This window comes from Serinus canaria, chromosome 2 (genome assembly GCF_022539315.1).
Source record: "Serinus canaria isolate serCan28SL12 chromosome 2, serCan2020, whole genome shotgun sequence".
In the NCBI taxonomy this organism is placed as follows: Eukaryota; Metazoa; Chordata; class Aves; order Passeriformes; family Fringillidae; genus Serinus; species Serinus canaria.
The window spans coordinates 32,688,419-32,832,597 of NC_066315.1; the positions used below are offsets into that span (position 1 = coordinate 32,688,419).

Sequence of the window (144,179 nt, forward strand, 5' to 3'; positions counted from 1 at the left end):
CTTAGGCAAAGTCCTTAGTAAAAGATTCTCCCCACCAAAGAATTTTGTAATTTGGTGCACTATTTTTAAACCTTATAAGAAAAATTGATTTTTCCACCCAAAAAACCTATATAGCTCTAGTTGCCTTTACAGGGTTTGCTTCATCGACTGAAGTGCAAGTAGCAAACAAGTAGGATGACCTCTTGACTTCACTCCATCTTCAGTCTGTCAATTGCCAAAATTGCAACAAACCTTGCAGTAAACAAAACTGTAAATCTCTTTCAGCTATTAGACAGGTTCTCATCTATTGATAAATCTACATAATCTTCCTTGCCTTAGGCAGCAATCTAGGCATTGCAGACATATCCTCATAAAAATCTAAGGAGGAGAGGATTTTTCAAGGTATGTACTGCAGTAATTCAAAGTTGCCTTACTGCAACCTTTATTTCTTTTTTTTTTTCTTGACACAAGCTGAAAAGTAAGGAATTTTTATTTTTGGAAAACAATTTTTATCAAGAAGTTTTAATAAAGACAAACAATGTTAAGCAAGCAAAGAAAAAAAAGTACTTTTGAAATTTAACAGCTGGTTTTACTAGAATAGCATGTGAAACATCAGCACACAAAATCCTCAAGGATAAGTAGTACCTAATATTTAGAGGAAGACAATAATTCCTGGAGTCTGAAATTACAGTCAGAAACATCAGCGGATGTCCATACACAACATCTTGTGTTCCAGGAATTTATTACTGTTTCAAGAGCCTGTAAAAACTTACATCAGCGAGCCCACAGAGACAAATTCTCAGTTAACTCAAACCTCGGTTACATTCAGCTCAGTAGAGCAATGTTGATTTATCTCAAATGAGAGTTTGCACAAAGTAACTTCAAATATTTTCCTTGGTACAGAGTAAGCAAAGATACAAATTCATAAGTATACATCAGAATTTCAATTCTGGCCAGCTTTTAACCCCATTTAAAAACAGTAAACCTACAAATTCTTATGCATGAAACAGAGAGGTCTAAATTAAAAATCAATAAACCAAGGAAAGAGAGCAACACTTGCAACATGAAAGCAATATAAGGAACATATAATTATATATTCTATATATAATATAGAATTTATAGACCTTAAAAAAAACAACAAAAAAACAAGATGTGTTGACTACTTTGTAGAGCAAGCTTTGCTCAGCTGTCAATGTTTTTCCTCACCCCATGAAAGTTTGAATCTTTAAAAATAGACTTTAAAATAGAGATTACTGTAAACAAAAAGACAACTGATCTTAAACACAAATTGGATGCAAGTTCCACACTTGCCAAGTTTAGCTTGCACTTCTGTAGAGGAGAACAGCCTGTTTTGTCTAGGTAGCACTGACCACACTGTGGGCACTTGGCATGGTGTTAGCTTGTGGGGCAGTCATGACAAATTCACTCTGCAAGAGAAATTCCTGCTGTCCTGGGTGCTCATGAGTGGAGCACCAATAATGAGCATCCCTTGCAACCTTCTTCTCCCTTTTACAATTAAGAGAAAAATATTACTGCTTCTATAAGCCAGAACTTCAACTAAATGCTAGTTAATTCAGATACCAATTAAATAGTATCAGATCTCGGTGAAATAAATCAGCAATGAAGTAATTCCCCCTGACACAATGAAAAAGTTCCATAGTTCTTAATCCAATAGAACCAAAATGGCTAGATTTCAAAAAAACCAGGAGCTGATTTTGGCCCACTGTAAAGACTGTTTTGCTTTTGGCCTCTATCCTGATTCTGTCATGTACCACAGTTGAGGATATTTTGCATAGTAACAAATATATAGATCCAGTTTTTCCAGCTCTTTCTGAATGCTCCATGCTCCCTCCCACCAAATCTTTGTAGACACTGAGGCTGCAAAGTGCTGCAGAACTGCAGTCAGCAATTTCACGTTGGTCAGGAGTTACATTGACCCACATTTTTAAAGTACTCCCACATTTTAAAGATCCTAGTCCATCCATATTGTATCGTATCCACATATGGTAGGACTGTGAGACATTGTTGAGGTCTGATTGGCAGAGCTGTCCTGAATCACCATCTCTAAGGGAAAAACCACCACATTTATATCCTTTCTTTCCAGTTATTTATTTTACCCAGTAAATACCATGTTTCCTTGTTTTTAAAAGCTGTTTTATGGAAAACATTTCGTTTGTGGTTTCTACACTCGTAAGAAAGCATAATATTCGTGCTGCACATCTGTATGCTAAAAACTGCTTTTAAGAATAAACTTCCAGCTGTAAATGGATTCCATCAGCTTACCCCTTTTCCTGCCCCAGTGTCTGGCACATTAGCTGTGCAGCAGAGCTGTGCAGAGCAGTACAACTGGAACATTGCACAACTTCCAGACAGATTGTTGGAGTGATAAATAAGGGTTCTAGCAGATGGAAGCTCTTTCCTACTTGCCATTTTGCAAAGTGTAAAAAGCACAGACCACTACAGCAGTTAGATTTGTTTCAGCTGCTACTAACAACCTTTGAAGAAAGATGCTTACAACCCCTGGGAAAAAGTCAGGGTGCTCTGTGACCTTTTGCAAGTATGATTTATTAACATCCACCTAAATTGGTTACAGAGACAAAAATAATAAATCAAGTTGTGCATCAAGGTACTCCAATGTTATTACAAATATTTGGAGTGAAGCAGAAAACAGGGATGGTCCTGACTACAGAGAGACTTCTCAAATACCTGAAAGTCAGCAATAATTCTAATACATAAGATACCTTTCCTCATTCTGAAATCACTAATGCCCTATCAAAACAAACAACAAATTCAGCATTTAGCAGCTTTGCTTATGTAAAACCTCATACATGTGAGATGGTTTACCAATATTGGAACTAGGAAAATACTGTTAACACAAAGACTTTCAGATTCTCAGGGATGCCAGCTATCTCAAACATGTGGAGCTGATGGACATCATCACCTCTTGTGGATCAGCATCCCAAACATTCTCATAAGCTTTAATACAGTTTTGTTTTACAGGTTAAAAACACGAAATCCACAATTTATATTTAAAAAAATGAACCATTTAAAATAATTCTTTAACATATGGCAACTACTTATGCAGAAAATTTCTCTTATTGCTTTCAAAAAGCTGCAGCAAGAGCAGTAGCTAAGAACTGAGCAGTACAGTAATACATTTGATGGTAGATTACAGCATTTACTAAGTTTCAAAAGGTAAGCCAGATAATGTGCAGTTCATATGAGGCCACAGCTGCTGGAGTAAGTTGCACCCACCAGTAGCTAGAAAATAGAAAGGATGAGTTATTGAACACTGTGAATTTTATTTATTGTAGGTATAATTCAGGAATGAAAACACACTCAACCAAAAAAACCCTGTCATTTTAATGTCACTCCTTTGAATAGCACCATCTCATTCTAGCCCTTGCAAGATGTATTCAGATATGTGGACAAGTTGGATGTCATCCTTCTCTCTATTAAAATGCACCATGGGCCAAGTTTTTCACTCCTCTTCAGCTTGCCACCTCTGCATGTGTTGTTCACAAAAAAGAAGCCATACTGAACAAAGCAAGATATGCTGCAAGTTTCCTGCTGGTCATTTGGAGAGACAGCACAAGAGATTTACACAAAAGCAGATGCAAGGACATTTGTAATTAGGATCTGCTGAGCAGATATAGCTGCATATTTTGATAGCACACTACCCTTAGCCAGTCTGACTCCAGGGAGTAAGAAACTCTTATTCACAGTCAAAGAAAAGATACAGAAGGAATTTATGGGGAAAAAAAATTAACTACAGCCTTGAGGTATGATTCATCATTTGTTGCTATGGGCTGTTTTCCTATTCACCAGGTTTTTTTAATAAAGAGAAAAATGGGGCACTGAATAAGGGACCACAAGGAAAACAGCTGAGGGAAAGTGAGGGGCGTGGAAAGAGATGAGGTATTTATTAAGTTGGGTTTTTTGGGGGGGTTTGTTTTGAGACCAGCACTGGACCTTTGTGCAATGTGAAAGCTGTCCCTGGTTGGGCCCTAATTTCTGGTCCCATGAATTGGTGTTCTTTTTGTAACATGATCTGGATTCAACACTAAGCTGCCAGGTAATACAGGTGAATGTGTTTGCAACTATTATGTCCTTTGGAGGCCAGAATTTAAAAGAAAGCAGTAATCCTGTTTCCAGTCTTTCAAAGAAAACTGGTTGGTGTAAGAACAGATCTCCAAGATGTTTCCGTATCGAAATTTGGGCTGGTTTTTGTCCTTCTTCCAGGCATCTAATTTTCCAAGCTCTGCATAAAGAACCTAAGTACAGACTGCTGGATCTGTATTTTAAAAAGTGTCTAAAAGAAGTATTTCAGTGCTGGCAAACTATCACATCAAGTATATCTCAGAGAACAGAGATCCAGAAAGGAATGCAGTGATTAATGGTGCATTCTTGTTCCACTTGGCCTAAAGGGCACTTTACACTACCCAGAGTCGCCTCCTGAACGAGTGATGCTGTTTTGTAATCCCAAATTTACACAAAATCAGAAACTAAGCACCAAGCCTGCAAATCTGAAAGTAGAGCTGTAGCTTTCTGTTCCTATGTTTACCTGGATTTTTTTTTTCTTTCTATGCTTTACAACTTGAAAAATGAAGCAGGGTTCCAACACCCAAAAGCCTGAGCTGCTCCATCACCTTGATGGAAGTTTATAGTGAGGGTTTTACTTTATGAAGAGACACACGCAGAAAGGCAGAGCTGCATGAGTGCTTCTCAAACTGGCCTCCAAATTCATATTAAGTTTATCAAGTCATGAAATAAGAGAGCTATAACAGCAGGCAAGGGTGATCAGGAAATTTTAAGACTGGCCCATTGAGCTACACACCTTGGGGAACACAGCTGTCTATGAAAGGAAGCAGTTAAGTTGCCTGATGCGTTCTTTTTTACCATTCAGGGTAGAAATAGTGGGTAAAAGTCCCTCAGTGTCAGTTCCTAAAAATAACAGTTGTCTTAGTTATACTGCAGAAAGCTAATATAAATTTTGTACTCATTAACACAGCTGAAGTTTTGGGGAAGAAAATTACCAAAACTTAATATTTTACCAAGAATAGCTTTATAGAATATATTAACTTTGTGAATGTTGAATATATTTACATGCAGAAATACAAAGAACTAACATCAAGACAAATTTCTTACACTTCTTAATATACATTTAACAGAAGTTTAACAACTAAACCCAATTGTTTCATACAAAAGTAAGCAGGGAAAACTATACTGCAGCTGGAAATGTTGGGTCAGAGGATCATTCACAACTGGTTACATTGTGTTTGGAGGTGTGTATTACAGATTTACAAAAGGAGAAATTACTTGTTCAATGATTTTTCTTCATGCATTTAAGAAACACCCTGGATTATTTTCAGGCTTTTTTATGGAGACAGTGCTAAAACTTGGAGTTTACTTTCTTGATACAGAAATTTTGATGAAGACATTTTTATATAAGGCACTGCTCAGCCCAATGCTTCTTGTCGTTCATCCCATGTATTTTGGAAAGTTTGGAGTGTTAGAAAAATCAGACTTGGCACTGCCAGTCTGATTTCTCAAAAATCATGACTCAAATAGTCTCAAATATGAGACTTGTTTTGTTTAATACCTGCATGGGGGAATCACCTCCACACACAGAATATGCAAACCCAGCAATCAGATCAGGCAGTATCACAGTAGCTGCCAAATATGACAGTGAGCAAGCTTAATGCTGCCTCCACAAATTTTGCTCCTTTTCTTAAAAGCTTTTATTTTCTCTACCATCTTTTGTTTTTAAATGAACCTTAATTTTAGTTTAAATTGTAATTACCAACAGCAAGGATAATTGCAATTATCAACTCATTTCTGTGCCAGGTTTTGACAGTTAATACAAGGATAAAAGACAGGAAGGGAACAAGGCATGAAGAGAACCTCATTTTTCTTGAAATGCCAAACAGCCCCCAAAGTTTAAGACTTCCTTTGCAATCAAAGCCCAGATTTTTTCTTCATATAAGTGTGAACCTTGCCTTGTTTAAAGCTGCTGGCATGGTAGTCAAGTTTTTCAAAGACATATTAATTAGATATAATTATGCTAACTTCTTTGGTAATAAATTATGGAAATGATGGTGAGGCAGAGATCCTGGGCAAAATGAAAAATGGTGAAAAAGCATTTATCTGCCTCTGAGACAATGAGGCTTCAAGGTAATAGAAAGCAAAGTTCAAATATACATCTAATCTGACACCACAGATTTTGTTTAAAATTTAAAACCTTCATAGTATTTCCTTCATGATACATATAATACAAAGAATAAATTTTCTCTAGAACAATGCAGTACAATAGCAGTAAAGTGCAAGCTTTTCTAAGCTATTAGTCTGTCCTCCTAGGAGTCTGCTTTATCCATACCATGTCCAGTTGCTCCAGCCATTAGCCAATTTAACCTGCCAGAATTTGGGTTTGTTTTGTGTCTTTACAGTGGCATGTAAAGAAAAGAAAAGGGTGTGGTGACAGGATGCACATCTGTCACGTAGAAAACTGCATTGCTGCCAAAGAGTTGCAGACACACTGAGCAGATTTGAAGAACCATGGATCAGGCTTGGGTTGCAGATATGTGGGAATGCAAATTAGTCTGTTAATGACTATGGCATTGTGATTTGATGGAAAAAACAAAAAAATACTGCCCGTCTCTATAATCTTCATTCAAAAGTGAGGCTTCTGCTACATTTGCTTCCTGTTAAATTTCTGACCTATGGTTTAGTAGCTTCACAAATCGAACCATATGTATAAAATTACAGGAAAGGGATGCTATTGATTTAGTGCAAGACGTTTAAATATCTATCTGAACTTAACAAACAAACAGAGGAAGATCAAAGACTCCATACACTTCTCCATAAGGCAGATGGTAATTTTTTAAATATAAGATTTTAAATACGTTATTTCTTAAGAGGTAGAAAATATCAAAATACTAGGAAAAAATTTCTAGCTTAAAATAATCAGTTTGCTTGCTTTTTAAAAAGTCTTACTGTTGCAATTTTTAAGTGAATAAAAACAAATGAAGCTATGGAAGCACAGGATTTCGTGCTCTGTATAAGATTTCACTTACTGGAAAAAGAGAGAGCTTCTTCATCTAGTCAGTGCTCAAGCAGTATATACAAATGATCTCCTCTTCTTGCCCTGTTGGGGGCTATAAATTTGAAGTGAAAGTTTTTCCCAGTGGAAAATTTTGGCGATTCCTGACTTTCTAGCACTACATTTAACCGGGTACAGTTTGTGTATAAGGCAGTAGAACCACCGACGTAAGCTCAGAACTACCACTTCCATAAAGCTAAGAAGAAAGTTAATAGAAACAAAAGCTTACTTAAATCTTTCCTGCAGACAGCAAAAGATCACAGTCAGATTCCAGCACCAGCTGATAAACTGTTTTAGCAATTTATACCAGCCCAGAGACAGCTGAACTTCTCATTGCACTGTGGAAGCCTACCTACAGTTTGAGTTACTAAGGCTTGCACTCTTCCTCAGCACAGCTAGGAGATGCTGATGCTACTGTCTCCAATGCAATTCAGTAAGGCATAATTTAACTCAGAAATGACATTATTACACATTGAAAAAGTAGTGTAAAAGCTCCTCTCTTTTCCATCTGTTAACATTCAGTACTATTTATTAAATATTTTATAAAAGGAAGTTAGGATATTTATACATTCAAACAATCACTGCAATTGTTGAGTAAAGGAAACAAATGAATTTTCAGATTCTAAATTAAGCATGATTCTGGAGATATGCACATTTGCACATATGCACACACCACACACATTCTGTATGTGTGTGTGTATATATAGATATATAGTTATATTTTATAGATACGTCTTTTAAATCAGATCCCGGAATACCGCACAAAATATCTTCACTTAGCTCCTCTTTCACCAGAGGACAGGATTGTCCAGTTTGGAAAAACCAGGTTCTTTCCTAAGGTCCATGTAGGTTCCATTGCTCACCCAGGAGTCATCGCTGGATTTCCTATCAAAGATTAAACAAATGTAAGCTTTCATATTTTCCATCCATATGCTGTGTGATGCAGTGTAGCACCATGCACAGATACCAAATCCAGCCCATGAACCTGGAGCAGTGCAGCTCATTGCAGCCTGCAAACAAGGCAGTACAGCTTGGAGAGCTGAATGGGTGTGTCTGCACTGGGCCCTGGAGAGGCATCTCAATCTCATGTTCACCAGAGACTTTCACTGTTGAAGAGCCAAATGCATTAACTCCTATCTGCTCTAATACTTTTGCTATATAATAATTAAATTCTTTATTCCACCATTTAAATCTATAGGATAAATCTCAGCTTTCAAATCCTCATTGTAAGGATTCAAATCCTCATTCTTATTCACAATTCTCATTGTGAATACACAATCACAAAGTATTAGACTTTGTCTTTATCCTGCTTCCCTTTAGTAGATGGGATTGGCATGTGACGAGTTAGCTCACCAGCTTGTCAGAGATGTACTAGTCTAAGCCATTCCCTTTTGCACCTATTTAAAACATTCCAGGGTTCTCAGAAGTACAGTATAGAGATATCCAGGAAACATAGGATCCCAGATCTGCTAATAGGGCCATACAACATTCCTCTTGGCTCCAACTCTTTCACTGCAGGAGAACAGAGAAGCTGGAGGGCAAAATACCACATCCTCACCAGCATTCCTTTTTGTCTTTTGATGCCTCAAGTCTCCTGTTTAACTGATTTACAACAGGAAGAGATAAAGTGTCCTCAGAATGATAATTCTCTCCCCATAAAATAGGGGAAACATGTTCAAAAATAGCCCTGGAAGCAAAAGGCTCCAACTCTGCACACTTCCACACCAGGCAATCCTACTGAATTCAGCAGAACTTCAGCAGAGGTAATTGAGCTAAATCCAGCTACTTCAGTTTGCTTCAACGAATCAAAGGTGCTGCATTCAGTCAGGCAAATTAAAATGTAGACCAAATATCAACTGACATCAAGGCAAAAAAAAAAAAAGAAATCAGGGATGCACTAATAAAAAACTAATACATAACTGTGAGTTTTAACCAAGTCGGAAGTATTCTACATCACCAAAGTACAAACCCAAAGTCTATAGGGGAACCCTGGAAAAAACTGGAGCCTGTCACATGGCAATTTAGAATCAGATCTATAATAACAATTTCAACAAATGATAGAATATGCTAATTATTCTGCTATCTAGTACCTGAAAAATCTAGGCTGATGCTCTAGATTGTTTTCTTCTAGCACCTTGCGTCGTTCTCGCTGCAGCTGCTCGATCCTCTGCTTTTGCATTTCAGCCCCCTCAATGTTCCCTTCTTCTAGAAACCTGCAGCAGCAGTGATATGAGACAATTGGTCTTCTGCCCCCAGAAGAATCTAATCTTTCCAGCAGGTATTTCACAGTGTTTGAAAGGTAAACAGCTACCTCTGCAGACAACTGCACTATGAAAAAGCACTTAAGGAAAATTAACTCTTGTAACAGGCTCAGAGGCACAGTTACATTAGATTCTTCTACCTGGAAATTTGCAAAAGTAAACATTTCACTGCAGAAAGAAGTTTCAAGTGTCTCAGTTTTCAGTTACTCAACTACTGTATGCGCAGCATTCAGTACCTGAAGTACTGAGGTTTTAACTTCTCTGGAAAGGCAGTTATCTAGAAGCATCCAAGAGGCAATTTTAGGACACACTTCCATAATAACTGGACCATCTCTCAATAAGTGATTACAATGTCTATTTCAGCTGCACATTAATGTAAAAATAGAAACACACTGCAGTTATCCACAGAAAATAGTCTGAGTTCAGGGTAAAGTGAGTTACAGAAGATTAAGGACTATTTCAGGAAAATATTTTAGGGTTAAAGCTTCTTACCTTTGGTCTGGCCTAAAACGTGTATCAGTGGATGGAAGTAATGACCTAGTTTGTGGGTCCAGTTCATTTAACTCCAGTGCAAATTGTGTAAATCCATACCACTGTTCATAATCTTTAGGCATTGGATCTACAGAAGAAAAGAGTACATTCAGAATTCCAATTAAATGCTATTATATTGAGAAAGAAAATTTCAAGCTCCCTCCAGTCATTTGTTTATGCCTGATCCACAGTGTCAGTTGTGGGGAAACAAGAGGTTTTTAATAATGTGACAAAAGAGAACATCCCCCTTGATAATTGCACTGCAACAAGACAGATTTCTGTTCTCTCAGCTGAATCACAGCACAACTGTGATGAAGGCCGTGCTATTATCATAATGTTTTTTCAAAACACAGTAGACAAAACCCCACAAGCTTGGGAGAAATTCAGCTATCACTGTCACTACAGAATTGAGCTTTGTGGGCTATCATCCAGTGTTCAACACATGAAATAAATGACACTTTTCTGCACAAGCAGTAGGAGTTTGTTCCTTCCCCCCCCCCTTCCTGCTAGAGTCCTCAATACTCACTGCATGCCCAAATATGAAAATGATGGAGAATGGAGAAAATTCAGGAAGCCATGGGATTAAGTTCTCATATTATTTAAATGATATATTCTTCTGATCTAGCTTTTAAATGCTTGACAAAAATCTAATATTCTACAGAAAAATAACAAGAAATTGGGGGCTGAGAAGGATATGAAAACAGTAAGCTTATCCTCAAGAAGATCTCAGTTTGTGTACATGAGCCATTCTGATCACTAACTTGCTCTCCATATGCAGTCTGAAGATGAAGTTGTCCCACAGTACAAACTTTCATGCCACTTCCCAAAGAGCCGATGCACAACTTTCCCAGATTTATCCACGACACTGCCTTCAATCTCATGTGCATTTGGATTCCAATACTTTGCCTGGAATTAAAAGGAACAAGGGGAAAGAAGGTGCATCAGAGCTCAGGTGCAGCCCATTTTGCCATGCCACTAGCACCAGGTTGTAGAGGAATGAGAACTGTTCATTTAGGTGTGCATTACAATATCAAGTGCAAACAACTGCTATTAGTACCATTAAAATACAAACTTATTAGCATGTTAGCTTCCTAACATGCTAATTTCCTAAAATGCTAACATTGAGAATTGCATTTATTTTGTTTGCCATTTTTTAGGGGCAGTATGAGATAAAGTGCAGCCGACCCTGAATTTTGCCCAAGGACAGTTGACCCTGAGTCCTGACTTGGTTATCTACATCTCTCCCAAATTTGCAGAAGAGAAGGAACTCATATGTTAATCTCCACTTTAAACACTTTACAATTTCAAAGGTGTGAGATTTGCAGGCTCTCAGTCTTAAATATTTGAACTTTAAACATCCAGTGCAACTCTGAAAATACATTCAAGTACTTTCAAGTAAGTATTTGGAAAATAAATCATCCCAATGCTTCTTAGAAAGCAGAAAGCAGGCAAGAAAACAAATTTAAAAATGCCAGACTTGCTGGGGAGCATGCCATGGTGCACAGGTACACTGAAGTACTGTAACCCTTGTATCTGTATGGTCTGTTCTATGTCCAGCAGAGCCTTTCTCCATCAGTCAGATACAGAAAATGCAGGTTAAGCTAAGTCTCTTAGGATGATTTATAAAAGTATTTCTCAGGTTAGAAATTTTGGCATTGCTTTATATTTTCAGTGGTTTTCCTACTACAAAGTAGTAGCAAAGTACATCTATTGCCAAAAACTGAATTTGTTTTCAGTTATAAGGACAATTCCTGAAGAAGTCATATATATTGTACTTGTAGTGAAGCAAAAGCTTTGAGTAACACCCCAACCTCTTACTTAAACCTGCAAAGTACCTGCAAAGGGCTAGAAAAGAGCATCAGGAGAAACACCCTGCATAAGCACTGGTCCTACAGCTGCTGAATGACTGCAACCACAGCATGTGCCAGTGGGCCAGTAGGAGGCATGTGGTAAACCACTGTCAGTAGCCACCTTGTGCTTATGTCTCTCATCAAACCCAGAGCAGGTTTTCCATGATATTCCTTTCTCCATAATTCCTCCATTCCAGTGGAATCACTCAAGAAAGCTGTTGCTTCTCTTTTTTGTTTAGTGAGTGGCAGTTCCTTCAAAGTTACGCTTTTCAAGGAATCACAAGTAATTACAGCTTGTAAGCAGAAGTACTGAGCTTCAGCAGAGAGCATCCTCCCACTGCTGTGCCTGTCAGAAAAGGCAGTGCCAGCACTGCTGTGGTTACCTTTATGAAAGTCAGTTTGCAGTGGCACGTGTCATCATTAAGATTTTTTATGATGATCTCTCCATAGTGTTCAATCCATCTTTGCCCACTTAAGATGTTATGGATGCAGGATGTCACCTTGTTCCATGCAAAATGGTCTTTAAAACTGTAAGGAAAAATACACACAAGAAAATTGTCATGCCATGTTCAAGTGAGCTCAAGCTTGAGGAAAAACATTGCAGACAACTTGGTTAGAGAAACCAAATAAACCTTTTTTTTTAAAAAACTAGAATGCTTCATCTTCTTGTTCCAAACCTTCTCAAAAACAAACCCTATGGCAACAATCACATCTCCCAGAAAATCCTTTTCACTTCTGCTAGATACTTTGGTTTTGAATTCAGTTTTCTCTCAGACTGTTTGTCTTTCTAACCAGTTTTAAGTTTCCAGAAATAATCATTCTGATATCTTCTACAGTCTGAGATGCCCATTCCAAGCTTGTAAAACAGTGATAATAGAGAACACAAGGACATGGGCAACCAGAGTGATTTGAACATGTACTGAAAAGAGGAAGCTTGGCTCAAGCTCTCAAGGATGAGCCTCATATGTGTGCTTTAGGCAAGAGAAAAAGTTCTCACCAGGCAGTCCAAGATGCAGTTGCACACTGGGAAACAGCAGACAGGGAGAGATAAACAAATACCCATAGGGAATGCAACATTTCACCTTTTATGAAAGAAGTAGATACTCTTATAAAACAGCTTTATAAAGCATCAAGGAAAGGAAAGTCTCATGAAGTCATAAATTTATTCTGGGTATGGATGGCCAACTCACTACTGGTAAGGTAAAATATGAACTTACAAAGCACCAGTTTCCCCACAGCAAGTGCCTCACACACATCCTGTGAAGTTACTGGAATCTTTCCCTACCTCCCCTTAATCACTTACTTTCACTTGCTGCTTTCTAAGGGCACACACAAGGACAGTTTGTACAGACTTGCAGATATGCAGCCAATTTATCCCACAGTAACTTGTTCTTCTGCCCTTACCTATGCCTGCCCCATGTTACCATAAATGCTAAAAAAACCTATTTGTTTCAAAATGAACATTAATACTAATGCTTAATTTTCCCCCATAGCCTCGGCACCTTTTTTGTACCAATTCTGTATCAAATACACAGGGATACAAACCAACACATGGAGATCACATATGAATCAGATTGCTTCCCAGTTCATCAGCCCATCATAGGCCCTAATATATTAATTATTTTGGCTCTGAGCACTCATTCACATCCTTTTATTTCAAAGCTTTGGGCAGGTGCTATGAACAGAACATGGTTCATACATTACCTTTTGGATACTATCTTACTAGACTACAATTTTATCCACTTGAAGAAAAAAGGCATGCTTGATTTGATGAGTGCTAGGTTCTTGAATTCTTTGTTTTTGGTTTTTTTTTTTCAGATGGCAAGATGGCAGATGAATTAATTTTGTACTCTCTCACTGGAAAACATATTTAATTGGAACAATACTCAACCTTTAGACCTCTGGTTCTGCAAACATGATGGATATAGGCCAAATTTTAAGGGATTTTAATTGCTCATCAATAATGGGCACTCTGACAAGCCAGCATTGAAACACTGCAGATTTTTATTTAAAAAAACAAAAGGAAACAAACCAACTGTACTCAGCACTTCACTACAGTGGTTTCTCCCTTGGATAATGAACACCAGATATGTAACTGGTTCTACTTATCACTTACAGTCATTATTTCTGCAGTGATGATGGTTGTTGGCCTTGCCTACAGCCCAGAACATCCCATGGTGCCTGGGTCCCTACAAATAGAGTCAAAAAAAGACAGGAGCACCACCACCTCTTCTCCCAAACCCATACTCAAGCAAAAGAATTCATAGCTTCCTTTACCCTATAGGTTTTCCCTATGAGTTTAAAATGCATTAAGGTTGAAATTCAACTGAAGTATGAAAATACCAACTTTTCTTTTTTCAAGGTACACAGGATCCATGGGGTTTTTTTTCATTGTTTGTTTTGCAAAGAGCCAGTACTTCTGATTTATGCTTCTGGTTTGGGTTTGGTGGGCTCTTTCTTCCTCCCCTTTTCTCTTTTATTTAAATCATAGCCACCAGTCCTTCCAAAGGGCAGAGCAGAGCTCACTGTCCTCTGAATGAACGTGGCTGCAGTGTCTGCAAGCATCAGTGTCTGTGCAGGAACAGCAGAGGCAACGGAGCACTTACGCTGGGAGCGTTACGTGTGTTGTGCCAACTGGAACAATCTCCATGGACTTCCCCCAGAATTTGTTTTTCCATCTGACATCTGGAACAAGAAGTAAAAAAAGACAGGTTTAGTCACAGGTAGATGAATCATGCTGTTTCTGGGCTCTACTTTATTTTCAAGAAATCCAAAATAACAAAGTGCAACAGAAGTGTTCAAAGAATGTTGTGGGACCTTCAAATACGTGCTGGTGGGTTTAGTGTTGTTGCTGTTTGCTTTGTTTGATTTTCATCATAATATTGGTTATTTAAATAGAAAAGTTACAGATGTTCAACAGTCCTCTCAAAAACCTTTCCAAAATAAAGAAATTTGAATAAGCCATAGGCAGCATATACTTGTCTGCAATTCCATTGCTATTCACTGAATGCAGACATTTTCAAAAACAAAAGCAGAATTTCAAATACAAAAATATAACAAGAAAATTCACAGTCAAGAGTCTAAAGAAGGTTTCAAAGGGCATAAAATGGCAGAGGGTTTTAGTCCAACTCCCTCTGTAAGTTTAGCTGGTCTTTTGAAATCTTGTTGGAATTACAGGGAGATATGTCCAAGTCTCATGCCTTTTCTTCAAAAATATAGAAAAGATAAGAAAACTTAATGAAAGTTTAGCCAAATTTATTGAGCAAAAGCACCTGGAAGAGAAAGAAACAGAGAGGAGCATGGCAAAATGTGTGTACAAAACTGGGCTAGATAATCAGCAAGTAACTTTCATAGTAACTTCAGAGCTCAGGGGAATAGTAACCTTCCTATTTTAGACTCTAGGAACTCCATTCCCTGCCCAACCCTAAAAAGAAGGGAAACTGCAACTCCAGTCTCAAAAAGATGCTAGTTCTAACAGAAGGAAAACAAAACACCATTTCCTGGCAATTCTGGGGGGAAACTCTTACACTGGTTGTGAGATGGATGCTCAAACCACACCTAAGAAATTACTCAGGTATTTCCTGAGCGTGTATGTGCAAGATAGGAGCCACACATTCCCAAGACTAGAATGGGATTAGGGCAGAATTCTGCACACAAAGAGGTTACTTTTCTTATCATGTGAAAAGGACCTTTTGGGTTTTTTGGTTTTGAAGTCTGGTGCTGGGTCAGCATCTTCAGTGACAGAGATTCTCTTGTGATTCCTACACTGCACAAGTGCTCCAAAGCTACTTCTGGTATGATGTTGTTGAGGCAAATTCTGTCCTGGCTTTCTCTCTTCTGCATTGGGATGGAAGAGAAAGGGCAAAGGTACACCCTACCAAGCTTGACAGTTAAAATGCATCACCAGATTGTGCCAAATTCTATGCTCTCATAAATGGCAAAGCTTTCCACAGAGATCAGCATGTGGGAAACATCTTGGGAGCCAGGGTGCAACTCGGTCACACAATAATTTTAGGACAGAAGAGAAAAAGCAAAGTGTTATTTCAAAGCTGTGCTCACACTAATTCATCCACAGATGCTGCTGGAATAGCTGAAATTTCCTTCATTTCCACTGCTCATGTGTTGACACTTCTCTGCAAAAGCAGAGCCAGCTTCACAAGTCATGGAAAGCTCTTTCCAAACTATTGGTCCCTGTGAGAGCCCAGTCTTCAGTTCACAAGATGTGATCAGGAGATTTCTTGGTGTTGGAACACATGAACTAAGATCAGTGCCTGCTGGGATGACAGCACTACCCTGGCAATGTTGCTGTCTCCTTTTGAGCTGAGAAGGTGACACAGTAAGTGGAAAGATCTTTGAACACAGAATGAACTGAACTGACTGGCAACCTGCCTTTATGATTAAATTGGTGTTAATCTTTCCCTGTAAGGTAATATAACCTCGTTACAACAGGTCACAGCATTTTAAATTTCCTTTACAATGAAAAAAAAATCACTGTCTAGCCCTCCCATAAGCTCAGCCAACCATATTTAAAAACAAAGCAAACAAAAATCCCTAAGCCCTGGTGCACCCTGATTGAATGTCCTGTGCCCATTAAGACCAAATCTCAGACTCTCACATTAATCAGATTCTCAGCTCTCATTAGAAGAACTTCATTCTCTAAATGGAAATGTTAAAATATTTATATGATAACTGTTGTCAAAATCTGTTAAACAAGTCAGGCTCATCTATTTTTATTAAGACAGGCTGCTATCTGATTTTATTCATACAGCGTTCAAGTTACTGAATAAATTTTTGGTCATCTTAGCTTTTGGGCTATGAACAAAAGGATTCTTGTGTCCCTGTGTTTGTTTACAAAGCAAAGAATTACACAGAATAATAAAGCCCAGACTAATGGGTTCCAATATCTGTTCAGTTCCATCTGTAATAACTATAATCAAGTCAGCAGAGCCAATCAGGAAAAAAAAAAAGATTACAATATGGCCACACTGTGACTTGACAAACCCCTGGGTGAAGGATTTTAAGTGAGTTAAAAGGCATGGTTATGTTTTGTGTGCACTCCAAAATTATCCAGTCACACAGGTACTGTTACTGGCTGACACCTTGACTAGCAGTACACAGCAAACAAAGCTCCAACATACATCTTTTGGAAAAAAAAACAGTGTTCAAATAGCACAAAATCTTACATACTGTAATAATGCCAGCAGAGAAAGAGAAGGTAAATGTATTTACCCTTGCTGTTATGCTCATTTTTGAAAATTGCTTTCAGAACAGGTTTACAAGATTTGCCAAGGTTCAGGATTTAACCTGTAGTGTTTTCATGCTGTCTTCAAGCTTGTCTGTTTTATAAGTAGCTTTTTTACTAAAGAACAACACTCCCCCCCCCGCAAACCCCAAACAAACCTGATATTTAAGAAGAACAGATATTTGTACATGAAAATAATAATCAATTAATGTTACATGAAAATAATCCAAACAAAGCAAAATCTCTTGAGAATTTTCATAATAGCAGAAGATCTAAGTAAGAAGCATGCAAGTAAGGATAGGCTAAGATTTCATAAAACCATTCTAATAAAAATTTAAGCAGAGAATTTCAACTTTTCCTAATTTCTGGATACTTTGTGTTAGACATACAATGAAAACATTATGAACACTGTAAAAGTAAATGATAGAAGACTTACCTTGCCAAAAAGCAAAATTCACAGATTCAGCATGGCATGCAGAAATAGGTGGGTGGTGACTGACCTAATAGCAAGACATGAAAAGAGAGGGGGAAAAAAAGATTAAAATATCAGCACTTGAACAGTCACTTTGGTTTGGCTTGTTTTGTTTTCTCCTTCATTCCCATGTGACATTTACAATTTGAACATTAGTTTTCACTTTGCAGTTGTGTCCTGAAGGGGGAGGCAGTGAGATTAGTAAAGGTCCTCAGACCCAAGAAACCTTGAAAGAAATGGCAAACAATTATTTTAAAAGGCCTGAGATTTTGTTCCAGTGAAAATCTAGCAATATACTTTGTACATTGTCTCTAAGGTGATAATTAAATTTACCATTAGGACCTCTTAACAGATTAACAAAAAACACACTTTGCTATTTCTTGAGTGCACAGATAAAAATTTTCAAAAAACCAAAAACACAACAAAGGGCCAAGGCTTCTGTACAGTGAATAACCACAAAACCCTGAGTATGAGGGAGGAGATAGTGATCAGCATCTCTAAGTGGGCCAGGGGTGAAGAAATCAAGCCAGGAAATTCCATCCAGCAATCCCTACCACTACAGCAGTGACACCCCAGGTGTTTCTAGATGAAATTCTAACCACATGCACTGCATTTCATCAACTTTGGGCAACAGCACGTGCAGAAATTAGGGCAACCACCAGGGACTGTGAGCAAATAAACATTTCAGACTATTAAAATGCAACAGTAAATTAAAGAAGCACAAAGTGAAAGGGGCCACTCCTCCTCAACCTGAATTCTCCCTTCTGGGTGAACACAACTAACAACTGACCAGGACCAGCTCTTAAGATGTGTTATGCCTGCTGTTCCTTGGGCAACTTTATTTTCAAGTCAAATTGCTATTTTTCACTATGAAAAACCAACTCAAAAAAGTAAGTCAGATTTTACTTTTTTTTTTTTTTTTATTACTCATTTCACAAATCTCTTACTAAGCATTTTTTCCCACAGGCATCCAGTTATTTATTGAACATCCTCTACTTGGTTTAAAAAAAAAAAAAAAGGAGTACTAATTACTTTCAGCTATGGCCTAATTCAGCAAGAGCAACACTCTCTCTCTCTCTCTCTCTTACATACTGTACTCAGATTAACCCCAGATGTCACTATAATACATGGGTTAAACTTAGTTCTCACTTAAACTGTTATAATTCCAAATAAGGTCATGGTGCTAGCAGGAGTTATTCAGAATTCCCTCTATGATAAAACAGAATCTTTGTTACTTTTCTATGTTCTGTGAGTCTATCCCATTCTGCCTGGGTTAACAAGGTATCTGGAGTAAGCATCAAAATGCTAGTGGCAAGCAATTAGCCACTGTTCCTGATGTAAAGAGAAATATTTAATGCTTGCAAGCTGCATTAAATTTCTTTCTTCCCATACTGCCCTCTGTTCCTAATATTTCTCCACCCCATATTCTTACAGTAACTTTACCTCTCTAAACTCACCTCACTTATTTCTCGTATTAGAACAACAGTTGTTCATAGCACAAGCCCGCTCATGTAGTAAAATTCTTCTTTATAAAAGCTACCCTTTGTACTGGTTTACCCAATATTCAAATGAAAATATCTTCCTTTAATTCAGTGTAACATCAAACTCAGTACTAACTTTTATTCACCACTTTATTACTCGAATTTGATGCTGTGCTGGTACTTGCAGTGCTCTATACCCATCATTTTAGTACTCAAGTAGCACAGTGGTGAACCAGATACATGAACTTTAAATTTGATTCTTGCTTTGATTGTGTTACTTTCTGTTGGGTTTTTTCCCCCTCTTTTATTTTTACTCCTGCCTGTGACATTTCCTGAGACTAAGGAAAGATCACAAACCATTCCTTTTTGTCAATTCTATAACATAATGTGCAAAATGCTGTACCTTCACAGGTGGTCAAAAGCATTTTTCATTTCCTAAAGGAAGCCTCTTAGAAGTCTTTCTCTGATCAAATTTCTAGGTTGCACACCTTTGCCCACTTGTACTTTTTGTATTTTTTTGTTATGTCTAGACAGAATGAGACAGCTTTCAGCCATTGCTACTTTGCTACCAGGCACCAGGTATTTGAGTTTTATCTCTTTTCAACATATGCTGCAAGTTCAGCAATTTTGGCAGCTTGGCTGCTTTAAATTTAGTATTTTTCACCCATACTTAATAATTATTCTCCTACTGGGGAATTATCTTCATAAACACTCAGACCGTGATGTGCTGTATACATCCTTCACCTACTCAGCTGTGGTTGCAAATTCTCAAGGCTTAGCCTCCTAAGTGTATGGACAGGAAACAGAAAGAGTCATGGTGCCATTGGAAATACTTGTGGTTGACTGATTTACCTGAGGGATACATTTTTTTTACAAAAGAAGACATAAAACAGCTGAAGATACAGTATTTTTAATGATCACACACAAAAGAAAGTGACAAGAATGTCAACTTTTGTTGCAGTTGTGATCAGATTTCAGCATGGGGAATTGCACTCTACTTAACCAAGTTATCTTGTTACTGGAGCAGGCAGCCTGCCAGCCTGTGCTCCTCCAGTGTCAGCTACTGGTTGTCATGTTCCACGACAGACTTAGACTTTCCTCAAAAAACAATTCCCTTTGTTTATAACTCAGCAAAGTCCCTTGGGTTTTGCTGGGCTCAGGGAATGTAGAGTAATCTTGTATTTTGCCAGTAATTCTAGAGAATTCCAGCCACACATTTAGAATTCAGCAGTGTATCGAGTAGCAATTCTAAGGGTTGCAGCATACAATACCTGCTCTGCAAAGAACTGGAAACCCTTATCTTCACGGATACATTCATAGGTTTCTCCAAGCACAGGATTAAATGGCTTACTTCCAGCTCTGTAGTAACTGGATGCATAGGCAGAGACTGCAAAGGCAGCTATGTACACCTGGAAAGTACATATTTGGGACTTAGATTAATTAATTTACAACAGACACAAAACAAATAAAAGCAAGCTTTATCCTGATTCTGTATTTTCCCCTTCATTTGCAGGCTACAAACGTGCACACCTCCTGCAAGCTAAGCCCTAGTTCACACATTAGAGGATTATTCAATTTTCAGAGTCATTCAATAGGTCAGGGATAGAATTGTTAGGGTCAGATACTGCAAATTTCATCAACTGAAAACAGCATTTCTGAAAAGTGTTTGGAACAGCTTAGCATTCTGCAATACATCTCAAAGAAGTAACCTGAAAAGTCACTGTTAAATTTCGTATAATAACTGGTTTTTACAGTTACATCTGTGACTCCATAAATGTACCAACTATCTTTTTCATATACATGGCACAGGAACTATTGGATGATTTTTCAACAACTTTGCTGTTTTTAATGCTGTTTGACTTAAATTATTTTTTATCTACTGGGTCCTATTACCTAATCATGAAACTGTTGATCATGACTGACACACAGGTAGCCCTCCAAATATTTGCAGTCAACTCAAGCATAACATGAGGAATCAGAATTCAAGGCTGTTTGATTCAAGTTTCTTTTGTAACACTTTTTTCCCTCTTTTCATTCCATTTTCCTCATCTTTTGAAAGTGTAGATACTCTCTTTTCACAGTTTCAGAAAACAAATCCACTGAGGATAGGCTATTTTATGAACTATTGCAATTACTGTGCAGCAGCTAGCATTAAATCTTGCTTCAGGAATTTCTCAAAGGCAAAGAATATACCAGTCTGAGGTAATTTCCAGATGCTTGGGTGTGGGGAGGAGGGAGAAGGCTTCTTTTCCCTCCCTTTTGAACAACTACTGCTCATTTCCTTTTCCTTTCAGCATATGTTCTCAAGAGAACAAAAAATGCTATGGACTGAAACCCCCAGTGAATGACCACACCCTGGGAACAGGCCCTAAATTGTAACCCTTGAAAGTGGCAGAATGAGGAAAGAGACTTTTCAAGCAGTGATTTTACCATGACTACCTACTCTCACTAATAACCTAATTTTGAGATAAGACATATTGAATTGAAAAGGCTTAATACAATTTATGGGAAAATCTGTATCTCCCATTTAAGAGAATTTAGGGAGCTTCTAATCCTTTATTTATGGGCTTGCATATTAAGTAGCTCTTGTACACCTGGAAGAAGAACAACAAATGCATTTCTCTCTTGTTCTTTTGCCAAATGCAGAATTCAGGGTTCTGCACTGGAAGAGGATGACATCATTATTGTACCCAACATACAGCCTGGTTTTGAGATCCTGAACATTTTGGATAAACACAAAAATTTCAGAAAACCACTTATTAAAAACCATGGAGCTCATTTAGTTAATATAAAGATATCACAGTCACGTGGGGCTGGAAGATCCAGCATCTCTATGAAGAAATGTGTTAGCACATCAGACACCCCTGAAAAAGATCTATTGTAGCTTTCATCTTTGAAAGGGAACTAAATTCAATCCCATCCTCCCTTTTTGCTGTAAATTTTTAATATTAGAGAGCATCAGCTGCAAAACAGAACTAAGCTCCTTCTTTGTTTAAAATTGCAGTACAGCAAGGTACTTGAGGAGAGAGAGACTTTCCGAAAAAGCAACAGAAATGAAACAGAAGAGTCAAAAATAGAGGCTATGTATGTATGTACAGACATTTGGAGAGTTTGCCTCTCAGCTGAGAGAAACAAAACAATGGAATAGAACATCTTCACTTCAGCACTGCTTTTATGTTTATTCTATCCTGTTGAATGTTCCTGAGTATTTGGAATCAGGTGTTTACCATCCGCTCGAAGGGGTTTGGCGTGCGCGCCGCTGTATCCAGGAGCTCGCTGTACTCCAGCTCCTCGCAGAGGCGCTGCAGCGTGTTCAGGGGCTCGTTTAACTCAACAGGCATGGCCACTTTGGAGAGATCCTTCCCTATGTTATTCCTCAGGATATTCCACAGGCTGATGTTACTTGTGTTAGGGCATGGAGCTGGTAAACACGTTCTCCGTTTAGAATTGCATCCGATTCCGCTTTCAGAAATACAATCTGAAAAGGAAGGAAGTGGCAGAACAATGAAATTTACATTTTCTTGGTTTCATCCCCCTTTGCAAACATACATTAAAATGCAACCATCTTTCCTTCTGTCAAAACTTCCTTCCACCCACGAATCATTTAAGTATTTCACTTGTGGTTTGAAGATAGCCTGTTATAAAAAAGACAAAATTAAGAATCGCATTTTATGTACATTAACGGAAGTAAAATGCCAAGTACAAGAGATGCATAAAAATGACCTTCTTTTCCCTTAAAGTCTGCAAGAAAAGGCTCAGATTTTCTACTGAATTTGAAAGAGTAAATATTATAACTATTTTATTTGTAACAGAGATGGATTCCTATCTGTTTAGTGGATATAAAACCTCCTTCCTCGACAGACCTTCAATTAAGTTGACACTTCTCAGAAGGCAAGATGTAACTTACAGATGCAAGGATAATAACTACTCCTACTGATCTTTTCCTACTTCTTTGCATACTCCTACCAGGGAAATTTACTGTACCATGAATTTACATTCAGGCTTTTCCACATTGCTCCCCATATCATTTAAACTTAATGATGTTACTTTGAGATATACCCATACATTGATGGAAAACTGATGTGTTTTAAGGATGCAAAAGCTGAAGCAACTGTAGAGCTATGGGTTTGCTGAAGATTAAAAAAAAAAAAAAAAAAAAAAGAGACTACTCAAGTCAAGAGTCCTTGACATAAATATCTGAAGTCTGTGCTCCTGTATCAAAGCAATCAGAACAGGATAAATAGCTCTAAGTGTGCCATGACAGGATTTGTAGCAGAATCCAAATAGAGCTACAAGCTTCCACAACAGGCACTAGTCTGAAGTGATTATTTGCTTAGCTGTACATCAGTTTTGTTTCAGAGTGTGTTTGCCACTACAAGGACATATTTTATCTTTCCACATCCTCAGGAGCACCTCGGAAGCCCCTGCCTGAGGATCAGCTACTATTTGGGGACTCTCAGGCACAGCCTCAGTCTGTCAAGCCCCGTCCTTTTCTGGCTTTCCTCACACTGCTCTGTCTCAAAGGAATTAAACCCACACTGGGCTGCACATCTCCTTCTGTGCTACACATACCTGAAGAATCCCTGCCCTTAAATGCACTTCCCCAGTACTTCCTCTTCTCTGCCACTGACATAAGCAGGGTATCAGCAGTGCTTACAGCAGTGACAGGTGACCACCAGGACAAACTTCTCCATGCCTGCCATGCCTCCCAGCCCATGCCTCACATGGAACATTTAAAGGGTAATCAGCAGCCTCAGAGTTTTGAGGAAGGAGTTTCCATCTTTCCTGCCACTGGCAAACACCAAGTCATTATTCCTCATACGACTGAGTGACTCAAACAAGGTCAGGTGAACCATTTGCAGCCCCTTGCCTGTATCTTTCTTTTTACTTAAAAATGGCATGGGCACTATGAGTCAAAAAACTGACCTGAAACAATTAAACTGTTGGGAGTTAAGGAGCTCACTTCTATGCTTCCCTATTGGAAGAATTTATTTAATATCAAAAGGGGCCAAAAAGAAGGATGTTCCCTTAGCTAACTCAGGAATGAGGCAAATGCTAAAAACTAATCCTTGTTTAAAAGAGCTCCCAGAAATGGGATTTGGCTATGTCTTTTGACAGCTTCTGATTAAAAACAGGATACCAGTTGGCTCATTTACATATTCTGGACCAGTCCATTAGTTGAGGTAAGCTGCTGAAAAACTAAAGTGGAGCAAGAACTTCAGTACTCAGATACCAAATTTTCTAAGCAGTGAAGTTTGCCTAGTCTCCATTAGAGAAAGGCCCAGGCAGTTCTGGTTTGTAGGAGCTGTGACAGACAGGATGAATGCCTAAGGAGGTTTAGACATCTGACCTCCAGTTGGAGTCAATGACTTCTGAGGCCAACCTGGACCATTATCAACATCTGATCTGACCTTCTACATTACAGTGGCCAGAGGATTTTCTCATAATCCCACAATTTATGGTGCAGCTAAAGCCCTGCAGGAAAACGACATCCAGTTTTCAATTATTGGCAGTGGCAGGCTGCCCAAAGCACAGAAATAGCAGGTACCAGAAGCATGCAGAGGTGCTTCTTATACTGAAGAGCTTCAGTGTCAGTCTTTGTTAAAAAAAGATGAACTGCCACAAAAATACAGCTTTCTAAGGTCCAGATCATGAGATAAATTCATTTGTATTCTTTCCTATCTTAAAAGGAAAAAATTGAAATTTCTTCATTTTGAACAGTTGCAGAATACATATCAAACTACCCAAGTTCAGAAGAATCTGCTGGTTCTTGGAGATGATCAGGAAACAGCTGCTAGTGAGAAATCACTGTTCAGCATTTTTGAAGGTAAAAATATATTGTTAGACTGGGAAGAACATTGTAGTGAGCTGAAATAAGTTGAAGGCACAAAGCCAATTAGGTTGGAATGACCAATTCTTCTCCTTTTTTTTGAGTCTCTTTCCATTAGGAGGACAAATTAGCATAGATGCTAACAACACTATCATGAGTAATACATGCAAGAAAGAAATTCTTATGGTCATGCACCAAAGCTGCCAGTGAGTAATTATTCAGTCTGTTCCTTTAAACACATTGAGTTCTTCTAAACCAACAGGACTTCTGAGTGCAGTTGCTAAATTTCAGACTGAAAAAACAGTGTGACAAGGAAAAAAAACTTGTTTTAAAGAATGAAAGCAGCTGGGCCTTACTGCTTTGAAAAAATCCTGTGGCCATGAGAAACTGAGAGAGTGGGAGTTGCATCAAAGAAGCCAAGAAAAGAGGTGTTTCCCTGCTGATACAGAACCACCATCCTGCTTAATCAACAGTGCCCAGAGAAGCAGATTAGCTGGAATCTGGTGTTCCAAACCAGTCTCAGTCTATATGAAAAAAAACCATAGGCTTTCTACATCTCAAAGCCCAAAATATCAAATTATCTAGTAAGAGAAGAAAAAAAAATCCAAAACAAGCAGTAACAAAATTCCAAAAACATGGCATAAAAAACTCACTGAACTTACCTAAAGTTTGTCTTTCATTCTCCATGTCATTGCTTAGGTTATCTTCTGAGACATTATCACTGATATCACTTACATATGAGTCATCATCTGATACCTGAGTGTGGGGTGGGGAAAGAAGCAAGATACATCACTCATTAAAATAATCCCAAATGCATGTGGACATTCTTACTCTCAGCTGCAATTATTGTTTTAATATAATTGAACTGTCCAAGCTGCCTTTCAGTACTTTAGAAAAGTACTACAAAGTCCTAAGAAGATGCATTTGAGTTTGGGAGAGATGGCTATAATTGAAATTTTAACTTGAGTGGAGACATGCTTCCTCTCCTTGACTTCACAACTAAGAAGGCTTTCCTCATATCAAAAGCCAAGGTTTTTATGGAACCCAGGAGAGGAAACAAAGATCTAATAAATTTCAATATGTGTGACATCAACCTCAAGGTACCTACAGGTACCACAAGGACAGGTATGAGTAAGTATTTTTGTGGTGCAATTCCCAGGCATATATTCCCTGTATCTGCAGTATCTGCATACAAGCTACTTAATTGCCATCTCCCTCACTGTGCATGTAGGACTTTTTCATAATACCTGCTACCCTTTACAGTGAAGAGACAATGACAACAAATAAATATAAATGGCATATTAATTTCTAAATCTTTTGAAAATTTAAATTTTCTGGCAGTCTTCTGATGTGCAGTTAGCGCTCAGAAAGATTGCCAGTCAATAAACAGATAAGAAAATATGTCTGAATGATGTAAATCTTCTTGCTCAGACCTCATTTTCTGAAGAACTAGCAGACAGCAGGACTTCCTGTGCATCAAAAAATTCTGTGAGAGAGTCAGCAATAGACAGTCTGCTTTCATTGGAGACCTGGTGAACCAGACCTCTGCCTTCCTCTCTTGAATTTTCCTGTTTAAAAGAAGAAAAAGTTTTGAGCAGAGAGGTAGCACAAACAACATTCATGCATGCAATTCCACAGTCTCCTAACTTGAAGGGCTGTAGAACACTGGGAGAAGATTGCACATGCTTCTCTTCAATTTACATGAATGATAGCATGTGTATCAAAGTGGGATTTAAAACCAAAGTAAAACAGACCAAAGAGAAGGAAAAAGAAGGAAAATAAAGCAATGCATATTGAGTAAATCACCTAAGGTGCTGCATGTAAAAATGCTTTGCCATTTGAATGATTTAGCAAGATATATCCAAGTGTATCATCAAAAAGCCCACAAAAGAACAAAACTCCCATCTCTTTATATTACACCCTAGATTCACATTCCTTCCTGATCTTAGCAAAATAATTAATCTTTTCCTGCTCAAGCCTTGCTTAATGCAAAGCCTGCCGTAGAGTAGTCTACAAAATTCAGAGGGGAAGTGTTGCTTTGTTTATAAAGTATGTTTTCCTAGCTCTTTTTATTCCCTGATTTTTTGTGCTGTGTTTTGGAAATCATTCCTTCATATCCACACCTGAGATATCACCATGTTACCCAAAACCAACACATTATTAAAGCCACATAACTGGAATTGTCCTGAGAGCCCCTCCCGTGGAAGCACTACAGATCATTGGTGTAAGCAGAGCTCCAACAGGTGGCCTGGGAAAGGTGGGGTGACCAGTGAGACTTCTCATTCTGTGGTGGCAATAAAGAAGCTGGAGAAGCTTGTGTGCTACTGTTTTCCCTGATAACTCCACCAACACAAAGGAAATGAGCTATGCTGGCCTAAATGAGTGTAGTAGATGCTCTCAAGATTTTCTGCATGAAAAAACCATGCAGAAAAAGCCATGCAGCTTATAACCATGACTTCCACATTGTAATTTTGCAGGAATTGTAGTATTTTATTTTCAGAACCACATAATGAACAACCTGACAAGCCCAGAATCGAGCTGACAAACCTTTTTTCAAGGCTTTTCTGTTGGTAGGTTTTGCCGTGGTATGGAATGCTATTCGGTACACGCTGATAATGGTGACATGGAAACAAAACAAACTGCTATAAAAAAAGACTTGAAAAACCCCTCCTTTTACAGCAGGGATAAAAGAGAACCTCAACATTGTTCCTCCTGGAGGAAGGCAGTTATACTAGCCTACAAGTAAAAAAAAAAAACAACCTTACACACATAGGCATTGCTACTGGGATTATTTCCAATACTATTTTGAATCTGAGAAGGAAAGCAAGCAGGAAAGACTCATAAAAGAGCATCAGGTTTATATATCTAACACATAAGCTTCAGTTTTTCTTGTTCCATATTCCCACTTTGGCATGGTGAACTACAGTTAAATTACCCAACAGACAAACAAAACTTTTCCCTTATGCAAAGGCTTGGGCTGCTGTTTTATACTGCTTCAATTTTCACAGGTGGATCACAGCAGCCAATTTATCATTTAGTGACAAGGTTTGTGCAGTGGCCCTGTCTTCCTCAAAGCAGCACTACAGTATCACAGTCCTCACACAGTCTTAAAATGAAGCTTCTCCAGCATAAGTGATTTCATCCTCAAGTTCCATCCCAAGCCATGCCAGAGGGAATTTGTGAATGCAACCTTCAAAGGACCTTCCGAAAGCTATTTTTGTCGTGTGTGTCTCTTTGTGTGTGTATAGCACATAGCACAAGATTCAAAAATAACCCATTGTCATTGCAAGGACCTCCACTGAAAAAGAAAATAACTCCTGAAACGAAGTAACAACACATTAATGCTTTTCTGGATAGCAGTTTAAGGGCTGTTCAAATTCTCATGGGTTTTAAAGCAAAAGGCATCAGAATGATCAACTACCTACAGGAAAAAAAAAACCCAAAACTGAACAGCTAAATATGACCAAAACACAGCTCCACTACACCAGAACTGAACCAGAAGCAAACAGATAGAATCTGTTCTGGAATGACTAAACTGCCTTTAAAAATAAAAGGAAATAATTAGTTACATAAAAGCCCCAGCATTACATGCACTCAAGTTCTAATGAAAGATTTATACTACAAGCCCAGCAGAGGTTTCTGTGTGAGTTAACATTTAGGAAAATCCATCAGAAATAACACAGTTCTGGCTTCCCTCACTAACACCATTAACACCCACATCTTATGACCTATAATTACACCCTTTTCACATGCATTCTGCACTGAGCCAAAAAGCTGTCTGAACATCAGTGGAATCTCAAACCAGCTAACTTGATGTAGAGGAGTCCCTGGCTTCACACAAAGACCACTAAATGGCTGAAAGGGCTCTTCTGTGTCCCATTAACTTCGATCCTTTCTTGGAAATGTCTGGTAATTGCTCTAAACCTTACATGATCCACACTGGTAGCCAACACTATGGGCTAACAGCACTTGGATGAGTGACAAAAGATCTACATAACTTAACAAAGGATTAAAAGGGCAAGAGAAACAGTGGCAGGAGGGTGACAGGTGGCAGCTCTGTACATGCTGAATGAGAAGCAGGCTAGGGAGAACACCAGGAACCAGTAGCAGAAAGCAGTGGAAGATGTGCTCAGGAAACCTGCTCACAAGGCAAGTCTTTGAAATCAAACACCACACAATGCATCACCAGAAATGACTCACAACCAGGAAAGCAGACTGGCTTTGCTAACACACCACACCACGGGGGAGACACTGAGAACAGACAAGAGGCAGCTGGGCAGCACTGTCTAGATGTAGGGGCTGGAGGAACAGGACATCACTGAAAGAGGAAATCCATACCCACCTTCACCAAATCTGGGCTTGATTTTGCATTAGATGCTGAATCAATGATCTTAGATTCGGCATGTATTCTGCGTAACCGGTCTTTAAGATCTGTGTTTTGTGCTATTGCCTGGAATATTTAACAAAAATATTGGGGATATAAAGTTCTCTTGAACGTGGCTTTATTGTAAAAAAAGGGGCAAAGACTATTTAAAGTGTAATATAAAACACCACCACATCCTTTTTATACTGGTTCAGCCAATCCTTTATTATAAATGCTTTAAACCTTACTCCTTATCTGTCAAATTAAAACTGTTTTTTTTCTAGTGTGAGGAAACAGAGACATCAGTGGAGGAAAAAAGTCAAAGGTGGCAGGGATATTTTTCTTTTCAAGCTCCCTTCCTTCACCCCCATCTCCAACATAGCCTCTCTCAGCATTAGTTCTTGCCACATCCAAAACCATTTGATTTTCTCACGCTGGCAGTTTCCTTTGCCTTTCAATGACAGAGAAACAAGATATAAATTCACAGGTAACAGGTACAACTCGTGTCCTATCAGATTATAATGGCAATGGTCAGAATAAAAAGCCTCTACTGCAAACTCATGTTTGTTACATGTTATTTACTTATTCTGGGTGCATCTGATAGACAGATGTCAATTAAGAGTAGACCTGTAGGAAGAGAGCCTAACCCTGCAATGAAAATGTCTCTGAAATAAGAGACTGTATTATTAATTTTGGAACAATATTGAAGACTCACATCTCATTTTAGTGATCTGAATCAATACCAGGATGTGGAGAACCCTGCTGTTTACACATCCGCTTGATCCCACAAATGCTTCTGCTTTTGGCAGTAATTTGTGTTGGAAATTCTCTTGGGAGCAGGAAAGCCAGTAAGCTCAATGTGATGATGGAGAGGAGAAAACTTATTTCTGGCTTTAGCTATATGTGGTCTGAATTTGCCATAAAGGTGTATATATATATCCCTACTGTGTCAAACAGTAGGGATATATAACACATACTCAGCACTGTGTTAAGTCCCCATCAAGCAAGTGCAAACTAGCTCTCCTATAATGATTATTTCCCATTTTCATTATTTGCTACAAAATGTTTTCTTCTTTCTGCTGGCTTCTTCCTCCCCCCAAGCCAGAAAAATTGTATCTTTTCCTATGCTGTATTTCCTTTTCTTAGAATGTCTGTAGGTCAAGGATACTATCTTAATGAGGGAGAGGCAGAGGCAGATATGCTAGTTTTGTGGTGGTTTATCCACTTTAAATCCGCTCATTTTTCTTCCACTGCTAGGCTGATGGGAGCAAAAGAGACTTATGCTTGATAGCTTTCAACCTGTAAGTGAATTTTTTTTTGTTCCTCCTTCACAGAAAACAGAACAACAACAAACACTAAGCCAAAGTCATTAACACAAGACTCTCTCTTGCAAGGAAGTCTAAAAAAATATGTCAGGTTTATCATATCCATGCTTCCAAATGTCTTCAAAGGAAGTTCATTCCATTCTCCTACAGGATCTCTGCTGTACAGGGTTAGAAAATTTCTGTTGGCATGACATTACAGACCTGCAGATTAAAAAGAGCCCTCATAGGTGATTACCCTGCTGAAACAGCCAAGGTTCACAGATGACTTCTGGATGGGCTACAAGACTGAGTAAGCATCAGATAAAACCTAAAAGAATTATTTTTTTAGACATGTACAGGATGAAGATGGACAACCACATTTCACTGCCCAGAAAACAAAATAATTCATGCTAAGCTGACCACTAAATTCAGCAATCTTAAAACTGATTTTCTGATATAAAATGGTAGACAAATAACACTGAAAAAATAAAAGTCACCTATTCAAATACCAGAAGTGGAACATCTGAAAGCCAAAAACAAAAGGAGTGCAAGTGAACAAGTACAGTTATTACACACCTTCAACTTTCTCTAAACACTGTGGAGACATTGCAGTCTCTACAGGTGCAGGCAAAGAGGCATGGCATACTCTTAAAAACTGTGATCACATGCAGCTTTTGTAAAGCAAAGGGAAGTTTTCATACTGAAATAATTCCAAGACTATCTACATCACACTGCTCAGTGTCAGAGAGTCTCCCCTGCCCCTGACGTGGTGTTTGCAATAAACTCTGAAATTTTAAGGCCAAGGTAATGATTGTCCTCATTGCCCTGGGATCAGATCAGTTTGGTTGACATTTTTAAACATGACCAAGCAGAAAAGTTCTGGTCTCTACCAATTACAGAAAGGACACCAACCAAACCCCCACCTTTTTAAAGAGCACAATTTCTTGTCATTTAGAACTCTGCCCTAATAGCTCCATTGCTGCTTTTAGAGGACTGAGAGATAATTGAGGCTGGGAGTCAATATAAACAAGTTGTACTTGAATTTGCTTTGCAGTGTCTAGGTGCAGCATGGCGAAGCTCTAGTGCATTAGAAGGGACAGCTGAGTGCATTCAGCCACCCTCACCTTTGTTTTATGCCAAGTCATACAGGGAATATCTGAGTGCTGTTTAGGTAAAAAAAAGGGAAAAGGAAACCTGCAACCCATCAGAAGTGAGTAGTAGCATGTTCAGAAAGAAAGCAGATTCATATTCACAGAGCAGCCCTCTGATTCTCCATCTCAAATGACACAGATTAGACTACATACCTAAATCAATCCATCAATCAAACTCCAATGATTTGACAATACCTTTTACATTTAGCAAAGTCTCTGAAAAACATGATCTAGAATAACTTACTATGATTAAATTCTGCAAATTTTAGCATGCAGCTGACACTATAGAAACAGAAATTAACTACTCCAAAATTTAAAAGTAGTATCTGATGACAATGAAGCTTGGTGAGCTTCAGCATGTCACTTACAGATGTTAAGGCATTCTTCAAGCCCACTATTTGTGCAGATGGAGATGAGGATGCATCGTACTCCAGCATCTGCTTCAGCTTTTCTCTCTCTGTAGATATGGTGCTGAAAGCTGACCTCAAGGTGAAGTAAACTAGAAGCATTTAATAAAAAGTGACAGTTAAAAACAGCAGCAGCCAATTGTATACACACCAATTACATAAAACTCCAACAATCATCATTTATGGGGACAGAAACAAGAATTTAGGTTGAGAGATCCAGGGTGGGTTACTAGAACCAAGTAATATTAATCAAGGTTATAGGGTAGATTTTTTGTAGGAGACATGTTTATGGTGAAGAATACTGTGTTGACTATATTAGCCACAGTCAAAATTACTCTGACATTTGTGACAGATGGCAACAAAGCTACCTAACCACATCTGCTCTTCCTTGCTTTTGTTTCCCAATTAGTTGAATCTTCAGATGTTCATGACTCTATTCCATATTCCTCTATAAATTCCACTGGGGGGGGGGGGCAGGGGAGAAGAAGAAGAGATGAAAAGGAAAAAAAAAATCAAATAGAAAAAAAAAAGAAAAAGGCAGCTATAATACATATTGTGCCACAGCTATAGGGTTAGTAGTTTTCCCACAAGCAAGTCAACTGTGGTGTTATGTTTTGTTATCTCTTTCTGTAATAGAGAAATTTCAGCTTGTTAGATGATTTAGTGACTCAAAGGGTCAGATCCTGAATGATGTGCATGGTGTGCTGCTACTTCTACTCCTTCCTGAGGCACTATCGCCAGCCCAATACATTTAAATCAGACAACAGATCATGCTATTTTAACATCACCAGAGGGGGGTTTGTAGGGGAAATGCACTTTTAGAATTTTTTTCACCACTATGACATTGCATCTTCTCTTTAACCACAAGGAATAAAAATTTATTTGAGCAGTGCTTGTTGGTGTAGGTTTTCAACATTCCTCTGACTGGACCATTAGAGGACTTCTGAGGACCTAATCAAGCCCTGTAATACAGCCATGAGACTTGCCAATGTAAAAATGAATCCATTTACAGGGAAGTGAAGGTAGAAAATCTGAGCATGGATGCATGAGAAGGGCAAACAACAAGAAATTCCCAACACTTCTCTCTCCTAATCACCCACTCTGAGTTAACCTGAATCTTCATCATTTTGCTGAGTAGTTATGTAACCCAATTTAGTCTTCTGAAAAATTACTCTTAAGGTAGAGTCCAATACTGCAAAGCATTACCAAAGCTAATTCTTATACTATCCAAAGAAATCCTTAACAGTATCACAGGGTGGGGAGGGAAACATATCCACTGTGATCTATTTTGTTAGGCTTTTATATGCAGATAACATGACCCGAATCTTCAGTGACCTCCAATGACATTTAATATTTTGCATACTAACTTTATTTTCCAAGAATTACTGCCTACTAAATGACTAGTGTTACATTTTATTTAATTTGTATCAAAAAGGTGACACAAGAAGTTTCTCCACTACTTTTTCTTGGAATGGGGGTGCTATGAAGTAACTTCAGAGAAAAATTCTTTATCCTCTTAGTAAAATGATTCTGCAGTCATTACAACAAAGTTAATTGTCCCTTCAAATGTGTGGATCAATCTAACCAAAATTTCTGTCATGGACAATTCCAGTAAGATGATCTTGAGTAGGTGATTTCTTTGCTCTGCTTAACAGCAACTTTTACCACTGCATCCCACCCTCACTTCTTCTCTTCTTCTGGAAAACACACGTCAGTTTTGACTATAATTGGCTTTATCAAGTTTACTCCTTACATACATTCCTTACATAACAGAATCAACATACATCAGCACCAAAGGGGAGCAGCAAGCAGAGAATTCTTATGGATACCATCAACCATTCTGGTGTGCCAAAGGGGGCAAAGCCAATCCTCCCAAAAGCCTTCCAGCTATAAATGCTTAAGTGCCTCCCTCACCAAGATCACTTAAACAATAAAAATGTTTCTGGTGCGACGGTGATGGAACAAAGCACTGGAAATGAAAAATGATTTTGAAGGAAGAAATATTTCTAGTCAAGCTCCCCCTCTGGCTGCTTTGCATGATTTACTCTTCTGTATTCACTAAAAATAGGTTACTACCATAGCAACCCTTGCATCACCAACAAATGTTGACTCTGAACCACAGTGAAGCAGCACACAGAATATAGAAACATAAATGTGCCCATATGCACAGATATGAGTGCAAGCACAAGAGAGTAAAGTCTGCTGTATTTCTAGCAACTGATTTTAGGTATTTTACCTTTTGGCAACTAGTAAAACAATCTAGGCTTTTAGCACATAAAGCAAGGGGTAGTTCTCTATTAAATAAAAACTGCAAGAAGTGGTGATTAAGCCGCCTTTTTCAAATGACTCAAGATCTCAATACTTGCAATTCCTCAAGGAAATTAAAGAAAGGGTGTTTTCTAAACAATAAACAGGAAGCATTCTCAGAAGTCGTATCATTATCTAAACTGGGATGATATAAAACCATTTTAAAAAGACATTTTCATTTACCTTTATGTGCAACATGAAATAAGTCCTCTTGCATTTTAGTAAATTCTGATGATGTTTCAGAGCCATCAGAGTAATTTTTCTCCTCTACAAAATCTATTGTAGATAAGTTTGGATTGGAAGCATGCAGTCTCATAGGGGCAGAAAATACTGAAGGCACCTGTAAGTAGGATAGTAATTTGTGATGTTTTTATAAACAAAAGAAAATTTTGTTTTGTTGTACCCACTTGGATTCCATACTGGAGACAACAAAAATGAAAAAAATTACTGTCAATTATCAATAAGCTTTGAATGATGATGACTCCTGGCAAATGAAAACAGAGATACAACTTCACCCAAGGTGCCATAATGGGAGATTGCCAAACTCAAAGAAACAAAGCCCATTGAGAGCTGTTACATTTACCAGGTTATTTCCCCCCACTCATAAGTATCTAATCACATGGCCTCTGGATGCAAATGTGCACAAAGCTATCTAGGGAATTTGCAAAAATCTGTACTCATTAAAAAAAAAACAAAACCAAACAACAAACCAACAAACCCCAACAAACTGGAGAAGACTGACAATGAGTAAAAAACATGGCCAGTGTCCTGAAGGTAACAGGACAGATATTCTATTGCAGATATCAATGACATCACATTTGTGTTTTGTCTGATATATTACCACTTAAAATGAGCTAACACAGGATTAAAAGGATCCTTAAAAAGGATTGGTTTTTCCTTAACTGGTCATGCCAAGAAGTGATCAATAACTAAGGTTGGGAGGAAGGTGGGCTCTGAAAGGACTGAAGTTACCTGTAACATTCCTTTAGCCTCTTTCCCAACAACTCTGGATCGCCATCTCCTGTGTGTTCTCTTTTCCTTCTTTGGGCTTTCAAAAGGTCCAACCTTTTAACAACACACGGGACAAAACCAATAGAGACTGCCATAAATCCAACAACACTAAGAAACACCTCGATTCTTTAGGATCTGGGGTTATTTTTTGGAATTGTAAGGGAAAATAGTTTTTGGGTTTGTTTTTAAACAACAAACCTGCATAGCATTTATAGCAGGTGCTGAATAGGTCCTGTGAAGAACATCCATGCTCTGTAAAGCTGGTTCATTTCCAGTAAATATGTGTGACAGTTGGAGAGGTCTGTTTGGAACAAGAGAATATTTTCAGTTGCCCTAAAGTAACAGACACACTGACAGTTTTCTTTCTTTGCAGGTTAATCCTATTTTGATTGCAGCCAGCTTAAGTTATTCATTGACTAAAAGCATTAGACAGCTGGATAAAATGATTGCATCCTATAGTCAAGTTTAAATTCAAAATATTGAAATGCATCTATGTGGTGTGTACAATGATCATGAGATCTTCTCCTAGCTGGATGCAGAAAAATGAGATTATGTGATAATTTCTGCAGTTTGAGATTTGTCAGAGCTCCTCATGGTGAGGGTAACAATGCCACAGGCATCAACAATGAATTGTACATTCAGACCTAGAGGTGAGGCTCCTCTGCTTTAGAGATGAAGCTCACTGGTAGATAGAAATTTAAAAAATAAATATCTCATAGACATTGCCAACATGAGAAAGATCTTCCTGCTCTTAGGAAAGCATGAAAGCAGAAGGTGACTTTCAAGTACAAAGACTTAGTGCTTTTTAAGTTACTAGGTTTTGGACACTTCCCTTTTTCCAGCCTAAGGATGTTCAAATCTTACTACTGAACATGATGTTCCCATATAAAAGAAAATGTACTGAAATGCATTGGCTTCTTGAAGAGCTGCCCACAACTGATACCCCCACATCCAAAATTACCAGTTCTTTTGCAAAAAAAAGTGAGTAACCACTTAATTGACAACCACATCTTTCCTTCCTCCAGCTTCAGAGAAAATTCTAATGGTAATGACTACTTTGTGCATAATACTCTCATTGTTAAGGAAAGACTAGGGAAAATATTAGGCTACATTCCATTTTCTTCAAATATAATTACCTCTTGAGCATTTTTCCATGTCTTCAGAAGACTGTAGCCAAGATGAAATCCTGGACTCATTACTCGAAAAAGAAAATGACAAATTACCTCCAGTTGATGTTGAATTCTGTTTGGTCAAGCTGCCTGCCTGTTCCAAAGAAGAACAAGTGAATTATTAACACACAACATTTTAATGTTTTATGCACAAATTCTGACAACCAGCAGCTGAGGACCATGATCACGGGCAAGGACTGAAGGCATCAATTGCATGGAGGGGGAAGAAGTGTATGATCTAGACTAGGTATATAGTCATTGAGCACAGTGGCATGGTAACTAATGTAATTGCTGTCCACAAGCAGCAGAAAAACTCAAGGAACCATGAACATTTGCTCAAAACTAAATTTTGAGGAAGGGAAAAGTTCTGCATAAATTGAATCCACTTAACACAGTCTTAAGCTGAACCAAGGGAAATACAGGTTGGATATTAGAAAAAAGATTTTAGAGAAAGAATGATCAAGTACTGGAATGGTCTGTCCAGGGAGGTGGGGGAGTCACCAACCCTGGCTGTGCTTAAAAATAGATTGGATATGGCACTCACTGCCATGGTTCAGTTGAGATGTTAGGGCATGGGTTGGACCCAATGATCTTGAAGATCTCTTCCAACCTATTGATTGTGTAAAATAATTATAGTACCATATCTGAAGAGGACCAAATTCAGACATTCTGTTCCTCCTCCACGCTTCCCAAAGAAGCCCCAAAAGTAACAAAGATGTAGCACACACATTTGTTAATGCTATTTTTCAGTGTAAAAACAAGATATCATTTAAAATTATGGCACTAGATGTCATTTAAAATTTTACATAAGTTTGAATGACTTCAGCATGGATTTGGCTCAACAGTCCTTAATGCAGGGATGGCCATACACCTTGTCTGGGTAAAGAGTACCCTTTGAGCACATCTCAGTAAACATTTTCACACTTAGTTCAACTACAGCAGTGCCCATCATCAGATGCTCCAAGGGGTGATGGGAATGCTGTGTAAGAGCTAACTGAGGAGTATAATTAAAAAGCTTCCAATGGGAAGAAATTTTTACCCAGTGTTATTACCAGTTGATTGTGGCCTATAATGCTGTTTTTTGAATAGCCATTCAAATACCTGATAATCTGTACATCTTATTAAACCTTTCATTTTCAATAAAACCCAGGTCAGGAAGATGCACAAATCACATGCTTTGTCAACACTTTGTTAATAATCAGTTTTAAACTGTTTAATCCTAGTGCCATTACACAGCCATTTTACTTCTGGTTATGAGAAAAGCTGACTAAATTGTTTGGCTTTTCTCTGAAGCATACAATTTACAAACTTTGTTACAACCTGCTGCTCACCTTATATCAGAACTCCAGTAGTACTAATTTTAAATCTATTAATAAGAAACTTCATCTGCATCTCACTTGGCTGCAGCTTTCTTAGTTGCCCTTTTTAAGTTTACATCATAATCACCAACCTGAGCTTCAGAATAAAATAAAATGCACCATCCATGTGATGTCATTTGGTATTTTGCCAGTATGCAATAGCAGTAAGCATCAGTGAGCACACTTGTTTATAAATTAATCAATGCAGCTTAGCTGGCTTATTCCTACATAAAGCTGTCTGAGCTTTAGTCATATATTTAGACATCTGTATACACACACATATATGTATGCAAATAATCTCAGCACCTTTAAAAGCACAAGTAAACTGAATTTAATGATGAGCAATTATATTGGCATTTTGTGAACCAATTCCACGTTTATCTCTTCATTAATTGGCCTCACCTAACTGGCTTTTCCAGAACTCATATAAGTGAGATGAGCATGAGGAAAGAAGGAAGTAGGGATTGCCAGGAAGCAGACAAGAGAGAGCTTGTGTAGCTCCAGTTTTCATAGTTTTGCTTTGGATCAGCAAAGTAAAGATTTAGAATCCAGGAATTCCACATAAACATGTGTAGACACCTACACCTGTCTCTCAACAACAATAAAAAAAAAAAAAAAAAAAAAGATGTGAAAACCAATCAGGTGCTGCTAAAAGCAAATAAAATGCAACTCAAATTTCACTTGATATATATTTCTCAAAATAACCTAAGTGCCGGAGTGATATCAACTAACACCAAGCTAAGGCTGGTGCAAATTGGCAGACTTCCATTTAGCTTGAGCACAGCTAAGGTGATTAACTGCAGCTTAAGAACTATCCCCTTCTATTTTTCCCATGAAAATAAGTAGGGCTTCTTTGCAGTGCAAATCTGGATTAATAGTCTGAATTAAAGTCTTTCATGCCAAAGAAGAAATTGTTAGTTTCCTGACAGTAAGCAATAGATTTTAGATATGCTGATCACATAGGTTTCTTTGGTTTGGGTTTTTGGGGTTTTTTTTGAGGGCACCAGCATAAATATACCACAGATTTTGCAATGTTCCACTTCTGCCCTTGATATTCTCCCCCCCCTTCTATCCCTGCTGTCTTTCAGGAGAAAATCACTGTATGTCCATGGGAGATTTGTCCTTCCCTTGCAGCCAGTGCCTCAGGAGAGCAGGCTGTCAGAGCCACGGAGCTGCTGCTGGCACACGAGGTGCTGCAGACCATTCTCTGCAAACAGCCTTGTTACTGCAGGGTGAGTTATTGTTCCTCCAGCTGCCCACTCACACAGACCCCCTCCTGCTCCACCACGAGCAAAAAGCTGTTCAGACACACGTCTGTGTTTGCTAAAACTCACTCTCAGTTACAGGATAAAGTGAGGAACTGCAGGTATTGATGAACAAGCCTGCTCAGATCATAAAGTAATTACAGCAGGGAAAAGCAAGCCTTGGGTGGGAGGAGAACAAGAAGGGCATTGCTGCTTAGGAGTCATTCTGGAGCTGACAGAAACAGCTACTACATCTCAGCTGTAGTAACACAGAACAGCTTTTTCTTTTTTATTCTCAAAAGCAACCAGTGATTCTACAGTGGAGCAGAAGAGCTGCTTTGGGTGAAGGTCAGCCAGTCAGTGTACAGACAGCTCAAGGCACAGAGGCTGTGTTCAGGCACAGAACACACACCATCTTCCATGAAACTGCAAAGAGGCCATTTAGGGGGTTGGACTGAGCATTTGTCAGGCCATTTGTGAAACTAATTCACAGACTTCACCAAAAGAGAAGTACGCTGCTGACTGGACCCATCCAGACCCCATATCCACCCACAGCACAGCCCTTGGATGGATCTGAGTAAAGCTTCTGCCTCAGCTAAAACATAAACAGTGATCTTCTTGTATAATTCCTTGTAGATATAATAGATATATTGCATATTTTATATATATATATATCTATATCTATATATATATATATCTATATATATATATATATAATATATGTATAAAATATATATTCCTTGTATATATAATTTCTTGTATAATAGTGACTTCTGGTATAATTCCTACCTACTCCTTAGTTAAGTAAGCTTCATTTGTGTAAAAGGGGAGATGGTTTATAAGCTAAAGGATATACAGCAAAATGCTAAAGGGAAAAAAAATACCTAGCTGAGTACTCTTCTGTGACTAATATTCACCAGCACATATCAAATACTGATATATGTCAAAAACTGTGTGGATTCTAACCCAATATACAGTTTTGAAATTCACTATGAAAGTACAATTTACTGGATTAAAATAGTGAAAACTACTAAAAATTTAACAGCATCATAAAGGAAACTGCTCAGCTGTAAATCAATAAATAATAAATTTTCCTCTTGACATTTTACAACATAAGTGCCACCAAAAACTTCCATCACGCTCTTTATTTAATGAACACAAATTAGACTAATTTAATTCCTTATGGAAGCTCATTATTTATAAATAAAAACTATTACCTTTCTACCTGGTGTAGAATCACAGAAACCTGGGACAGAGTCCGTGGTCGTGGAGCCAGGGAAGAAAATGTTATTGGCGTCGTGGGGAAACATGGAGATCTCATTCTGGCGGTACATCCTGTGGTGGCGAAGCTTGGCTACCCATTCGTCAAACAGCTCCTGGGACTTCACCTGCACAAAATTTCAGTGTGGATGACATTCACATTCGAAATAACCAACAAAGAAATTATGGAATTTTGTGCTCGTTAGACAGCTAGCCTGGCTGACCTTTACTGGCAAAGTATCAGGAAAGTTTTTCTAAGGATGCTCCTACCAAAATGCACATTATATAAGCTTAGGCATGACAGAAAATCACCAGACAAAGTCAGGGAAAAAAGAAGCTGCAGTTAGAAATTATGCCTTCCAATGCAGAACACAATACTAGAGCAACTTGCAGATTTAAAAAACCCCTCAATTTGAATAAAGCCCCTCATATTTATCATTTCTTAATTGCCATAGTTAAAGCTAGGTCAGTGTTTAACTAATTACAAACAGAAATTTGATTTTGTTGATGTATTCCAAAACAATTTATTCTGCAAGTATAAATCCTCATACTTGACCAAGGAAAACACTTCTTATAGATAAGACAAGGATGAAGATGCTGAAAATAAAAGCACTTAGGCAAGAAATGAAAAATGCACAGCTAAACATGAGGCTTCTGTTCAGAACAGGGTTAGTGATTCTGGGCCCTAAAACAAGTGCAATAAGACCTCTTCAGTTATTAAGTGCAAACTAATGTGATGAGACAAAAAAGTTATTAGTGCAACTGACAAACCTCTTGCTATAAAAAAAAAGGTGTTCCAACCTACACAGCTAACGGAGTAGTTTGGGAGCAAGGTTATGACAATCTTGAAGGCTCACCTTCAGGTGGTATATCTGCTCCTCTGTATCCAAATCTATACATTTTGTTGATTTCTTTACAGACATGACAGAAAGTCCAACATCAATACAGCCATGAAGTTTTCCTCTCTCTATCTGCAAAAAAGTAAAAAGTAAAACCACAATCACTCCAGATGAAAACAAATGGATAAATATTACCTTCTGAAATCAGCATTTCTTCCCCTCTCAACCTACTGTTTAGAACTACTGAAAGCTCTATTTCTCGTTGTCAACAACAGGGAATTTTTGTTATTTTGGATACTTGTTACTTTGTAATGGCCTTAAAGCGTTTCAGATCACTTACATCAGCTTGGCATTTGGAATACTTCAAAATCCCTCTGTCCAAAAAGAAGTATCTCTGTAACAGAAATGTAGAGAATTAAAACCAAACAAAACACACACAAAAAAGAAAAAGCCACAATCAGAAAAATAGCACAAACACATTCTCCCTCCTTCCATTTCCCTGGAGAACACTTTCTCTGCTCTTATGTAACCTTTTTGTCATAAAACCACACCAAATAAGTCCCACTCAAGCTTTCAGATCCACATTCCTTTCCTACCTTGTGCCAGCCTTTCAGAGGCCATTTCCTCTTTTTCAGCAAGCAGCCCTCCTGCTTCTGTGGCTCCTGGGTACAATTCATTGCTCCCCGGAGTCCTTCCACAATCTCCCAGCTGTCCTGCTTAAACAGAAAATCCAAATGTAGATCTTATTTCTTCCAAATAACTGAATTGTTAAGAGAGATTAAAGAAGAAGAAGGCTATAAGAAAAGAAGACAAAACACAATTGATGCTGAAAAAGAACCAAGGCTCCATTTGACACTTTGTTATGTATCATCAGAGAGATAAGGTTCTTTTTAATTTTGATGGAAACGATACCATTACACAAAACACAATTTTTATATCACCATCCTTCATTGAATTTTTTATGTACCTTTTCCTGCACATACATACAGACAGTGCATAACCATAGCATAGTCACAATTTAGGAAAAACCTTCTGTCATCAGAGAGAGAACATGTTAAAAGGATAGATTTTGTAGGTTATGAAGCAAAAAATAAGATGTTCAAAATGAAGATCTTTTATATAAAACTCTTTTGTTCCTCAGTAACTCAAGGTTTTGTGTTTGGTGTAAGTTGCAGCCTCCCCAAAAAAAAAAATAATCAGATAAATCAAACTAACTAAAAACAATTTTAAAAAGCCGGGGAAGTAACTCAAGTACTGTGAGGAATATGACATAAATGGAAACTACAAGAAAAACAGAACCCACCCTTCATCAGATAAAACTAATTAAAAGCAAATATCTCTTTTTTGCCACCAGAAACTCTTAAATGAAAGACCCTGCAGCAACAAACCAGAGAAGAGTCTAAATCTCATAGTATTTTTATAGCTTTTATTTATGGAACAACTACAAATGACAATGTAACATGAGTTTCAAGGTTTCTGATGAGAGAGCTCATGAATTATTTATTGCCAGGATTTGGCAGATGTAGCATTATAAAAACTGACAGGAAATGGTATGTGCTAGTACCATCCCCTTATATTTGAAAACGATAGAGAATACTTTAATACATAGAGTATAATAAGAGAAAAGAACTAGAATGCAGCACATCAGGGAGAAGAGAACTATTCTAGGTAGGTAAGTACTCCTCATGCTCCCTGTAAGATACATAGGGAAGTATTTCCAAAAATAACTTGGCTGCCTCAAAAAAAAAAAAAAAAGAAAAAAAGAAAAAAGGAAAAATGAAACAAGTTTTTTAAAAAATAAATCAGCAAGTATGCTAGCTGTCCTCATTTATCCATCTTCAGAATCCTTAAAATTCACCTCTATAAACCCAGAAAAAGATGACATCAGGTAATATTCTCATTACTTGAGTAATGAGGCATTACAAGCAAACCATCTTCGAAAAGGCATCTAATAATTCCACCACACTATTGGTGGCACTCCGTTATTTCTCTTATTTTCCTTGTGCCTCATTTCATAGAACAAATGGTAAGCTTTGAGTTTAGTCTGCCAACACTCACCCCACAATGAGCCTCAAGCAGTGGAAATGTGGGGCTGAGCAGCTCCTGCCACCCAACACCCTCCAGACCATCCAATGATGTTGTACTACCTCAACACAAGTCAGAAGTGCAGTTGTCCTAACCAAAATTGTTTTGAGGGAATACATTTTGTCATATAATTCTAATTAAGAACTAACAGCTACAGCTGCAAGATTAAGAAAAATGTTGTGTTAATTGTTTTGTTTCTTTCTTCTTGAAAGTGTCCAGAAGAACTTGGAAGATGCTTTGCCCAAATACCAAGCAAGTTTAATCCCTTCTCACGCCAAAATATATTAAACTGCAATACCTAAGCACATAATTTTTCCACTGAGAATTAATCTGGTAGTAGTGAACAGCAGATCTTTTTCAATATTCTAGTGTTGTACCTAACAAAAGAACTTTCCCCAGTTTTGGGATCAAGTTTCCACAGAGTTTGGTTAAACACAGTACATCATTGACTGCAGGAGACAAGCAGAAATTTGATCTCCATCGAGGAAGATTTACAGTATCATAGATCATCTCATGTTGGAAGGGACTTCACAAGATCATCTAGTTCCAACCCCCCTGCCATGGGCAGGGACACCTTCCACTAGACCAGGTGTCTCAGAGCCCCATTCAGCCTGGCACTGAACACTTTCAGGGCTGGGGCATCCACAAGTTCTCTGAGCAGCCTGCTTCAGTGGTCTCACAACTTTCACAGTAAAAAATCTCCTAACAGCTAATCTAAATCTCCCTCCTTTCAGTTTAAGACCATTGCCCTCTGTCCTATCACTATGCAAAAAGTCCTTCTCAGTCTTTTTTACATGCTCCATTAAGTACTAAAAAGGCTGCAGTGAGTCACCACGGAGCCTCATCTTTCTGTAAGGATAAGCTTAGAAAGAAAGGGACTCCTGAAATGAGACAGACCCATGATGCTGGATGTGTGAGGTGAAAAGAATCAGCAGAGAAATAGCTCAGCCAATTACACTCATCTGGAATAAACACAGTGTTAATAGTTTGGATCAGAATACAATGTTCTTTAATTCTTTTTAGCACAGAATACAATGTTCCCTGCATTAGAACGCAGATTTTGCCTGGGCCTGTCCTGCAGTCCAGGCACAAGGTGTCTCACATTCCTGCAGGAAAGTCATATTTATCACAGTTCTTCAGGCGAGCAGCGTGGCCTAGAGTGTGCCTTTTTAAATAAGAAGTGTGAAAATGGGAAGAAAATCTGAAGTGGAAGCACTGCTTCCCCTCCAAGCAGGCTTGACACCCTGCCAAATCTCAGGTAGAAGGCAAGTCTGCTACTCATCTCCCTACCCTGGGAATCTCACACTTCAATTGTCAGCTGGACATAAGGGTGGCTGAGTTGAATTAGAAATGGATCCTCTTAAAAGCTCACAGAATTAACAGTTTGGGGACCTGCTGGATACATGCAAGGTGGCGTGATGCATTAACAGAATCTGGTCCTCTTCCATTTACATCCTTCCAGACGAATCCAACCTTTCCCACCTGAACAAACTCTCACATTTTTCAAAAACACTGCTGCTGTGACTAGTTTTGGTTTTCCATCAGACCCTACAGATCTTGACCAGTTTTTTTGTTTTCCAAGAGATTTGATACCTCACTGAATGAGGAAAAAGCATCAGCTGGCTATTCCTGGGAGCAGCTGCAGAAGTGAAAGAAAACTGCTTACTCTCTGAAATGAAGGCAAATGAATCAGGCTGGTCGATTATCATCTCTACTCATCCCTCTGAAATAGCAGAGGAGCAAACTGGAGACAAAGGATTTCCTGAAAACATTCAGATTATACTCCCTTTTGCTTATTCTCACCCCACAATAGGGAACTGAAAGAGATAGCCCAAAATATGGCACAAACTTGAAAAAAAAAAAGGCACCCTCTTAAAAAAACCCCAAAACTCCCAGATGAATGGCATTAACAATTCTAGCATAAGTCTCCTGTCTAGATTGGTTGTGTTTTAAGATTATGACGCTACAAAAGATTTTTGCATCATCATCTGGGCCAAAATCTACACAAAATTATCAACACTGCATTTGCTGACCAGGAAGAAATTTCACTTGAGGCTAAGGGAGGAACAAAATCTTTACTTTTCTCAGGTTTAGAGGTGCTCATTTCAGATAGGCACTGAAAAATTCCCCTGTATACACTCCTTGGTGCATACTCGGTCTATGGCTGAGGAAAAAAAACTGTAGACTTTGGTCTTCAGAGATAAGTCCATTACTAGGTAAATGTATTCATTTTCTTTGGTTAATATAATAAAAGCCTTCTCATTTTCTGCAACATTCTGCACCATACTGCTCCTTAAGGCAAATTTTTTCAGGGAAAAGTATGAAGTAATGATTGTGAATGGCTCTCAGACTGATGCTTGCAGTTGCAGCTCCCTGAACAAAACAGATGACAGTGTCACACTCTCTTTCAGTGCAAAATGCAGTCAGTTGTACCAAATATTTTAAACTGCCAAAAATAGAAACCTACTTTGTGGAGGATAAGGGTTGGCATCAGCTGCAACTGAGGCATTTGTTACGGTTCATAAAATTGGCAGAAATTTTCTTTTATGGAACCTGAGGTTTTTTAAAACGGTTCTCCTGTCACAAAGCTTGTCCCTGGTGGATCTATTTTAAAAGTTAGTTAACATGTTAGATTTAAAAAGAACTAGCACAACATACCTTCTTTTGATCACAGGTCAATTTAAATTTAAGGAAGGTTTCTCTGACCCCAGTTTTCTCTCCTCACAAAACTGAATTTGAGTTGTGTCTCTGTGGAAGAGATCATTTTCCATAACTGAAGGAGAGGGGAACAGAAAAGCAAAGAGGTGGGAAGTGGCAGCGACCTCCAACTTTTCACGGGGCTTCAAAGTGAAGGTGAATTTAGTGGAAGAGGATAGTGTTCACCTGGTCAGCTCACACAGCAATATACTAAACTGGGCAGGAAACGGGCACCAAATGTAGCAATGTGTGGATCCCTCAAAGTCCCGCAGCCCTGCTTGAGTAAACTCCTATCTAGCCCAATGGCACATTTTCTCCATCACAGGAGTCATGCTCCCCACAAACAGCCCTCTAACATGGAACTAAACTTTAGCAGACACAGCAGCCTGGTACTCCTGTGCTTCCATATCCCAGCCTCAGGTCACTTATTTGGTGCTGGCATACACCAGCAATAAAGTCTGCATGTAGGAAAATCAAGAGAGGCTCAGAATTCAGATCCTGCTATTTTTTGAGCAAATTTCACCCTGCTCCAGCTCTTCTTCCCCCCACAATTTTCAGATTTTCTTTCTACTTAATCAGATTGAAAGAAGTACTGCATCAGAGCAGCAGCACAGAGAAAAGCACCCATCAGGAAGATCTGTCACTAACCCACAATTCACGAGCACAGGAGGTGCAAGTGTTTGAGGGAGGAATAAGAAGGCCTCCATGGAGCTGGAATATGAAGAAAAGAATATCAAAATCATAGTATGTCACTCCCTAACCTGCACAGCACTTGGCAACCTCATTTAAACTTCCAGGATATTATTATTAAAAAAAGTTACATCCCACTATTCTACAGGATTTTGAAACAAACACCAAAGCAAATCCAACAAACAAAAGCTCCTGAAGGTTATTGTACATGTGGTCTTTTTTTAATTAGGAGATTCTTAACCATTTCACACAACTTTAGATGGTTGCTGTTGTCTTAATAGAACGCCTAAAGTATTGTGATTTAAAATAATATACAGATGGAAAGGGCAAATAAATGGCATTAGTATGGTTCCTGAAATTGGCTGTACTACACACCAGTGGATTTAGTCATACTCATGTAAATCTTGTTATTTAAATAATACATGACAACACTTGATAGACACGAAGTGTTGAACAGACAATACCAAATCTTTTAAATTACACTTTTCAAAGGTAATCACATATGGAGGATATAAAAAATAATATTGCAGGAAAACAAAAAAGACATCCTGAAAGCAAGGGTTTTATTGTTCAGTCTACTAGAAATGCACAGCATTTCTCACAAGCACAGCACTTTAAAAGTCATAAATTGTTCAGACATTTGTCTGCCTTGCCAACTGTATAAGCAGGGCCAGAAGTCTTAGAAGAGCAGGTGCTGTTTCAAAACACAGCTGAGGGCTCCAAAGCTTTTGGGGGATTGGGATGCTCAGTTCCAATTAAAATTTCTGCCTGAGGCAGCTTCCAAGAGCTCCACCAAGCCGGCACTTGGAGAGATAAAAGTTTATGCTGAGCCCTTTGCTCATGACTTTGCAAACACAGATTGAGCACACTTAAGTTTTATTCTCAGTGCAGCTGCAGGTCAGCATTTCTTGCCCACAAACAAAGCCTTCTTCAGCAGCCTCACCTGTCAGGTGCAAACACTTGTAGACAGCTCTTTTGAAAGTGAGAGGTTTACAGAAAACAGGAGCAACCTTCTTAGCAGAAAACAAAGCCACCTTCACATTTGGCACGCAGAAACACCGTGTTCCACGAATGCTCATTTTGCTGTCTACAGTTCCACAGCAACAACCAGCACAAATGGGCATTCAAAGGAACCCTGTGTCAGGTTCATGGAAAATGAATTATCTTTCACACATCCATGCACACCTTTCCTTGGAAACTTGAAATAAACAGAGCAGTTACACAATATTCTACCACAAAAGTAGTGCCTAGCAGAAAAGATTTGGTATTTCAGCATCAAACCACTGAGACCAAGATGCTACAGCAGCTCTATTTCACTATAAAGACACCAAACATACAATAAGATAGAAATCAAAATTCACTGTAAGCATTCCAGTTTTACACACGCCTGATATTCAGTAAAATGTGTTTAATGCATTTGACTCAAAACAAGATGCTGCTACCAACAAAAAAAAAACAAAAAAAAAAAAAAAAAAAAAGAAAGAAAAAGGAAAGCAAAGAAGCGATGAAATAAAACAAGCAAGCAACAAGAAAACAAGGTTAAAGGGATTTGCAGATATCCAAGAAAAATGTAACAGCCAATCTTAGCAATGCTTTCTGCTTTTTTTTTCTCAGACAAAAGTACCTGTCGACTTCCCTGCTTGGAGGAGCAGCTGCTGGTACTTCTTGAAGGAGACAGCATCTTCTGGGATGCACCAAAGTTTTTTTCTTCACTCATGATCCAATACTATTTGTGTCACATAAGCTCACTTAGAACACCATTAAAAGGTGATTTGGAAAATGTGTTGGAAGACTCCTCAGAGAAACACTGAACTCATCCTTTACCCAAATGCAGTCCAGTGGCATGGTCTGTACCCCATGGAAACTCCTAAAAGGGAAAAGGAAAAAAAAAAGGCCAAGTTATCAGATGCTGTCTCTTGCTGCCATATTCTAGCATGAGTCATAATAAAGCCTTTGGTTAACACAAGCTGAGCACATTACTGTATTTTTTAAGAAATAAATTGAACAACCACTTTAAGATAAATTTGAAAGTCTCAAAAAGGAATTATACAAATTTTGAATCCTAAAAACATTTTAATTGTTGCTATTTATTCAGAGGACACAGTACAGTATCAAGCATCTTTTTACAGACTTAAATTAATTTTAAGAACTAATAAAAACTCACAGAGAAAATCATAAATATTTATGAAATGGCCCAAAAGAGATCCAAAGTAAGAGGCAAACATCCAATAAAATGCCACCAAAAATGATGATGTAATTAAATAAATGTCTCTTTTTCTCTGTTCCTTGATAATTTAAACAACTAAGCATGGCTTCGTGTTATAAGGCAAAAAAACCACCTTCTACATAAAAGAGCAATACCTAGAAAACTGAGCTGCCTAGAGCTGTGCATGAGCATTTTTACCTGGAATCAGAAAGCTCTATCACTCTCTCACATCAGTTGTCTCAGCAAGTGACTGGAAGAATAATAATAGTTTAATAACAGTGCTCCCTGCAGCACGTTCAAATAAAAGCCATGCCAGGAGCTCCCAGTAACCGAGTTCCAGTGTGGGTAAAAGCTGTCATGGTAACTGGATACTTTTTTAAAAAACCCAAAAAAACCAAAACACAAACAAACAGAGGACATTACAAAAGAGTGATGCTTTCCAAAACTTGATGTGGCGATATAAAGTGTGTATCACCTAAAATTGTACTGCCTCAGGCAAAGAATTCACAATTAGGAAGAATCCAAGAACAATCAGTGATAAAGATAAGGAAGTTTCCACAGAGAGAAGAGAAATTTCATTGCTGAAACAGGGAGGCACTACTTCACAATTCCCTCATTTGCACTGTCACAACAGTCCTGAGCTGGCATCACTGATTACTGAAGTTTGCCATTGATTTTTTTCCTTGAAGAGCCTCAAATTCTATTCTGAGAGAAGCAGTAATCTCAGATCCCTAGTAGAACATTTTGTGCATTTTAAGAATTCATTTTCCTTAAAAAAAAAAAAAAAGGCATCAAAAGCCACAGACAAGAAAAACCAACCAGAACACAAAAATAAAGCCAGGTGCTATATTTAAGATGAAGACAGCACTCTGCAGCAGAAAACCTCTTTCCCTGCAGCTGTAGTCTGAAGCATCCATCTTCTGAACAGAAACCTTTTCCAACCTACAGTGCTTTCTGGCAATATAGTTTGCTGTAACATTTCAATCAACATGCCCTCTTTTCACCTGAAACACAACCTCTCCTTATGGCATTTACTCTACCTAGTCAGAAATACTCTGTTCCCTCCAGAACAAATCTGTTATACAGCCCCAACCTCCACAAGTGAGGTGAGAAATCAGCTCTCCTGGGGTTCTTCCAGGAGTGAAGATGAGTCAGCTTGGTAAATATTCCAGGAACCATCAGAGAGCTACAAAGACAGTGAGAACAATGAAGGCCAAAAAAAAAAAAAAAAAAATCCCAGAAGAGCCAGGTGACAAGCAAGGTCTCTGTGATTTGGGCCCAACACATGGACTTGAGACTGAAGTTATGACTGAGATTAGGAGCAGTGCATTTTGGAGAAGGTATGGTCACTTTTTATCTGGAAGATAAATCTGTGTGGCATTTCATTAAGTACTTGTAACAGGTTTAGATTAATTTCAATTTTCTTTTTAGAGCAGGTTAGAATAGAAGCATCACAGGTTTTTTTATTGTGGAGTAAATATAAAGGATAACTTTCTTCCTTACTTGCAAGCTCCATTCAGCAAAACAGTTTAATGGTAATGTGTGTATTTACAAGAACAGAAACACTCTTCCTGCAAACTCATTGTTCAGATACCCCCTTGCAACCAGGCAGCAAGTGTTTTGCTTCTGGAACACACTTTGCTCAGATAAATCCCTTTTCTTCACTGCTCTCACTCAGAATGAGCACCTTCATCTTTTACCTGGCATTTTGGCAGTGATTGGCAGAGCTCATGGCAAGAAACAGGCTCTAATTTGCAGCAAAAACTACCAGAAACTTTTGCAGCAAAAAGCACTGGGTATACCTCCAGGACACACAAAATTTAAAGTATACAATGTCCTTTGCTTGTTTGAACACACAGCACAATAGCTGTGATGTCCTAGAAGTGTCAAGTAACCCAAAAAAAACCCTAGAGGTGTCTTGGACTTCAGCACAGAGAGAAGACATACAATCATAGGAATCTTTCTATCATCATGTTTCTGGTGTGGAGTCTAAGTGAATTTAAGGTTTGGCTACACTAATGCTTTAGGACAGAGCAGAGGGGGGCTTCCTCTGCAAATCTCCTGTAACAACAAGGTTCACACTGCAGGGCAGACTTGGGACATGGAAGCCAGATCCCTTTTGGATTAAATGTGCTACAGGACTGCATCCAGTGCTCAAAGCATTGAGTCCACAACACCAGACTAGAGCCAGTCCTGCCCAGTCTGATGCAGGGGCTGATGTTAGGTCCTCTTTCTCAGTGATTGTCTACAAGGATCCAGTTTTACAGCACTGCTCCACCTGCTAACATTGATGTCAGAGAGACACTTACACCACTTAAGAAAGTACTTGAGATCTCCTACAGCAATGTCATTTGTCCTTTTGGAATCAAAAAGAGCGTGATGGGCAGGTTTCCAGAATTCAAATGAGTTGAAGATGACTCACTACCTAACAAGAGGTGCTTGAACAAGGAGCAGGTGACAGGTGAGGTAAATTCAGCAGAGCACACCTGAAGTATTTTGTCAGTCTACTTCTGAAGTTGGGTTTTTGAATTTTCCTTTATTCCTTCAAATGAGTTACTGCAGAAAGGCTTTTCTTACCAGCCCTGAAGAATTCGGGAGTGAAAAACGTGTCCTCTCTCCAAAGTGCTTTATTCTATTGGTGTTTACCAGTAATTTAACTTATTACCTTGAGACTTCCAGATGTGAGCATGAAAAAGTGCATGTGAATAGCAATCATGGCCCCAACTCCTCTGCAAAAACTGCTGTGTACTCCAGCAACAATTTTGTGCTCTTTTTAAAAATTTTCTTCAAGTTTAGAAGAGAAAAAAGAAAACTCTGGCTGCCCTTCAACAATAACTCGCTTATTCTTCCGGGAAGGTGAGAAAACACTGATCCTGCATCCCAGCTTGACTGGCTTTCAGCACTGGTGACTGGACCTCTCTAGGGCAAATAATATTTGACAATACCTGTGGAAATCAAGGCCACCAGGTGTAAGAGCAATTACAACTTTAAAGAGAGCATAAAAAGCAGTGCTATGCTAATGAAGTGAAGATTGCAACTAAAATTGATTTTTAAGGTCATCATAATACAATTGCTTCAGATTCATTAAAATTTGCTCCTTTCCATGCCACAGGATGGCCTCAGAACTGTATTTGTTGCCACATTTCTCTGGAGCACACAGGGCCACTTACCTTGGTCTACTCCAGAAAGACAGCTCAAAGGTGAGATGCTGAAGCAAATCCAAATAAATTTAGGACAGTAATTTTCACAAGTGCTAAGTATTGCCCTAATTCTTTTCTATAAAGCCAACAGCTGCAGAAGTAGGCCAAGAGTACCTCTGCAAATGACCTCACCAGGTGCATTTTGAATTATTAAGAATACATGAGCATCAAATATTAGAGCTACTACACCATAAGATGATAAAAAGCACTTATCTCTACTTATCATCTGCTACTAAGAGCCTTATCATTCTATAACAATTAAAGGTAATGTAAACATATGATAATATGTAAAACAGGAATACAATTTTTTTTTTTAAAGTACCATCCCAGGTTGTTCTCAAACCTTTAACACTGCACAGGTTTAAGGCAGCCTTGCAGTATCATTTCATCTCTCACAACTCTGAAAACAATAAGCTTACAGCAAAATCAAAGGTTTTTCACATCTCACAAAAGAAGAAAAGGGAAATTCGGAAAAAAATTTATGTATAACTGCAGTAAAAAAACCCCAAAAAACAACAACATTATGCAATTATTTTTGCATGGTTCTGGAGGAAAAGTAAAGCCTTAACAGCTGCTTCAAAGCTGATTCAGCAGTGAAGGAACACTAGAGACTTTGAGAAGCAAAACTGGAAGTGTACATCTCATTCTGTAGTCAATTAAGGTTTTTTGGATAGAAGAATAGTAACAACATAAAGCCTGATGAGATACAGCAAGCATGGAACTGAGCAATCCAAATCAGAGTTGCAAGCAACGTTGAGGGACTTTCACAGAATTAACAAAGACTTTGTGCTGAAACCTTTGCTCTGCAGCTATTATTAAATTACATTCACTCACCTCTGCCCAGATAAACAAAGCAATAGTCTTTTCCTAGTATTGCTTTCATGTCTCTCTCAGTTAAAGTTCAATTTGCCAGCTTTATTCTATCCCAGTGTCTTATCTGGTCCAAAATAGGAAAGAATTATTTATAGGCTACAGATAAACCATGAACAACTATGGGAGATGTCTTTCCAAGGCAGGTATTTGCTGTTCCTCAATTACTGTAAGATTCACACTACTGAAGGTCAAAGCACATGAATCCTGTTCTGTTACTAGCTGTTCTCTTCACTAAAGAAAAGTTGCAGGAACAAACACAAAGCAGTTTAAAACAGCTCTTACTGATAGGTTATTAAACATATCTTTGAAAGCACAAGTTCAAACATCTTAGGGAGACTAACAATAACAGGAAGCATTTCAGAGCTGCCTTCCATCAGATGAGTGCTCACCCAAATCACAACTTCTCTTGAGCAGATGCTTTCATCAGCCACGAAAAAAAACTACTTGGAAGCAGTCTGTGATGCAAGGAAACAGTTCCATCTAACCTGTCTCCTTGAGGAGGCTTTTGTAGTAATTTAATCATGCTATGGCAGTGACCTAAAAGAGGAAAATTTAATTCAAAGAAAATTCTTCTAATTGCCTAATCAAGACAGACAGAGAGGGAAAAGCTAGACAAACAACAGCCATCCTGCATTTAACAAGAGATTGCTTATCATGTATAATGTTCATCACTTGATGAAAGAAAATCCTTGTATGTTCCAGTGCACAGAAAGCAAAAAATCCTCCAAAACCACAGAAATAGAAAACAAACCACAAAAGAAAACCCCCAAAACAATCCAGTAGAATACATACCAAGAAAGACATCAAAAAACATGCTTCGATGTCAAGTCTCATTAGGCTTTACAGAAGCAAAGCAAATATTTGCTGTTTCACTAATAATTCAATCCTTGCATTATAGATATCCAAGATAATTCAACCCTTACATTATAAAAATCTTACTTAAATTTGGAAACAGGTCATTCAGCATCCTGAAATATGAGTACATATAAAAATACCCCCTTTTCCTCAGTCCCGCCACAGAAACTGACTGTAATACTGCACATGACATGATTCATTTTAAATGCATACTCTTGACACTGTTTCCATCCCCCCAGGAGATCTGTGATAGATTGCACTCGTACCAAAAAACCCAAACTTACTGGGTATATAAACTAGATAGACATGTTAAAAGTCTGGATGACAAGTGATACAGAAAACACACGTGGTAACAGCAGTATTTTTACAGCAGTTAGTCAGCTGTCTTACTACCTTTTCCACCCAACTTTCAATCACAGTTGAGAATCAGAACTAACAGGTCTAACCTAGCCCCCAGTCAGGTCCTAAATGATTAATATTCTTCTTCTCTCTCTGTCCCTTTCAGAAGGAGTCTTGCCAAGGGCTTGCCTGGCAGCTCAGCCCCGTGACCGAGGGAGCTGCAGGTGCCCCTTCCAGCTCTTGGCATGGCTCAACACTTCTCCAACCAGCCAAAACCTGGGGGACCACCAGAAACAATTTGGGACCCTCTAAAAGAAGGGTCCACAGTCTCCCTGCCGAGAGGGTGGAGCACAAAGCAAGAGCTCCTGAGCTGGGATCCATCCCTAGGCTGGGAGCAGGAGCACTGCACAGCCCTCCCTCTGCTCCAGCAGCGCACCAGGGGCAGCTCTGTTTGCACTGAGCTGCTGCTCGGCTAGAGAAACCTTTCAAAAGATGATCAGGCAATAGAAGAGAGAGAGACAAGCTTGTTATCAGCTTCAGTAAGGAAAAGAACAGGCACATGGTATCACTTTACAGCCTGTACTAAAAGCCTTGGAAAGGCCCATCTCTCAGTGATAACATCCCTGAGTGGGAAACATTTGGCAGGAGCTTGGTTGTCTTTCATTTTTCTGCTCTTACTACTTAAAGCTTTGCTTTGTTCGCTGAAACAAAGATATTTCACTGTGCCCTGAGGCTTATTCCTTTTCAAAACTGCAGCCATTATTGCTTAAGTGTTACTGAAACACACAGTGTTTGTTGTCCTGGATTCAGTTTTGATAGGCACAATGTTAGCTCTGGAAATATCTGTCAGTCTGCCAGCATGTAGTAGATCAAGATCTTAAGACAGAACTGTCTGCACATCAAGCAAAAGACACCACTTTTCTGTCAAATCATTGAAGGCATCAGTGTAACTTTGAACCAGACTGGCTCTTTGTGACCTCATGAACTGCATAATGTTGTGAGAGCCATAAATCCATCAAGGCCAACATAAAACAATATATTTTATTAAACCAGCTGACATTATTTGGTTTAACTATGGAGAACGAAAAACAAACCCAGTCACCTCTGGTTCCAAGTAGAACAGCAAATAGAAATACTGGAAGAGTTTTGGTGGCCCAGGCATGATCCTCACCAAAGTCTGAAGGAAAATATCATGAGGGTGCTATGACCAGCAAACACAATACATATGCTTTATCTCATTCAGGAGAGCTAGACATGTTCATTAAAGAGTTGCAGGATCCAACAAACCCGCTTTGTCCTCTTTGATGTGTTCTTTTACCTTTCACTTTGGCATCATCTACTTTCTAAATAAAAAAACTCAAACTAAACCATGAAAAACATCAAATAAAATAACACCAAATGAACCAAACAAAAATTTTAATCCCCCACTAAGAAACCTGTTTTTCTGTGATGCATGGGAATTGTCATTTGTCCTGTATATCACTAATTGCAAAAAGAAAAATGTACAAAGGAACCAGCATTTCCCTTTGAGAATGTTTCATATTTTTCCTTTGTAAGCAGGCCTATTACCTCAAAATTTAAATCTTATTAACTTTAATAACTGTGGTAACAAGATTCAGTTCCTCCTAGGATGCATAGAAATTTGTTTATACATTTCATAAAGTGCAACGATGACGAGCTCTAAAAATCTCCTATTTCCTCTTGATCAACTTAATGTAACTTTAGAGGCTTCTGGTTTTAAGTCCACTCCAGGACACCTTTTTCAGTGTACTTTACAACATTAGCATCTATGCATGTAGCACCACAGCTTTCTTTCAAATATTATGTAGATTTTAATTTTTTTTTTTCCAGAAGGTATTTGATGTTAAGAGAGCTGTAAACCACAAAAGAGGTGTGTGGTGCTCTGAACAAGGGCAGGTGGTTGCTAGCAGATCAGTGTTAACTCTAACACTACCTTAGGTGAGAGGCCACTAATTTCTAAACACACAATGTGCAAACAAACATCAACACTTTAGAAATGCATTTTAGGAAATAATAACATTTAAAGTGTCCTGAGAACAATTAGTACTACAAGTGCTAAGTAATTTTATTATTAATGCCAAAAGGTAGGAGTTTGCCAATTCCAAGTTTTCAATTAAAAAAGAGAAACAAATCAAAAGCCAGCATGAAGGAAAAAAGTATACAGAGAACCACGGAATCAAATGGCTTAGGCTCAAAGGGACCTTAAAGATCACCCAGCTCCAACCCCCCTGCCATGGGCAGGGACATCTTCCTCTAGACCAGGTTGCTCAGAGTTTCATCCAGCCTGGCATTGAACACTGCCAGGGTTGGAACACACACAGTTTCTCAGGGCAACCTGTGCCAGTGCCTCACCGCCCTCACAGTGAAGAATTTCTTCTGAATAACTAATCTACATCTTTCAGAGAAATGTGTTCATTTTAAATACAAATTAAAACTGTTAAGGCTTTAGCAGGAGCTCCCCCAGGACAGACAGGAGGATGCCTGCAGCTGTCCTTTTGCCTGGAAACACACATCACCCACGTACATGTATGCAGGTGACAGGAACCATGAGTCACAGATACCAGAACCACACTCCTGGAGGATTCTGCATCACATCTGGTCTTAAATCCATTCATATTTATGCTTGTAATGAACACCTTGACAATGGGAGCCAGGAAAGTGGTTCCATGGATCAAGTTTTCTGCAACATTATCTTCATGGCATAGGGAAAAGAGGAAGGGAAAGAGGCCAAGAAGAAGAGGGATGAGTGATGTGGGAATCCAGATTATAAATCTGAATGACTCCATGCAATGTTTTGCTCAATTAATAAGAAATAGGAAAGTATCAAGCACAACAGCTGGGTCAGACACAAAAATAGAGGCAGGCCAGAAGTGAGGGTCTCTGACTGGTTAACAGGGCAGCTCTTGAGCAGGAAAGAACCATCCAGGGGATCCTCTCCCCACCTCAAATGATACAATCCCACCACCATGTCCTCAAGTTCTGAAATGCTGGAGGGAAAGACAAATCCAACTAGGGTTACCACAAAGGCTCAGCTTGGATGGAGATGGTAAAGGAACTTCTGCCCTCAAAAAGGGAAGAAACTAAACACGAAGCTGCAGAAGTTGCAAACCTATACTTTGGAAGATCAGAAGGTCCATCTCAGAGTGAGTGACTTCATGTCAGATCTTGCCCTGCCTCTGCCTACAAGGGTACAAAATCTAACAGCAAGTTCAGGGATTAGATAAAAAAATAATGAGTAATGGAACCATTACAGACAGCCCAGAATAAGGAAGACCCAAAGAGTTTTAATGCACTAAGTCTGTTTATACAAGGTTACTACAATATGACATCCCAATGTAAAAATATGGCCTGCCTCCAGCAGTAGTGCTCAGAGTTAATACAAAGCTGCTGAGAAGTTTTGTGGGTCTCAATAGCAGCTCACAGTGCCTCTGTTGACAGGTTAGAGCTCAAAATCATACTAACTTTCAAATCTGCCAAAGTAAGTTAAGAAATTCTTGCTCCCAAGCAATTTGTTTCTGTCCTTTCCTGGAGATCAGTAGTTTCCCTGACAAAAAATAAACAAATACAAAAATAAAAAATCACAGGAGCCCTCCCTGATCCACGTCAGTAGAGCAAGATTTTTGTCACAGCAAGTGGTTCACACACTTTGCTTTGGGATGGTCATCACCAGCTGGTGGCCAAGAAAGTGGAAGCAGTGTTATTTTAAATTGATCCAGACAGTTCTGCCCCCAGCTTTACATTTAGATTCAGTTTAGTGCAAGCTAGCAACAATCTATTTGAATTTAATTAAATACAAATTAAATACCCCGCGATTAAAAATAGCTTTAGCTATGCTCTGATTCTCAAGTATTTTTAGAGGTTTAAAAGATGGAAGGTTTTAATTAGGATGCCTGAGCAATACGAGAGAATGAATAATTTACACAGAAATTTATTTGAGCTCAGTGAAAGAGTGGTACAACTAAACTATCCATATTTTTTATTTCTAAGTAGTACATAATTTTTTAGTTCAGCTCCAGTCCCTGCAAGCAGGCCATAGAGATGGCAGACAACAACATGAAATGTTTTGTAATGTGTACAGTCCAACATTTTGGTTGCTTCATAGCATTCTTGAGGTTGGTTTTACTTGAACAGCAACCAGCAAGCTGGATTTTAATTATAGGCTATAAAACCAGAAATGCACATAAGTTTGCACAAGTGATGTAGATTCTCCTTAAGCAGCTAAATATTAAGAGTTCCACCAGTCACTGCCTTCTCTCTCTACTCTCCTTCCAATCCTTCATCAGCTTTGTGTTAGTTTTTAAACAGCTGACATATGGCACTGGCTTTGCTAGACCATCAGGACTTGCAACACAAAAACAAATCAAAGCTGTGATTAATCATGGATAGTGCATAAAGGGAGTTCTGACAATACTTAACAAGTCTTGTTTCACATAACTCTCTTGATGAATTTCTGAAAAGGAAAGTAGAACAAAGCAATTTCTTAGAGGAAGACATTAAAAGGTTCAGGGTTTTTGAATAAAAATGTCCAAAATGACTAAAACATCAACATATGAAGTTGCAGGAAACATAATAGTGCAAGCTATTTTCCTAACAGATGGCACTCACGCCTACTTCACCCATGCTGACCTACATTTTTTTTTTCTTAACTTTTACTAATATTAATCTTTCATTGAATGCATTTTTTACAATTTTGCCACCAAGCAATACTTTTAGCATTAAAGGTTTGAGATACTTATTCCAGAACATATTCCTAACAATATAAAATATAGAATGCATAGAGGAGGAAAACACCTTTACAAAGCTCAGGACATAAAATTACACTTCTGACATGCAATTGTCTTCTCAAAGGCTGCTCAATATTGAAAGTCTATGCACAAAGTTTTCATCCAGCCTTGACTGGAAAACATGATATTTGCAGACATTAAAGCATTGTCACAACTCACACTGCCTGGGAGAAAAAAATACACCTGTGCAATGCAGGCAGTTAAACCAGAACCATTGAACTGATTTTCATTCTTTTGTTCTACATGATTAATTGTGAAAAAGTAGAAAAATTAAATGTATGTAGAAAAGGAGGAGCTGGAAGAGAAATATGAAAAAATTTACAGTGAATGGTAATTTAAGTAAAAATACCCCTAAGATTTCCACACAAAAATGCACCCAATTATTTCTCCTAACATGTTATACTCTTTTTGAGATCACATCATAAAATATGTCCAAAAACCCAAAAAATCTTTAGTGTTGTTACACCAAAATGACAAGGATTTACATGTATTAAAAATAAATCTGGGAATGGCCAATGGCAGTTGGAAGTATGGCATTTGGAGAAGTTACATTATCAGCATTTGAAGTTTGACAGACTTCTCTTCTAAACTCAAAAAATAAGAAAATCAATCCACTGTCTGTTCTAGCTGCAAACAAACAAGGTGGCCACCAAGCTGGCAGTGCCCCAGCTCCTATTTCAGACTCTTCTCTAACCTGCTGACTCACCTGACTGCTCACCAGCCCCATGATATTCCTCTTTATAATCATCTTCCAGAGCAGGACACTCACACTAACAGTGGGAATAATAAAAGAGGTGGTGTTGAAACTCTTCCCATATGGTTCCCAGGGTGAGAGAGCAAAAAATCATTCTCTAGAGTGACTTTACAATACCAGTTAGGCAGATCACAGTGAGGGTGATCACTGCTTCAAGTCACTATTTAACTGTAAAACACAGTGACAAAATCAAGCAGGATCTCCTGCCACCCTCCAGCATCACAAGAGATGATTCTGGGAACAGATTGCATTCCATGTTGAATGGGTACCACACTTTTAAAAGGTGAAAGAAAATAAAGTATAAGACAAAGCATTTCTTGGGGACCTGGTGCTGTGTTCCAACTGGTCATTTTGGCCAATTGAATTAAAATACTACTAGAGCCATGCAACAGTTCATTTTTGAAGTGCATACATAAAAATGCAAATAATTTATATTTGTGTCAAGCACAAAAGTGTTACTGAATTACACAGAGAAAAATACTCTGATCCCTCTCCTTATTTTTTTCTCCTTTTAGCACATTAAGTTTTTGAAAAAGGATTTTGAAAAAGGGACAAATGGTAGCCACATGCCAGGCTCTGAACAGCATCCAGTGAAAGGTGATTGCACTTTTGTGCTTCCTAAAACAGCCTCCCTAAGGTGAAGTTCATTTAGACACAAACCAGCAGTAAAAGCTCTCACACCTCACATTTTTCTTTCACATAAATAATAGCATTCCCAGAAATAAAAATTCTGACCTATTACCAACTGCCAATCTATTCAAAATTTCAGTATTATTCCCAAAACTGGAATGTAAATTTGCTTCTACTCCCCATGGCATTCAGCAACTAATTTTGAAAAGTCTGGTATTTGTTCTTACAGATTGTCCACACAAATCCAGCATACAGTGCTTTAAAATAATTAAAGCTTCCAATAAATGCTGCTGCCTTGTGCACAGGAATCTGACCTTATATTAATTTTGCCTGGGGACTTCACTAATTGCTCAGAGTTCACATCTCCTTTTACCAGTCTGAACAGCTCAATTTCTCTCTGTATTCCTCCCTCCCCCACTGCCCCTGCCAGGGATACTTTTCTGGAGCTAGGTGAGGACATGGAAAAAGCATTAGGCATTTGGGAGTTAAAACCAGCAGCTTAACCACCTTACACATTAAATCTAAGGAGCTTAAACTCACCAACAAGTGCAGGAATTGTCAAGTTGGATGTTATGCATTAAGCATGAGAAAGTAAATACATGTGACAAATGCATTACTTCCCCTGTGAACATAATGATTCTCAGTTAACATATCTAAATTAAGTCACACATTAGTTATGTCTGAAGAGACCAGGGTGACAATTAACATTTTGTACATAAACAACCACTGTTTTTTAGATTCAGAACCACTGTCAGGGATGCTGCAGGCCTGATTTTTCTTCAGCTGAGCAAGCAGAGAGACATTATTCCAACAACGTAAATAAACCTTCATGTGCCCATAGACAGAAACAGGGTATTTCCCAGGTAGCAAATTAAATAAATCAGGTGAAAGCAAACAGTCCAAACTGAGTTGCCACAATTTATCCAAAACCACTAAACAGTCTTCCATTTGATCTTCCTTTTAACATACTGAACCAGAACTTCTTGGCAACTACTAACTTCAACAAGGAAGCAGCATCAATGCAAGTTTTCACAATTATTTCAGAATACTCTGAAATTCAAACACATGCAGCCCTATGGATGTTTTTGTGATAGCAATAAAATATTCTTTATAAAGGAAAATACATCTTCTTTACCCTGCACTTTCTATCATGTTAACCCTTGTTCAGTGCTGTCTAATGAGAGGAATTTTACTAATTGTCATTTATGGCAGTAGCAGCTTGATGTCACAAGGCCAAAAGGCAATTAAAGGTCACTGCTTATTAGATTACACCAGACTGATGGTAGCACATTTGGAAGCAAAGGCAGAAGCCCCTGAGCTCTGACTCACTGCAGAGACTCAGATCTGGACAGCACCTGCATGGCTGGGCCTTCTGAGCTGGCCCCTGTGCTCGGTCAGTCAGCCTGCCATCTGCCTCAGGTGGGCACTCAGGGGGACAGCAGCCTTCCTCTCTAACAAAAACACCTTCACCAGCTCTGTTCCATCCATCAGGCTAAGGACTTCTGCTGCACTTTCCATGGCAAACCCCATAGTTCTGGTCATAAAACTGTTTCATTTCCAATACCTATGCAAAGTACAGGCATATTGATACTCAAGTTTTCTATATATGCATCTGAAGTGACACCAGCACCTTGTTCAAGTGTTAATGATCCCTTTTTAATCAAATCTTAATTTGCATTTTATTTTCTCTATGACAGCGCCTCTGTGTTTTAAATGCACCCATCATATCGAGTGCATTACAGTCAGATTCCTGGGCTATAAGTTAAATGAAATGTGATGCATGGTTACATAACTGAAAAAAAATCCATGAGTTTATCTTCCCACAAGTGACAACTGAATCACAGAATACTCTGAGTTGGAAGGGACCCACAAGGATCACTGAGTCCAAGTCTTCAGTGAATAGCCTGTACAGCACAGCTGGAGCATCCCACACAGAGCCAGCCCCCCAGGCAAAAGATGGTATTAGTGGCTCCTTATTTCTTACAAGGTACTGTTCAAAGGGCCTGCAGCTCAAAGCCACAATCCCATTTCAGAAGTGTTGCACAAGTCCTGTGAGCCCACGGGGGATGCACGCCGGAGCAGCTGAGGATGAGCTGCAGCGCGTGGAAAGGAGGAATTCCTGGAGGAGTGTCTCCAGTGGGAGGGACCCCTCCCTGGAGCAGGGCCAGAGAGTGAGGAGTCCTTCTTTCCCCTGAGGAGAAAAGAGCAGCAGAGACAACGTGTGATGATGTGACTCCAGCCCTCATTCCCCACTCCCTGCTTACTGGGAGAGGATTTGGAGGTTGAGCCCAGAAAGAAGGGAGGGGTGAAGGGAATGGGTTTTAAGATTTGGGTTTATTTCTCATGATGCCATGTTTGACAGGCATTAAATCACATTCATTTCCCTCAGTCAAGACTGTTTTGCCCATGACAGCAATTGCTGAGTGATTTCTCTGTGTCCTTATCTTGACCCATGAGCCTTCCACGATATTTTCTCTGCCCCATCCAGCCGAGGGGAGTGACAGGGTGGCTCAGGTGGCACCTGGTGTCAACCCACCACACAGCCATTGTGGCAGTCCCTGCACCCTGGTTACCTGCACTTCTTTGCCAAGGATTTTGCAAAGACAGGAGAGATGGATTTCTCAGCTTGCAGGGGAAGCTAGTTGCAGCAGGAGATGCTGAATCATGCCTTTAACAGCTGTTACTTAGCTAGCACCACCTCTTAATTAGTGGCTTCTTTTAGATTTCCTCAATAGCTATACAGCACCAAAAAAACCCACAAAACAACAAAAAGAGGAAAAAAAGCCAACCCAGCCAACAAAAACCAGACAATTCTAGCTCAAAACATAAACCTCATGTAAAAATGTTAAAGGTGAAGTATAAACTACAATTTGTGTAAGATAAAACAAACAGCCAACTACAGGCATAGAAAGTGTTTATTTTATATTACCCTCATGACAAATCAAAATCCATTGAACTTTTAAATTCTGGATTTTGCAGCCTGTTTCACTCCTTAGAGTGGAAAATCCAATTTCCTTTGGAGTCCCAAAGCTCGAGCTAAACAATGAATGCTTTTCCTATTTCTCTTGAAACAAAGGTTTTCCCTCCAAAGCTGCTGGCCAGATGCTGAATGGTATCAAGGGTAAAATTATAAACCAGCTTTTCTTCGGGTACATTTTACTTTGCTAACCACTGTTACTATGATCTTGTCCAGTGGTGGCAAAAAAAAAAAAAATAAAAAGGCAAGCAGGTAGTGGCATGTGACTCATCACAATGTGTTAAAAACAACATCAACAGTTGAAATCCTTAGAAGCAAAGAGTTGCTGCCCAATAAAAGTTGGCATTAAAAAAAAAAAAAATCACACACAAAGGCACTAGGCCATTCTCCAGTCCTTGTCATCACCAACACCAAATTCCATTGGTGCCCTTCAGCCAGAAACACACAGCTTTTTCACTGCCAGCACACAGTGAGTACTGCTGCCCCTGGACCATTCCAGCAAGAATTTTGCCCCCAAGAATTAAAATAATTTCTTTTTGGAGCATTTGACGGCTTGTTAGAAGTTCCAAACAAATGCTGGGCATCAGAAACACTAGTGTCAACATTTTGATTAATGCCTTATTATTAGGCTTCTAAAGTAGAATAATAACTTGTTTCTTTGATTTTTCTGAAAGCATAATTCCTGCTGTTTAAAATAAAATACAGCTTGAAGTACATTCAAGCATACCTGTGGACAGTCATCAAATTGTTCAGATATTTAAGCACTGGAAGTAAAAAACTGCAGGGGACAAACATACCAAGGGCAGAACTTAAGGGGGAAAAAAAAAGAAAATTTTTGCTACTTTTCAAGGTAAAGCATCATACTAAATCTGTTCTTAGATCAAACACTTTTCCTGTCTTTAATAACTTGCCATCCTCCAAAAACACAGCAGCAGAGCCCAGGGCTCCTCCAGATCTGAAGACAGAGAAGTCACCTGGACTTCTCTGAAGGGAAGTGCAGGGAAAGTCACAATAAAACATGCTGCTGCACTGAAGGCTTCTAAAAGCTTTTTTATCATTTTATTTTATCACCATCATTTTATCATCGATTTATTTTCATCCTTACTCTGATGCCCACTGTTGTGTCTCCAAGTTACCAGACAGTGTGTTTTACTCCCTTCCTGGATTTCTCTCAGAATGTTAATGCTCCTGAAACATAAGTTGATGTGAGAATGTACTTCTATTCTGAAAAGTTCTTGCTATGCACATGTCTCCACAGCAGACATTTTGGAAGTGAGATGCATAAAGTTGGGTAAGTTAAAAAAACTCATTAAACAAATACTGCAAATTTTACATTTTCATAAAAACATCTCTGTTTATTCATCACCATTGACAATTGAACTTCACCAGGTTTGGCCATTTCTCATCCCTCTTACATGATTTGATAGGAAGTGCACAAAAATAATTTACAGCATTACATTCTTGGGCAGGCAGACAAGGATAAGATTTAAACACATTATTATAACAGAGGCCCACAGATTGAAACTGAAAAAGCCACTCAGCTTTATACATGTAGCTCAAAAAAAATTATAATGTTAACACTTTACACAGTCTTTAATCTTTATTTCTCCTTGAGAAGTAACTACTTCAATAATCATATTTTTCTGCTTAGTAGGAAGCTTTTTCCAACCTATGGAAACAATGTCATTTTCATTTTGTCTCCAAGTACCTGGTGCTATGAGAACCTGCCTTATGAACTAAAACAAGAAATGACCTTTTCTCTGAAGCCAATGTGAGTATATATAAGGCATAAACTAGGAATCAGTGAATAAGCAGCAGTGACTAGAGGCCAAAGCCATCCCTCATTCACTATTACACATGGCAGCATGGGGGATTCAGTCTCACATCCTCATTACCACACTAGAGGAGCCCACCAACATCTTCTCTTCCACTCTCCTGCATTTCTCTTGCACACAAAACCTTTACTGTGGGACAACTGGAAAAGAGGGCCCTGAAGCTATACAGCTGCTGGTCATAATTAATTTCTAAGGCCACCTTTGAAACATGACAAATCTTCTGCCTTCTGATGTATCTGTGGCTTTATTTCTATTCTTCAGCTGGTGGACAAATAAATTAGCAGAGTCTACATAAGCAAAGAGAAGAAAAATGTACCCCATCTTTTTTCAAAAAGATAAGGCTGGCAGAAGCATGTGTTCCAGCATATCCTAAAACACAGAGATGGTCTCTTAAAACTACTCTTGAAAGAAGAGGCAATTTTTTTGGCTTTTCCAAGCAAAAAATGATATACATCAGAGGACTGAGTTCATGAAAAGTGCATGCTTCTGCTCAGTGAGGGTGTGATGAAAACATTTTCACTGGTGTAGGAATATGGACTTTCTGTATCACTTTCTGTAAGCAAAATGCAGAATCTCACTTCATAAAATTCTCACTGTAATGTCAGTAAGAAGGCAACTTGTTCCCATTGCTAAAACAGGAAGGGTGACCCAGCTGATTGTCTCTGGAACAACCAGACACAGTAGTTGCTACTTTTCTCTGCATTTAAGTTTAAAGAATCTAAAGTTTCCAGAACAGGAGACAAGACTCATGATCTCCTACGTTACTTTTGGCTATGCTAATTAGCTATTTCAAGCACCTAAAGTTCATAGTCTCTGCCAAAGGAAGCAGGAACTATTAAAGACCTGAATTTGCATGTGTGTGGCATACTCTGCCCTTAATCCAGGGAGAATGGTCCATCACCTTGGCACCACAACCTTGTCACACCACCTCAGCCAAACATCAGCCTGACACGTTTGGCACAAGCAACAGCTTGCCCTAAAAGATGCATTTAAATGATAAATAATATCCTGCTGTCTTAATGAAACTCTGATGTATATTTCATCCACTTTTTTGTAATTTCACACTTATTTTCTACTGAAACAAGTCTTAAAAAATGACTTTACTCTGAGATCATATAAAATCAGCAGTCTGCTTGTTTCGAACAGTTCCTCCGTCTAAGCAGAGTTTAGACTTTTCTGTTTTAGACCAAAGTATCTATGAACAAAACTAAAAGATACAAATTATGCTTCCATGAGGCAGGTAACCGGCTTATTCACCCCTCCCAACCACAGATGCAATCCATTACACTCAGTTGTAACAGTTTGTTTTGGTCTTAAAAAAATAAAACTAATTTGTTTCAATAGCCACTAGTGAGACAAGAAGTTAACAAACAGGCTTTTTCTTCCCTTCCTCTCGTTATTTTGGAGATGTTTACCTATGCTACTACTCACTGGACAAGTTAGTACAAACATTCACAGCTAATTCCAAAAGAAACACATCTGAGAGAAGTGGCTTAAATTTATAGTCCTGAGCTTGTACACAAAAGCTAGGGTTGTACATACATTATTTTTGCATTTACAAGCATATGTATGCTAAGATTTGGCCTCTTTTTCCTTCAGAGGAAGTACTAAATGATGTACTTTAGCACAAAATTTTGTTCTGTATGAAGAGTTTTTCATTTAACACTATTAGTAAAGAGCAGCAGACAGCATTAAGCAACTGATATTCAGCTTAAAAAGTAAAATTAAATACCTTAAATACAAGTGAGATAAAACCAGTCAATGTACAGAATATTTGTACCAAAGAACTCAGGTTGGAATTCTAGGTTGGCAAAGCTAACAGAAAATACCAACAAAGACCAGAATACACAAGGTTTCCAGGAAGTTTATTTTAAAAAAATTTATGTGGACTGAGGACCACTTCTTTCACTATATTTTCCTACATTCAGGAAAGCAGTAAAGAATTCTTCTAAGGGCTCAGTGACATCTGGAAGTTGCTTCTGTAACAGACATAGATTCAATTTCCAAGCTTGTAAAAATGAATTTAAATTAGCTACTTAAAGGTGAATTCACTTTGAGCACCAGCGACTGTTTCCTTCCTTTTCCAAAAGACACAGCTATTTAGTGAAATTATTCCATGTGTTAATGCATCTCAAAAACAGGGTGTTACAAAGTGTTAATGCATTCCAAGAACATACACCAAGAGCATTGCACTGCATCAGTATGGAAATGGAAGTATTACTGTCAAAGTAAATCCTAATTCTCATTTCAGTCTTCTGCTGCCAATCTTAAGCAGCAATGAGAAATTCCCCCTTTGTAGCTGTTCAAACGCTGTCAGTTCTGTATCCCTGTAAATCTACCACCCTTGCTATCAAAGCTGCCTTTCAATGGTGAGCACTAGAAAGATTGGGACAAGCAGATAAGGTCTTGCCCAGACTTTTTCACAGGTTTCCTGCCTGACTCCATGTGAAGTCACAAACCTGTATCTGTTCCACAGGAACCCCTTCTGTAAATCATTGCCGCACCTTGCACACTGGGGTGGGGCAGGTCTGTGTTCATTTCTGCCTCGTACAGAAATGTTTTGAAAGTCATTAGGCAATCAAAAAAACTTTAGTTTGCTACTTAAACATAAAACTTCCCAGGTTTATCAGCGAGCTGTTTTGTAATAGTGTTGATAAACTGCACTATCTTCACAGGTAAAAGGATCCTACAGCAACTGGGCACCTCCCATTGGAGCAGTATGGCACTACCTACCAACAGAAACAGCCAAGGGAAAGTATTTTCCACTCCTTGCTCTCCTCCACTGACACCTTTACAGCTTCTAATTTAGAGAAGCTGAAAACAGATGTGGTTTTTAATGTGCTTTACAGCAGTCACATCTAGCAAAGATTCAGTCCTTGTGCCTGCTCTGTACTTCAGTTCTCATGGCTCATCTCCAGCTTTCCAGAGGAAACCAAGTTCCTGCTGGGCACTACAGGGCCAGTGATACCTTTTACATGCTCCCAAGAGAAACAGAGATTCAGCCTAAAAATTCACCAAGTTTAAACAATGATTAAGCCTACACAAACACAGTAAGAAATTAGTGCAAACAACAGTGCTCTATTCTGGTTTACAAGTATAAGATCCATGTAAGTCTATCAAGACTGACTTTAAAAACATCAATTTATACACAGGACTATAAGAACTGCAAAGTACAGAACACCCAGCCTCCCAAAACTGCAATCAAATATGTAAATTGCATGCACATAAGGCCTAAAATATCCTAACCAGCTTATGTGCTCTAAAATACTAATCTAGTCCCTTCAGGTTTAAAAGGACAAGAATAGATGTATTTATAAACACACGCACAGATGCAAACATTAAAAAGTTGAAATGCAGCCCAAGCAGCTAGCCAGAAAGTTCAAATACATTATCAACATTCCTACACAAAAAGAGAAATTGTTAAGTATTCAGAATGCATTGTGACTACATTTACATACTATTAGAGAAGATAAAATGCCCCAAGTGCCATGACTGGAATTATTTCTCAGGACAGAGTTTTCTCCCAGTGCTAAATCTCACAATTAGTGAACACTCATGCAAAAAATCCCACCAGCAAGAAGTTTTTCAATGTCACCAATAACAACCTCAGCCTTGCCCAATCCTATATTTGGCTGCAGTCTAGAGAGAGCATTTCTGAATGAGACACAAACCACACAGGCCAATGGTGCAATGGGTGAGAGTCCCCCTTCCTGACTCAGTGGGTGATCAGTGGAAGCCCCAAAGCCTTGGACTGAAGGGAACCCAAATACAGTACAATCCAACAAATGCTATTTTTTCCCCATTTTTCTCCAAAGTAACACAGCTTTGAGGTGTTTTTGAACAATTACCCTTGTCTAAGCAGAATAAAAGGTTACATTAGCACTTCAGGTTTACCTATTCTATTTCTCTGTTACTTTCTTCTGTTCTTCTAGACACCTTAATTAAGCACCATGTCTCATCCCAAAAGGGGCCAGAACTGCTGCCCCTTCTCAGCTATACTGCAGACCTCTCCCTTTCTCCATTGACTGAGTGATCCTTCATACCAGGAAGCTTCTTACACAGTTTCTTGGATCACTCCCTATCTAGGCTAGAACAGGGTCCACACCAATTTAACCTCTGCTTTTCCAGAAGGAGGGCAACACAGCTGTGGGAGAAGGATGACTGACTTACAGTGAGTGGGTAGGATCACAGCCACCAGGAAGAATCCAAATCAATTCTCTTACAGAAGTGAAAGGATGAGCTATTCCATTAGGCAAGATGTGGCAAGCTCACATGAGTCTTGTGTTGGATCTGAAAAACAAACCAAAAAATCAGATGAAAAATAAAACTTCCTGCTGCATTGTCCTTTCATACCTGAGAATCAAAAAGGAGGATTATGAATAGCCAAGATTTTTCTGCTTTGATTTTTGTGTATTCTTGCCTCCCAAAACATTTCCTTAATACAGCATCTACAACCGACATTTTTCTGAAATATATGCATTAAAAATTCTGGTTACTCACATTCTCCCATATAATTAAGCAAGTTTGAGTTTTAGTCTACTAATACAGTGTGAGAGCAATGCATTTTGTAACAGAAACCTTTCTTGCTCCCAAGATGCAGAACTCTGCACAAGTGTGTAACTCTACTGAGGCTGGGGGGAACCCACCTAAACATCTTGTCAGCTCAAAAACAAGAAAGAAGAATCCTGAACAGAAACAGATGCCAGGGTACTACTCTTTACAAACTTGTAACATTATTCAGCCATTGCTTTGAAGCAACTAGCACAGGGCTTTGATGTTTAGTAAAATGCACTTTTTCTGAAGACCATCCAATTTTACAGTTTTAGCAGCCTGCAAGACTTCTCTGTACAAACGTGAACACTACCAAAGAGAAATTATGACAAAGTTTCACATGCTCCATTTGAGCTAAACAGGAACAATGGTTTAGTCTGCCTTTATTTTCATGGGTTGCATGGTCCTTCATTCCAATTATTAGATTTGAATTTCTATTGCCCTGAGTCAGTTCCCATATCAGCTTGATGATAAATTTTCCAAAAGTCTGCAATCAATCAGCCCCAGACAAACCAGTGTCTGACTACCACATACTGTTTATAAAAACTAGCACATTGTTAAACTTTCTCTGAGGCTTTCCTGATCTTTCCTCAAAATCAGAATGAGAATCAGAGAATTCTTCAAATTACTTGTGACAACAGCTTTGAATTTAGATTAGTGTTACAATTTAACTTTTTCTTAGCTATTACTTCTCCATGCTGTCAGACTACAGCTTTAATTCAGTAATGAAATTAAATTCTTCTGCATTCCTTGAATTGACATTACTGCCCTTATTTAATATTATTCTCACAGTCTTAGCATATTTTCCAAATAAAAAGGAAATTCTTTTCCCTGTTTTCAACTCAGAGTTTTGAGCTATACTTTTGCCTTCTCCTACCAGCTGTCTACATTTAATATCTCCTAATTTCACATTTTACACTCAATTTCTTGCTTCTTCTATATCGATTCCTAAAAATGCCACTGTCCCCATCTGGTTTGTACTTTAAACATCTGTGATTTAATTTTAGGTTAATTCAACACATGAACTTGTGTATTTTTAATCATCTAAGTATTAAGGGTGGAAGTTTTTTAAACTAGAGTAAGAAAGAACACTTTATGTGTCAACTTTGATATTTCTGATTAACCTAAGGTTCTTTCATTGTACTGCCTTTTAAGATTGGAGTCCTAAAATAGCTATTAATATAAGAGCCTATTGACATTTTTAGCCTGTAGGAACATGCAGTGGGCAGAGGCAGCTGAAATAACAACATATTTGAGCGATGAACCAGCTTTATGATTTTATTACTCAGACTTTCCCAAATCTATGGCTGGCAGTTTTCCCAGTAACTCAAAAATTAAGCTGTTCTACATTTGAAACTTCCAACTAATCATATATTAAAAACTTCTCATGGTTAAGGCAACAGAATAACCTTATAAAAAGCCTTCAAAAAAAAAAAAACCCAGCTAGATCTGAAAAATTTGTGCCTTTAATTCTGTGCTATTTGCAAGAACACTGTAAGAAAAACAGGAAAAAAATTACCTGATACAGGTTACAAAGAACTATGTTAGTTACTAGGAGTACATTACCTGTCATATTGAAGTAACTGGGTCCCTAGAAGGACCCTAAAGGAAAGTGACAGATATAAGGAGACACAGCCTAAGCATCCTTCACTGGGCACCTCAGGCCATCAGCAGCTCAGGAAGCCAAGGTTTCAACTACTTAGGCACCCCATAAAGCCAAGTGATGCCTTTGCTGTTCCACAATCTTTCCACATTTTTGCATAGACATCAAGTTTTCCTCCTTCCAGAATTAAATTTCCCCAACAGTTTGCTGGCCAAAAAAAGGGCCCATGTTCCCCCTTGGTCCCCAAATCACTGTACTCAAGAGATCTCTCCTGCTCAGTGAGCAGAAAGAAGCACCCATATGATTTTGTTTCTGAATATTTTGCAACACAGGTATGCAAACTCTAAAACAATCTGGGAAATCCAGATCAGCTTAATGCACTGTTGATTGATTTTTGACTTTTTCTGTGTCTGTGTGATAAAAAAAAGTAACCCACAGTTGTACAGACACACTCAAGAACATTAGACCAGAAAAACTCTAGAGACTGATGCATTGGAATGGAAGGACAAACTCAGCAATAAACAGGTCCCACAGTGGATGGCTATAGATCATGTGAGCATCACAGAGGGATGTTCATCTAATGCAGAATGGAGAAAATTAATTATTTGGTACCCAAGAGAAAAAAAAAGAATGAACATGCACTAAGTGACCTTTGAACAATTCTACAGCAATTAATTAAGCTGGTTTGTACTGTATTAGTCCTAAGGAAGGACTAATATTTCTAACTGTTTCCAGAACAGCCTACCAGGAGTGTAACAAAGACTCACTCTGGCAATAGACTGCAATTTGGTGTAAGTCCGCATCAAGCAGAACTGGCCTCTTGGGGAGGAACCAGCCAATCCTCTCCCTTCTCAAAGTTAGCCATTTATGCCCACAGCAAGTTCTACTAAAGCTGGTAGCAACATGACTACAGAGAGAAATTAGAGGAGAAAATTAATTCCATTAATAACTGAAGAAGGAAAAAGCCAAATTTTTAGCCATAGTGTTCAGAGTCATTTCACTGCACCAACATGCTGCAAGCATAAAGATGATGAAAAGAGCAAACCAGGCATCTGCTGACTGGAGGGCAGAGCAGAACTATCTCCTTCAAAAGCAACACAGGAGTGCAGGGTTTACACTCAAAATGGAAGTAGGAAGAAAGTGGGAACAGTAAGCAAGCAAAGAACTTCTCCAGAACAACCTGCACCAGACACACCTTCTAAAATGCATAATTTAATGAATGTGAGCAGAAGTTAACAGTAATGCCAAGTCTGACTGAAACCAAACATTAAAATCTGTTTGCCTGATGGATAAGCTAATCTCAAGTGTCATTATACAGTGCTAGCTTTAATTGCTCCCAGCTAAATATAGCTTTCAGAATTTAATAGCACCCCCTCAGCTTTTCTGTCTTTCAAGGAGGGAAAAATCTTCTCATTAGAAAAAGCACCCAGGCACACAGAGTGGCATGTTAGCACAGCGAGGCAGGAAGCAAACCATTTGGATGATTACATTAGTCTCCAACACTCATTCAGAACTCCTGTTTTTCAAGAGACCACATGTCTCCCTGTTCCACCACTCTGCTTCCACTTACAGCAGGTGATGGAAGCACGCTTACCTTTTCAAACTAAGCCATTTTGCTGCTTTACCAGCAGACTGTAAACCTTGCTTGCCCTGTGCTTCCAGTCAAAGATGATGTCTTTGCCAGCCAGCTGCCATGGTGCCCACACACTTCTTCCTGTGCCACCTCACTGGGCACCACGGGGCAGGAAGAGGAGCAAGGCTACACACTCACACACAGCCTGCCCCTTCCCTGCAGCCACTGGATTGGCACAGCTTACAGGAGAGGGTCCAAAATCTGCTGGAACAGCTGAGACTGCAGCACTCTGATAAAGGCATGAAACAAATTCTCTCTTCTGCCTTCTAATGCCCAGTAAAGATCTCAAAAAAATGCAAGGAAAAGTTCCATATAGCAAGCTTCATTTTCTTCTCTCTGTGCTGATAACGGGTTTCACTCAGAAAATTTGGCTGACAGCTAGAAATGTGTTCTATGAATTCAGCATTTCTGCTCACCTTCATTTTAGAGGTCATTATGTAATTAATGTGCTCACAGTTTTTCTACAATCCATGGAGTTAAATTAAAAGTAACCACTGCTGCAATGACAAGTCTTCCCACTTTCCCTCGGGCCAGAACTCCAAACTTTGTTCTGTCTCCCCCAAACTGTCATCTGACCACCTTCCTATTTTCCCTCTGGTTTCATCTATCCCCTTCTCCTTTACGGAGTGGGAAAAAGAATAATAATTCTACTTACTAAAAATAAAGCATTTACCAGACCATGTGAATCACCAAATGCCACATTACCTGGACCTTCACTTGAGCTGTAAAACTCCAGATTGGCTGTGTTAGAGCTGTGCAAGCACTTTAGAAACACTGCCTGGAGGGCTGCCAAGAAGAACCTACCACACTGAACAAGACCAAAGGTAGTATGCCACTGATTTTCTGCCCTCTGACCTACCATTTCTGAGGTGCAGAGCAGCCTGAAGAGAGCAGGTTAAAGGAACTATGTCTGTTTGCTGTTTAGGAGAGGTTTTAAAGCGAGCCTCCTGTCATGTTGCCTCCATGACACTGTTCTGCACTGGGAAATCTGTGCTCTGCTGCTTGCTGAGCTGCCCCAGAACAGAAAGGCTTCCTACTGTCAATGCAGGCACAGGCTTAATTTACCAACCTCTGGTAAAGCACAGAATCACGGCACTCATTCCCATTAAGGTTCTTCCTCCTGAAGTAACAAACCAAAGTGTGGATAAATAGCATCAAAAATCGGGATGAGTACTGGAGGCACTTTGTGTACTAGATCTGGTTACTCTTACAGAACACGTTTTTATTTTAAAACTCTGCTGATCACAACAGACTATTTGGAACAAACTAAGGTTAAAAAAAATCCCAAAGTGTACAAAACACCACGCATGTACTGTGGATAAATATAGTCTTACAGTAGCTCAGTGTTAGCTGCCATGAATCAGAGCTCAGTGCCCCAGAGCTCCACGGGGCTCGTCCGAGCTGAGCTGTTCCGCTCTCAGGCAGCAGCAACCAGACAGGGGCAGGGCAGGCAGCCTGTCAGCCTGGGCTGCACAAGTCCTGAGCACCAAGCAGCCTCTCCCCACGTCTGAAACCACCATGTGAGGTGCAGAGAGCAGGGACACACCACATGCTGCCTTTTAAGAAAAAAAGCGACAAACCCACGCAAGCGAAAGGAGGGAGGAACAGCGGAGATCAGCCAACGCCACTGCAGCATCCGAGCGGGAAGGGAGCATGCAGCCACGGTGGACAGACACACAGCGCTTCTAAATCTGGATCTGGGCATTAGCAGGAGGGAAAAGACACCACAAAAAGGTAATTTGTTTTCTCATCATCCGTAATACTGAAGAGATTTTGCTCTCCTCTCCAAAATTTGAACATGTACAGTATAACTCCTTCCCCTCTTAAGAGTCACGTGTGCATAAAAAAAGTCACCCCCCAAAAAAAAAAAAAAAAAGCATTATCAGCCTCAGATCAGGACAATTGTGGCCTAAATATTCACAAAACTGTCATGAAAGCATTAATTCTAAAGCAATTATGTTAAAACAAGAAGATCCATCAGGGTAAATATATGACATCTACCAGGATAAATAAATACCATCCTGCAGAAGCTTCAACCTAATCAGAGTGAGTTTATTCAGAGACATTTTCTTGAACAAAAAAAAGAAAAAAAACAAATCAAACAGATGTGACCAGCCAAGATGTTGACAAATTCCAGAATCTATTTACCAGATGTTTTCCTCTACATCTGATGACCTGCAAATTTGCCTCAGCTGTAGCAATAGCAATAAACCTTGGCAACAGCCACTACTGTATTTGAGACTGAAAGAAAATTACATATAATAACTTTCAGTTAATTATTTCTACTCACTTAAATACAACATGAGGCATTTTTTATGTTTATAAAATATAAAAAGTCACATTTAAGTGAACAGTTTCACATATATTGGCTTTCCCCTTCTCCCTTGCTCTTTGTGTATTTCCCTGCTGATTCAAAGTTATATTCTATCTGGGTGTACAAAGTTACTTAAGGGGGGGGGGCAGACTCTGCAGATTATTTATATGGCAGGACTTCAAACAATTGATCCAGCTATATCTCAAGTGACTTGATAAAGAGGCATTAAACTAATGAGCAGAGAGAAAGATGGGTGAAACATTACAGCCTTTCAGAGTCACTCAGCAGGACTCTCCTGCTCAAGGGCTCTCAATTATGAGACAAGGACACTGACCATGAAGGGCAAGGTGACACACCCAGGGAGGGAGTTACAGATGAAAGTGAGAAGGGAGAGCTGTTTGGCACCCACACAACCTCACATCCAACCTCGATGCACTAGTAAAGGAAAATGAGAATGTGACCAAGAAAGACTCTTATCTCTGATTGTTTGATAAAGGGCTGAAAGTCCTAGCAAAGATTAGAAGAGGGTTCAGGCAGACTGCTTGTCTGCCTGGGTAAACAGGCATGACGAGATAAAACATTCTAAAGCATTTGTGTACCTACAAAAAAAGAGGCCTCCTCTACAAAACTAATGCACCTGAATTAAATACAAGATTAAATATTATAGGGACAACAGCATCTTAGTGGCTAAAACATAATGAAATGCACATGCTATTCAAAAAAAGCCCATAGAGGTAGGGGGTGTTCAAATATGCAATCCTTAATATTGTGATAGATTAAAAAAAAAAAAAAAAACCCAACACCCCAAACACACCATTGCAAAAGAACTTACAGAATCTGAGTAAAAAAAAAAATAAAACAAAAAACACCAAACCAAAACCAACCACACTTAAAGACAGTCTTGCTCAGAGTCTGCAGAAGATTCAAAGAAACCAGCATTGCTACAGACCTTATTTTATTAGGATGAAAAACATCCCAGTGAGTTGGGCATTACAAGAGATTAACTTCTGACTCATATGAAGTTTAAGTAGTCATGTAGACTGAGGAGTTCAGACTCTCTAAACTGAAAATGCTGAGTTGCTGCTTCATTAAATGTGCATAAACAAATCTGGAGATGCCTCATGGGATGCAGCATGCAGTAGATAACTTGAAAGATGAAATAGCCCCAACCAGATAAGCACTTCACCACAGCTCCCAAAAGGCAGAGAACAAGTTGATTAAAGAAGTTGCACCTCTGATATTAAAATACAGGAATAAAGTTAGCTTAATATAACTTTATTTTTTTTTTATTTTAAAGATATTAGAAACTAAATTCTTCAACACCTCATAGAAACTATGTGAAGTAGTAACCTGGAAGTGAAAATTTCTTAGTAAAGAAATATAGGATGTCGACCATGAAACAGACCTGGAAATTATTAAAACCAGCACAAAATTAAAAGTAACAGTTTCTTGAGCATGTGTGAGGAAAAACAGATGAAACTACTGCAGATTTCTGAAAAAAAAAAAAGGTAGATTGTACAGTACACAGCGTTGCAAATAAAGCTTTGATGTATTCTCAAGCTTTTGTGTCTACTTTACATTGAGCCAATGAAATAATTTAAAACCTACAATCTGTATTTCTAAAGCAGACAAAAATACCCAGATGGAGATAGTCTCTGGTGGCAAGACAACAAACAGAATACCTGTCTTTAGAGTTGAAGCTAAGGGGAGAAAAGAAAAAAGACATCAGCCCTACAACAATCAGTACCATGCAGTCAACAGTAACAGAGTAACTTTTTACAAAAAGTTAAAAACAGACAGGAGAAATCTTAGATCACATCTGGACTCAACAACACCTGCATTAAAAAAAGTTAATAAGGATCTTATTTGGTAGAAGAATTGCAAAGTGACTGACTGGCCACAGACAATAAAAAACTATCAGGCTGGACACGGATCACCAGAAGAAGTTGCCAAGAATTTTCTTGGAGGTAGTTTTATTTAATATTCCTACTACTGGCAAGGGAATTGAGGTGTCTACCAAAAGTTGCTGCTGACAAAAGGCACAGTGCACATCTGATGCACTGAACAACGAGGACACCAGGTGAGAGGAGCCACATGAACAGAAGCAGTGACATGGATTGCAGTTTATCAGCCCTGGAGGCAAGTTCTGCTGAAACACTGGGAAGTGACCAAGGAGAAAAAGGCACTCACATGTATGGAATACGTGTCTGATCAACTCATTACCAAATTAATGAAGGTGTGAAAAGAGAAAAGAGCTACCCATTACATAAATAAAGGCATTTCTTACAGAGCCATGTAGGGAAACATCAAAAAAAAAGGCACTGCCAGTATCTAATCTGGTCAGAAAATTTAAAAATAGCACCTAAGACAGCTAAGGTGAGATGTATGTAAGTTTATGCAAGGAAGATTGACAGCATAATATTGTTCTGAAATGAGTACCATGAGCATACCTAATCAGCCATATCACAAGATTCCCTACATCTCCAAGTCTAAATGCAAGTCTCCTAAACTGACTGGGAGAAAGAGTCACCCCTACACAAATAGAGAGAAAACCACTTTACAAAGGGTGCAAATACTCTCATAAATACCAAGAGAAAATACCAATTTTATCCAGCTGGGGATACAAGCTGGTTGTGGGTACTTTTAGCCTGAATCCTGGAATAAAGCTTTAGTCCAAACACATAAGCTTTGAAATAATTTGTTAATGAGACAAGCTTTGACTACTTTAAGATGATGCTTGGGAACTTTGCAAAAGGGAATATACAAATGCACTGACTGCAGCAAATACTGCACATGAGAACCCAGGAACTTTCTTCCAGTTGTATTATGTGCCAGTACAGCCACCTTCAGCAAGGAAGTCTTTATACATCATTTGCCAATGTTATTATTGCTGATTTAATCTGGGCTGAAAACTGACCTTGCCTTAATACTCTTAGGTTTCCATTAATAAAAAGAAATTACTTCATCTTTACTCACTTACATGTGTTTCTTCTGTGCAAAGTTTTTGTGTGTCCTTATGGGTTTTTTTAAGGAATATAACTTTTCAAAGTGGCAGATCAAGGAAATGGAATGTTTTAGAATCTATGTCTAGGCTACCAGTAATAGGCGGCTTCAATTGCATCAGTTCTGACAAGAAAGTTATGCATATTTTCCTCTTGATTTGATGTCAATGCTTTGCATGTCCTTGCCTTTCCAAAGACAACTACACTCCCCAGACACAGAGTAACAAGCACTTCAGAATCTCAATGCAAGGAGGAAGTAGGAGATTATAGAACAATTCCCTTCTTCAAAGTCAATTCGAGCTCAAATCTAACCCACTATGCCTTGCAATTTTTTTGCACTCCTCCTACATTTCACAAAGCATTTTTGCACGCAAATGTGTCAGTGGCATTCAAAGACTGGGCAAAACAACTTCATAAGATGACTTGGCTGTGTTTACTCAAAACACCCTCATGATCTTCAAGGGCCAAAAACCCACAAAGAAATAAAAAAGCAGTCGGTAAACCAGAATCAAAAGAGAAGAATTTAAGTTTTGTATATTATTATTTAAGAAAAAATAGAAAATCCTGTTTCCCTGCCCTTCATCCCTGGTTCCATTACTGAATACCACTGTTCCTCTCAGCTCTAAGTGCATTCTGCTGGACTAATATAAGACATGATTTTATCAATAAATTAATGTACAACAAATGCACAGCCTATACCATCTCTCTTCTTAAATAAGCCATCACAAGGTAGATCAAGAAGCAATGCACTTGCAGGGTGTTGAGTAATGATATTAAGAAAGAAAATCCCTCAAGAATTCTAGTTCTGCAAGATGTGAGTGCTGGGAGACCATCCATAATGAGAAAGGCATTGCATCTTTCTAATGGTCAAGAGACAAACTTTTTTTCCTTTAGCTTGGAACACAAAATTCACTTAACAGCAAGCAAAGATGATCCTTTTGTAGAAGGGCTCTGGAGACTGACCTACAATTTAAATTTGAGCAAACAGCTCTCATCCTGCACTGAATAGAAGGGTGTGTTTATGCTAACCATGCATTCTAGTCATATTAAAGTAAATAATGCAAACTCCTTTGACAAGGAGTGTTTGGTAGTTCCACGTGACCTGTCATGTCTGCAATGCCAGGACTGAAATGGCATCCATGGTTAGGAAAACAGCAATGTTTTCAAATGCTGAGCTGTGCCACAGAAACCAAGATTTCCCAAGCCTCTTCAAATAGGAAGCTGTTATCTCCCAAAGTGAGAACAGTCACTTGGTGTCACTGAGACACACTGTCCTAGCACTGAATTACTGTGAGATTAAGAAAACCACTTTAAAGCAGAGGTGGCTGACACTACAGCCAGAAATAAATGGGAAGTTGCATTTTCCCTACTCAGCTTATCAACATAACCAACTAGGACTAAAAGCAGATTATTAAACTTTTCTGGTGGAAAGAATTACTTGCATGCATTTAAAAATACTCAATGGTGTCCCATTACTTGAAACCTGATTTTTTAAAATGTAATATTATCTCTAAAGGATCACCAGTACACCAACAATTGCACACACATGTCATGGCAGAAGAAAGTGATATTGTATACTTAAGTGTTCTGGCAATAAAGGAAAAAAAAAGAATTTATAAACCATACTTATCAAAAATGCCATTTTTGTCAAAGCCTGACATTACTTCCTTTTTCTTCTTTCAAAAACAAGCAAACAAACAGCAAGTGTCATCAGTGAAAGTGTTATCTTGGCAATGGCTCTGCTGTTGATTTTCAAGTGCAAGCATTGATCCTGCTGAACTTGAAGTAGTAAAGTACAATACAGTACTACACAAAGGAAAATAAGCTGTAAAATTGTGTCCATGTGTGGAGAGAAGACTATGATTCAGCCATCCTGTGGAAAATTCTAATCTCTTATCTCTGAATCTGAAGTTCCATATTTATTCAGTGAGTGAAAAAACATGATTTCAGCAAAGCATTTGTATTCTTGTTCTAAGAAATAGGATGTTAGAAAAGCTTGTTTCAACAAAACACTCTGGCTATCAGCTAGAGGCAAGAACTTACTTTATCCACAGTAGCACTTCCCTCCCTCAGCAAGTTCTCCTTCCTCAACAATTTGAAACTCTCTAAGCACTGGGAGATATTTAATATATTTAATAGTGAGCCTTAGTTCTATAAGGTTTATAAAGTTATAATTATGAGTGCTTCTGGTTTAATGTCTTACAGTTGAAATTGGTGGATTTGAAAGACAGTAAGAAATCTGTAAGTGAACTCACTGATATACCTTCTTTTTTTTTTTTTCCTTTTTAAACAACAGGAAAGAATGAATATGTTTTATACTTCCTGAATTTCAGCAGCTGTGGCAGTAGTGTAAGCACTATGAATTGTTAACTTCCTAGTTAAGTCACTCAGTAAAACAATATCAGCACCATTCAGTTAAGGAAGACAAGAATCAATCATAATACTTTGACTCAATATTTTTGGCACAGAAATTTTCCTGGAATCTAAACCCAGCTGGCTGCTTTCTCAGCCTAGAAGTGGTACAGATACCACAGTTGCAGGCAAATGAGGGTCCACAATACATCTTTGTTGAGGGTTCATGGTATATCTTTGTTGTCCATCATTCTGCTCACTAAATAGTACTTGTTGACACTAGTAGGAGCACACCTACTGAATTCACATATTAAAAACCAGTATATTTCTTGCCAAGACACGAAAAAATCCTGCAGACCAACACCTAAACTCTTTTCCTTCTATTGTTTGACCTTAATCAGAAAGCAAACAAGAAATATTAACTCTGCTTTCCTAGCATGGCTGTTACTAGAGTTCAATAACAGGATGAGATCTAGCCGAGATTCTCCTCTCTTCAGACACAAATTGCTGTTACTTGATTTCAGTATCAAGCAAATTAGAAAGCCCCAGTAGCTCCAACTCTTTTTAAAACTCAAATTGTCTCAGACAGACATCACCAATTCTCCACAGGAAGCCTACTCCAACAATGGATGCACCCTGTTGTATGACAGATGACCTGTACCCCAACCACAAGGTTGCTTATTGAATTTAGGGCACAGCCAAGACTAGAAAAAAAAACCACCAAGACTCTAGCTGGCTTTTAAAAATTAATTTGTTCATCTAAGATTTTGAAAAGCAGAATTGCACCACACTGAGCTTCGAAATACCCTAGTAAAATTATCACAGAATGGTTACAAGTCAGAAGGGACTCCCCCAGTTGGAGGGCATCTGGTCCAACCCCCCTCCTCAAGCAGAAACACCTGAAATGTGTTATCCAGGATCACATCCAGAAAGCTTCTGAGCATCTCCAAGGAGGGAGACTGCATCTTCTCAGGGCAACCTGTGCCAGTGCTCAGCCACCCTCCTTTTCAGTGCAGGAAACACTTCTGGATGTTCAGATGGAACCTCCCTCATTTCAATGCCCATTGTCTCTGGTCCTCTCACATACCTTCAGAAGTGACAAAGCTGTTATCACAATGTTATCTTTTGAGGAAACTGAACATGGCTGTTCTGAATGATTCAGCTAACCCTATTTAACAGTAACAGCAAGTAAGATGGAGTTCTGACAAGTTCCCAGGGTAGACCACAGAGTTCTATTAATTACTCCTATTAGCAAAAAAAAAAAAAAAAAAAAAAAAAAAAAAAAAAAAAAAAAAAAAAAAAGCTAGGGAGAAGTCTTCTCTTCAGGCATGGTCTTAACACCTTTCCTTTCTTTTCTTTTTTTTTTTTTCTTTTATTCCAATATTGCTTATTTATTAAGCAAATACCTTCAATTTTTCAGCAAAAATGTCAGCTCCAAACAGCCTGATGCATTCCAGGTGGCCTGCCTTCTTTGGAGGTGGTGAATCAATGCTAAAGAGATGGAGCTGCTAGCTAAATGGCTGCACACTTCCCATGAACTAAGAGCTCACGTGCCTCTGTTCTGCACAGACACAGATACATGCAATTAAGGGGGAAAACCCCACACAGCTACCAAATTGTGGAAAGGCATCTCAGCAAGTACCAGCCTGCCTTCCTCTGGCAAGCAGCAAGGTATCAGGGAGTGAACCTGAGAGAGCCACCTCAAACTCCCAACCAGTCATCTTGAACTAGCAGAGACTCAGTAGCCCACTTCCTTTGGAGCTCACTTCACCTTCTCCCAAACACTCAGAACACAATCACTTGCCTGTCTTCAGGATCGCTGTTGCTACTGATGATTTACACATTGTTATTTTAAATCAGCCAAGCACTACCACAGAAGATTAACAGACACTTGCTGTTTCCTTTTTTAAGGTATACGAGACTGTCGGTGACTGAATCATGTTCATAGTGAAACTTCCTCCCTTCCTCCCATCATAAATTGCACTTGAATGCAGACTTTATGCTGTCAAAGCTTTGTAGGGCATCTCAGCACTCGTATTTGTCACAAGCAAGAGATATTGAAAAATGATAGAATCATTTACCCTCCTTCAGAATACAGTATTTTATCAGACTATTAAGCAAACTTCTTCTCTGGCAGCACAGTTACAGCCAATGTGGTCTCAGCTGCCAGTATGAGCAAGATGCATTCCACATCCTATTCAGGGCAGATGCCACGGTTGTGCCTCACAGCCTGAGGTAGCACCAGAACCTTTCTGACAGACACACTTAGCGAGACTGGTCTCAAAGTCGTCGTTGTCACTGCAGACAGGACAGAAAAAGTCCTGTAAAAATAAGAATTGTGTATTTCCCTTCAGCAACCATGAGCATGAAGTAACTCTATCCCTCCTCAAGGCTATTTTTCTAGGCACACTGACAAAGCAATTATCTTGGAGAAGAGGGAGACGTTGCAACAAAATGTTTTTAACATGTGTGACCAGCAAGATGGAAGAAAGTAGTACCAGAGACCTATATCCTACCCTGCTCACATGAAAACTTGAAGGGCAGGACTTGACCTTCTGTAACAAGCAGAATTAACAGTGACACAGATGGGCTTGTGCACTGAGAAGGATAAAGTCTCTGGCACACATGGTTCTTTCCCTGATTGCCAGGCTGTTCAGAAATTGTCTCTCCAGGGGTTTCAGCTACTCTCTGGGCAGAGTGTACATGGGAGGCAAATGGAGTATATCCACACAGCTGCTCCTTAACAGAACCGTGAACACCAGGAGCTTCATTCATTTTCACCAACAGCTATATGAAAGTGGAACAGACTAAAACTGGAGCAGTAAAAAAGTGCTCACTATGATTAGGAAAAAGCCTCCAGAATCGTGAGAGTAAGTGACATCAGATAAGAGAGAAGTGACCTAAAAGTGACCCAAGTGACTGGCACAAGAGATAGGAGATTACAGTGTGATAACAGACTCTGCAGTGTCATCATGAGCAATAATAAAAGAATTGGCAGCAATTAAGATGGGAGAAAAGTATGACTACATTCAGTAAGGGAACTATTTCAGATTTTTATCCTGAAAGCATTCATCAGAGGATACACAGAATGGCCAGAAAGCCCAATACTTGTTTTTTTCCTAATGATAATAAAAAAGTCACTACTGAAATTCAATAGATACCACTACAGTAAACACAAAAATACAAATAAGGATGAGTTTCTCACCTTTACTGCTTTGTATTGTTACTGTCTTTGTTCTAAGTACAGCAATTACATACAACTGCCTCATGACAACTGTAGCACCACATACTACCATGGTTTTGCTGTGATTTTTTCAGGATTAAGTTCAACTAGCATGGAGGCAGAATCTGAAGATTCTGAATTGAAGACTCAATTAAAAAGTTGCTAATATGTAAAGCTGAATCAAAAGAAAAATGTCATTAATTCTCAGCCTATGCATTACATTGGAAAGCAGAGGAAAGGGAGATTTGTTTGTACACTCCTGTTAATATAATTGCCAAAGAAAATGTTCAGAAGGAAATAATTAAGTGTTGACATGGCAGCAGCTGTGTTTGCCAAACTAAACATGATTCAGGTATCAAACACCCACAACTTAAAGACTAGAGAGGAAATGCTCAGTTCAGGTACTTGTAGTTTAACAACTGGACTTGAAAATGGCAAATCTAAAACCACAGATATATACACACACCTCATGGCTGGATAAGGAATGCAGAGCTTGCTTAGTATGCTTTTCAATGACTTCAAAGGACAAGTTTTCACATTCAGCCTAAGCAGTTACAATATTGACAAACAACAAACACATAAAACATCCTATCTGCAGCCTTTCTCCTGTGACTTACCAGATGCTATTAGACACTATCTTTTTGTCAGGATGTCTGTCTCACAGCCAGATGTACAATTATTTAGTTTAGAGATATCTCTATTATTTAGTTTAGAGATATCTCTAAGAGCACATAGCAACTCTCAGTGTACTCCCTAAGCTTAGGGCTTAGATGCCAGTGAAAGTCAGTTCTCTCTTTTTGTTCCTCCTGTTGCACATGACAGGGATTCCTGTCAAGTCTTGTTTATCAGTACTTATTTTCCACAATTCCAGAGGCATGTCTAGAATAGCCTGCATTCAAAGACCGAGAATCATTAGCAAATAGCAAACAGACATTGCAAAACCTGCTCAGCACCTGCCAGATTGAAAGCAGTTTAACTCTATTTCTTTACTTTCATGGTTAACATCATGGAGTGCCCAGACACTGAAATAGGATTAGGCCCTGCTGTGCTCATGGCTCACACCAACACGTGACCTCTACCCTAAGGAGCTTGCACTGAGTCAGGCACACCAGACAGGCAGGACAGTGGAGGCTGAGCTGCAATGGCCAAGTACATTTCCCAGTTCCAGCTAGCATTCCTAGACTCCTCGCTGCTTTTAGTAGCGAGGCAGGTACCAGACTTGCCATTGAATTTGTATTTTAGAAAAAACAAAACAAAACCAAACCCCCCCCCCAAACAAACAAACAAATCCAGCATCCACAACATTTCTGATCATTTAAAAAAATATCTCAGTTGCAACAGCTGAACACAGAAAATTGGAAAGAATTTGTTCAAGTTCTCCACTTTCTTCCCCACCTGAGGCTGTCCTCAACTTTATTTTTAAATGTTTCAAGTGACTTGCAGCAACATGCATGAGCTTCATGCTGACAGAATTCCAAAAACCCAATGCTGTTCATTTATGTCATAACTTCATGTATAACAGAATCTATTTCTATACATACACCCTATGTGAAAGCCACAAGCATCTTCAAGAACTCTGCACGAGTAACAAGTAAAATATTTAGAGAAGGAGTTACAGATTTCTTGCCTCCCAGGGTCAGACCCAGAGCTGTGCTTTTCTTAACTATCATGCCTACAACTTTACCTAGGCTATCATAGTCATTAGCATCAACACCCACATCACTCAGCCTTGAAGGCAGACAGAAAACCTCCCTCTAAGGTAATTAGAAATTAACATGGAGGAGATACATATTAAGTTAGTAGAATAAAGACAAGTGCCCACCCACAACAGGACAGAATGTTACAATACCCAAAACCTCCTTGTCCTTCAGATAAATGACAAGCAATGATACATATATTTCAAGGCACAGTATTCAAGGATGTTGCACAAGTGACAGCTGCAGGAGCCTAAAAACAGTGTCTGCCCCCCAAAGTATAATGTTTGAACATAATCACTAATGCAGAAAACAGACATGCAAATCCAGCATCTCAAAGAGCACAGCAGGGTAAATTTGGAAACATATTAGTGTCCAGGTCCAGAGAGCTGTTTGTCAGATCTCAGTGTATCTGCACCCTATTATCTGAAACTCGATCCAGAAAAAAGGCAATTAGATTCTCCTAGAAGTTTCTTTGCTACCTTAGTAGCAGTGCATCTCAGTATCTATACCACAGTATCTATACCACCCGCAAAACTTTGCTAATTCGATAGGTCAAATCTTACCTGTACTAAAGTAGATTAAATTTAATGAGATCAAAATATGCTGATACAGATAGTACACTGCTTCTGACATGTAAAATACCCCATGCATGGTAACATACTCATTCTGCTGCCTCGTTCATCACTGCATGGTTTTGAAATGCACTTTGCAGCAAATCCAACTTAAACCTAAAACATATTAGTACTTTAGATAAGAATTAACTTTTCTATAGAGAGCTTTTCTCATTTGGTAGCTAAGAGCACCATTTGTAGAAACTGAAAACTCAGCTTTACATTAGAAAACATAGGGTCTGGGAAATGCCATGTTTGACTCTATTTTCTCCTCAGTATGTAACAAGATCTAGAGAATGCAACAAACGAGGGAATTAAGCTGACACACATCTGTTTATAATAGATGTGGTTTGAACAAGACCCAGTTCTTTACAACAATGTACACATATCTACTTAAAAAAACCCAAATAAGGATTTGTATAAAATACATTTGCAACAGTGAATGAGCTAGCCACACACAGTGTTGCAACAGGCACACTCCAGCAGAGCTTTACCATCATTTCCTGTCCTTGGTGAGCACACTAATAATTTCAGCACAACCACAACTGTTTAGTGCACACACAGAGAACATCTCCAACACCTAAAAGTTCCTTCCCACCCTTCCTGCATGCAAACCCAGATACTGCACAAAATTACAAGAGATGACATAAGTGGGCCTAATGCAATGTGTGGAGAAAGCAATATAAGAGTAAAGAGAATGAAGACTTGTAAATGCTGCTGCTTTGAAAATGGATAGGAGCCCCAATGGAAAACTAGTTTATCTATTAATCTATTAACAGGTTTAAATCTATTGGGAGTGCAGACTGGGGAGTATTATTTAAAGATATCTTTTAAAAAGCATTTTAAATAATAAAAACCCAATGCTCATGGAAATTAAAACTGTCGCTACCCAGGGCTTTGCAGAAAATGTCCATGAAAACACACGCTTTAAATACCCAAACCGGACTTACAAGCTCTGTTGAAATTAAGTAGAGTGAAACACTCTGAACTCTATGAGTGAAACATTCTGAACTCTATGATTAATCGATGAAAGTCAAGGGATGAAGCAACTGCTCCCTTTGTCCCTTCTCAAGAAAACAGAGAAAGAAAAACACGGTTACCATCATTAGCGGCCTAGGACAAAAACATTCTGCAGAAAGTTACCTTACATTTATTAAATGTCCTTTTCTCTAGCTGTTCTAGAGATCCTCCTAGTAAAAACAAAACAGTCTCAATGAAGAGTACTTCACTGTCACTGAACTGTGAAGTACAGTACACCAAACAGTTTTCAAATAATGGAGTATTTAAAAGATCACATTGCCTAATTGGTTCTCAAATGGAAAGGAAATCAACCTAGAAGCAAGCTGGATTTAATTAACCTATTTAAGATAGAGAAGGTAGAGGCAAGAAATAAAAATAATAATAATAAATAATAATAATAAATAATAATAATAAATAAATAATAATAATAATAATAATGGCTTTCTTTTTTTATTTAACACGAGCACAGAAAACCACAGATTGGGCAGAGATCGATGGCTTTGCAAACACGCCCAAGATTTCTGAAGTTCCAGGGATTTCACAGCCAACCGGCTGCCGGGCGATCCCCCAGAGCCCGCAGCCGCGGGGAGAGCTGCTCCAGCCCGTCCCCGGGGCAGCGGCTGCCCGGTGCGCCTCGGCTCACCTGAATTCGCTCCGGCTCGGTGCCACACGGAGCGCACCGGCAGGGAAATACACCGCTCAGCAGCACCCTCCCGGAGCAGGGACGGTGTCTAAGTTGGCAGTCGCTCCGGAACAGCCTCGTGGGGCTGTGACAGCGCTCCCGGAGACCCCCAGGGCCGCAGGAGGAGGCTGGAGGGGCTCGGCGGGATAAGACGCTGCACCGGCAGCAGCCGCCCGCCCGCGCCCCGGCCGGCAGCCGTGGGCGCCCTCGCTGCCAGCCGGGTGTGAAAGGCGCTTGCTGGGAGCCAAAGCGACACTTTTCTCGCGTGCCGAGTTCGCCGGCTGCCGCCCCCCGGCCCGTCCCGTCCCATCCCGCGGAGCCCCGGCTCGTCCCGCAGCGCTCCAGCGAGGGGAGCGGCCACCGCCGCCAGCCCGCCCCGCCAGCCAGCCCCATCCCGTCCGGTCCCATGCCATCCCATCCCTACGGCGGACTCCCACCTGAGCTCCACACCTACGGCTCGCCGGGCGCCCCCGCCATGGCTCCCGGGCAGCGGCGCCCCGCAGGCAGGAGCGAGGAAGGAAGGAGCCTGGCAGGAGCGATAGCCAGCATAAAGGGCCGGTCCGGGTAAGTGCTCGCTCCGGCTGGTAGGGAACACCCACGAGCGGGACCGGCGGCGGGACCGCCGCCTCGACTGACGGCCGCGCCGGCCAACGGGAGGAGCCTGCGCTGCCCCCGCCCCGCCGCCGCCCGGAGCTGCCGCTGCCGCCGCTGCCGCCGCTGCCGCCGCCCGCCTTCCCGGCCGCGGGGCGGGGGCAGGGGTGTTTCCATGACGTCACGGGCAGCGCCCGCGGACAGGTGGGGAGCGGTCCCGAGGGGACGCGGGGACAGGAGCCCCGGGCTAAGCCGCAGCTGAGCCCCCGAGCCCGCCTTAAGCAGTTGGGGCGGGCTGCGGGCACGGCAGGGCAGGGCAGGCGCGGAGCTAATCCCGCAGCGACCCGGAGGGAGCCTCGGGAGCGATGGCTCCCTGAGCCGCCTGGTCCCGAGGGCGCGGCTCCCCGCGCCGCAGGGGCGAAGTGCGAGCCAGCGCCGGCGGACAGGGTTTGTCGGGGGATCTCCGCATCCACAGCAGCCTGCGGGCATCACTTCCCGCTCACGGGGAGCGCTTCCCGCGCCCCACCTCGCCATCCGCCTGGGGAAGAGCACCTCCGTAGAAGAACCACACCTCCCCGCCTTCCCCCCGCTACTGCTTCCCTGAACCGGCGTCCTAAAATTATCGTGTTTCTCTGTACCTTGTTTAAAAATAAACGGCTTGAATGACTAATTAGATCCAAGCCGTTAGAAGAGCGCTGGACGGCTTCCATGAACCCTTAATGTGTGCACTAAATCTTTCAGAAATTGTTACTGCTTGCGAGGAGGTAGACGGGATGTGACCTGGCACACCATTCACACCGTCTTTACTTACAAAGTGCGATTTTATCTACGCTTAGGGGAAATGGAGGGGGGCGGGAAGAACCACCCCGGTTTCTTTACTCAGACTCACATGCCCAAAACTGATCAGCTGCTTCTCAATTCCATTGAGAACTCGGTGCTTTTCTCGACTGGAGGGAAACAGAAACCTTTTTCTTCATGAATACCATTCACACAGCATTAAAAAAGAGCGGAAGCATGTGTAAGAACAAGCTTAAGTGACATCCCGAAAGTTAGGAATGCTATTCACGGATTGGAACTTGAAGCAGCATAACCGAGCAGAGTGGTACATAGCACCTTGAACAAAACCTTGTAAGGGCCTGAGAGACGCTGCAGAACATCCCATTTAGTAAGGACAGTATCCACTGAAGGCTTCCTAAACCCGCAGCAGCAGCATGACCCAAACACTCTGAAAGCTGCTTTCAGAGCTGGCCTGTGTGATGCTACAGCAGGGAGGGCTCCTGATGCCTCTGCTGTTGACTGCAGCTATACAGACTGACGATGGCTTAAGGAGATGCTGCCTACACAATGAAAGCTCAAGGAATGACTTTTTAGTCAGTATCCAGCATCAAAGTCAATGAAAAGCAGAAGTAGTTTTAGTTTTCATAGTATTGTTTAATATAGCTCCAAGTCGCTGCTGTATGGGAGTTCAGGCATTGCCAGAGGGTATATATCAGTTTGCAAGTGAGTAGAGTTTAACAATAACATTTAGCAATTCCTTGGGTTTCAGATTTTATAAAAGTTTGATTTTATAAATCCCAGTTTTAGGAAAAAAATAGCAGCACCTCTCATTTTAAAGAGCGCAATTTTGAAACTAAAGGCACCGAACAGCCTGCAGCATCAATTCAGCTAAGGAAAAAATTGGACACCTGGAATATGTTGATGGTATACCTTTCTAGTGTTTCCATGATGTAATAGCACATTGTTTGGTAACAGCCTGTTTCCTATGCATGTGTGGCCTCTTCCAACTTCCATTGAAATCTAACTCAGACCACCTCTTAATTTAGAAAGTAACCGTGTGTCTGCCTGAAGATGTGCAATCTCCAGACCCTGCAATAAAAAGGACACACATTGCAAAAAAAAAAATTCTCTTCCGGACCAAAATCTCCATCTGGAGTCCTGTTGTATAGATGTTGCCTGGTTTGAGATTCATGAAATATTTAGGACTTCTATTGTTCCTGTGTTAAAAACATGGACTGAGTGCATCCATGAGCTATATTCCATTATTTCACTGGAGTTACATCAGGAAGGAGTTTGATCTTCTTATGGATTTAGGGCTTCGTTTCCTTTCCTTTTGTTCTTCCCTTCTGTCACACAGAAACAATGAAAAAATATCTGAGTGCTCTGTTTTTCTGTGCTAAAGAAAAGTTTAGGAAAAAAGTAATAACCAGCCTTTTGAGAACAAGGTTGTTCTTTGTTAGAAAAGCAACACACACAGAGACATAGTGACAGTTCATTATCTGACATGGCAAGATACAATGTGGTTGAACACATTGGGGGAAATGTATGGGCAGAAAGCCTCTGTGTGAATATAGATTGCTGGTTTTTTGTTCTTAATAGATCCATCAACACAAACTCATCCGGTTTATAATCATAAAAGGAAGGTGGTTAGGGTGTTCCTCAGCAACATGCACTTAACCTTCGATTTATCCTTGCTCTTTGGGTTTTCTGATTGATGGAGCCTCATGACACAGTAATCTTTTCAGAGCTATTAAGAAGAGGAACTCCATTCTGCATAATCCAACAGGTATTTTCTTTAATTCAGTTTCCCTTTGATCCATTGTAATTCAGAATTAAATTACATGGTCTGAATTAAAACTCTACCAAAATGTGTATTTTTTCAGCTTGCTCTTTCCTGTGGTTTTGTAAAGACAGTTCATAATAATGTTTCCAGTGGTGCAATAAAAGGGATTGTCTTTTGATTTCCAGCTTGATTTTTTTTCCTTTAATTATTAGGTAAAAATAATTATTGCATCCCTATTGAACTCAAAGACAAGCAATGATGTCTCATGTTTAAGCAATTTTAGTCTGGTGAGTGAGCCAGCTTCCATTCCATGTATATGGACCACAAAGAGAAAGGCTCATTATAAGACACAAGTTTTGTCCTGTGGTTTGAGCCTAAGAAATGACAAATAAGTATTGCAAAGAGCTTCTTCAGCAGATGGATATATTTATCAGTATTTGTGTGGCTGAGGCGTGAGCAGCACAAGTTGTGCACATTGCAAAGTTATTGCATTCATCTGTCTAACTCTTCTGATGACTGTGCACATATATCTTCAGTCCTGGGCAGGAGTTATCTATCTTGAAATTCAGAAACATCTTTCTTCATGCACAAAAACAAATCTGTCCTTGAGAGCTTTCTTCTTTCCACCAGCCCTCCCCATGATGTAATTTCTGTCCTTATGCCAGTACGTTCTATGTTATTCTTGGTCACCACTGAGGAGCCTCTATCCCACTGACAGTGCTTTGGCAAACCTTGCTGTTGTCCTGTTACACTTACTGGCTGGTATTATGGAAGCTCTTGGCACCACTTTTCATGTGCTTTCTTGCTGGTATTTCTAAATTCTTATCTCCCTAGGCTGCCCAGGCCTCTTTTCACATGACCATGGTTACTGGGTCTTCCATGACTTGTCTGGCTTCCCAACTATAATTAGCTTTGTTAGATTCCCTTCAGAGTCCTTCTGGATACCTCTGAGGTAAAAGCATATCATATGTGTTACAAAATTCATTAATTTTTGCCATACTTTGAGCAACCTTGATTGCAACTCACCATTTATATGGTAATAAGACCTCTACAGCTGTGGGGGAAAGCAGACCTGCTGTCACAGCAGCCTTTATTCATTTTCTTCTTACAAACTGCTATATTGATTTTTGTTTACTTATTCAGATGAGGGCAGAGAGAGAGCAGGAAGGCTTGTAGTCTTTCCATGTTGGCAAAGCAGGTGGTTGGGCAGAAGGAAGTCAAAATGGGAAGGTGAAAAACTGAAAAGGAATTAATATCCTCCTGCTGGGCACTGAGGAAGAGAGTTCCCGTGCCAAATGGTCAAAAGAAGTTTGACCTGGTCTAAAATGTACAAAGCTGAATAGGATGAACCAGGCAGCAAACATTGAAAAGATGCACAGATTTACTGTGGCTGCCATGAATGACCATGCATAGTGTATAGCTGTGTAACATGACATGATATACACAACACGACATGATAACAGTACAAGACATGATAACATAACATGGCTTCACAGCCTCTTTCCACAACACTGCTGATCTGTCCCAGAAGGCACCTATGCACACCAAAGAAATAGAGAAGGCATGCAACATATGTTGCTCGAAAAAGGCCCCAAAGCCAAAAATGCAGACTCTCAGGAACCCTGTCTTTTGTGAGTGCGTGTGGTTTTGTGCATTACCTGCCACAGTAGGATCTGTGGGCTTGGCAATCACTGAGTTCCAAATAGTAACGTTCATCATGAGTATTAAAAGTACTTTTCTTGCTGTTGATTTGAGTTTTATTTGTCTATTTCACTTAGCTCCAGGGAAACTGTGAGGGCTCATGTGCATTTGGTCTGGCTCCCGGGCTTACTGCATTTGAGAGCCAATTTCGAATGTCAAGTGGTCACTGTGTGGTGATGAGTAAAATTAACATTGAGACCTCTAGAGAAACAGGGAATAAAGAATCACTGAGTTTCTTCTTTACACAGACAAGGACATTTTCCAAGCAGTAACTTAATGCTGCCTTGGAAATGAGAGGAAACGTCAAGGTTTTCAAGAGAAAGTTATTCTGATTTTTTCTATAGTAGCATTTTCCCTTAAGAAGAGAAGTTAAACAAACTGGCAATTGGAGATTCTGGATTTCTCAGTCTTCTGCTGGTTTCATACATACCAGATGCTGTTTTATAACATTTATCCTCCTCCACCTCATTGGTGACTATTACTCATTTGTCCCAGCGTTCTGGGACTTTAGTATTTATCTAAAAGGCAGTCAGATGGAAAAAAAAAAATTAGTCCTAATTTTTTTTTTATTACTTAGGGCAAAAAACATCAGAGTACATGGAGGTTTACCATATTTAGAAAGCATGTTTACAGAGATGTGATACAGGTCTCTGCAGAATCTGGCAGCCAGACGCTGTTCAGCTGGCAGAGGGCAATACAGCCACTGGGCAGCACTGGAATTCAGTGCACTGCAGGCCAAATTATCCCTCCCTGCTGATGCAGGCCTGGTTATTCAGATTGCTACTGAGAGGTTCTGCCTGGAGCAGGAGAGACAGAAACCTCCTGTGGGGCACAAAGGATTAGCAGAGATACTCCAGACCCATGGGTCCTTCAGCTTTTTAGAGTCTCACCTAGATGCAGATGGAAGACTTAATATAATTGTCTTTTACAACCAAAGTTTCTGCTCACTTTCTGGGCTCTGGGTGAGGCCCAGGCATACCTCTTGTGTTCTTCTTTCTCCTTCAAGTATTGCACACAGCATGAAGCACTTCAAATCCAGAGGTTAGGTCCCTGTTCTTTTCTCAGAGGATCTGCACAGAGATTCTTTAATCTTTGATGACTGTCATGCTTTCTGCTCTGAGACTAGGATCCCACTTTCTCTTATTAGCATTAGCTTTGCTGTTCTTTTCCTTTGAATGCACACAAGAGGAAAAAAATGCAGAAACACTAGTGCACAAAAACTGCTGATGCCAAGTTATTTAATTCTTTTGGGACCATGAACACAGAAGGTAAGATAAGACACTGAGCTATTATCTGGAAGGCCATGGGATAGATACCTTTGCATTTAGCTTCAAAGGAAAATAAATTATATTGCTCAAACCTTGTAAGTTGGATCTACGAGGTGCATTTCCTGCCAGCATGAACGTTTTCCATTGTGTGAACTCCCTGAAATTGCTAGTACTTCATTTGAGTGCATGTGATACTCAGCAAGTGTCAATCATGGCAGTAACAAGCACGGCCTCGACAATGTGTGCAAGTCCAGTTTACAGACATTAAACTCAGCAAACAGTTATCCTGACTGATGTCAGAGCAGAAGAACAGAGAACCAGCTCTCCTCATACTCACTTGAAAGTAAGCTTCTGGCCTCCAACCAAAGAGCTGTTCCAGAGCCTTCCTGCTCCAGTGATCAGACAGTCTCCTGGTTCTCAGGCTGGGCAAGGTTACACCCAGTTTGTGCCTGTGGATGCTTCTCACCCTGTCGTGGTTCAACCCCAGCCAGCAGCCAACCGGTGAGATCAGGGAGAGAATCAGAAGGATAAAGCCAGAAGACTCGTGGGTTGAGATAGAGACAGTTTAATAGGCAAGGGAAAAGCTGCACACACAGGCAAAGCAGAACAAGGAATTCACTGCTTCGCAAGGCAGATTGGTGTTCAGCCATCTTCAGGAGGGCAGGGCTCCATCAGGCCCAACATGTACTTGGGAAGACAAATTCCAAATGCCCCCCACTTCTTCCTTCATCCCCCCACTTTATATACATGATGTCACATGGTCTGGAACATCCCTTTGGACAGTGGGAGTCACCTGTCTGTGTTTCCTCCCAACATCTCATGCACCCCCAGTCCCCTCAGCAGCATTACAGTATAAAAAGCAGAAAAGGCCTCGGCTGTGTGCGAGCCCTGCTCAGCAACAACAAAAACTTCTCTCCTCTATCATCACTGTGTGCAGCACAAACTCAAAAGACAGCCCAAGTCTAGCTACTGTGAAGAAAATTATCAGTACCCCAGCTAAAACAAGCACAACCCCCAGACCTGCAGCTCATCAGCACTTAATGTAGCAAAACTATCCACTGTCACAGCTGTTGGACACATGTGCATGGGTCAGAATTTCACCAGGTGACTGCAGAAAGCGTGCCTGTTTCTACTGTGAATGAACTGCTCATTTGCATCGGGAGATTTCCATCAGGAAAACTGTTCAGTCTGACTGCCAAGTTACTGTTAGCTGAGGGAAAAACCGAGCTAGGTGGGTTGAGCTCTGCTGGGGTACAGTAGCAGCCTCTCCTCTTTCTGTGCTGCAGCCATTGGTGTCATGGCCTGAGCTTTAAAACAGCTCAGATGCATGCTAGTAAGCTTACTTCCCACTTTTACTGCTGGTCGTAGACCTTATTTGACAGGAAAATATGTCTTCCCAGACACCAGAACCCTGGCTCCACACAAAACAAGTCAATAAGTCCAAGCAGACTTTATTTCTTTTATTTGCCAGAGGTCAGCAATGGTTCCAGGCAGAAGGAACATCTAAGAAATTAAATCTTCTGCTTTATTTGAAGTAACATTACTGTTCCAGGCAGCAGAATCGGCCCATATCTAGAGCTGTTGAAATCAATGGAAAAATCATCCTTTAAGTTCAATGAGTTTTGTGTCAGATGCCTTACCTAGTGGATCAAAATGTTGAGTGGCTGTGATTTTCCCTTGCATCTTAAGATATTGATGAGAATCCAGGCAGCTGTGGGAAAACAAGTACTCCCCCAAGTACTCCCCCCCACTATTGCCTCGTGATAATTGAGGCAAGATGGGCACACAGGCTGTTGCTCAGTGCATCCATCCTTTCATCCATGCTGCTCTTCTGTTTACTGCTGAGAAGGGGTCTCTGTGGCTAAGAAAGTTCTGTCAGTGATAAAGCCATGAGAGCCTTTAATTGAACTCAAAGGTGATTGCTGAGAAAGAGAGGAGCAAAAGTATTTATGGCACTAGTGCCACACTTTGACACAAGTGGCTGACAAAGTGAAATAGAGGAAAAGCAAACCTCCCACACGGTCCGCCTTGGGCAAATACAAATACAAAGGTACAAAAGGAAGTTTATTCACCTGCAGCCCAGGCACAGCCAGTTCTGCAGTCATCTCAGTCTACCCAGCTGCTGCTCAGTCACTCAGCACAAGTTCAGTCTCAGCCATGACAGAGATATGCAGCTGCCTTTCCACTTTTCTGCCTCCAGAAGAGGTGTTGGAAAGAGATTTCCAGGTATCTAAGGTATATAAGGTTTTTATATCAGCCACCTCAAAAATTTATTTTTGAGTACAAATAGATAGAGATTGACCAGCTGTTAAGATATTTATTTTAATAAATTTTAATAAACTGTTATTTTTAAATAGAATTTTTAAAAAACCAAAATGAAACAACAAAACCAAATAAAAACAAACCTGTTGAAAAGTTCAGCAAATATCACACCAAAAATGTTGAGGTGATTGGTCTGTACACATGTCAAGGAACTGAGGGTGTACAAGTATAATATACTATAATCTTTAAAAACACCAAGTCCTTCATTCATAAGTGAAGAAGGAAAACATTTGGAATAGACACAGATCTGTTTATGCACACTCATCATCCCTCAGGGCTCAGTAGTGGGGCCAGTCCTGTTCAATATGTTTCTCAATGACCTGGGTGAGGACATGGACTGGCCCCTCAGTCAGTTTGCAGACAACACCAAGCTGGGCAGGAGTGCTGACCTGCAGGAGGGTAGGAAGGCTCTGCAGTGGGATCAGAACAGGCTGGATCAATGGGCCAAGGCCAAGGGTGTGACATAACAGGGTGAAGTGCTGAGTCCTGCACTTGGGTCACAGCAACCCCAGACAGTGCCACAGGCTGGGGGCAGAGTGGCTGGAAAGCTGCATGGCAGAAAAGGACCTGGTGGGGCTGGTTGACAGTGGCTGAACATGTGCTGTCAGTGTGCCCAGGTGGCCCAGAAGGCCAATAGCATCCTGCCCTGTATCAGCAATAGTGTGGCCAGCAGGACCAGGGCAGTGATTGGCCCCCTGTACAGGGCGCTGGTGAGATCACACCTCAAATCCTGTGCTCAGTTTTGGACTCCTTTCTATAAGAAAAACACTGAGGTGCTGGAGAGTGTCCAGAGAAGGGCAACAGAGCTGGGGAAGGGGCTGGAGCAAAATCTTATGAGGAGTGTCTGAGGGAGCTGGGGGAGTTTAATCTGGAGAAAAAGAGGCTCCTGGGAGACCTTATCACTCTCTACAGCTGCCTGAAAGGAGGGTGTAGCCAGGTGGGGGTCAGCCCCTTCTCCCAAGTAACAAACTATAGAATGCACCCTCAAGGTGCACCAGGGGAGGTTTAGATAGGACATTAGAAAAAAATTTCTTCACCAGAAGGGGTGTGAGGCATTGGAACAGGCTGCCCAGGGAGGTGGTGGAATCACCACTCCTGGAGGCATTTAAAAAATGTGTAGATATGGCATTCTGGGACCTAGTTTAGAGGTGGTTTAGAGGTGAACCTGGCAGTGCTGGGTGAATGGCCTCATCCAGCCTAAAGATTTTATTATTATCACAGTAATTAGTAAAATCAAATGGTAGTAAATAACTGCCTGTGGGGAATTCAGGGTTTTCTTGGTTTTCACTAGTAATAAAGGCTTTTGCCTTTATTACTAGTAAATTATGACTCCTGGAGACGTCTTTGAAAAGGTGAATTAAATCATATTACATAACTGGGAGCAGGTGACATAGGAACATCTAGAAAGAACTAAAAATAAGAAGCATCTGAATTAAAAAGATCCCTCCCACAAAATGAAAAACAGCTTTTGAATTAAAATGGGCTGTTAAACTGACCTCAAAAAGCTAAGACAATGTGTTGTGGCAAACATTTACTTTGCAAGGAGAAATGAAAAAACACAATATTCACTCTCTAAAATGAACTCATGTTGATTTTAGGAATCACAGAGGTTATAGAGTTTTAATCAGTGTTGAGATAAAGAATTAAAGCTGTATTTCTGAGACAGCTGGGGGACTATTACAGACTGGAAGCAAACAGTCGTAACAATAGGGGGAGAAAAAGAAGCAAATATGCCTTCCATGTACTGGTTTTGATAAGCCAAAATCAAGTCACTTACTAATGGCAGGAAAAGCATTTATTTTCTAAGATGTAAACATTATTTCAGTATTAAAATACCGGCTAGTGAAGGATGAAGAGATGAAATTAACTGAGAGCCTTGAAACACTGTCAATAAGGTCTTTTTCCAAGAGGCTGTAAAGGAACATGAGAGTCAGATGTGAAAGGTAAAGTCATATCATGAGTTAAAAACTATCTGAGAGACTATAAAGAGCTAGAGTAAATTACTGCCTCTGAAAGTGGAAAAAGGTTAATAGCAGGAGCCCCCAAGGACCCTGTCTGGAGCCACTGCTCTGTGCAGCGTTCAGAGTCTGACAGGATGAATGGTCTGGTGGTAAAATGTGCTTCTGATACAGATTATTTGGGTTTGGCACAGTTTGGGAGGATTATGAAGAATACCAGATGGATCTAATAAAGCTACTGTAAACGTTTGGAAGCAATATAATTGTAAATGAAATACCAACTGTCATGGTTTAACCCTAGCAGCAACTAAGTACCAAACTGCCTCTCACACTCTCCCCAACCCCAGTGGGACAGGCAGGAGAATTGGGAAGGGGTAAAACTTGTGAGTTAAAATAGTAACAGTTTCATAATTGAAATAAAGTCAAGTATGATACTAATACTACTAATAATAATAGTAATGAAAAGAGAGGTTACAAAGAGAGAGAGAGAAATAAAACTCAAGGGAAAAAAACCCCAGTGATGCACACTAGAGTAACTCACCGTTCACTGAATGATGCCCACCCCATCTCTGAGCAGAGATTGCCCCTCCCAGCCAACTCCCCCCAGTTTATATACTGAGCATGATGTTCTGTGGTGTGGAATATCCCTTGGGTCAGTTTGGATCAGCTGCCCTGGCTGTGCTGCTCCCTCACAGCTTGTTTGTGCCTCCTCACTGGCAAAGCATGGAAAACTGAAAAGTCCTTGGTTTAGAGAAAGCTTTACTTAGCAACAACTAAACACCAGTGTGTTGTCAACATTATGCTCACCCTTAATCCAAAACACAGCCTTGCACCAGCTGCTAGGAAGAAAATTAACCCCGACTCAGCCAAAAACAAGACACCAAGAAAGAAAGTTCCAGATAAGGCTTGTTGGAAGGAATGTAAGTTGTAGCATGCTCGTGTGCAGTGGGCTCTGCTTGAGCTGCAGCCTCCAAGGACAGCCCTGAGCACAGCTGGCAAGAAGACCATTAAAAAAGCACCAGTAGAACTGCCAATGTGGTTGCTGTCATCTCAAGACTGTTTGCAAACGTGAACTGACTAGCCAAATAGTTTCAGCAAGAAAAGACCCAAAAAATGTCAAGGGCCAAGCTCAAAAAAGTGAAGCAGTAACTGGAGCATTTGGAAAAGATGCATGAGAACCAGTTCCCCTTCCTTCCTGTGTAAGGGAAGTCCACATGTCATGGGGGAATGCCACAGGGCTACCACAGCACAAGCTGTGCCAAAGGGTGCAGAATGAATTGTTTCATTTCCTTGCAGAATAAAACGGAAAAGAATGAATCCCTGACCTTGGCAGTGATTCAGCTATTCCTAAGAAGATGCAGTGCTTTAATGTCTCTACCCATCCAGTGTGTTTAATTAGTGGTATTCCCCCACCAAAACACCCTTAATTCCTGTCAGGAAATGCTTGATTCTCAGAAAATGCTTTAGACAGGAGGTGAGGTTTCCCACCACATGCTTACTCACTGAAGAAGCAGGAACAATAAAATTGGAGGGTTAGACTAAATTTTCTTCTATTTTTCTTCTGAGCAAAGTATTTCTCAGAGGCTGAACGGAATATTTGTGTCAAATGAACCAGTGTTTTCTTTTGACAAGAAGATAGACTGTAGACTTGATTGTAACCTTTTTTTGCTTAAATTGTCCAGTTTAGCTGTCAAATCAATTTGTGGTGCTCAGGATGCAAATGCATGTTGTCAGTTCATTGAAGACATCTGCTGAGTGTTCAGCAATTGTCAAGAAGTGAGTGAAGTATTAACATTTTTAAGAAAAAAATGAAAGGTAATAGACAAAACAACATGATATCATGCGGCCTTCTTTTGGTCTTCAGTTTGCCAGTTAACAACAGGCTGCATCAGAGCTCTTGAAACTTTAAGGCATTTTTCAAATACATCCCACTTGCTTTTTTGTGTGGCTTTTGGATTTCCACTCCCTCATTTCATCACTCTCTTTTCTCTATTGTTCCTTCACCAGACTCACACATACCTTAAGTGCACACCCAAAGAATTCTTCTACTATTTTTCCTTTTTTTCCCCCTCTCACCTCCTCACCTCCTATCACTTCCATATTTGAGGCTTAATTTGAAAAGTACTTTTTGCTAAAAATCTCGATGCTTTCAATTTTTGAAATCTCCCACCCAGAAGAAAATTATCCAGATATAACCAGCATGAGAAATCATAACTGTCATCATAAAAGGTCCCCAGTGTCAATGTGAGTTCTATATTCAGTGTCTGCTCTCCAAAAAATAAAAGGAAGGAAAGTGACACAAAATGTTTGGCAGGGAATGGATGTGCTGCTCGAGCCTCTGTGAGCTCAAGCAGCTCAGGGAAGGGATGCCCAGAAAAGTGACTGTCTTTTTATTCAGCAAATGTAGGCTCGATGACAATGAAAGACATCTTCAAACTGGCAGCTGAAAAGATCTGAATCACTCAGGTGAGATCGCTGAACATAAGTGGAAGAAAAAAAATCAAGGTGAGAAACTTCAGAGGGAAAGAGAAGACAGTATGAAATGGGCAGCAGAATGAAGGAAGTTTGCTGTCTTACAGATTTGTATCTCTAAGCTCGACTCGATAACCATGGATTTCCCTTCATCTTGCAAAGCTCACCTACATGTCCCTCAGCTCTCCTACAAGAGCTTCACCTCACCCCAGGTCCTCTAATTTCCAGGCAGGGAAGAGGCCAGATGTGCTGCTGCTGAATTCAAGCTCAGCACCTAGTCAATCAGTAACAAGATGAACAGGTCAGCCTGCTCTCACCCAAAAGAGCAGTGCCTGAGTGCCTCCTTTTCCTACATCATGAAGGAAATAACAGGCTTTTCCTACCTAACTATAGGGTTTTAATACAATTTGCAGGAATGATGCAAAATTGCTGAATCTGTCTGAAATCAGTCTGATGGTAATAGTTATTAGAGCTAAATTGATAGATGGGTGAACAAACAACTTGGCTGAGCAGGCATTGCTTCCTTAAGAAAACAGCCTAAAAATAGTTTTCTGTTGTGAATGCCCAACACTCTGGGGCCTCTTTTCACAATGAACAGACTTAAATAATTTTCAGCCATTTTAAATGAAGTGAAGCTTAGCTATCTGATCCAGCTGAAATAACTTCACAAATGGAAATTAGCTCCTGGAAACGCAGAAGAAGAAAAATAAAAATAAAAATAAAATCTCTAATAAAATCTGCCTTGAAGTACTGCAAATATGGAGTAGATTTGCAGTAAAATAATATCATCCTAGCCACCAGATTAATTCTTGTCTTTTTTAGCCTGTATGAAATACAGGCTTGTCCTAGTCAGCTGGTGGAGAATTAACTAGGTGGCATGGTAACTCTGCTCACAGTGTGGAGAGGTCCCCAGGGGCTCCATGGATGAGGATGCACTTGAGGACTTACTGCACTGAACTTATGCTAGTTTGAAAAGCCTTGTAATGCAGAATTACCTACTCTTTGTGTGTACTGATGTCAATTTTTACCAGTGTTTTTATTAACTCTGTTATTGTCTAGTCTAACTCATTCTAACACCTCCCTCATGACTAAATTTGCAGAATTATGCTGACTAACTTTGCAGGATTATGCTGACTAACTTTGCAGGATTGTGCTGCTGAATCTGGTTTGGCAACCTAAAGGTGACCTTCACAGACTGCCAGGGATGATAGAATTGTACAAGCTATTCCGAACTAGTCTCTTTCTTCCAGCAGAACTCAGGTAGGATTCAGCAGTGTTTCCCCAGCCAGAATACACTTCAGAATCTGTTTGTCCTCAAGCATCTGCCCCAAGAACTCTAATCCTAGTCCAAGCTAACACCAGGTGAAGAAGGTAGAAAGTCTCTGTCCTGTATGCCCTAGGTGAAAAAATGACTTAAATTGTGAAAGCTGCAGGGGAGAGATATTTGGGTGTATGTGTATGGGGGAGAATGTCTAAAGCTGAACTTCTGCACCATCAAGCTCAGCCTAGAAGCCAGCTACTAACTGCAACTAGTACAGGCTGGTAGCAGATTTGGGAACACCTGGATTAAACAGAAGTGGTACATCCTAAATCCTGCAATTAATGAGGAGACATGAGACAGAGCCACCAGTTACAAGGCTGATCATATACATTGTGCTTTGGACTACTGAGACCAGGGAAAATGGGGTCCTTGAACTCTGTAAAGAAGAGCTGGTGATAAAATGACAGGTTCCCACTAAGAAGTGGCCTCTATAAAAAGAAGGTGGCCTGCAAAAAGAAAGGTGGAGATCTTGACTAGAGGAAAGATCCTGAATGTGGAGGAAGATCCTGGAGACCTGGGAGCTGTGTGTAGGTGAATGCCAGGGGATGGTCTTGCTGGATGAATAGTGATGATTCTACTGGGATGTAAAGCTGAGACTTTGAGGTCATAACACTGGCAGTATGACTGAGTATATGAAATAATTTAAAAGGGTAAAAATTTTCTGGTTGGTTTTTAAGTAATGCTCAGTTCCTGGATCAGTGGTGGGTTGTCATTTGCTGTGTCTCATCCATGACATTGCCTTATTTAAAGCAGTCTGAATTTCCAGGGCTAGCGATGATGTCAGATCTTGTGACTTCTGTGCATTTCTTTGCTATTGTAATACGAAAGACAAAAAAAGAACACTGTCATATAATTACTGTTTTCCTCCAAAGATTTCTCAGCTGGTACAAAAGCACTCCAAAGCACACCTCTCAGTGGGAAAGGAACACTGACACTTTTAACCTTGAAAGCAGGCACCTGAACCAAAGTAATGCAGCATGAAAAGTAGACACTGGTCTGATTAAAAAATTGCTGGTATTTTAAGTATGTGTGCATGGAAGGGTCTTTTTTTGGATGCAATTTAAAAAAAAATTAATATGGAAACTCATCAATATTAAGAAGTCTGTAAACTGTTAAAATGTGTGCAAGTAAAATTAAATTATCAGGAATATAATTGATTTACAATGCAATAAAATTGACTGGTGTATGGCTGAGTCATAGCAATATTTATTTTGCAAAAAAATTGCCCACATCTAACAGTGAATATTCTTGAGTGACTAAGCTCAAGTGCTTTTTGTGGTGTGAAATGAAGCACTGGAGATTTGCAATGACATCCTATGTCTTTAAAGCTCATCTAGATAATGAGCACTAGCCTTGTATTAGCAATCTGCTTCTCTTCTCTCCTCTGTCTCCACAACAAAGTCTTAACAACTCTTTCTGAAGGTCAGATACTTGCTTTAAGGGCATGTTAAGCTGTCCATGTGGATGTAGCAGTTTTTTTCACTGTTTTCAACCAAGTCCTGTAAGCAGAGTTGAGAAAAAAGTCAGAGATTTCTAGTTCCTTGATTACAAAGAGCTACCTTTTTTGGCAGCTCAATACCTTGCTCAGGGCAGGCATTTTCTTCTGACAGCATTCCAGTGATGCAATCATAAAAGCTGCAAACAATTATCTTCTTAGAGAGTTTCTGAAACTTACCAGTGAGGGCAGCAAGGCAAAGTAGTGAGAACTCTGACTGTGATAGAACTGTTGGAAGGAAAATGATGGTGTCATCAGTTTGGCATGCAATTTCCATTTCACTTTTTACTGCTAGATCTTCACGGTCCTAGATTAGGAAAATAAAAAATGCTGGCTGTCTTATTTTTTGCAGAGTAAACTTGTGATCTTTTTACATTTTGGACCCTTTTTTTGGCAGACTGGACCCATTGTCTGTCTACAAAGAATACTGTTGCAGCATCTTTCAGCCTGGTGAAAAAAATACCATGCAAAGCCTCTGGTTTACTCTCTGACACCAGGCTTTCCAGTGGCCATTGGTTTCCTGACAAGGCACAACACTTTCTTTTACAGGTCCTGCAAAATTCCACAATGCTTTACATCAAATCACACATGTGAGGAGTAACACAGATCCTGTAAATTTTGGGGTAATACCTCAAGTCTTTTCACTTTTTTGCATCCTACTACTTCCTTGGAGGCTCACAAAAATATTATCACTGTTGTGTTTTGCCTTAGGACATCAATAAAACTCAAGTCATATAAGAACATAATAGTGAACTGCAAAAGGGTGATACCATTACCTCAACAAAGGGAACAGTGATAAAATCTACTGCAAGTGGTATTCTTGGAAGTAGGTAACAGATCAAGACTTAGTCTCTGTTTGGTACTAACTCTGAACTAGGCATGCTGCCAAGTGAAAAAACTCCAGTCACCAAGGAAGTGGCAGATTACTCCGTTGTAGACTGCTAGTGACTTTTCCACAAGCATTGTACAGCAGAATCTGGTTTCTTGCATAGAGGCAGCTCTTTCAAGGTCACAGCTCAGTAAGTCCTATCCATGTATGCAGAACACCCACATTAAACACATCAGAAATCCAAGAGTAGGAAAAGGTGCTGAACACTACACTTTGGGTAGTTCACTTCCACGAGCTGGCTCTGTAGTGACTTCTGCCTCTAATTTGTAGAGATTGCTGCACCAAAAGAGAGAACCAGTGCTGACACACACTTCAGAGCTGTGGCTCTTCCATCTGCTAACTGTGGTTATTCAGGAGATGTTCTCTGGCTAGGAAACACTCTTTTTTTTTTCGCCATGCAAAAATTTCAAGCTGCTATGGAAGTTTGTGTCTGCCTTTCTAGTCATTGTTCATGGGGGAGCTGATACAATGACAAAGCTATGGCAATTTGGACTAAAGAGGGAAATAACTTAATCCACTAGCAGGAAAGCAAACTAAGTCTAACAAGCTACAAGTGTGTGTTATGTGTCCTGAGCCCTAAGATGTATTAGTAATCCATCTCTCACCCATGTTTCATGCAGTACTGCCATCACCATGTCCCCAGTCTTTGTCTCTCCTAAACTCTCCTCACCTCAAACTCCTCTTACAGTCCCTTGTCCCAGTCATGCAGCAGCCAAAGATCTACTTATGTCCCTTATTTACAGCCTTTGGGCTTTCTGCTGAGCACAAATGAACACATGGTATGAAGAGCACAAGAACATCACAATCACTGGTTAACCAGCTGCTGTCAGAGAGAAATCTCATCTGAGTTCCCCCTGCTGCTCCCTCTTTCCTGCTCCATCCAGTCATCTGTCAGACCTTCACATCTCAGAGATCGCTGCTCAGCCATCCCTCTTTGGCACACACTTTATTTCCTTAAGATGTGTCTGTGAAAAATACAAACCAACTTGCTCTTTCTTTCTCTCTCTAAGAAAAACACCCCACAAAGAATGTGCACACTTAGCATCCTTATACACTGGGCAGTGAGAACCTACAGAAGTGAAAACTTGGTGAAGGATAGTAGGATAGGAGGTGTGTACTGCTCCAAGTAAGAGAAGAACTACCAAAAATCCTGGGAAGGAAACTTGGATTCAGCTCTGTATTTCTTCCTAGCCAAGGCCAAAGTGTCATTTATGCCCAGTGGTATAAAAAGTGAGTGGGACTGCATTCCTGCTGCCACCCTGGATTCCAGGGGGCGATTGTGGCTCTGCTGCAGCAGCAGCAGCACCGCTCTGCCGCGGGGGAGGTGTGGGGTGACATCCAAAGCATTACTCATGTCCTTCTGTCTGCAGATAAGTGATGATGGCAGGCCCTGGCAGCTACTGTCTGAGGAGGGAGGCTCCATGCAGGTTCTCAGTCTCAATTCCAATTTCTCCCTACCCAGCCTTCCCAGAGATGCAGATGTCATCTAAAAGGTCACAGATATCTCAACTGTTATCAGTATTAACAATTCTGAGCAAATTTTGGTCCTCCAATACTCCAGCATGATGGGTGGCAATACAGAGGAGTGTTGGATCAGCCATTGTAGGGAACATGAAATAGCCAGGCAAAAACAATGTAAGAGCTCACTAGAGCTCTGCACAAATATTTTTGTTAATTTCAGGATAGGAGTAGTGTAAGTGTGAAACACAGCCAACAACTGTGAAAGCCACATACTGCTTACAACCCCAGTCATCAGACCAGGCATGGGACAGCAAAGACAACCTTATTGCTGGGAGAGATCAGAAACCCTATAGCTTGCATCAGGGAGAAGGATGTTTATTCATATATATGATATTTCCCATGGAAGTGTGTAGGAGTTTAGCCTTTTACCATAACCTAAATTTTAAGAAAAGCAACAACTTGTTTCCTGTTCAATAACACCAGCATATGACATTTTACATTAGTCTGAGAAATAATGGAGGACAGAGTATGATGTAATTCTTCCCTTTGATGCTCCATATTTTTCAAATTCATGATATTTACGTGCTATGTTAGGGCATTTTAAAATATGCTTTCATCCAGAAGCAGCAAATAAATAAGAGTGGAAGAATATATTTGGAGAGTCATAAGGCCACATCTTATCAAGACTCCTAACTAATAAATATAGCACAGCTATGATCAGATGTTTTTAAGCTGTCACATTTTGGCTTACAGAAAAAATAGAATAGACAAAATACTCAAGTAAAGATTGATATAAATAACTGGATTTAATGACCTGACTTCCTTAAGCAGCAATAAACAAGTAGATAAGGTCTTGTTTCAACGCACATTTCAATCCATAGATTCTGCACTAGAAAGCTGGGCCACAAAGATCTGATTTTCTCCTCTTTATGCTAACAAAATGATGGCTGAAGCAGATTTTAGGTGCTTCATTCTTTTTTGAGCACTGGCTATGATCTCCTGAAAGATGACAAGGGAGACCAACCAATCTACACAAGCCAGAAATCTGCCTGTAAGGAACTATAAACAGAAGCTGTGGTGTAGGAGACTCGTGATATGAAGTTAGGGATGACTGGCAGGGTGGGAATACAACATCCAGCAGCACCTTGGATTTGAAACCTGTATCCTGATTTTTATTAAAGGTATATAGCTTTTTGTTGTTGTTGTTCAAAACAGCCCTCCAGGAAAAGAAGACGTTATGCTAGCAAGAAGGGGGAAAAAATCAAAGAAATTTTTCAATGTTTCTTACTCTCCATTGCTCAGTGACATAAAATTACAAATCATAAAGTGTTGGTCTGTGCTGTTGCATTTCCTGGTCATTCAGTTTGCTACAATATGGAGCAATCTCATATTATCAGTCATTCCCACTACAACAGAGACTTCCCCCATTCTACACAGCGTCTCTGCTGTAGCTCCACGAGTTATAGCCAAGAGTGCAACTACAGAAATCTAACTTTAGATCATTTGTTCTGAAGCTGAGATGCTGCCAGCAGAAATTCACTGAAAGAAAGCTTAAAAGGACATGTTTCTCCTGATACTACATATTTTTCTAATTTTACCACTCATTGCCAGATACAAGAGTTCAAGCTATTATAGCGCTGGAAAGCGAATGGAGATGAGCCAATTTTTACCACTCAAATCCTGGCTTTATTTCCACATTCCTGTTCACCCACTTGTTCTGCATTGTTCCATAAAACCACCTCATGCCTGGGCTATTTATTTTTAAATGTATTATGTTACTCTCTAATTACAGTGAGAGAATAGATGGACTTGTTATTTCTATGTGAAATATGGTAATTGTAGCATCATTAAAATAATTTTGGAAAAAATATCAGCTCTGAATAAAGAACACAGTGAATGAAGAAGTAAAACACAACCTTGAAGCAGTCCTGACAACTCAGGAATGTGAGTCAAGTGTATCGGAAAGTTTGGAGATTTGGGAAAATTGGTTTCTCTACAGAGTCCCCCTCACCTCCCCTCCCAAAATAAAAACTCCTCCAGGCTGCTTGCTAATACAGTTGAATAAAATTTGTTTCTTTATATAGCTTGCAGCATACAAAACTTTGCAAAGAGAGTCAGGAGTTGCCGGAAGGGATGAGTCAGTGACTTAGAGAAGGAAAGAGGATTGTGCACACGTGGGGTAGCGGGCTTGACGCAGCGGTGCTTTCCTGTAGGACACAGCAGAAGTGCAAAACAAAGGAGATCTGGATTTTGTAAGCAAAGGGACACAATTTAACAAGTTAAGCCAATTTATCTGTCCGTGGAAAATCAACATGCATTAAAGCCCCAAATGGCTGTCCTCATTTAGGATTAAAGTGGTCCTAATGTGACTAAAGTGGTCCTCAATCCTTGGGGATTTAGTCCTTGATGAAAGAGTGTTCTGAATTGATTCAAAGGCATCTTGTAGAATAAAATCTCAATGTGCAGGTTTCTCCCTTTTCAAGTCATGTCAACTGACTTCATACTTCCCCCTGACTCACCATGATGTTGCTGATTTTCCCCATGAAACACAACTTTAATTTGAAACATGAACATTTAGAGTGACAGGACAGAACAAGTCTTGGGAAAATTGCAGCCAAGGACTCTCTTGGGAGCACTGGAGGCTGAATAATATAATTCAGAGAACAGGTAAAACCAGGGCAAAACCACTAACCTGACTTGCCATGAGATAAAATTTCTAGGCAAAAGCCCAGAGGTGGCCACTCTGGGCCAACGGCACACAAGACACTGACCCCAGGGTAAACCACCTTTACCACCCAGGAATCACCTTGTGTTTTAGCTGCAGGAAGACAGCCAGGGCAGATTTGCCTTAGTTCAAGAAACTTTGTCATGTCCTTTAGGGTGGAAAGGAGGGAGTTAGGGCTTCCCAAAGGTATTTCACCACTGAGGGTTAGTTATGAGAGAGTCATGATGACACTTTGAGGGAGAAAGCAGTCCCTGCCATGGGCACTTCCCCATCTGACACAAAACACACTGCAGCACTTAGAGATGAGGAGAATTACATTCCTCCTGATTTCCCCCCGCAAATCCACCTCTGCAAGGCCTAAGAAGATAAAGCCAGAGGAAGGCAGGACATGCTGATCTCCAGGGCATATCCAGCTTTCAGCCTTCTGCATTCAGCTTCAAGATAGGATGGGATGTCAGCACCAAATGCGTCAGCTTCTGCAGAGCATCACCCATCTGCTAGACCCTGGACATGGCTCAGGTTAATTTTACACAGCCCCAGCAGCTGTTCCAGGCAAGCAGCTTCTTATGAACAGCCAGCAAATTAAAATTGACATAATTAAGGGAGGAAAATCTCAATCCAATCTCAGCTTCCAAAGACACTGGCAGCAAGGAGAACATGGGGATTATTCCTGACACATGCACACCTGCTTCACTCTTGTTTTAAAATCTTCCATTGAAGAAAATACAAAAGCATTTATTTTCCAATGAGGAAAGCAAAAACTCCGACACTGATAGAAACCATATAGATTGCCTCAGTCTTTGACTCTTTTGACATGCTTACCTAATCTTGTAACATGCATTTCCTGCAGCTTGGGATTCTCTATGGTCTACTTGTGCTATCAGTCAAAGCAAAGTTTTTCTGCATTCTGACTTCTGCATGAGCTAAAGTGTGGGAAGATATTTTCATCTCAGCTTCACTCATGTTGAAGAATTAGGCCCCAGGCTCTGCAGATCAGCTGTGCTGGCCTCCTCTATTAGACATGCAAAAGTGTCCTATCAGTGCTCTTATGTAACTATATGATTTCTAAGTAAAAGACATTTGTGTGGAAAACGCTGGGCAAACTTTGGTGGTAAAAGAGGCCAGGTGAATGAGCAGGTCTAGCATAATCATATCTCTGAATAATAATAACAGTTAGACACAGTTTGGAGTGCTGAGTTCAACAACCACAGTCCTCTCAGTCCTTAAGACAGATAGTGAGACAATTCAGGCAAAACACGGATGCACAGGTTCTTCACGGACAGGGGAATAAAATTTGGTGGAAGCCCCAATGCACAATGGGGCTCCTCAGCCACAAACTCCAGATTGTGAGGGATGCTCTGGATCTTGTCTGTTTTTCATGGGGTAGGATGTCATCGGGCCAATGTAATCATATGAGAATGGGAACTTCATTCCATCATGCTACAGAGCCTGCTGGTGTGACAATCAGGACCAAAGGAATGAGACACACCAGGTAGGAGGTTATACATGTATTAATGTCCATGTGTGTGAGACACAAAAAGGAAAGACTTTATTTGCTGTGTATCAAGGTGAATTTGTCTAGTCTAGCAGCAGTTAGACAGAAATCCTCACTGATGCACTTACCTGATCATCCCAGTGGCTGAAGCATGTCTGAAAAGAGTCTCTAGAAATGAAGAACTGACAAAGAGAGAGTCATTAAGAAATCAGCTGTGTTTCTGCATAAAAAAAATAATGTAGACACAGCAATGTGAAAATGCAGGAGATACAGATGAGGGTTGTGCTGCTGCAGCACTCCTTGCACCCTTGCAGCTAGGTTAAACCCACAGCCTGTGAAATCTGGTGAGCTGGCATTAGCATTCAGCCTCTTTAAAGCACAGCTTTCTAATCCAGCTGTCATGGAGGTGTCTGGTCATACCTGCTCAAGGAGACAGAGAAGGGTGAAGAAGACAAATGAGAATGGGATGGGAGGAAGGAGAATGCAGACAGGACAGACTGGCAGAAGAAAAACGAGTTTCAGGTATGAGCTGAAGCCAGTGGACATAATGGTGTTTCCTATGAGTCTTTCTTTTTCTTAGCAGAACCAGGGTGACAAAATTCCATCTCTCAGGAAAAAAAAACCAAAAAAAGAGAGAATGCTGTTATGTAACAGAACATTTCAGCAAAAGGTAAAAGGTAGAGTTATGTTTGCAAAGCTGGACTCTGAGTGACAGCTTGGCACTTCTGGCATCAGTACCGAAGTGCAAACATAGCTTGAATGGCTTATTGCCTCTTTTCTTTTTTTTTTTTTCAGCAATAAGGTCTGATTTCCTCACTGGAGGAATCACATTGATTTCTTGTTAATGCACTGTTTACCAAACATGATTTCTTGTTAATGCACTGTTTACCAAATATGCTGCCTAAAACCCAACACGGGTTTTAGGCAGCATATTCTTTACAGACTAAGTACTTTTCTTTTTTTGCCTTTACTTTTTTCTGACTTTTAAAAAAAAGCTCACAGAGCAAGCAGAATTTGACCTTTGCTGCTTAGTACACCTTGGAGTGTAGTCCATAAACACAATGCTAGCTCTGCCCTTTTCAAGGGCACTCTACCCAGGGTACAGCACAAAACTGCCCTAAGGAAGGCTGAATCTGGGTTCAAATTTTGCAACAAACAGCTTCAAGAATAAATCACAACCATTTTTATCTCATCTTTTTGATCATTCTTTAAGCAGCAAATGCCTGGAACACTTGCAGTAAGTCCTGCAGAGAACATTGCTGAAGGTTAAGTAGAGCTACATGCATTTTTGACAATGAGTTTATGAGACATGGGGATGAAGACATTACTCTTTTTTTCTGCCCATTATACCACGATGTCTAAACATCAGTTGCTGCTGTCCATAGGAAGGTGATTTACCTAAAGATAAATCTAACAGTCTGTGATCAGCAAGTTATCACCTCAGTGTTAAATTAGATTCCCAAGTTTATTTCTGCCCTGCAAGTTTTGCAGTATCACAGTATATGATGCCAAAAAGCATTTCTTGTCATTTGGCTAAAGGAAAGTGAGTGTTCCCCAGTAAAGAGCTTCATTACTGAGTCCACTGACAGTACATCCAACAAGCAGGCCTTGTGCTGCTGGAATCATATCTCATGCATAGTTAAATAACAGTATTGCTCATTTAGCCTCTCATTTGCCTCTGGTTCTAATAAGCTAAGCACTAAAGCTGATTTATAGAATTGCACTCACTCAGTATGAAACTTGGCACAATAGTCCTTCTTTCTCAGGACAGGCAGAGCCTGGCATAACAACAGATTTCCAGCAATCAATCAGAAAGATGATATACTGTCCTGCCACATCAGCCTAGCTAAACCCATGAGCTCCCTGAACAGTATGTAGAGATGCAGCAGATCCTCTGCTGACACTTTTCTAATGCAGCTTTTAGAAGAACAGAACCTTGACTCCGCTTGAAGACAAGAGAACAGAGCAAAATCAATAGCACTGCTCCTGGTGCTGGATGAAACACTGGCTATAATGGCTTCAAATGTCTTATCTGTACATCTTGCTGTCTGAAGAGGCCTATTTGGAAACAAATAATTGCTGCAGGACTGGGAAGGGCCATCAAACCATCTACCTCTTGTATTCCCTGCAGGATCTGAGTTCAGATTCCTGCCCACTTCGGATTCATGGACTTTCTGTCTTTGCCTTCTCTGCTTTGAAGAGGCTCTCCAGGCATTCCCAGGGGCATTTGACACATGCTGCTGCTTCAGGACCTCGCACAGCCGGTTCCCTTAGAAAGGAGGGATCCTGCTCTGCATAGGCTAGAGAAAGAAACCAGTCATTGGAGAAAGAAACCAGTCAATACCCAGATCAATGCTCCCAGACAGCCACTGCCTCTTCTCTCTTGGAGGAATTTAGTCAAGGGCCAAAGATGCAAAGGTCTCTTGGCCTCTGTGTCACCCATGACTGAACAGGTCCTTTGGAAGGCCACAGAACTCCAGGCATGGATTGTTAGGAGGCAGGCTGAGCTGGGGAATCACCGGGGTAAGCGGTCAGTGCTCTCCCCCTCAGAAACACTGCCTGTGTTTCCATGCCTGCACACAGTGCCTGCCTGTGATGCCAAGTGCTAAACGAGTGGAGGCATTCAGGCTAGATTCTCAGCTGGAGAGCTTGGCTCTGATGCAGTGCTCTGCCAATGCAGCTCTTCTCTCTTTGCTGCCAATGATAGCTCTGTAAGAATTAGCCTGAAAATCTGTACACTGTGCTGCATTGTACAGCACAGGTGCACCTACCTCTGAGAGTGAAAAGATGAGCAGGCTTAGAATGGAAGAGAATAGCAGAAGCCCCCGTTTCTGCTGCCACCTGGGAGCACAGAAATGTTGCTTCCTAAAGGAGCTTTTACTTGACTGCTAAATATCCTTTTAACCAGGCCATTTCCTAAAAACACATTTAAGAAGAAGAGAGGAAGCTGATCAGAAATAAAAATACTCTAGCCAAAGATCCAGTAATGTTCCTGGCCTGTCAGGCACCAAAACCTTTTAAAAACTTCATTTCCAGTTGAAATTAAACCTGTGCTTCAGATGGTCCTAGACTTTTATTTATTATCAGAGGATAGAAACTTTCTATGTATTTTTGTATAATCAACATTTTGGTTATTACTGAACTGTAGGCCACATTATTAAAAGGAACACCAACAGAACTTGGGTAGTAATTTTCCCTACTCCATATTTCCAAAACAACTTTAATCAGAAGATGACACTACAGGACTATCAATTTCAGCAATGAAAGATGCTTCCACAAATTGCTATTATTTTATCCGTTTGCAAATAAATCTTAGCTAAATGAGCTATTTAGTGCTACCAGTGCTATTCTATGCTCTGAAATTCCTCCAAAGAAAGGGGAATCATGGGTGTTCTTTTTCTTCTGCATAAGAACAAATTAAAGAAATTAGAGGATTCATATCTTTATGGATAAATAAGATGCAAAGTTTAAAACCATATGAAATACAACACAGTTTACCTAGGCATTTTGGTAAGTAGGGTTTCAACTGAATAATTTATAATTGTTTCAGTGTATATGTAGTCCTGTTATGTATATTCTACTTACTAATGAAGTAACTACATAATTAATAATATGAAGCTTCTCCACAGTTTTCAGTTGTTACCTCTCAGCTACTGCACAGAATGAGACCATAGGCATATGAAAATGCTCAGCTGAAGAGCTGATCAGAGTGAAAATTAGACCCCATTCCTGCAGCTGCTGCCTGTGGAAGCACAGTGATTCGCTATTGTAATATTGCTTTTTGCTGCAAGATTACTTTTTTTGAATTTTTATGGACTCTCAGCTGTATGAGTGTAAGATCAGGCAGCTTTTCAGAAGGAAGCAACAAGAGGATGGTGTAGGCTGTGTTGAAAGTAGAATCTAGGGAGGGAAGCAAGCTATTAGTCACAGGGCAGAATGCTTGATGGGCCAAACACACAATAAAACAGAGTCAATAACATCCTAGTCCTGCTCTGATTCTTACCTTCTTTTTCTCCACCACCATCCTTTTATGTCTGGATAAGCTTTCTGTAGTCTTCTTCATGTCTCACTCTTTTCATGGAAATTCTTTTGTTCTTTTAAATTGCATTTGCTTTGCTCCTTCTTAAAGCTGCCTGCTTTTCCTATGACTGTCCTTCCTTCAGTGCTGTATCCCTGATGAATGTAGTCATGTCTGCCTCCCTAAGTTTTGTGTGAGCACTTCACCAGCTTTCCTTTCCCTTGATTATCTCCAGTCTTTTGTTCCCTTCTTCCTGAAGAATGGGAATCTTGGGGACCATCTTTCTACCACAAAGCCTCTTTACCAGCTCCTCAGCCCCTTCCACATTTCCCTTACTCCTTTCTGCAACTGAATTTTCATGCATTTATATAAGTGTCCATACTTTTCTCCATCTAGGTGCTGGATAAGGAGCACACCAAAAACACTCGCATGAGTTGTTCTTTCCTCTCCACACACTTGCCAAATGACAATTATGTAGTCAATTTTTCAGTGACTCAAGGAAACTTTGCTTGTTTTGGTGACATGGCAGCTGGGTCAGGGATGCCAAAGCTCATGTTAGTTAAGTGGCAGCCAGGACAGACACAGCACCCAGTGCCAGTAGGTGGCCAGAGGAAGCAGCTGCTTGCATTGCTCAGGCAGTTCTTTAGTGCCACAGGGTGGTCTGTAGTGACCATTTCCACAAGGCAGCTTTTGTGTTTTATATGTGTTGCTGCTTAATGGCATTTTTCTTGAAAACATTAGTAGAAAATTAGATGTGAGCAAACAAATGAATATTCCATGCACTTCCAGCTCCCACTGTTAACTGTTATAGTGCCCTATGCCTTTCCTGATTTCTTGTCCCCACTCTTCTCTCTGTAATGCCCTGAGGAGCAGGCTTGATTTTACCTTGACTTGGCTTACTTTCCTTCTTTCGTCCCAAATTTCTTTAAACTTCATTTTTTTATCACCTTTATTATGACAGCAAGAGTGTCCAGCTCCATTACAGAAAAGGCTCGTGGCTCTATTGAGATGTGGTGCCAGCAACTGAGGCATGCATGACTTCTCTAACTGCCTGGGAGAGAAGTTTCCTTTATTCCAGTTGCTCCCAGGCCTGGTCACAGCAAAGGCAGGTCCTGGTGGCTCTGCAGCACCTGAGCCATGGCAGCTGCTGAGAGGTTCTCCTCTTTTCCAGAAACCCCCTGGGTACTCTTAGTTATGGCAAGGTGCATTTGGTCTCTGTAGCCAGGCAGAACCAAACAGGACATGGGAACAGTGTGTCTGCCTTCCTCTCCTGTCCCAGCCCCTGGAGCTGCAGGGAGGGCTTGCATGATATGGTGATGTTACCCTTCTGTCTGTCAAATGTCTTACCTGTACATCTTGCTGTCTGAAGAGGCCTATTTGGAAACAAATAATTGCTGCAGGACTGGGAAAGGCCATCAAACCAGCTACCTCTTGTACTTCCCTGCAGGATGTGAGTTCAGATTCCTGTCCACTTCGGATTCATGGACTTTCTGTCTTTGCCTTCTCTGCTTTGAAGATCATGCACTCCACCTGCATCTAAATATTCTCTGTTTTGCCCATCTTAAGCCCGAATTCTTTCTCCTCCCCCCTGATTTACACCAGTCTACATTTACATTGTGCCTAACATATATGCCTCATTTGTGTCACTATAAAACTAAGAGAATCGAGCCTTACAAGTGTAAACAAGAAATCCTCAAAGACACGATATTATTTCTACCCACTTTGATTTTCTTTACTTGTAAGTGAATGATAATTTAAGAAGCCTAATTAAAATTGATCTTGATTTTCTGAAACATTGAATGATGCTGCCCTAAATCAAAATTATAGCAGCTATCTTTTTAACAATCATGAGATTGAAGAGAAAGAAAATAACTGTCAAAACAGCTAAGAAATATTATCAATATTGGTTTGCTGGCTCAGGAAACAATACCAGTCTTTGAACTGCAGGGTGGTACATTCTTATTCAGATAGGTGGCTTGCAGCAATCCAAGAAATCTATCCTACTGTTCCCAGAAGGATAATGTCACAAAAGCTAAACCTCAGCATGGCAGTGGCAGTGGCAGCAGCCTAGGACAGGACTCACTGCAGGCTACATAGAAACAAGAGATCCTCAACAAATCCTGCCACAGCTGAAGAAAGGAATTATGAGCATTTTTAGGTTTCATGTATAGAGGTGAAGATGGAGGAGAAGCTGAAGGAAAAAATACAACTCTCCCCACTCCCAAAATTGAGTGAACTGTAAGCAAAACTTTAAGTCACAAAGTAGCAAAATGTAGAATATGTTTCCTTTTCTATAATGACACAAAAAACTCATTCCTCCCCCATCCAAAACCCAACCAACCAACCAAAAAAACCCAAACCAAAACACTCCCCCAGCACTCCCACCTGAAAACTATATTTTAGAAACATACTGGGCAACATAATTAGCTAGGAGACACATCTGTGCCTTTACTTACATATGAACATTAGCATACACTAACACTCAAGAAAATGTCTTTTTAGAGTGAAAAAAATTAGTGCAGTAACAATTCTTTATACTAAGGAACAGTCCTGTAATTTTGAATGCTTTTAGACCTGCTACTCTAAACCAGCTGTCAATGCATTTTATTTTAAATATTGAAGAAGCTGTTGTCATTCACTGAAATATTTGCCAAAGTAGAGCTTGCCTTCCCGTAAATGATAAGTTTTAATGCTGTTAATGAAGTCATGTTCTGCTAATGCATTTGATATTTTTCTTGGAGTGAGAACTAGAGCTTTCTGCATTTCAGTCTGTAGCTGTTGTGCCATCCTTTCTGATTTTTATAGCTACTTCTAAGTTGTAGAGTAGCCATTAAACTCAACTGCAATGACAATTTTGGAAAGATAGTAATATTGTATGCTGGAGATAATTCACAAAGCCTTTATTACTTGAGTGTTTAGAAACAGAGATGCACTGTAATGCCTAAATCCCACAAAAGCTGATTATTGTCCTCCTGAGCTTCAGACACAAATCAAGAAAATGCATCTGAATAGGAGGAAAGGAGCTGCAAAAACAGGATTGCTGAAAACATTGTCCTGAGCTACATATCTTTATCCCACATCCTATTTATGAGTTCTGAATTACTAGGGATCATTACTTAAAAAAAAATCCATCACTGCTTCCAATCTGATGTACTGATGTAATCATTATTGAAATAATTTATATCCTGCAGATATTAAATGTCTTATTATCTAAAAACTATCTTCTATATCTTTAACTTCTATAAACTGTGAAGCAGCAAGAGACTACACACACACAGATACACACAGATACACACACACACACACACACACATATATTTTTGAGATAGTAAAAAAAGCAAACAGCAGAGCAAAATAAAAACAAGACTTCATACAAAGAGAATGGAGAAACCACAACTTTTTCAGAAGGAGCTGGGCTGGGGGTGGTGGAAAGTTCAGCATCCATTCATGGTAGACCAGCTCATCCTGAATGGACTATTTAATGCTGGAGAAATTAAGGATGAAGAGTTGATCCCTCTAGGGATATAAAGGACATAAATCCAGGATTCCACATATAGGAAGTCTTTTTAATGAAAGTTTTTGCTTCAGTCATTAAATTAGCTTTTCTTGCTATATGACATTCAGTGCAAGAGCAGAAAAATATTCACTTCTGTGCAATTATTGGGCTGCCTCCTCTGTGTCTTCCATAATATGGAATTTAAGCAAGAAATATAACTATTGGCCTCTAAGCCTTTCTGAGACAGACTTTGAAGCTACAGAGAAACAATTCAGGAAAAGACACAGAATCACAGAAGCAATCAATGCTGAAAGACAAATGCCCAAACCTACAAATATATATATACCCACACATATATCATACGTATTACACATGCACAGTAGTCTGGCAAGACCCTATTGAGATGCCTTAATAAGTGGTGTAAACTTCCCCAGATGAGGTTCTCATTTTGGTTATGGTGGCAGGGAAATAAAACCAAGGCAGACATGGAGAGTAAATCCTACCCAATGAAGTTTGGGTGCAGGAGCCAAACTTTAGGCACGCATGGGAAACACGTCCACACTGATTTATAGTCAACACCTGCAATGTTTTAAGTTCCTGAGACTGACAATAAATAAACAGCCAAGTTCATATGTCTGACATGCTTTATACATGCTGTGTAGACTTCCTGGCACTTGCATTTTCTGGGATTAGTTATGTATTGGCAGGTTCCCAGTCTCATATATGCCTTAAAGCATAGGAAAAAAGCCCCAGCATTTCTGAACTCACCAAAGTCTCTTAAATACTTAGAAAATGCTTATAGTGCTATGTAACTCCTTCAAAGCCTGGCAAGACAGAAAAATTCCACCTACTAGCAAAATTTAGACAAATGTATATTTTCCCACAGCTAGAAAGTTCAAAGCATATAATTTTACAATTGTAAGTGGATACCACTCCTGAGAATAGTGAAAACTCTTCCATTTATCAAATAAAACCCCTGCACCACTTAAAACTTGCAACAGAAACAGAGAAAGTCACAAGACTGTACAAACTCAGACTGGTTGTACCTACATTTACTGGAAAAGAAGGGCTTAGGTAACAAAATAACACAGGCCTTGCTTTAAAAGGTGCTACATGAAGAGGGAGAAGGTCTCCTTCTCTGTGACTGGAAAGAAACTGCAGGCATGAACAAGTCACACGACAAAAAGAAAGTCCCACCCATATGGATTACATCCACAGCTATGGGAAAGAGCTCTATACAGCAGTCAGAGCTCATGAGCCCCTCTTTCCTTTTCCACCCTCCATGTGTGTGAGAGAGAGACAAGGCCCTCAATTAAATAAAAATATAAGAAAAATGAACAAGCTATTGTGTTTATGCAGAATGTCTCCTAAAAACAGCTTAAACCAAGCATTTGCTAGCTGAATGTTTTAGCAATCACTACAATCATATACTTGATTCCCTGGAAAAATGTAGCTGTAATAGCTGTAGAAAGCAAAAGAAAACAGGAAGGGTCACCAGAGGATCAAACATTTCAGAATTTCATTAATATTTGCTTGTTTTATATGAAAATCCAAGTTAAAGATTCTCATAGTGCTACTATAAAGCTTTTGCTTAGAATTAAGCACCTGTGGTACAGAAAGTTAAGGAATCTGCCTCTGAAACCTTTTCATGTCAAGTGCTGTCATAAAATGTACACTTTATATTTACTATTACTTTCAGTGAAGTTACAAGTACTTGTATTACATTAGGTCCATAAATAAAGAGAAATTGAGCACATGATGTGCCCCAATAAAGTGAGTATGTGCAGATGAAGTAGTAGGAAATATTTACCCTGTATTTGAAGCACCTCAGGGTCAAATTCAAGCACATAGAAAAATAGAAAAACAAAAGGAAAGCCCTTGTGTTTATGGTATTATATTCTTCTCCCATGAGGAAGGGACTGGATGGGCCTTTCAAACACTCTCTAAATTAAAACCTATTAGTAGGTCTTGAAAAACAAATGAACAAGTAAACAGCAAACAAACAACCAACCCACCCTGGAAAAATAAATTAAAAACACTCCTGAATCCTAGAACACCTTACAGAAAGTGAAGATCCCAATACTTTCAGTTAAAGCAGAGGAGTGACTGGATTACTCCAAAGGCATGGAGAAATCTAAAGATTTCTTTTCTTAGTGATCCTAAGTTCCTCTGCTGCTCTCTAAAGTTAGAACCAAAATCTGTAACACTAAAATGAGAAATAAAGGATGTTTGGAAATTTTAACCCAGTAGAGAAAATTCCCCATGCCTGGAAGACCAGTGGAGACTGCCTCCCTTTTTTGAAGAAGTCAAACCAGTGTCTGTGACCTGGTTACTGTAAGTTCCTGCTGCAGCCAGGCAGGAAAAGAAGCTGTTCTGAGAGGATGTGAGAGGTAGCAGACATTATTGGTAATGGGCAGTGGGAAGGTCAAGATTTAAAATAAATCTGTGTGGAAAAGCATTTCTTGGCACAACATCCCAAACTGCAACCGGCGCAGAGACTGACAACAGTTTCCATCTCTCCCTCCATCCCCCACCTTTTTAGCCACAGTAGCAGAGGGCATGGCACCCAGAAAGGCTTTCTAGAGCTGTGGCAAAAACCCTCCAGCTGCCAGACACCAAACTGTACAACTTGGGACAGTGCTGTCTTTGGGTCATGGTGTGAAGCCAGGGGAGGGGATTATCCCAGCTCACTCAGGCAGCAGGGGAAGCCTTCATGGGGAAGCCTCTCCTGCTTTCTTGGCAATAGCACCAGTTGTATACACAGCACTGATTTGATTGTATGAGAAAAATAAAACTAACTGCTTTAGAAAAGGAATGGTTTTCTTGAAATCTTGAGATGATAAAAAAAGATTATTGGAAACCATTTTCTGAGAGAAAAACATAAATTTGGCTAACCTGATCAGTCAGAGCATCCACCTGCACTACCTAGAAACTGAAAACTGTTGTTAAAGAGCCAGACAGGCAAAGAGCCAGACAGATGGCACTGTAGTAGATGTGGATTCTCTGGGCTTTTTCTCTTCACTTCTGGAGACTTTCATGATGACTTGACTTTCAACTGCATTCTGGATTGGCACAGAGCAGCTCAGAGAATTATCATCCTTAAATTTAAAATAAAATATATTGGCAATGTAAATGTAATTTAAGCCAAGCCTTCCATCAATACCTTTTATATATTATGGCTAAGGAACAAAGGCTCTTTTTCATGCTGATTCTACTGTATAACTACTCTCTCTTGTGCTAGAGCCCATCTTGTTACCTTTTCATCTACAAAATGTTCACTGCATCTACTAAAGATTACTGACCTGTACTTTTCAGGTAAGATCTGAAGCTGGAGCAAAATTTAAAGCTATGCTACCAACTGCAGTGTAACTCAAGCACATTGCGTGAGTGGGGACATTAGGCTTTGGTGGTTCTGAAGAATCAGAGCTGACAGCCCCACAAAACATCATTTGCTATGTGCACTGAGTAAACATCACACCATTTCTCAGCTGGCTGATTTGCTAACGTGGGACATATATCAGTAAAACCAGCGGAAGTGAAGTGCAGACTGCTGGAGCCAGGTGGCCTCAATTGGATGACTTCAATTAGCTGAAGCAAAATTAAATGCATCCAACCAAAGAGATACTCACTGAACACACACACCCACTCCCTCCAAAACTTCAACTGAAGATACACAAGTTTGGGTTTTGTTGCTTCTGGGTTTCCACTGTTTTTCACTTCATTCTGCAATAGGTGAAATCACAGGTGCATTCTTTGTCCCTGCTGAACATATAACATGTCACTCTGCACTAACCTTGTTTAATTTCCACTTTGCTTCCCCATTCTTTGCTTCATTTGTGTCATCCTGATTTCTATCCTATGATCCAGTTCATTTGTAGAAGACTACCCTATGTTTTTGATAGATTTTCTGATGTGGAAGTTTCTTTTATCTGCAAAGCTCTGTCTTTGATTGCATCTCTCTTTGAGGAGTTTTTTCTGATGTGTCACTGGATGCTGGTACAGAGAGAGATGTCATCTTTCTGAGAATTCAGAGTGAGAGCAAACACATATATGAGCTAAATTTTTAATGTCTGATCAGACTGCTCCTGGTAGAATTAGGCACTGCAAAACAAGCTTAACTTGTAACATACACATTGACTATGAACTGACAGGACAAAAGCCAGCATGGTCTTTTGAAGAGTTGCAAAGGCTTCATGATCAGGCATGGGCCAGAAAATCCATACTGATAGTTAAATTAACAATGACATCCTCATGAGAAGTATCCCTGCTAAGTAAAATTCTAACTAAATATTAGAAATCTTAGTTTTCCTAGGATCTTATATAGAATCAATGCAAGTATTTAGATAAACATGTACTGTAAAACGTCATGGTTTTCAGGGTAATTTGAGACTACAACCAAGCACCATCCATAAAGCAGTATTAAAAACAGACTTAAAAGTGCATTTTTGCTAACAAAAGTCACAATGTTTCTTCCTAACATCTAGTGGAGAAACTATATTACCTGTATATCCATTTCACGTTTAATACTTCAACTGATGACATCAAAGTGAGCTCCACAGTAGGAACAAAGCCAGAATATACATTAGAGATTGCCACCTTTGATTTAAGATTCTTTTGAGCAGTCAGAAAGAAACATTTTACTTTCTAGCTGAATCTTTTACCATTTGTATAGGCTGAAATTTAATACAGACTATTTCAAACTTGAGCACACCTGATGAAATAGAAAACATGAATCGATTTAAGACTTCAGAATACCACAGACTTATTGCAGTCATATCACTGTATTCAGCTGGATAATCTCCTCCAGCGTTTTTTTCTGAGCACCTGCATTCAAACTGCTTTGTGTACAAATGAAATTTGTCTTTCAAACTGAGATTTTCTTAAAATTACCTTCAAGAGTGTGATACAACTCCTCTGCAGCTTTTTTGTACATTGGCTCCCTCTCCTGTTCATTGAGCGCAAGCAAGAAACTGATCAAGTGCAGCCAGTAAAGACATTTCTCAGCACTTCCATCATTGTTATTTGGAAGCATGTTCCTGAGGATCACAAGAAAAGATTTTCTTAGGTATCCAGTTGAAACTGAACCTTTTCCAGTGAATTTAAAGAAAAAAAAAAAAATTGAAGCAATGTAGAAGGACTCATCAAGTAAAGTCTTTACCTTTAGAGTCCACAATAGAGTCAGAGATGTACATTTTAGAGTCCACTGCAGAGTTCAGAGTTAAGGCAGTTTGGACATGAAAAGTATATATTGTAACAGTAAAAAATGAAACGAAGAAGAGTAAGGCCAGATGGGCAAACTAACCAGCGACAATTTGTACACGAGAATTAGAATTAAAATTATTCACTATGGCAAAAATCTGTGGAATCAAAAATGTAAAAATACCACTGGAAGGAATACAGACATAATATCTAATATCCAGGGAAATGATTGTCCCTGTACTTGGCACTGGTGAAGCTGCACCACAAGTCCTGTGTCCACTTCTGGGCCCCTAAATACAGGAAAAACATTGAGGTGCTGGAGTGAGTCCAGAGAAGGGCAACAAAGCTGGTGAAAGGTCTGCAGAACAAGTCCTGCAGAACAAGTCCAAGAAAATCTGAGGGAGCTGGGGTTGGGAGAATTCAGCCTGGAGAAAAGAAGGCTCAGGGGAGACCTTATCACACTCTACAACTGCCTGATAGGACATTGTAGCCAAGTGAGGGTCAGCCTCTTCTCCCAAGCAACCAGCAACAGGAGCACACAGCCTCAAGCTGTTCCAGGAGAGGTTCAAGTTGGACATCAGGATGAATTTCTTCATGGAAAGGGTTGTTAAGCATTGGAATGGACTGCTCAGGGAGGTGGCAGCCACCATTCCTGGAGGCGTTCAAGAACAACTGGACATTGCTTGCACTTAGTGCCATGGTCCAGCAGGCAAGGTGGTGGTTGGTCACAGGTTGGACTGGATGATCTTGGAGGCCTTTTTCAACTGAAATTATTCAGTGATTCTGTGATCAATAGCAAATAAATGGATAAATAACTGGAAATAAAATGACAGAATCTTATAGGAAACATGGCAAGGTATGGAGAAGTCTGGTTTCCTTTCCTCTCTGTTCTCCAAACAAAAAAATCAAAAGTGGAAGGAGAAATATGAGACACACTTCCAGGGAAAGGCTGGTAACAGTCAGTGTAGGAACACTCCTGCAACAAAATCTAGGTGGGTAAGAACACCAGATTATTGAGAGTATTGGAGCCACATAGGTGACAACCATGATATTTTTAAAATGCAGTGTGTGTGAATCTGTCTTCTTATCTGAAAGGATTATACATCAGGGAATGCTCATATAATCATGCTGTATCTCATACTAAAAAACCCCTGAGGCACAGTGCAGGTAAAAGCCACATAAAAGATACCTGCTTTAGTTAGCTCTTAAAAATTTAGAATTAAAAAACACCAATAAAAGGCAATGTCCCATATCTTAAGAACCATGAGACATCTTAAAAAGAAATTGTCACCAGATACTCACAACTGAATGGGGCCATCAGAAGTCAATTTCTGTGTTATTGTAAGGGTGAGAATACAGCTTGGTATTTCTGCTAAGAGCTTTTCATTTGAGTGCTTATGACCAGAAGACTGGTAGTGGGGTAAGACAGGGACAGCACAGACTTCCACACAAAAATATGCTTTAACATATAGAGGAAAGGGAAGATGGATCTGGAGAGTGGGTGATTCTGAAAGGAAAAAAGCAGTGTCTCACATTGCATAAGAAAGCTGCACTGAACAGCTTTAATGAGATGTAAAACCAGCAGAGTAATGACTTCTGATCTCCACTGACAGGTTTATTTTTATCCAAGGCTGTTTAAAATTAATTAATTAAATGCATAAATAACCTGGAGAGAACACACTCCCCTGCTCCCAGGTATGTGTTTTGAACACTATGTTATAGTTAGTTCCTCTTTTGGTAATTTTCTTTTTGGCTTTCCTTTTGCATAATGACAGCTTCAACAGAGGCATAGACCATCTTCTTTCCAGAACATAAGTTCAGTTTGTTGGTTATTGCAGCCTTATGGAAACTGAGGATGTGAATCTGAATGGTGCTACAGAAGCAAACATCACCCACTTCTTTTATCTCCTGTGACACTGACTTCTAGGCTGAAAGCAATCATTCAAAAGGTGACTATCCATTTTCTGAAATTTCAGATCACAAGAAAAATCCTGGAAAAAAGCATGCAAGTGCTCATATGCAAGCTCTAAATCACGAGGGGCAGCTACCTGGAGTCCTGACTCAGCAATTGCAGCACTGGGACGGGGCAGGATTTCATACTCTTTCCCAGGGTTAACATGCCCTACAGCTAGCCCTGGGTTGCTCACCTCCCAGAACAACCTGGTTTTCAGGACATCCGCTTGAAATGGTGCGACTCATCCTGTACGCAGCAAAACAGACTTCTGTTGCCTTTAGCCCTAGATGAGATTTCAGGATGTGTTTTGGATAAAGGCCAATGACAAGGCTTACTATAGAGGTAAATGTGTGCACTTCAATTGGCTTTAATATATGTGACAGACTAGAATATCTAATTATTACCTATTAGCTGGTTTTGCTCTCCCCTGCGGACAGGAGGAGGATAGTGTACCACATTTCTTTCAGAAACTGATGCTATATTTTATACCAAAAAAAGGAAAGCATTACATAATCCCCTACAAGACTAAATCTATCAAAATGAAGATCTTTATCTGAAGCAATTATTTATAATTGTACAGGCAGCAATAAATGCAACTTTCCCAAGCTAGTTGTAGAGTGGTTACACTTGAATTGTTAAGACTCTAAATAAACAAGACAGCTTCTGCATCACTAAATTTCAGATGGATGTACAACTAAGTTTTGTAGCTTTGTAAGTATCCTACTTATTTGGAAGTTGCACTATGAAAAGGTGAACTTTTGGATTTCACCTTTTTTCCAGTCATCAACTATCTTGGTTGATTTGCATAACTACACGTGAAAATATCACAAGATCAGTTTCAAAGGCATGCCCAAGCAAAGCTGTGAACTAGTAGCCAAGCAGAATTTTTACAGGATGGTGCAATGTTTGGCAGTGGTGCTTTGATTCCCTAATTGGCAACTGTAAAGGAACTACTGAAATACCAAGTGTCTACACTGGTATTACCATCAGAATGAAAACCACTAAATCTGGTATTACATAAAACAAAAGCAAACCCCACCCCTCTACTCTGTATTATAAACTAAGAAACTAAGAACTACAGCTTACATAACTGATCACGATGCCCCCTTCCCACCCAAGCAAGCCCTTGCATTAACACTTACTCAAGTGATAATCTAACCTCCTTGCAATAGTCTTTGCTTATCCCTTAGTAAAAACACCACAGTATTCTGTTTCTACAGTGGCAAACAGCTGCTTGTTACCTACTACAAAACTTTCAAGCCATTGCAGTCCAGGGCTATATACACAGAAAGATGAAATTTTAAAGGTCTGAAAGGTCTTTTCCCCAACGTTATCAAGGATGTATGCTGAGTCTAGAATTAAATTTTCTCAGTCTTCAGTGTTATGTAGAAGTAACATTTGTCTTTGCACACACAGACAGAAGAGCCAAGCTGAATTGTGTCCTCTGCTTACTTTGGGCAAAGGATAACTGCTTCCTCCTTAAGCTTTTCTGAGGATGGGTAACTTACTTGTTGCAAATTGTAATCTGTGTAGAAATTACCATACTTTACTGAAAAATCCTCTTCCCTAAGTGATCTAAAGAAACACATTGTAAAGAAGAGCAGCTTGGAGGTCACAGTCTTCTTTCACAAAGGTGCTAACAGAACAAAGTGTCACAACTCTCTCTCTCTTTACCATTATCATCTCAGAAGACTGCAGAGCTGGGTACAGTTACATTCTGTATCTACAACTGCTTTATCAGGATTTTGGAACATAAAAAAGCTTCAGTTCTGCATAGCCAAGTGCTATAACAAACATCTCTTACAGAAATTGGTACAGCAAAAAACTAGTACAATTTGAAATTTTCTGTTAAAAAGATTGTAGTTAAAAAACTGCTGTTGTTTAATAGTGTATCCATAACAGCGAGAAATGTTGTTTGCACGTTAGTCTAGAAAGAAAAAATAATCACAACACATACGATAGCAATCACTGAGACAACTGTTAGTAATCTTGGTTCTTTTCACTCATTTACCCTGAGTGAAGCACTTGGCCATTCTATTATTAAGTACACTACTCCATAAAAATCAAATGCAGCCCATCCTACAGCTTTTCAGTTACCTTGAATTTTCTCCAATCTCCCTCTGGAAGCACAGCAGAAAATGCTGTAAACAGCACATCCCCGAAAGATCTTTGCTGGCTCTGGCCCAAAATACTGACTTTGCCACATTTATACTTCCCCCACAAACTCAATTAGAATTTACCTTTTTCCACGTGGAGCTTTTTTTTTTCTCATTTCCTAATGATGTCAATCCACTTTGCTCTGCATTCCCACTGTTTTTCACTTAATTTCATACACATACAGCAAGCAAGACTTTTAATTTTTTTTTAATTTACAGTATTGATTGCTCCAAATTTTGCCTTACTGTTGGTACACAGTAAATACATTCTTCTGAACAACTTAGTATGAAAAAAAACCGCAGATAAAACATTAAAAATACTGCTTTACAATGTGCGAAACAGAACCTTCAGAAGTAATGATGGTGGCTACAGCCAGGCACAGAGGAAGACTGCTTGATTTTGTCTTTTAGTCTACCAGCACATTCATTCCTGCATCCCTTCATGTGAACCTTCCTGTAACAAGGGATTCTAGGTGAATGTTTCTGCTGAATTAAGAAGATTAAGTAACTCTCAGCTTGGCTGCTAGCACTCGTATTCCCAGAACAGGATGCTTTCTCTTACACTAAGAATGGTTGTTATCAGTAGATTTACTGAGCAAAGGGCACCAGTAACATGTCAAAACTGGAGATGTTTCTGAAGGGGAGTTATACTCTATAGGTGCATGCAGCTGTCAAAGTCTGGATGAATTAGGTATCATGCTTGCCCTAGATAAAAGACAAGTGGCTGGGCACAACTGGCAGTTCACAAATAGTACTTAAATCAGATGAAATGCGTTTTTATCACAAGCTTTAGACAGATTAATACATATTGCAACACCTAGCACAGATTAAATTTAGAAAAATATTATACTAGGATTGTTTTTTTTTAATAGCCTTTGTTGTTTTGTTGTTAATGTAACAGAAGATGTATGGCAGAAGATGCCAAAAAGGACCCTGCTTTTTGATGTTAAAGAGCTGAGCTGTCAAAGCTATTATGCTGCTGATGATTAATCATTTGATTATTTACATATTTTTTCTAAACAATGAAGAGGCAGGAAATGTTTATTTATTTTTTTTAATTTTTATGATCAAGGATGACTGAACCCAATTACACAGTCTTTGTTAAGTTAATGGCTGCCAAACAAGTGTGTACTCCAGTGACCCACCGTGAGCAAAGTTATCTGATGGGTGACTTTAAGGTTAGACACAGTACATGTAAAAATAGAAAGTTTAAAAACCAATCTCATCACAGACATTTCCATTGCCATCTCCTTTGTGAAATAAATAAGGCAGCAGATAACTTTTACTTTGCAGTGGCAACTTTGAGGTATGCTATTAAGTCTGCTCTCTCGCCCTTCTTCTTGATACCCGCAAAAATCATCTTTGTTCCAGGAATATACTTCTTTGGATTTTCCAAATACTCCATCAGAGTATCCTCACCCCAGGTGATACCTAAAAGAAGGTAAAAGAAAAAAAATCCAATAGTTAAAAAATTCAAAATAACAAATACTTATATTCTTGTCCTCTGCTCAATTTTTGGCAGATTTCTTAAATTATGACGAAGAACTGAGCGTTTCTGTCCCCTAAGGGCAGCTTTAAGTTTACCTTTGTTCTTATTAGCATCCGTGTAAGAGAAACCTTCGGCCTGCCCAGTCTTGCGTCCGAACAGGCCATTCAAGTTGGGTCCAGTCTTATGCTTGCCTCCCTTCTCAACTGTGTGGCACTGGGAGCATTTCTGGACAAAGATCTTCTTGCCTTTCTCAACGTCTCCCATTGTCAGTACTAGACCAAGAACACACACAGAGGTCAGTATTGCAACCTCAAGGTCACTAACTGAGCTCAAACTTTAAAAAGCGTCCTGCGGGTTTACAAAACCACCATATGCAGCAGGTGAATATGGCAATACTCCAGCACACTGTCTATCCTCAAGCCACAGCTCCTGGGCTTGAAGATTAGTATGGAACCACGAGACTACCTAAAAGGTAACAAGGTGATAAACACGCTTGAAGGGCAGGAAAAACCTTGCCTCGGACAGACTAATTGCCCCACAGCATTTAATGGGTACCGCGACAATTTCTGAAGAACAAATTGAACATAACTTGTACAGCTCTAACAGAGGTTTCCTCCTCCCCGCGAATGACCTCGTGTAAAACCACAGGACTTGGCAGGCTTTTGCTCTGGAATTGAAAAAGCGCACCAGCCACGCGTCCGGGGAGGCCCGGAGGGCACTCGGCGGTCACCGTGACCCGGGATGACCCCAGGGGTCCCGCCGGCAGCCACACGTGAGGAAGCGGGAGGGCCCAAGGGCACCCGCACCGCTCGCCTCCGGCTCTGCCCGCGCCCAGCCTGGCCCTGAGCTTCTCCTCAGGCCCCCGCCGCGGTGCAGCCGCCGGGCCCCATGGTGACCTTCCGCTGCACCCCGGCCGCCGCCTCAGGCCGCGGCCCCGGCAGGCGGGAACGGCCCTCAGGACGGCCGAGAGTAACGTCCGCCCGCCCGCCCCACGTCCCTGCCAGCCGTCACCTCCCCGCGGGACCCGGCCGCAGCCCAACCGCACCTGCCTGCCCGGCTGGCCCGCTGCGCCCTCAGAGCTGATGACCACACTCCGCCACTTCTCTCTCCGTCTGCGCCCAAGGACACGCTGTACTCCACCCTATGTAACCCGGCACCGGCGCAACCAACCCCTGCCCGCGCCCGTCGCCCGCCTCCCCGCAGTCACAACCAATCAAGCGCCAGTCTCTGGAATGCTGATTGGTTAGAATCAGTGACATCATGCCGCCGGCGGCTAGTGAGGTAGGTTGCGACCAGCGGGCCCCCGGACTTCCTTCCTTCTTGCCCCTCTTCCCTCCAATCGCGGCGGAGTGACGTCAGACGTCCCTGAGCTGCGGAGGGAGCAGCGCAGCAGCGGGGCGCGGGTGTTGCTGGCGCATGCGCACAGCGCAAGTGGAAGCAAGGGTCGCGCGGCGCCCTCAGGACGCAACCGCGGCGGTGGGCGCGGCCTGGGCAGTGACGCAGCGGGAGTCTCTGGTGGTGGGGGCGGCCGGCGGCGGTCGGGCCGTGAGGGCGGGAGTGAAGGGCAGAGTGACGGAATTGCAGCTTCGGTGAGGGCGGGAAACGCCTCTGTCGCTGAGTCCGTTCTATGGCATGGACACCACCGTGTCACTTACACCACCGCACTAAGTGCCCTGTCCAGTCTTAAACACCTCCAAGGACAGCGAGTCCACACCCTCCCTCTGCTGTCCATTCCAATGTCTATTGGGAAGTTCTTCCTGATGTCCAACCTGACCCCCCCCCCCGCCCCGGTGCAGTTTTGAGACTGTATCCTCTCCAGTCGCTGGTTGTCAGGGAGAAGAGGCCGACCCTCATGTGGCTACAGCCTCCTTTCAGGCACCTGTGCCGAGGATAAGGTGTCTCCTGAGCCTCCTTTTTACAGGGTAAACACCCATAGCTGCTTTAACTTTTCCTCACAGGGCATGTGCTCCAGGCCCTGTACCAGCTTGTCCATGAGTTCTAAAAGCTTTTCCAGGGGAGCCAGGGGAGCAATGAAGTGTTGCAGTAGGCAAAGTGAGGTGAAATCGCCCTGGAGAGTGCAGCCAGGGCCGGCTGCCACCATGGCCCCAGGACGGGCTGGAGGGCGTGCGGCTGCATCCTCCGTCTGTGGAGGACACCAAAGCCACGCTGCTCTGACAAAGACGAGAGAGTCATGGAAGGGACTGCCACACATGTAAGGGACTTCCATCCCATGAAAGGATGGAAGTGTCCCAAGCGCCAGCCCAGCAGTGCGGCAGTGCTCAAAGAGGACATGTCAGCATTCAAGCATTGTGGCCTTCCAAGCAGAATTTGAATAGTGTGCAAAGTGCTTATTATATGGCTCTATGCAGATATTTACTATATGTATTTTGTTGTATTGATTAGTAATGCTTTATTAACATTTTAATAATATGATAAATGTAGTCTTGTAGTTAAAAGGTAGCTTTTTTAGTTAAAATAACTATGTAAGTGGGGGGTTTTTTTGAGAAAGGAGTGAGGCACTAGCACTGGATAGCAGCCACAGGACACCTGAATCTTTCAGAGAAAAGGAATTTATTGTTCTCTTACCAGAAGAAACTGAATTCTTCCTGGCTAGCTAAAGATCGAAGGTGCCTTAGGATTAGGAGGAAGAAGTTGACAATGATCAGACCGAATCCTTTGTTTGAATGGAATTTATGCATTATGTATGAGGTGAATGAATATTCAACAGGTTATTGCTTTTAAGGGTTAATCTTGTGTTAATGGGGGTCCTTTTTCAGGCTTGCGCTGCCCAGAAAAATCCAGTTACGGATGTCAGTAACTCTTTGTTTCTGTTGTCTCATATTGTCCTAATTCAAATTGGGCAAATTATTATTACTCTAATTGTATCACTATTTTTATAACCATTTTATTACTATTGGACTTCTAAAATTTTAAAAAACAAGTGATTGGCGTTTTTCACAAATACTGAATTCCAAACATGACTGCCATCTCACTCTGCTTGGCAAGGAGGAGGAAGAGCTGTTGGAAAAGCCCAGTATAATAATGTCCAGTATTCAAAAGAGTTGAGCTGTTTGCTCTAACTATGGACATTAAAACTGTCAGAACTTTCCACTACCTGACATTGGGAAAGCATTTATTTTCTGTGGGTGCTTTTTAGTTGTCCCGGAACTGGTATGGGTGTGCCCCTGTAACTGCCCATGGGGCAGGGCTGATGTGAAGTGTCAACGGGAAGCAGAAAGGAGTGAAAACTCCTTTTTGTAAAAATACAGAATTACTCCTTGATGTAAAAATACATTAAGGGTTCCTCTGATGGCAGAATTTTCTAGATAATTCACAAGACCATTCAAAAATCATCACTCCTGTGAAAAATGCCTATTTTATGATTGGCTTTTCGCAAATATTAAAATGAATATTATATGTGTTAGAAGGTAACACTGTATTAATTCTCTTCAGTAGTGTGTTAAATATAGTTTTAGGTTATAAAAATTGTTAAAATAGAAAGTATGCCATGTAGGATACTTGGTTTTTTTTTAAGAAAAGACTTGCAGCGAGGTAGCATGTCCGATCGGCTGTGTGTCTCTGTCGGACATGCGTAGGGTGGTTCGCGTGGGACGGTTCGCAGGCAGCTCGCGATGAACAGACGAGTCTGGACTCCCCTATAGTTCAGTCTTCAGGTTGTTTATTAAAACTTATCTCTAAGGTTTTTGTTCTGCCCAGCCGAGATCTGACCAGCAAGGCAGCCACAAGCACTCTCTGCCCCTTTAGGGCGGTCGCACATTCTTATACTGATAATTGTGTATGTGATATTTACAATTTTTCTCCAATACCCATCACCTTTATTAAACAGTGCACCTTTAGTATGAACCAATCTAAAATGCACACATCACAGAGAAGATGGATGACAAGAAGAAGGAGAAAAGCCACGAGGTCGGGCCTGAATCCTCCATCTTGCCTCCATTAGACCCCCCTGTACCAAAACCTTAAAACCTATATTCTATTCTATAAAAACACCTGCCCTACACCATTCAAACCTCTGAAACTTCCATATCCTCATGCTTTGATAGCACGACCCTTGAAGGGTCAAAATCAAGCCACCAGGTGCCTTTGGCTACATTCCAGGACTTCTGAGCCCCCCAAGGGGTCTCCCTGGGACTCAGAGCATCCGAGGTGATGCGCTGAGTTCCCACAGTAGCAGCCACAGGACACCTAAATCTTTCAGAGAAGAAGAATTTATTGCCCTCTTATCAGAAGAAACAAACTTCTTCCCGCCTCGAAGGCGCTGTTAGGATTAGGAGGAAGAAGTAAACGATGACCAGGTTGAATCCTGTGTTTGAATTGAATTTATGCATCATGTATAAGGTGTATGAACATACAACAGCCTGTTGTTTTTAAGGGTTAATCCTTTGTTACCAGGGGTCCTTTTTCAGGCTTGTGCTGCCCAGAAAAAGGTACCCAGACGTCCGTAACTCTTTGTTTTTATTGTCTCATATTGTCTTAATTCAAATTGTCTAAATTATTATTACTCTAATTGTATTACTATTTTTATAACTATTTTATTACTATTAAATATTAAAAAATTTAAAAAACAAGTGATTGGTGTTTTTCACAACTCCCTAGTTCAGACAGTGCATTGCCTTCCAAAGCTCGTGGTGTCTAGAGCACAAAACACAGGTTTTGTGCTTGTTTTAACACTTCATCACAAGGTATATACAAAATATGCGTTCTTAAACTTTAAACAATTTATGCTCTAATCTTATTGACAGTTCACTGGCCACAGTAAAACTGTTTTGCTTATGATATACAGATAAATTCATGAAGAGTGAGGAAATGTGTGCCATGAAACCACTTTAAATCAGGATCTTGAATTCTGCTGTTGTTGCCCAACTCAAATCTCAAATCATGTCAGACTCCCATAATTATGAGGTTGACTGGAAAAATATTATTTTAAAAACTAAAGGCATGTTCTGTTTCTTTTATTTGCTGTTTGGTTTTGAAACTTCATGGTGGTTTTCACTGTCGTTTTTAGACTTTTTTCATGATTGTAAGAACTGAATTTCGTAAGGCTTCTGTGTCTTAGATGATTCTAAGGACCAGATGTAACTTAATATCACAAGACATGTGATAAAACCATGTCTCTTCTATCTCTAAAGAAGGAGGGAGCTGAAAGCACCTTTTAAGCTGCTCTAAGAAATTGCACCAGTGTAAATTCTTAAGCCTCTTTAAGCACTTGTTGTGGACTGATGCGTGCTGACATCTATTCAGAGGTTCTCCCTTTCTTCACAGAGCACAAACTTCAGGCATCTGTAGCTCTCTTAATTTCTGTTGCATTTTGCCTTTTAAATATGTATGCTCCATTCTGAGAATTGCACGTTGTGCTCCACAGTTAACCCTTCTGAGGTGGAGGGCCATTGTAGCAATATTTTTTTCAGTTTTTTTTCAAGAAGCTGTTCTTGAAATCTGAAGCTTAATTTGAGACAACTGGATGCACTCATAATGTAATACTCTTTCCTGAAAGTGTAAATGACACAAACAGAGTATTGGTGGGTTCCCATACTGTATTATTACTGGAAGCAGAGGTTCTGATATAACAAGTTAGTAGATTAGGGAATGTGTTTTCACCAGTAAAAAGAGTATCTCAATTGGGAGGATTTCTCATATCTGTTTGAGCCCATTTGGGCATTACTAAGGGTGGATCTGGAGAAACACTGTGGTAAGAACTGACTTTACTGTAAGTAAAGTAGAAGGTGCAGGAAAGGGTGTTGTTTAAGGTGCCCAGTGTTTGCTTTTTGAAGTGTTCTGTGATAGGACAGACTAAGAGTGAAATTTTTGCCTTCTCTGCTAAATGTGGCATTTGCAACATACACTGCAGATATGTGTGAAATATATGTGAAGGCCTGCATCTGACTTCCTGTGTAGGGCAGAGTATGCTGTGGGACTTCCAGAGGCAGCATTGAAGACAAAGGCAGGACTTTTCTGGCTTTGTTGGTTTGAATTGCTGGAGTAAAGGAAAATGACTCAGGATGCAATTTCAGTGCTCTCTACTTTACACACATTAACATTCATTAGACTCTTTGCCTTGGTGTGGTTTGCCTAGAAGGCTCATATTTTAGTCTTTCAGTTATTTGCTGTGGTTATGCCTGGAATATTTTTTCGTAGCTCAGGCCATTACACACTGAACTACATTTGTTTTGCAATCAGAATTCTGTGTGTAACTCTGTGTAATTCTGACCCAAAGGAAGGGAAAAATAAACCAAATGTGTCAAGTCCAATAACAAACAAAACATGTCAAAAGAGGTATCTAGATCTCTTTAAGAGGGACACTGCAAATGAAAGAAAAAAGGTAGCCCTGCGTTATGGACCTAGACTGGAACTCAGGAGAATATGTAATTTTTTTTCTCAACTCTGCGCTAAACTTCTGGTTTGGTCTTTGACAAATAATTTAGAACCCTTTTCTAATGGAAATAATCACCTCATCCCTGAGCAGCTTGAGTATCTTGGCCTGTTTTCATCCCCTTATAATTTGGAAGTGGGACAACCCTGAGCTGTTGCTGGTTATTAGCAAACTGTGCCAGCCCTGGGGAGAGTGTGATTTGTGCTGGAGTCATTGTGGTGTGAGCTGGTTTTAAGAGTTGGAGTTATGACCTGAGTTGTAAATCTTACCCCATCACAAAGCAGTACTGACTGATTTGCACTGTTATGATTTCTAATTGTACTGAAGCAGTTCAGAAAACCTGTGGGGTTTTTTGTTTCTTTTTTCTGATTTTATCTTTGCCTTTGGAATTGTTTGGGAGAAAGGTATATTTCTTCTTGGGTTTTTCAAAGCACGGTTTTTAAAGATGAAAGAGTCATTCTGGGCTGGGCTTGAAAAGTTATTTATGCTAGCATCCTTCACAAAAGAATATTCCACAGTGGCAAACATATGGGTTTAGGGTTACTTTCCAACACTTTCATGGTATAAGTCCTGTCACTTGAAATATACTGCTGGCCTTACGATTATTATGTCTTTTACAGGCTATTCTAGGGGAAGACAGGAAGCTGTTCACCCAAACAGGTAGGGAACAAAGTTGAAAAGCATTAGAGAATCAAAAAGAAATAAAAATGCCTGATGAATGGTGTGCCTCTAATCTCTACTGCCTATTGTGTTTTCTACAGTCTAAGACTGTAGAAAACACCAATTTTGCTACTGCTTTAAACTGTTGCAAGGGCAGTCTCTGAGGTGCTGCAGTTCCTAAAGGTGACTGTATTCCTTCTTAAGACAAAGCTAAATATTGGCCTAGCATCTACTTTTGTGTAATATTTTACCAAACAATTCTTGGTTTTGTTTTAAGGACTGCTTTTAGTATTTTCTTGTGGCAGTGTATTTGTTCTTTATGCAGTCATCTCTGGCACAATTGTGGTATTTTTTTTTTAATGACAAGTGTTACATTGACTTGAGTATCTGGATTGCATTCAATGCTTAATTGCCATTATTGAAAAGGAAAAAACTATTCCCACATTTAAAAGAACTGCTGATGTATTATCCCATTCCTATGTTATAAAGACCAATTAATTTGGAGTGGGACATAAAAATATTTTCCACAGCCAATGTGTAGAGTAGCAGTTGAAAGACTTGATCTTGACAGAGGAAGGCAGAACTTGGAATTCTTTCTGCTGTTCCTGTGTTTTTGGGGAATGACTTTTGTGAAACTGTGAAAGGAACTACTTGGCACTTGGGGCATAAGAATGTCTCTTAAGTGCCAAGTAATGAGAATTGGCTGGCCAGGATGATGTTCCACTTAGGCACTGGGTGAGGCAATGCTGCTCAGCATCACAGTGAGCTGTAAAAAAAATTACAGGAGGCACAGGGAGAGACAGCAACCAATCCAGCCAGAGTAGAAAGAAGAGTGGGAAGCTGGGAGATTGCCAAGCTTTCCTAGCTGAATCAATTGCACAACCATTATAATGCCATGGCTTACTGAGTGATAATGATGAGTTTAACAGGTGTGAAAAGAGCAAAGTACTTTGACCACTCTATGATGCTGTGGTTCTAAGCCTCAGGCATGAAGATTTATTCAGCAGCCGTTTATTGTATGATAAAGTGTCCCCAGGACTGGGGTAGGTGGAAGTCTCTGTCATTCATCTGGCCTGTGGGGAGCTGGGTAGATAAGGAGATCCAGGGTTCAGAGTCACTCTTTGCCAACTTAAAACAAACACAGCTCTCAAACTGAGAACATTGACTCAATACCTGCCTTCACTCTGTGGAGATATGGGATTACCCTGCTGAAGTGCTTGCCCCAGTAGCTACCTGCAGACTGATGGATGCCTTCTTATCAGTGGGCTCACAGAAAAATAACCTTGGGCCTTAAAATAAGATGTGCGGGATACAACTTCTTTGTAATAAGATGATGGTTTGATTCAAGTGACACAACAGAGGCATCTTGTTTGAATGAGTACAAACAAGTAGGAGTAGTGAGTATAAAACATAAGTGCATGAAGTTGGGGTATTTAGGAGCATGGAATAGCAAGGAAGGACTGAATGCAAGACTTGTCCTAGGATGGGACTGCATCAACTTCTGGTTTACTATCAGAAAAATCATTCTGAATTGTTATAATCCAGTTCCCATAGTGAAAGTAAGTTTAAAAGAGTGGTGATTCAGGGTAGTAATTTAGGAAAAAAAAAAACCAACAAACCCCCAAACCCAAAAACTCTTTTAGTTCAAGGACAAAATTAATTAAGTTAACCAAGAAGGACATTCACATTTGAAAGATTCAGGACATAGCAATTTTCCAGAAAATCAGCATTTCTTAAAGACATAACTGTTTCTTTTGGAAAAGAACTTCAGAATTAACTTTAGGGCTTCAAGAACTGAAAGGCAAATGAAAGGATATTCCATTATGTTTTTAACTTTAGAGTTAATCTCATGCTATTGTGGACCCTGCCACAGCTTACTGGAAAGCTTGAAACAGAGGCATAATAAATGTCCTTGAACATTGTCTGATTGCATCTGACAAAAAACATGCTACAATAACAGTAATTTTTACTGGCCCCAATTTGAACATTTGGATGGCAAGTAGTTGGTCAAAACTACCCCTTTTCCATATTTTTTTTATTTTGTAATGAATCAAACAGTTGGAAAAATTTCTGGAATATCCTATTTGTAAGGGATGACAATTAGTTACATTGACAAAACATTTCCTTTGTGTATCTGTGGGAGCCAAGGATTACTGTCCTCTTACTTACATGATCATTTGGGATGTAGTCTTCTGAATAATCCAAGCTGTAGAGTGAGAAGTACCTCTGTAACAGCCTAAATTCAGCTATTCTGAGATTAGTCTCCAGAGCATCAACTTAGCCCCAAGAAAAGCTTAAAATTAAGAGTAATTTTATAAGGAGATTTGTATGGTTTGGTTTGTTATGTAATGATGATGTGCTAATTTAATGTAACCTGCTAAAGCCTATGCAGTTCTTGTGTCTAAGGTATAGGCCAGACAGGAGAACCTTGCTTGAAATATGAGCACTAGTGTGGTCCTGAGAGTCACATGGGAATCTTAAAAATAAAAGCTTTGCTTACCTTAGAATTTTCAAAGGAGAAACCTTTTATAACATAAATATAGATATAGCCATAAACTGGCAAATTTCTCTCCACTCTCTGACAGAAATGGAGCTGGTGTGCTTTGGCAGGATTAATTCTTGTAAGTGTAAACCCAGCTCTCTGCAGAGCTACGAAGTCTCTGTCTACAGCAGCAGGAGGAGCTGTTGAATGTCAAGCCTGACCAAGTTCCAAGACAACACATTCATAGATTGTCTTCTTCCTTGAGAGGAAGTCACTCCTGCAGGTGGTGGAACACGTGGGGTGTTTCTGTCAGTGGAGAGGTGGCTTTCCTCCCTGTAAGGACTTTATGCTTGTTTTGCTGCCTGTTGTGTCAAGTTTTCATGAGTTTGGTCACCAAGTAATTGCCTGGCTGGTAGTTTTAGAATCAGATTTTAAAGGCCCAGCTTCATTGCTTCTTTTTACATCAGACTTCAGGTATGTGTCAAGTGTTCTATCAGACCAGATTAGGGGTTTAGTGCTGTTTCTGACAGTGATGAATGCTGGATGTTTTGCAGATACAAAAAACTACCCAGGATGAGTTTATAATCCTAAGGCATGGAGTTTCAGAGCTCTGAGAACACTTAATCCAAACTGCTAGTGTGGATGATGTTTTTCTTATGCTGTTAGGACATGTCTCTAAGGCTTTAAAAAAATTATGTCAATCTTTTTGCCTTTATCATATTCCCAGACTTTTTTTGCTTTTTTCTTCCTTAGGAAGTGTGCTGAACAAAACTAAATGCAAGATATCCAAATAATGCAATATTGTTTCTGTTCTGCTGTCCTGAATTGTGCTAGAGGCAGAGCAAAAGGCAAGGGTCTGCATTTATTTTAAAATAATTGCTCCAAGAGGTAACAACCATCTAAAAACCTATATATGGCTGAGTTGTCTTCAGCACTTCTTTGCAGTAAGTTTCTTCATACTTCACTTTTAAATTTCAGCTGTTATTATGCTGCTCGGTTATTTTTTTACTAAGTCCTCTAGATGCTCTCCTTACTCTCCTTGTATCCTAAGAAATGCATAAATCGCTTCTGTTTTAACAACTAAAAGTCTCATTTTTTTCTGAAATATGTGGAGGTGGGATAGAAAGTAAGTATCCTCTCCTAACAGACAGTAAGATCTCTAACTCCTGTCATGTCATTTTAGTTGTATCCTTTTGGTAGCCTTGGAGCCCTTTGTACTCTGAATACTTGCCCAGAAAATAGTGCACTTCTGGGGCACTGTTTCCTGGCTAACCTTCTGAAGACCTCACACATGAATAAAGTCATAAGTGATTTGTGCCATGATTCTTTGCTAGTATCTCTTTTTTGTAAGGGAAAGTTTAGTGGATAAGGACTGCTGGAAGCAAGGTTCTGTTTGAGCCTTGTATTCAGGGTATGATCCTGCCAGTGTCCTGAACTCTAGTGATTTGCTTGAAGGGAGAAGGAAATATATCTGAATCCTTGATGGGACAGCTTAGAAGAATGCAATGAAAAAATTCTCAATGAAAAGCACAGTGGTATTTTGCTCCCTCTTCAGGTTCTCTCTAGAAAACAACTGAATAATTCCTCATTTATTTAAGAGTTTAAAAACCCCCTAATGAATGTCTGTGTGCTGTTTCTGCTTCTCTAATCCCCACTTGGATGTAGCTTCTTAAGATATGCGTTGAACCAATATGACCTCTTCCTGAAAAAGCTGCTCCAATATTATGCTCCTGAAATCTGTGCAGCAGCATCATAAATCTGTCAGCACAAAGAAAATAGCAATTTAAGTGTATTCTTTTCATTCTGTTATGAGTTAGCTTTCCACAAAAGTTTCCTTTGCAGCTTCCTTATTTTCAAAAATCTTTACAAAAAATACTCAAGATATTTAAATATATTGTATTTGGGGACTGTTTTGTTTAGTTGATTTTTGTTCACACTTCTCAGGAATCTAGAACAGCTCTGTGAGCACAACATGGCAGCAGGGCTGTTCTTTCCTTATCTCTTGGTATTAATTTTTTTTATAACCCCCAAGTTAATGCTCATTATTAATCTCTGGCTACTATATTTATCACTTTCAGCCATTTAGGCTTGACTCCTAATAACAGATTACATGTTTTTGGTAGCTTTCCTGCTTCATCCTAAAGGCTTTTCAAATCCTTTTGAAAAGGAACAATTAAATCTCATTCTCTCTCTACCAGACTTCCCTTCAGTTTAAATACAGTCTCTGTGGCCTTTCTAGTTGTCTGAAATATTCCTGTCTCATACAACGAGTGAAAAAGGAGAGAGAGAAGAGTCTGAAACAGAAGCCACAACAGTCTGACATAGGAATGTGTGTTTGGAGAGGCCAGTCAGCCTTAGAGCATGGAGGCTTTGGCAATGTGCTGTGCACAGAGACACCATGGCCCGTAAGAATCATGTTTGTCCCCCTGTGTATGTAGCAGTGCTGTCTTTGTTGGCATTTGACCCCCTGCAGAGTAGCAGAGGATCCTTTTCATGTGGGAGTTTGGTGTTTGGGAGGGCCTGCAAAGAGCCTTACTGGGGCAGTAACGCTGGTCCCCAGCTGTTGTTGGCACTGTGTCATGGCTCCTTTCATAAATGGAAGCAGCCTCTATTCTGATCCTCTTCTTCCAGCCTCTTCTGATCCTCAGCTATTCCTGAAGCTCCCTGCTGTGAACATTAAAAATTGTCTTGTCATACACACCCTAAGTTTATTCCCAGTCAGACTGTAATGCTCATTTACTAATCCATTCGACCTTTAATGAACCAACTCTTTCCAAACTAGTATTTATCCCACTGCTGTGTTTCTCTAGAATAGTCAGGTTTTCACAGCCTCTAGCTCAAGCTCTTCTAGTGTTCTCAAATAGTCTGCATGTGTCCTGGGCTACTTGAATGGCACTTCTCTTTACTGTTTGAATTTATTATGGTTCCCTGGGAAAGGCCAGACAATTTGTATTGAAGTCCTTTTTATTTGTTACTCCATTTTTTAAAAAATGTGTCAGTTAAAAAAATTTAAAAAAATATTGAAACAATAGTTCTTGTGTCTCTTTCAGTAGTGTTATCTGTGAGGATTTTTTTCCTCCCTCCTTTTACAGAATCATGTACGTGTTTTTTGTGCTGCTGTCATAGAGAAGAAATGTTGAAGCTCCATCAGCCCTCTCTGGAGCTGAGGAACTTCACAGCTGTGGATCCATTCAGGCAGTGTTATCTCTCTTGGCCCATCCTCTGGTCTCCATGCAGGCAGACATGTTTCTTGATGGCAAAGTCTGTACAACAAAATTCCACTTTCTTCATGGTTTACATCCAGCGGTAAGCTTGGCTTACTTAGGCTGACTGGGTTTTTCAATATTGTGTGTTGGTCCAAATAGCTGGACTTGAAGTCTTCATTGGAAAGTGAACATGCAGATTTTGGAAGGGGTTCAAATTTGGGTCTTCCTGAAAGCTGCCACCTCTACAATGCTTCTTTTTGCAACATGTTTGTTTATTGTGGGGCTTAAATCAAGATAAGGAACTTTCTGGTAGCATGTCTGAGACAGAGTGTCCTGCTCTTGGCTGATATTCCATTTCTGGTCTGTGCTTTCTGTCACTTTGCACTGCTGACCTAGGCTGGCTGCTCTTTTTATGTCACTCAGCATTGTGCCTTAGTAACTGGTGACAGCAGTGGGAATGCTGAGTACAGGTGAAGGCACCTGAAGGAGTACTGTTTTTGCAGAATTGATTCATGGGGATGTTCACCTTGAAGTAAGCATGCAGTGCACCCTCAGGAGGTGTCACTTGTGACAGAGCAGCAGAAATGTTTCTGTATGAAGAAAGTAGCAGGATTTATGCTGCCATCTATGTCTCTTAGCAGGGACTGCTTATTTTAGCAGACCATTGACCCTGACTGCCTGAAAAGGCAGTTAGAGGTCACTCAGTTAGGAGAAATAGCCCAGGCTTTCACTACTGTCCCGTCATATAGGGAGCTCAGACTCACTTTTTATGCTTTGAAGAATGAAATATTCTGTTCCATTCTGGTGCATAAGATATAAATGGGTGTAGATGTCTTGTGTTTTTTTCTTTCTTCTATAAGCATCTGTCTTCTCATAAGAGTGATAGTGTAAATGGTTACTTGAATTAGTGTGTTTTTAACTTCTTTTAGGAACATTGCAGGTGGTTTTTAGGATGCTCACTTGCACGTGGTTTTTTAGCTCTCTCAACCACAGTTTGATCCACTGCTCACATACTGTTAACCTTTATCCATATTGTTGAGGCTTTAGATGCTGGTGCAGAGCCAAAGGAGCTGTTCAAACATAAAGTACAATTGAGTCCCATAGCCAAAGAATGAACTTCAGCAGTTACTATGCTGAACAATCTCAGTGTTTGATATTCAACATATGTATGCTTTAAGTGGATGAGTGTTGTTCAGATGAATCCCCATGGCCCAGGATGAATCACCCTTGGCCTCTGCCAATCACACTTTGGAAGCCAGAGGGCAATAAAACTGCTCAGTTTTTAATTATGTAAGGCACTGGTCTAGATTTTCATTTCCAGAGACAAACTGTTGAAAGTGTTCTTTGAAGTGTTCATTATCATGAAGCAAACAATTTTTTTTTCTTCATTACACAGTAGACAGCTTTTCCATCTCAGATACAGAGACTGAATTATCAGAAATTTGTAAATATCTCAGAAAATGTAAAATGTAAATGAGAAGGCATTTCCTTACTTGGATTTGGTTTAATCCAGTAGAAGAAAAGCAGGACAGTTTGGTGGCTTCTTATCCAGGGCCATTTGGGACTACAACTAAGAAAATGACAGCATCTTACTTAATTGCCTTGCTTTCTGTAAGTCCATGCAGTTTGAATCTGGAAATGTGTTCTGGTTTAGTCACCCTAGGACAAAGTGCTATAAAGCCAGCAGAGCAGGAATGTGTTCCTTCTGTTTTACCTGCAGAATTGCTTAGTCAGTTACAATTGCTTAGAGTTGCTATCAATCAGAGCTGTGTATATAAAGCCATCACAAGTAATGATGCATTAGCAAAACACAACTCTCAACTTGATTTGCTCTGCTTATATACCACATTATGCTCTGCTTGCATGAGTAGCATTTAGTGCAGATAATACCTTTTCACTTTTATACAGGTCACAGAGAATATAAAAAGTGTTGAAGACAACAAATACAGAGTTTTTCAATATGGTTTTATACATCCTTAAGAGTAAATCTTGGCATTAAAACAGAATTTGCTAGAATTATTGATGCACCCTGGAGGAAGAAAGGCAAATCAGTCATGCAAATGGGGGAGTATAAGTCATATAAACTGTGCCAAACTTAAACTGGTGTGGTTAGTAAGGAATCAGTAGTCTGCAATGGTAATAATTCACTTATCAAACACATAGTGCAATAAGGACAGTAAATTGGTGAGTTCAGACTGTCCTGATTGTCCCCATTCAGATGACATCTGCCAACTCATTTTATGGACACTGTTACACATACTGCTCAAGGCTAAAGGTCTTTTGAATTTCTGTTGTGTGTTGGTGACGACTTTAAATGGTAAGATAAAAAGTAAGCAGATAATCGCTGTAACTTCCCCTTCTGCAAACCCCAAAGAAGCCATTAATCCATTCTGTCAACCTGCTGTGTCAGGACTGAATTTAGTATTCTGAACTTTTGCCTCTGCTTTAGAGTGAGCTTTGCCCTGTGCTTAAGTATTGTCAAAGAGAAGGCTTAATTCTGCCAGCTGATTCCGATAATACTCTTGGCAGTATTACTTCTGGTTGGAAGCGTGAGATTCTTAGTAAATCCAGTATTTATTAGTTCTGTGTCTCCACCTAGTTGTCCAGTCAATCTGCAAACTGCTTTTATGTAAGGCAATATATATTGGAACTCTTCCTAAACAGAGACATGTTTTATTGTCACACATTTTTATGGGTTAGGCAAATCAGGACTAATCTACAATCCCCCCTGAAAAGCCTCAGATAATTTACAGTTTATGTGTCCTTTGTTACTAAATGACAAAAAATCAGTGTCTTTGAGTAATTTAGGGGCTAACAATTTGTGGTCTCACACTGCTATCCCAACTAAATTAATTTAATAAAAATTGCTTACCTGTGAAGACCTGACTGTTTGTTGTGATCTCTAGAGCCCTTTCAGTATTTTGTAGCATATTGGTTATTCTTGGAGAAAAGTTATATTTGAGCTCTTTAAAATGGGGTTGGGTGCCACTGTCTTTGGTGGATTTGAAAAATACATTTGACCATTTTCTTCAACAAACTTGGAAAGCTGAAGGATAAGAAACAGATAAGGTATAAAAC

At 40.0% G+C, this 144,179-nt stretch overlaps 3 protein-coding genes across 3 annotated transcripts in view; all 3 read right to left on the reverse strand.

Moving 5' to 3' along the window:
* Positions 1 to 499: 499 nt before the first annotated feature.
* Positions 500 to 88,447, reverse strand: OSBPL3 (oxysterol binding protein like 3). The gene is given in 25 exon segments (XM_050970337.1): positions 500 to 7,963; positions 9,169 to 9,291; positions 9,832 to 9,958; positions 10,632 to 10,776; positions 12,104 to 12,248; positions 14,327 to 14,405; positions 17,399 to 17,462; positions 20,187 to 20,324; positions 22,143 to 22,393; positions 25,408 to 25,501; positions 26,179 to 26,313; positions 29,088 to 29,195; positions 31,932 to 32,062; positions 34,461 to 34,617; positions 35,250 to 35,342; positions 35,487 to 35,548; positions 35,551 to 35,589; positions 36,425 to 36,551; positions 40,277 to 40,447; positions 41,177 to 41,290; positions 41,499 to 41,552; positions 41,755 to 41,871; positions 48,255 to 48,497; positions 69,275 to 69,394; positions 88,230 to 88,447. Coding segments are annotated over 23 exon segments (2,664 nt in total). The 5' UTR covers positions 48,348 to 48,497; positions 69,275 to 69,394; positions 88,230 to 88,447; the 3' UTR covers positions 500 to 7,866.
* Positions 88,448 to 127,065: 38,618 nt separating this feature from the next.
* Positions 127,066 to 129,575, reverse strand: LOC103812888 (cytochrome c). Its single transcript, XM_009086055.4, has 3 exons — positions 129,408 to 129,575; positions 128,458 to 128,634; positions 127,066 to 128,304 (listed from the first exon to the last, which is right to left on the reverse strand). Exons 2-3 carry the CDS (start codon positions 128,624 to 128,626, stop codon positions 128,156 to 128,158), a joined length of 318 nt encoding a protein of 105 aa, XP_009084303.1. The 5' UTR covers positions 128,627 to 128,634; positions 129,408 to 129,575; the 3' UTR covers positions 127,066 to 128,155.
* Positions 129,576 to 140,904: 11,329 nt separating this feature from the next.
* C2H7orf31 (chromosome 2 C7orf31 homolog) overlaps positions 140,905 to 144,179 on the reverse strand; it is a 16,115-nt gene continuing 12,840 nt past the window's right edge. The window contains 4 exon segments of the mRNA XM_050970999.1: positions 140,905 to 141,003; positions 141,005 to 141,354; positions 143,974 to 144,069; positions 144,072 to 144,147. Of these exon segments, the coding sequence (XP_050826956.1) occupies positions 140,905 to 141,003; positions 141,005 to 141,354; positions 143,974 to 144,069; positions 144,072 to 144,147 (621 nt within the window).

Coding starts and splice junctions, on each gene's coding strand:
- LOC103812888 (XM_009086055.4), bottom strand. CDS start 128,626: ATGGGAGACGTTGAGAAAGGCAAGAAGATCTTTGTCCAGAAATGCTCC. Junction 128,305..128,457: donor GGATGCTAATAAGAACAAAG/GTAAACTTAAAG, acceptor ACCTTCTTTTAG/GTATCACCTGGGGTGAGGAT.